We start from the raw sequence: 139,167 nt of genomic DNA on the forward strand, positions 1-139,167 counted from the left end.
CTTATTCTTTTTTAGAGGAAGGTCGTCCCCTCAATTAGCAATTAGGACATTTAACTATTTGCCACTTTTATGGATGGCACTCCTTTGCCAGTTTTACGTTGGTTCCTACATATTTGCCATCGCGAAACAAATAACGCTACAAATTTGCTACTTTTGCTAACGTGTCGCGCCACATCCTCCATCCACCGTGTATTAGGCACGGGAAATGACCGAGTTGCCCTCCACCACATGTCCTCGTGCATCCCCTGCTGCCGTAGCAGCCCCGCACCGTCGAGCACACAGACGCCCCCCGTGCCGCCTCTTATGTAAAGCTTCTTCTGTAAAGTTTGTCTCCGACTAGAACATAGTTCTTGCTGCGTCGTGAGACTTGTTCTGCCTCTGTCTTGTCTGAAGGTAACTTGTGCTCTTTGATGTAGTCGATATAGGGAACTCTCCAGTCTACGTCTATCATAACCTCCCGATCTAGCGTGGTAGGACCCCGATTAGTGGTTGTTGATGGTGCCGGCTCCGTTATAGATGGCTTGTGTAGCTCATGGATGAAAACCACTGCTGGAACTTGAGTACGAGTAGATCCAAGCTTGGATAGGACGAGTAGATCCAAGCTTGGATAGGACGTTTGCGGCAACATTGTTGTTGTGAACTACATGGTGGAACTCCAAACTAGAGAATTTTTTCTCTAGCTTGCGTACTTCTAGGCAATACGCATCCATGTTCTCCCACTCGTCGTTGACTTGATTGATCAAGAAGTTTGTGAAACATGGCCAACTCCAACTAATGCTACTGAGCTTAGAGGATTCTTGGGGTTAAGTAGATACTACAGAAAGTTTGTGAAACATTATGGCTTGATAGCAAAACATCTGACACAATTGCTGAGAAAGAATCAGTTTGTGTGGAATGAACAAGCACAACAGGCCTTTGAGGCTCTCAAACAAGCTATGTCCAGTACTCCTGTTCTTGCTCTACCTGATTTCACATAGTAGTTCATCAAAACTGATGCTTGTGATGTGGGTATTGGAGCAATTCTTATGCAAAATGATCAAGCAGTGGCATTTCTCAGTAAAGCTTTGTCAACACAACATAAGCATCTCTCAATTTATGAGAAGGAATTTTTAGACCTGATCATAGCAGTGTACAAGTGGAGACAATATTTGCAGAATCAAAATTATCAGAACTGATCACAAGAGTTTAGCCTATCTGACTAGATAGAATCTACACTCTGACATGCAAAAGAAAGCTATGACAGATTGATGGGGATGCAATTCAAGGTGGTTTACAAGAAAGGGAAAGAGAATGTAGCTGCTGATGCCCTGTCAAGAATGCCCCATTTGTTTGCACTTCAAGTTGTTTCTTCAGTACAGCCGGTGTGGATTTAGGAACTCTTAAATTCTTATGCTACTGATCCAAAAGTCCAGCAACTTCTGACTCAACTTGCTATCACTAGCCGTAATGAACAAGGGTTCTCTTTGGACAAAGGTCTGATCAGATATAAAGATAAATTATGGGTGGCCTAGAATTCAGCTTTGCAGACAAATTTGATTACTGCACTTCACTCTAGTGCCACTGGGGGCCATTCAGGGGTCAATGCTACATATTACAGAATGAAGAGACTATTTCATTGGAGGGTCTTAAGCAAGATGTGGAGGATTTTGTTAAGCAATGTGCTGTCTGTCAACAAGCAAAACACTCCAATGCCTTATCAGTTGGACTCATGCAGCCATTACCTATTCCAGAAGGTGCATGGCAAGACATATCCATGGATTTCATAGAAGGCCTACCAAAATATGAGGGTTCAATGTGATTCTGGTCATTGTTGACAGATTCACCAAGTATGTCAATTTCGTCCCAATTAAGCATCCCTTCAAAGTCAGAACTATTGCCAAGTTAGTGTTTGACAATGTGGTCAAGTTGCATGGTTTACCCAAGACAATTGTGTCAGATAGGGATAAAGTGCTCACCAGCACTTTTCAGAAAGAGTTATTCAGCATGGTTGGTACTCAACTTGTTCTTAATTCGGCTTATCGTCCCCAAACAGATGGAAAAATTGAACAAGTCAACCAGTGCCTTGAGATGTATTTGAGGTGTGTAGTCTATCATGATCCTAAATAGTAGAGGTCTTGGTTATCACAAGCAGAGTTTTGGTACAACTCCTCTCACCATACATCATTGGGTTGCTCCCCATTTCGTGCCCTATATGGTCATGATCCAAATGTAAGAATTCTGCTAGAAATCACCACTACAACTACTTCTTTAGTGGCTGAAATGATTATTGAACTCAAAGCACAGGCGGCAGTTCTGAAAGAGCACTTGGCCAATGCTCAGAACAAGATAAAAACTACTGCAAATAGACAGAGACGCCATCAGGAATATCAAGTGGGAGAGAGGGTGCTACTGAAACTTCAGCCATATGCACAATCTTCTCTGGTGAACGGGCCCTTTCCAAAATTGGCATTCAAATACTTTGGGACTTACATAGTGTTGGAGAAGATTGGGAAGGCAGCTTATAAGTTGGGGGGGATGTCATGTCCCTGACGGCATCGACATACTGAAGACGGAGATTTACAAATAGGCTATCAAGTCTGTTAAGGAGATTAACTTTGTTAGTCTATCATGTGAGCCCAGAGGGCGAAATCAAACTCTGGGGTTTAGGGTTCTCTGCCCTCCCCGACTGAATCCGTTCCTCTTGTGCTTGCTCACGTCGACGGCTGCTCGCCGGCAGCCATGGGTGTGTCAGCATCGTATTTTACAGAGCATGTTTGTTTCGGTGATGTTTTCCAAAAGACGCAATCTTTTAGTGATACAGAACAAATTTTTCCCATGTTTGTCCACAAGAGCAACTTCCAAATGAACAAAACATTAATCTCTATATAAATCCAATTGCCACAAACGTTGACTTAGAAGGAATCGACCAATATGAGTGCATTACACATTGTAAACGAGTAAACATGAGTAATGTTCTCATAACATCTCCTGGTGACAAAAAATTGCTAGGATTGGAAGATTCTGACCCAAATCCTTATCATAAACATTCCCAGACCAATTCTCCTCATCCAAATAACTCATGTGATTTAGTTCAAATTTAAGTTAAATCTCAGAAAATCCTAGACATTACTGCTCCCCGTTGAGGTAAATGAACAACAAGAACAAAAATCTAGACATTGCCATTTAATTCTACAGATTTCTTTTGAGAGAGTAGAACAAAAATACAATGGTCATCGTACAACTTTGCTCTCAATGCAACACAATTTGTTGCATCTCCTCCCTGTAGAACAGAAACTACCAGCCGTTACAAATTGCTCACGCTAAGCAATTTACCATAAGTATTCTCATAATAATCCATCTAAAACTTTACTAATTCCAATGGGCTACATTGACTATGTCCCGATCAAACCTGACAACAGATTTGTCCAATCAAAGTTACAAATTGGAATGGGTTCAAGAATCGAGCTTACTCCTTGTGCTCTCTGCCCTTCTTTTTCTTCCATTTGAGAAATATTTGGATAGAGAGGCCAGAGAAGACCATCACAACACTACCCCATTGCTTCAGAGATAGTGGGTTGCCGCTGATGACGGATGAAACCACGATGCTCATGAATTTGCGGGTGGTAGTGATTGTTGTGTTAGTAAGAGAGCCAAATCGGCTGATGGTTAGGAAGATGAAATTCTGCCCCACAGCACCACATAGGCAGAACAAGAAAATGTCCCAGGCCACCTCTGGGTTTTCCTGGCAAAATTTCACTGCCTCAAAACCGTTTGCATATGGCCAATTACTAAACAGCAATGGCGCCACAAACATAATTAGAGCGTTGTATATGGTTCCCCAGAGGTTCATGCCAAGCATTATATCCCATGGATTAGTCTTTGGAAATCTACGGTAAAAAAACTTTCATTTAGAATAATGATAAAAATATTCCATAATGGTTTGATATGAGATTGAGAGGATATAATTACCTTGATTTTATCAAATCCTGGGTTGAGTTTGTATACCCATCAAAAGCTAAGTTGAGGAAGCACAATGCATAGCCAAGGGGTGCATTAGGGTTGGCAAGCTTCTTAATTGTCTTGGAGCTTGTCTGATACAGTAGCGGAAAACAGATTTTAGCAGTCCAGTTAATCGATATGGTTGTTAATGAATATATTAAAGATCATCTTACCTTCAACAATGCGAAGGATGATACACCACCAGCAACAAGAAAGGTGCAAAGATACTCTGGAAATGTGTACTTCACACCATAGAGTAGAGTCCCCATTAACATTACTGTACAAATTGAATCACCAGTCAGAAACAATTGTACTGAAGCTATGAAGCATAGCATGCAAAAGTTGATGAAGAAAGCTTATAAGACAAAGCACTTAAAACACCACAATTACTAATTCCAAACAAATGGCAACACATACAAACAAGTTCATTATTCACCTCTCCAGTACTAATATGTAGTAATTGGATAAACTGATCTATCCTCATTGCTCATGCATAAGCTACCCTCATCTATTTCTCAAGTCAAATTGTAGAGCAGGGTATAGTCTAAACAATAGGTTTATTATCTTTGCTTGTAATTTTATTCCATTTTTTTGTTACTAATAGAGATAAATTAAATCAGACTGTCTATCAAAGGAAGAATAAGCAACCCTGATATGCAATGTGCATCACAAATATTTTTATGTAGAGATACACTCAGCAGTCTGCACAAGTAAATGTAAAGTTACCTGGAATCATCTTAGAAGATTTGGCCAACACCTGTTAATATCAAGATTAAATTAGTAACGATGTATCTTGATCTTCAAGAATTTGTTGACATGATCACATGAAATGGAACTACTTGGTGATTGTTCGTCATAAGTATTGCTCTAGCTATTCAATTCAATTAGAAGATTTAATATCTCAAAGAGGGGAGACATGAAAGAATATTGACTCAATAGGGTGAGATAGGCTTGTCCCAGTTGTTATAATAAGTCTTGAGTAGAAGAAAAAAAATCTAACAATGATGTGAACTTTATGCAATTCAGTGCCCTACCATATTGGGTGCAAAGTTGAAAGGAGAGAGTCACTGACAATACAGAAAATTCCATCACCGGTACCATATATGAGGTGCACTGTTTAGTACCAACCTCCTAGTGCATCATACACATGAGTGCCACTAGCCATTTTTAATCTTTTTATCATGAATTTAGAATTTCACAATACACATCCTTCAATATTAATATGCTGAGAATTCTTAAAGAGTCATCTAACTTGATCTGTGGCTGATCCACATTAAAATGAGAGCAGATCATTTTGTTGATGGTGTACGTTAGAATTAACCCTAAACTCCCAGCCTGCACTATAATTCCAAAATTGTAGAATCTGAACCTACAATTTCACAAAATCAGACATGATGGCATGGCAGCATGCAGAACATTCCGTAACATGTCATAAACGCTTCCTGCAAAATCCGGTAAGGCAAAAACTACAACGCAGCTGCCTGTGGTATTCCATTCCCCTTTTCTTCAAAGTTTTTATTTAGTTCCATTATAGCAACATTTCAATCCAGTAACGCCATGAACAGCATTACTGATAATCGTAACAAAGCATCATTGACAGTTCCGAAATCAAGAAAGGAAGCTGAGACAGAAAAGGCAGCCGGAACCATACCTGAGCCGGGTAGCTGATGTACTTGAGCGCCTCGATCCCCATGGTCGGTCCGATGGTGTTGGTGACGCTGACGCCCCAGTACTTCCACAGCGGCGCACGGCCGGTGGAGCTACTCCCACCCGACCACAGCTTGATCACTGCATTTAAACAACAAAATTCATTAACAATTAGCGCGCGATCGACGCCCAAATCAGCTCAATCAATTACCACGACGTGGCGCGAAATGCAACTACAACACAACCACGCCGCGTGGGGAAGGGAGGGAGGGAGAGGGTGCTCACTTATGAAGGACCAGACGAAGCACATGACGTTCTGCGCGAAGTTGAGGAACGCGAGGTGCTCGAACCGCCGCGCCTCCGGCCCGAACCGCTTCGTCGACCTGAACCGCCGCCGAACAAAGCCCACCAAATTGATCCCAGGTTCTCACTGTATCGGAGTTCAGTAGACAGCATTCGGGAGGGGATGCTTACAGAGTCTCCTGGAGGACGCCCTGGTAGATGTAGGCGGACCAGATCCCGGCGACGCAGAAGGCGAGGACGGCCACGCGCCCCGCCATGCTCCCGCCGCCGCCGGCGGCGTCGCCACGGTCGCGGGGGCGGGGGCGGATGACGCCGTTGGCACCGCCGCCGCCGCGGCCCCTGCGCGCGGAGGCCATGGTGTCGGTTCGCCGGTCCGGTGACGGCAAGGGATCAGTAGAATCGCAGCGAATCCCGTTCGATGCGCGGTGGTCGCCGGGAAGAGAAAGCGGGAGCGCGTGTTATAGGAGTGGCGACATGGGGGCGCAGGCGCAACCGTGGGGAGGGAGGGAGGCGCGCGTCAGAGGAGTGACGTGGCGCGGAGCGATTGGGGGAAGCGTGCCAGGACGGACGCCCCATTGGCTGGATGGCGTGGAAGGCAGGAAGGTGACGGCCCGAACGTGCGTGTCGTTGGGCTGCTTTGGACTGGGCTGGACCCCGATTTGTATCTGAGACTTCGGAATTGGCAAGTGTGGTTGACCGTTTTATAGCAAATTGAAGTCTTGAGAAAATCTTGAGCTGCGCCTGAGTTAAACAACTGGAATTTAGGATCTTGGAGGATGGCATCCCGGGAATCCTATCTATCTTCAAAAGATTGTTTTTCTAGGGTATGAAATCTATACTATAATAGATGGACGGCTAACATGAGGTGGAGGATATACGTACTTGATTCCCTAAGCCAACCATACGTACATATATACCTGATCTGCGTAAAATGTTCGTTGGAGTTCGAAATTGGCCGACCGGTCAGATTGCTTCCTCCAGGCGATCTGACCGGTCCGGGGTCTTGTAGCCGATTTGGCAAAATCAACCTGTCTGGTCGGTGGGTACGGGTAGGTCTGTGGGTACAGGTAGTCTGACGGGTCTAACCCTAGTCCGAATAGATTTGAGGAATCCTTGTAGATTAAGATTTGTAAAAGAATTTCCTTTCGGAGCAAGACCTCCCCACCCTATAAATACAAAGGGACGTGGCCGATTGAGGCTAACACCCAATCAAACAATACAATTTACCTTTTTATTCTCAAATCCTAATCTTTTCCAACCTCCTTGCTTTCCTCCTTCATCTCCACGGTGGTTGAGGAGGTTCTGAGTGGCCTGCCGATCTCAGAACAATCCTAGGCACACCATCCCCGACGAGGTCCCTCCCAGGGTGGTGAACGTAGGTTTTCGTGTTGCCCCGTGCTGATTGATCTGACCGGCTGCTCCGATCGGTCTAACCGGCTTGAGGTGGAAGCCTTGTAAGGTGAAGTTCCACCGCACGCGATCTAGCGCAATTCGGTGTGTTGACCACAAAAAGCGTCAACACATTTTTTGCGACTCCGCTGAGGAAGAAAGATCTGGTTAATAACAATCGTTATATCAAACACTAGCAAGATGGGATCTACAACAGAACTCGACAAAGGCAACATCATCACGACTTCCATTGAAGATCTGAGCGAAGAGGAGTGCCAGAAGTACTTGGCGTTGCAAGAGTACATCCAGATGCAGTTCTTGGGGAGCGTCAAGAAGGATCGCCAAGGCAAGACATCAAGGGTACAAGACTTCGAGATGCCCACGATCAAGATGAGCGACAACGAGGTTGAGGTAATAAGCAATGTAAGCGAACTTCCCCCCAACCAATCTCTGATTAACGATCAAGTTAAAACTTCCATTAAGGGTACAGAGGATCTCTTGTCGTCTTTTGCTGCTCGTTTAGAGCAAGTAGAAAAAGGAAAATTTGTTGGATCTACTAGTAATACTTCTAATGATTTTCCTCAAATTGATCAACGTGGGGTAGTGTATCCCAGTTCATCGGCTTCATCAGGGTTTAGTACTGAAAATCCTCAATATGGCATGGCGTCCAACTTTTTCTCAGGTCAGACGCCGCCACCGGTGCAGCCGCCAAAGCCCAACACGGCTGGAGCAGTCAGCCTGGTCCAGGCAAGCGATCAGACCAGCCAGCTGGCGGTCATACCTAAACAACCTAATATGCTTGCTGTTGTTCCTAGTTCGACTGCTCCTAGCCATACTAGTGAGCTTAGGAATGCAACACCTTCATTCAACACAATAGCATACACATCGCCACCTATTCCTCATACTAACGTGTCATCCAATAGCATACCCAATGATGTGTATGATGCTCTTCATCGTACTCAAAATAACACTACGCCCCACGTGAGCAACGTGAATACTGTAGTGTGACGACCGACCCCTAATCTCCCGAGTCAATCTTAATCGGAGCCCTTGACCTTAGTCATCTGTCTTGTTTTACCGCGCTTAAGTGCTCAACTATCCGCCCGATTCCGACCCCGGAGACCCGACCCCTCTCCGTTTCGCTCCTCTCCCGACCCCGGCAAGCACAGCCCACCGTCGGATCCTGCTAAGCATCCTCAAACGTCCGTTCTATCCACCGGTGGACCCGCGAGATCTTTTCCCCAGATCCTCCGCGACAGGCGCACTCGAGTTGCATGCCCGCTTCAGAGTCTTCCTGCCGCGTGGCTCGTCTTCTCCGATGCCCGCCGCTCAGTTTTGTCTCTGGCAAGCGACCAAGTGGGTTCTCGCGCCCCCTTCCCCAATGGCAGCGGAAGCCCTCTGCAACCTTTCTGCAGAACCTCGCCTCCCGCGCCCATCATCACGCCGCCAGATCCCGGCTCCAGAGCCCGATGTCGCCCGTCTTTTCCGTCACTTCGACCACAGTCGCGCCGCCTGGTCTCCGCTACACGACGATTCCTCCATCGCCAACCCCGACCGCGGCTGCGACAGCTCCTTTCCCCCGCCCTGTCAGAAGCTGCCCGACAATCTGTTGCTCCGCGCTCGCCCGCGCGCCCGCGGCTGCCTGTCTTCTCACCTGTGCGCCCTCGATTCTAGCGCCGTTAAACCGGTCGCTTCTATCAAATCTTCCGCACGGCGACGCCCGCTTTCCGCCAAATCTCAACCACCGGTCTACCCGCTCCTACGCCGCCCAGGACGGCAGAACGCAATGATCGCTGGCGTCACCCCCGGAGTCCTGCACCACCGCCCTCGTCGCTCAATCGCCGCCCCGGCAGAGCACTCCATTGCCTCTCCCCGGCCTTCGCGCCGCTTCCCTTCTCTCTCTCCCGCGCCGCTTCCTTTCCTCTGTTCCAGCAGCTATAAAAGAAATGCACCAGCCGCCGGAGTTCCCTCCGCCATTGTTGCCTTCAGCTATTCTCTCGCTACCTGCTCAAGCTCCTAGCGCCGCACACCAAGTCCTGAGGAGCTCTGCTCTCAGATTCTCTCAGCTTTCTCCAAGTCACCCAGCAGCTTGCTCCTCCGTGCTGCGTAAAAGCTCTCTTGTGATCAGTAAGAAGCGCCGCCGCCGCCGTAGCTTTCCCGGTCTTAGCCGTTGTTCGAGCTTTAGTTCCTCCGCCCAAGTCTGCTTCTTCCCGACCCCCAAGCTTTCCTTTCAGGAAGAAGGTGAGTTGCCGACCCCAGCCCGCCTCGCCCGACCCCTCCTATCCGCCCGACCCCGGTTCCGTCTCGTCCGACCCTATCTGTTCTGCCGACCCTTATCCGTCTCGCCCGAGGGCTCGGCTGTGATCTTTTTCTTCAACCCGAGGGTGTATCTGTAAAACTTAGGAACCCTTCAGCGCTTGCGTCTGAGGATCCCTAGTTTTCCCACATCCTCTAGTTCAAGGATCGGATCATAAGTTTCTTTCCGACCCTTACCTCTTGATCTTCACCAGCTCTCTTGAACCTCCCCACCCTCCTGCTCTTTGTCGCAAGTTTCTGGGCTCAGGCGAGCCAGTGTTGCTGTTGAAATAACTGTCTATGCTAACTCTTGCATTGCATTCGTGTAGAGCTGCACCTCGCCGACGGCTTCTACGAGCTTCACCCGGCGCTAGAAGAAGAAGCTGTAGCTGAGTTCCTGCCCGCTGAAGCCGAAGTCGCCCCCGAAGTCGAGCAGTTCCCGTCCTCTTTTCTTGAAGGCAAGCCCCGGTTGCATGAAAACCTTGAGTGTTTTACCAGACTTGCGCATGCCTTCTGTAACATGCTTGTGCATTTACGTATAGGAGTCGTGTGAAACCCTAGATGCATGACTTAGTTGTCCCCATGATCTGAGCACTAGCTGTTGGACCGAGTAGTCGCCTTGCTTAACTAGGAGACGGTAAAAGTCGAGTGATCTCCTGTCACTCGCGAGTTGTAGGAGTTGGATGTCTATCTTTCTGTTACAACTATAAGGACGATGGACGGGGCAGGGTTTTGGTAACTCTTTGGTGGATGGATGGTTGCCCCGTTTGTCTATGAAATCTGGTTAAGGCCCGACAGTGGTGGTGTTCGTGATCAAGTGTTTGAAAGTACTAGCCTCATACTTAGTATGGGATGAGGAAGCCTAGTACCGGATTGAATCTAGACGTGAGCGGTCGCCCCATTGTTCTTGGAACGGAGTTTCCCCTGCTGGTTGTCGCACGTGGTGGTAAGCGTGGTCACAGGACGGCAGAGTCCGGGTCTGTGGAACCTTACACCAAAGGAAATGGGCCCGACACGGGTTAGGGGATTGATGGGGAAGACCGACACAGGAAGCGACCTCCGGGTGCACGGATGTCGTGAGGCTAGGTTCACCATGCATGGTTAAAGAACTCGAATCGATTCGTCTGCCTCTCACAGTTTGAGATTGCTTGATCGCTATGTCACCCTGAGTAAATGAGGAATCTGATGATTGACATGTTTGTTGATATATCTATACCTCTTGTTTGGTTCTATGATTGCTTAGTATAGGTTGCAAAACTTAGACTGGTAAATGAACCTAGAACCGGAGCTAAAACTTGAAATTAGGGTTACTTAGTGCTTTTGGCAAACAAACCCCTCAGCTAAAAAGCCCTGCATGTCTAGATGGAGGAGTAGTTTTACTCCCATCGGTTAAGTCTTGTTGAGCTTAGTAGCTCAGCCTTGTTGTGGCTCCTGTTTTTCAGGTGAGGTTGCTGCGCCCGACCTCTCCCTGGCTGGCGCCTGGTCGCCCTAGCTTCCGCCAGGCTGGACGGTCGAGTGGGATCCTTCCTCGGACGGCGAGGAGAGGAACCAGTGATGTCCCGGTTGGCCTCACCAGGGATGTCCGACCCCGACAAAGTCTTCCGCTAGTGTTTTTCTCTGTTGTTTCTTTTAAATCTTGTAAAACTCTGATGTTGGATTTTATGGTCGAACTAAATAGGTAAATTTGTCTAACTCAGTGGACTCGTTGTATTCTCTGGAACCACTCACCTTCGTGTGAGTTGCTAAACTCGATCCTGTTCAAGTGGTTAAATCGGATGAAATCCGACGGCACTTCGTGTTAACTTGGTTAGGGCAGGAGTGTCGCATGTTAGGCGGCTTAACCCTGTTTAATCAAGCTAACTCGAAGTGGATCCGCCACATGTAGCTACAATGCCACAGTAGCCAAATAGTTCTAATGAATTTACTAAGTTTAAGGAAGATTTGGCTATCATGATAAAAAGCAAGCTTGGCATTGATTTTGGTAATCCTATGTTGTATCAAAAATCTTATCGTGCTGAGTTTGATTATGTTTCCCTTCCTACTGGTTGGCACATGCCTGATTTTGTTAAATTCAATGGTGAAGACAACCGCACTACTTTGGAATATATTAGTCAATTTGCTACTCAACTACGAGAAGTGAGTTCCATTAATGCTTTGAAAGTGCACTTATTCTCTTTATCCTTAACTGGAACTGCTTTTGCTTGGTTTTCATCCTTAGCTCCCGGTTCTATTGACTCTTGGGATCAATTAGAACAAAAGTTTCATGATCATTTTTATAGTGGGAGTTTTCAATTAAAGTTGACAAAAAAATCGGTTAAGCAAGGTCGAGATGAACTGGTTTCTGATTATATAAGATGATTTAGGGAAACTAAGAACCGTTGCTTTAATTTGTCAATTTCTGATACAGATCTTGTTGATATTACTTTCAAAGGCTTGAGATCATCTATTAGAGATAGGATAGATGGTTATGACTTTCTTTCGCTTGGACAAGTACATGTAAGGGTTGTGGTGCAAGAAAATAAAATGAAGAAAGATAAAGAAAGTTTTAAGTCTCATCGTTCTAATATGCATGCTATTGAGTATGATTATGATAGTTCGAATGATGAAGATAATGATGTCTATGTTGCTGATTTTGTGTGGCCTTCTAAGGCTAAAACTTATTCTTGTTCATCTCTTAAGCCAGCTCATAAAGGTTGGTAAGAGGAAGTAAAGTTTACTTTTGATGTTTCCAAAAGTGACAGCATATTTGATGAATTGCTTAAAATTGGGAACATTAAGATATCTCATGTCATATCTCCACTTGAAGAATTAAAACGACGTGCACATTGTAAATTTCATAGTTCTTTCTCACATGCTACTAATGATTGCAATGTGCTCCGTCGGCAGGTTCAATCGGCCATACCATAAATGAAGGACGATTGGCTTTTCATGAGATGCAAGTGGATAAGACACCTTTCCCTATCAACACCATGGATCTGCAGTAGCCCAAGGTACTGGTTCGGCCGCATCAAACTGAAGCAACCAAAGGCAAGAATGTGGTGGTTGGTGAGGAGAAACGAGATTTGAGAGGCAGAGAGTTGACACGGGAAGTGGCATATGAAAAGACTCCCAATGGCAGAGAGTCATTCAAGGTCACCGTGAGAGCTTCTGGACACAGGGGGGCAAGGGTGGACCTTGCCGACTAGTCAAAGACTGTTTGAGCCTGCTGAGAGGACAAACCAGTCAGACCGGTTCAGGCGACCGGTCAGACCAGTCTGGCTTAAGGCCGCCCCTGAATGCTAAAATTGAAATGTCCGGAGATTGGAACCTGAAAACTTAACTTGGCAAAAGATCAGGGGAGTGATGCAAATGAAAATCACATTTGACAAGCTTTTGGCCAAGTATTCCAACCAAAAGGCCGTTACAAGTGATCAGCCATTAAAAAAAGAATGAGGTCACTCGTGCACCAAGAGGGATCGGTTTTGCCTCCAAGAGCAGCTACAAGGCAGAGGGGTGAATATTCCAAACAGAAGTAGTACCCTACCACATCATGGGCTCCTCCAACATCAAATCCACCATGCCCGATGTGGGATGGTAATGGCATGATGTGGGTACCTTATCAGTTGGTGCAGCAGCAGCCTTTCCATCCTGGATGGAGAGAATCAAGGAGACCAGCTCTGGAAAGGGTATCACGCCCCGCGCATGACCGTTTGGCACCTCGCCGATCAGGTTGGAGCCAACAGGCTCAACCGGTCAGACCGGTCTACCCCAATTGGTCTGACCGACCTACCCAGGCACCCAGGTCATCTCCTTCAAGGCAAGTGTATCATCCCAAGAAGAAAGAGGAGGGGGTGCAAAAGATGGACATTGACCTAGAGAGGACTACAAGCAAGGATATAATCCAAATTGGGTGCATGAAGGTCCCCGTTGAGGATAATGGCAAAAGGCTGATTGTCATAGACAATAAGGCTGAGACAACTGTCTAGAAGATCCCTGCTACTAATGATCATGAAGCCAGCAGTACCAACTCTAGCTCCAAGTACTTCTTGCCAAGGTAGTGCCCTCCCGGTTTGACTCGCACTCAAAGGAGAAAGCTTCAAATATTACGCTTCCAAGAAGCCCTCCCGATTTGACTCGCACTCAAAGGAGAAAGCTTCAAATATTAAGCTTCCAAGAAAAGGAGCAAGAGCTGGAGAAACAGAGGGATGAGATCTTCAACAAGTATAAACCTATGGTCCCGCAGAAGAAAGAGTGGAAGGCCAAGGTGGATGCTCAACCAGCACCTGCACCGGTTAGACTGGTTAGGGAACCGGTCACACCGGTCGAGACATTGACGCCAGCAGTCGAGCTGATCAGACCGGTTGACGAACCGGTCCAAATGGTCGAGCCAGAGATGGCGAGTTGGCATCAGTTCCTGAAATAGAAGATGATGAGCAACTTGTTGATTACAGTTCTTCCCCTGAGCACATGAGCCTTGATATTAATGTGGTGCACATGTCTTCAAATGGCTATGTTATTCCGGAGGAAGATTTTGCTCATCTTGATTTCGAGCCTAAGGAAGCTATATTCCAGAAGCCTAAAGTTACTGATAATCATCATAAGTTGTTGTATATGAAGGGTCACATCAACGGGAAGCCAACTTCTCAGATGCTAGTTGATGGTGGGGCGATTGTCAACTTGATGCCCTACTCTTTGTCCAAGAAGTTGGGTGGTTTAGATGAGGAGCTGATTAAGACCACATGACTGTCAGTGGTATGGGAGGAGGCGAGCCTATGGGAGCTAAATGCGTTATCTCTATGGAACTCACCGTTGAGAGCAAGACGTTGGCTACCACTTTCTTCGTCCTTGAAACGCAAGGTAACTTTAGCTTAATTTTGGGTTGTGATTGGATACATGCGAATCAGTGCATTCCTTCTACCTTGCATCAATTTTTAATTCAATGGGTAGGCGATGAAGTAGAGGTTGTGCATGGTAATACGTCGATTTGTGTTGTTGTAGCTGATAGTTCCACCATAGGCATACATGATAATGTTAAATGTTTATCTAGTTTAGACCTTTCTGATTATGAGCTCATCAGTTGTACTAAAGATGGCTTTGTCCCTGCTATCCTAAAGCTGGTCGAAAATTGGCTAAACCACCTCATGTGATTTAATGGATAAAAATCTAGAGTGGTTGCAGCAGAGACTTGAACACTATCAGGCGTATAAGAACGATATGTGTGAAGCCATTGAAGACTTTGATGATATGAGTAAATTGGGACAAGGGTTTATGTCAGCTGATTCTTTGGATGAAGTAGATATTGGTGATGCCGACATTTGTAAATAAGAATCTTGAACCTCCATTTAAGGCTGATTTAATTAAGTTATTGAAAGAGTATATCAACTGTTTTGTATGGAATTATCATGAGATGCCTGATTTAAGCCGCGAGTTAGTTGAGCATCGGCTGCTAATCAAACCTGATTTTAGGACTCATAAACAACCTGCTAGGCAATTTAATCCTATCATATATGACCGAGTTAAAGAAGAAACTAATCGGTTGCTAGGTGCTAAGTTTATTAGGCCTTGTCGATATGCTGATTGGATTTCCAATATTGGCCTGTTGAGAAGAAGGGTACGGGTAAGCTCAGAGTTTGCATTGATTTTAGAAATCCTAATAGGTCTATTCCTAAAGATGAATATCCTATGCCTATAGCAGATATACTTATTAATGTTTCTTCTGGACATATAATTATTAGCTTCCTTGATGGTACTACTGGATATAATCAAATCTTTATGGCTGAAGAGGATATTTCCAAAACAGCCTTTGTATGTCTAGGATTTATTGGTTTATTTGAGGGGCAGTCATGACTTTTGGTTTAAAGAATGCTGGTGCTACTTATCTAAGAGCTATGAATTTAATCTTTCATGACTTGCTTGGTGTAATTTTAGAAGTTTATATTGATGATATTGTTGTCAAATCGGCTGGTTTAGAATCCCATTTAGCTGATTTAAGACTTACATTTGAGAAAATGTGTCGATATGGCTTAAAGATGAATCCACTCAAATGTGCTTTTGGTGTATCGGCTAGGAAGTTTTGGGGCTTTATTGTGCCTGGGAATGGCAAGGAGATAGATCCTAAGAAAATTGAGTCCATTAGAAAAGTACAAGCTCCTATCTGCAAGAGAGAGCTGTAGAAGTTCTTGGGCAACGTGAATTATTTGAGAATATTCATTTGTAACTTGTTCAGGAAGGTGAATGCTTTTACTCCTATTCTTCGGTTGAAAAATGAAGCTGAATTCACTTTAGGGGGCAAAATAGCAAGAGGCCTTCGAGGAGATCGAGCATTATTTGTCTTCGCCGCCCGTTCTTCAAGCATCAAAGAGTGGGGTTCCTTTCAGATTATATGTGGTGGCTGAAGAAGGTGTTATTAGGGCTGTTTTGACTCAAGAAGCCGAAGGAAAGGAGCATATTATTACATATGTGAGTAGAAGATTATTGGATGCCGAGACAAAGTACATGTTTATTGAGAAGTTGTGCTTATCATTATATTATGCTTGTACCAAGTTGAGGCATTATTTGTTGTCAAATACTTATGTAGTAGCATGCCAAACCGACATAATTAAATACATGTTGCATAGGCCAATTTTGAGTGGTAGAATTGGTAAATGGGCTTATACTCTTATTGAATATGATTTGGTTTGTGAACCTTTGAAATCCATGAAAAACCAAATTGTAGCTGCTTTTATTGGTTAGCATAGGATTAGTAAGCAACTTGATTTAAATATCGGTTATATTACTTTTATCTCATAGAAATTACACTTTGATGGATCAGTTTACAAAAGTGGTTGTGATGTTGGTGTTATTCTTATATCACCAAACGGTGTTGTTTTTGAAGCTCTTAACCGGTTGGATTATGAGTGTACTAATAACCAAACCGAATATGAAGCTCTTTTGTTTGGGTTGGAAATTTTGCATGACATGGGAGTGAAGCATGTAGAAGCTTATGCTGATTCTCTTCTGGTAGTATAGCAAGTTTCCAAGGTATGCAAATGTTTAGATGGGTTTCTAAATGCTTATCTTGATAAATGCCTAGATATCATATCTTGCTTGGATGAATTTGCTATTTATCATGTACCAAGAGAAGAGAATTCGAGGGCTAATGCTCTAGTACAACAAGTGTCTGGCTATACCGTTTAGAAAAGAAATTTTCGTGAAAGAAGGCCGACATTTTACAAAGCCGAGGGTTATGTTCTAGAGGAGCCAGTCCAACCGCTCGCTCCACCCGGTCTGACCAGTGCAGCTGGTCTGACTGCCCAGATAGCCTGTCTGACTGGTCTGTCTGTTGAAAATCCTACTTCAGTCATTGAATGCTCTAAATCTATTAATGATGAAGTAGATGATTGGAGGAAACCTCTTATTGATTAATTACAAAATCCCAGGTGCACAGTTGATAGAAAAGTCCGATGATGGGCTTTCAAGTTTACTTTGATTGATGGTGAATTGTATCGTTGGACTGTTGAGGATTTGCTTTTGAAGTGCTTGGATTCTAACCAAGCTAGAGTGGCTACGGGAGAGGTTCATGAAGGAATTTATGGTACACATCAGTCGGCTCCTAAAATAAAGTGGCTTCTTAGGCGAGCTTGCTTTTATTGGCCTAATATGATAGCCGATTGTTTTTGCTACTACAAAGGATGTGAAGAGTTTCAAAAGTTTGGGGATGTCCAGATGGTGGCTGCTGCGTTGATGCATCCTATTATTAAGCCATGGCCTTTTTGAGGATGGGGATTGGACTTTGTTGGCAAAATTCATCCTCCTTCATCAAAGGACGTTGTTTTATGATTGTGGCTACTGATTATTTCACCAAGTGGACTGAAGCAATTCCCCTCAAGAATATGACACATTGGGAGGTAATTGAGTTTGTTAGAGAGCATATTGTGCATAGATTAGGCATTCCACAAACTTCAACTACAGACCAAGGAACCTCATTCATATCTAAAGAGGTGCGTGAATTTGTTGAATCCTATGGTATTAAATTTCTCAATTCATCTCCATATTATGCTTAAGCTAATGGTCAAGCCGAGTCTAGCAACAAGATTTTGATTAAGCTCATCAAAAAAAGATAGAAGAGAATCCTAGAAGATGGCATGAGGTATTATCTGAAGCTTTATGGGCTCATCGTATTTCTAGATATGGTGCTACTAAAGTTATTCCTTTTGAGCTTGTCTATGATCAAGAAGCCGTTTTGCCCATTGAGGTGAATCTAGCCGCATATAGGCTAGCAAAGCAAAATGGTGTTGATGTTTATCATGCTTTGATGATGGATAATATTGATGAGGTGACCAACAAGCGATTGAAAGCTTTGAAAGAGATTGAGAAGGACAAGATTCAAGTTGCTAGAGCATACAACAAGAAGGTAAAAGCTTAATCTTTTCAAGTTAATGATCTGGTTGGAAGACAATTCTACCTATAGGGACCAAAAGAAACAAGTTTGGCAAGTGGTCTCCAAGTTGGGAAGGGCCATACAAGATGGTGAAGGCGCTTTTTGGGAATTCCTATATGGTAGAGACTTTGCAGGGACAGCAGTTGACTAGAGCTCTCAATTGAAGGTACTTGAAGAAGTACTATCCAAGTGTATGGCAAGATGCTTGATATAACATGACCGATATCTTCAAATATCGCCCTTAGGATGAATGGCCAATAAATTCTGAAAAGAGCATCACTCTTAGGCTTATTTTTGTTTTCTGGTACGCAATGCTTTACCAAAAAAATAGGGGGGCATGTGTTGGAGCCCGAAATTGGCAACACGCCAAATCAGGCTGGGCCGACCGGTCAGACCGATTTCTCCAAGCGGTTTGACCGGTCCAGGGCCCTGTAGCCGATCTGGCAAAATCAACTGGTCTGACCAGTGGGTACGGGCGGTCTGACCGGTCCAACCCTAGTCCAAGTAGATTTGAGGAATCCTTGTATATTAAGATTTGTAAAAAGATTTACTTGTGGGGCACGACCTCCCTACCCTAAGGGCTGCGGCCAATTGAGGCTAACACCCAATCGAATAATACAATTTACCTTTTTATTCTCAAACCAAATCTTTTCCAACCTCCTTGCTTTCCTCCTTCATCTCCACAGCGGTTGAGGAGGTTCTGAGTGGCCTGCCGATCTCAGAACAACCCTAGGTGCACCATCCGTAACAGGGTCCCTCCCGGGGTAGTGAACATAAGTTTTCATGTTGCCCCTGTGCTGACCAGTCTAATCGGCTGCTCCGACCGGCTTGGAGGCGGGAGTCTCATGAGGTGAAGTTCCACCGCGCGCAATCTAGCGCAATTCGGTGTGTTGACTAGAAAAAGCATCAACAATGTTAAATCAATATATAAGATGAAATGTTTGTTTAGTCATGTGATATTTTACAGAAAAATATTCCCCTAAATGATGAACAAAAGTGTTCTTTGAAAATTGATGGAACAGAGCCATCCTACTCTTTAACTAAACAAACCCAAGGAGAAGGACATATCTAATTAGGATCTACTTTTCTAGATGCCATGACCACCGTTCTCTTATATACTTATGGAACCATATCATGATGAAAAAGTTCTCTTATATACTTATGGAACCATATCATGATGAAAAAAGTTCTACGATGAACCTTATTAGCTTTGTTCATCATGGAACCATATCAAGCTTTGTTCGTCATGATATGTTTCCAAAAAAAAAGTTCTGTACAATATCTTATCTATGAAATTATAGGAAATAGATAAGACTAATATATCAAAAACTACTACAACTAAAATAAAAGATAGTTAATTATCAAATATGGAACATAAATAATGAAATTTGGGTACAAAAGGTTGCATAACTAGGCAGTGCTAAGTATAGGATATTACTAGTTATTTAAATAGATGGTAAAGATGTCCTAACTAATCAAGGTTGGATTGTGCATAAAAGTAAGTTTCAATCAACTCCTATACCAAATGCACGGGTAGAGAAATAACCAATAATTTGGACACACGATAATGAATCTTGAGCTACTTCAATGTTAGTTTCTTCAGCAGTCCCTTCAACTTCCGGTTGTCATTCAGTGTTAGATGGTTGCCGACTCAGTTTCATCAGAAATGATTCAACAACCTTGGAAACTTTGAGCTTTCATTTGAATATGAAATCCTGGATTTCTCTGGTCAACAACTATCCCACACCAATCACTAGGTATCCAGGTTTATTTGTGGTCCAAAAACTTCCAAAGTTTATATACAAAATCTCTCTAAATTCCATTTCAAAGTTGGTCACTTGATACTATTTTCAGACTTACAAATTTTCTAATATCACTGTAACACTAGGTTCTAATAGCACACTTGAGCAGTTGAGCTAATTAAGGTACTCCAACGAAGTATTAAGATCTTTGAAGTTGGCTATGATGATATTGGTGTAGATTAAACAAATGTAGCAAATCATCGGGGCAACGAGTCATGTTTAAATGTATTTGAAATTTGAAAAGAAGTCAATTTGGGTGAAATTTGAAATTTTATGTGATCGATATGATGGAAAGCCAAGGTTTAAATTTGAGCAAAAATCTTTTAAGTTTGATGGTCAAAGAAGGAATAAAGAGTCCCCAAACACTTAGCTACATTTTTTGAAGTACCGGCAAAATTGTCACGTGGTTATATTCAGAAGCCCGAATATTTATCTTTTTCTTAAACATGTAGAAACGACATAAAAATATAAGTACAATCTATGTACTTTAGCATGGAAGAAAAAGTTCATAAATCAGAGCTTAAAGATGTCAAATATCATGCATAAGTCAGCAACTTATGTTGTTTCTAGCTATAGTTGGAAAGTGATTAAGTCCTGAAGGCATTGGTGAATGAACATGTTTGAAGTCAGCAACTAATGTTGTTTCTAGCTGAATTTCATATTTTATATGGTTGTTCTTACTATCACACTATATAGTCTTGTTGATGATTATATATCTCTCATTCTTATTATAGTAGCTTATGACACATTAGTCTTATCTATTTCCTATAATTTCATAGATAAGATATTGTATAGAACTTCTTTGTTGGAACCATGATGAACAAAGCTAAGTTGGAGACGGCCGGAAATAGGATAGGCCCTTAATATGCTATCTAAAGTTTAGTAAATTCTTAACGACTTCAAATGAAAAAACTCAAAACCATAAAGTTGTAAATCTCGTTGAGTGCTACAATTTTCATATAAAACTCATTTTTATCTGACTTCGAATGAAAAAGTTATGATTTTTCTAAAGTCGGAGCTTGTTGTGTTGTCATGCCGGTGGGAGTGGCATGATAAGCTACCCCTTCCATGCGCTCCGACGTGGCACATCTTGTCACGCTATTGCATGTAGCACGACAGAGTGTTCTTGTCACGCCATGCGGACCAACACGATCAAAAGGGTCGGGTTTGCAAATATTTGTTCGGGTGGATTATTTTCAAAATATTAGTTAAAAAGGTTAAAATAAAAAAAATCTCTCCGGTTGATGCCATTCGCTCAGATATCGAAGCTCTAGTTCCCAGCTGCTTGAGTTCAAAATTTTATATTTACTCTAAAACGTTAACAAAACAATTTATCCAAATATTCCTACTTATCGGTGTACCTACTGCCTTTGGATTGTTTGGATGGTGTGAGTATAGACCGTAGAGTGCGTGGATTGTATGCGTTTTTTTAAATGTTTCTCTCAAAAAGAAAAGAGATCTTTTAAAGCTAGAGCTATAAACATGGCCTGTTCTCGTGATTCGAATTCAAGCCACCTATTAAAAAACGGGCGTCCTAGATTATTCAAACCATCCAGAAGCACGATCTTAACGGTTGTGATTTTTTAATGTAAATAGAAAAAAGGGGGGCATCTGCTAGTACTATAATTTTAGTTGGTGAGCCAAGTCACCGAGCGTGTCGTTTCAACCTTGATCCAGTTTCCACCATGAGCTCTCAGGTGCGCGTTCTCAACATCAGCCATGTCCGCGCCGTGCAAACGGCCGCCTTGGCGCGGCCTGGTGCAGATCCCCAAGAAAATCCAGCGCCTGTTCTTCTTCGACGGTCCCGACCTCCCGCCGTTCCCGTCGGTCGTGAGCGCGCTGCGGTCCTCCCTCGCCGCGACGCTCACGGTCTTCCTCCCCCTCGACGGCGAGCTGACATTCCGCCATGACTCTGGCGACGTCGTCATCTACTTCTCCCCCGCCGCCATCTCCTCCTCCCCGGGCGTCAAGTTCGTCGAGGCCGAGTTCGCTGGTGGCGCCGACGGCATGCGTCGCCTGGCCAGGGACGACGCGCATGATACGGAGGCGTTCGCTCGTCTCGTTCCGGCGCTCGACGCCGAGAGTCTGCCCACCCCGGTTCTCGCCGTGCAGGTCACGAGTCCCGCGGACGGGGGCGCCGCCGTGGCGGTTGTTGGGGAAAAGGATTTCGCGTGGTGCCCCCTGCCTCATTTTGAGATTTTACAATTAATCGACTTAACGAATTGGAGGTGAAGTTTTTGGATTTCTCATTTATAGGAATGGAAAACCGACGCGAAGAGCGAATTGGAGGCGAAGTCTTTGGATTTCTCATTTACAGGAATGGAAAACCGACGTGAAGAGGTGACTTCGTAGGTGCAGAGATTGAGCGTCACGAAGTCAGGGCGCTCACATCGAGTTGGTGTCCGGTTAGGATGGCGAGAAGACTTCGGGCATAGAAAAGACAGCGCAAGCACAGGCATATTGCAAGAAGCGAAGTGGTCATCCAGAGGCAACGGCGCAGGGTAGCACTCGGAGAGCGAAGCGAAGAAGATGGCTTCGGCTGGCCCACTCAAGCTTGGGAACAAAGTGATGATTTTAAAGGCGAATGTTATTATAATATCCTCGAATATGTTTCACATAACAAGTAAGGCAAGAAATCGAGTTGTAAAGTGTGAAAACTACGATCCTACAAAATGGGACCGTGGTGAATGCAAACAGATAGGTTCGGACGGAGGGGGAGATTCCTTAAACTCTCCCGAAGTCAATTTCTCAGTTCTTTGTCTTTCTGGGTGAAACTTGTTAGCCCCGCTTTGGGGACGGTTTACCAGCGGTCGGTTGACTCGGGTATCAATCCGGCTCGCGGCGGCGGACGGCCACGCCGTGTGGCAGTTCCTGAGGGCGTGGTCGACGGCATCGCGGGAGGGCCCCGGCTCCCTCGCCGCGGCTGACTTCGTGCAGCCGACGTTTGACCGGGCGGGCATCCGGCACCCCCAGTCTGCCGAGATAGCCTGCACCTTACTGAGCAAGGCCGCGCCGGCGCTGGCCCTGGTAGTTCTCCACTTGTCATCCTGGATCACCATCATCTCGTTCTCGTCTGATCTGAATTCTGAAATATCTTCTGGTGGATCGAACATTGAACAGCTCAGGTCAACGTCGTCCAAACCGGAGATCATGCAGCAGAGCGCAAGAACCTTCCTGCTCCGCGCCGACGAGATCTGGTACCTGAAGCAGCACATTCTCGAACGGAGCAGAAGATTCAACCGCGGCGAACCGTCCAGACCGCCGAGCACCTACGTCGCCATCTCGTCGCTGGCGTGGGTGTCCATCGCCCGGGCAAAGCTCACCATGCTCCACACCGACGACGCCCGCCCCATCGTCATAGCGGACTGCCGCAACCGCCTGCGCCCGCCGCTCGGCGACGGCTTCTTCGGGAACTCAGTCAAGCCCTGCGTTGCTTGGGCCAGCGCGGGCGACCTGCGCGGCGAGGCCGGCGTGGCGCGCGCCGCCGCGGCCATCCAGGACGCGATACGAGTGCACCTGGAGGAGCTCGAGGGCGACCCGCTGTCGGACACCGAGAGCTGGGTGGCGACCTACGGCTCCACCCCGCCGGAGAGGATAGTGGCGGTGGGGTCGTCGAACCGGTTCATGGCGTACGAGACGGACTTCGGGTGGGGCGGGCCGAGCCGCGTCGAGCTGGTGTCCCTGTTCGTGGGGCAGATGGTGACGCTCCTCGGCGCGGGGGACGGCGGCGTGCAGGTGTCGGTGCGCTCGACGCGGCGATGATGGATGCCTTCGCGGCTAACTTCGTCGTCTCGTCTCCCATTTCCGCGGTTGATACGGTGGATGCTGGAGCTGTATCCTCAGCACGATAGGGTTGTCCGTGTCAAGTTCGTTGCATGTGTTTCGCTCTTTGTTTCAGTGAACATGATGAAGCTATGAACCTTACGGGCCACCCTAAGCATACCTTGTAAGTTTGGAGACCTCGCTGAAGGCTGAAACCCTATTCTTAGGCAAGAACACAGAGCAATATAATGGCGCCGATTGTAGTCTTAAAGCCACTGACTGAATAACGGGACACGTGCCAATTGCCAAATAAACTAAAGTGAGCATAAAAAAGGATCTATCTTTGCTGTCAATCAATTCACATTTTTTTTCCATCAAACACTCCTTCATCTTCTTCCTCCTCCTTACACGAAGCCCCTTCCAGCATCGCTTTCTTGAACCCGATGTCGCCGCCTTCCTCTCCCTCAGGCGGGCGCGCTAGATGTCAGTGTTTAATACCCGGCAACCTACCGAGGGGGTACCCAAGGTAGTAGATTGGTAAGTGGGGAATCGCCGGACCTGGAACATGAAGGTAAAAGCGAGGACACAAGACACGGATTTATACAGGTTCGGACCGCCAGAGTAGCATAATACCCTACGTCCTGTTTGGGGTGTTGTATATTGCACCCTGCGCTTGGATGTTCTCGTATGAGGGTTTTGTCCTCTGTTCTGAGTTCGCCGATCTAGGTACCCTTGCCCTCCTTTATATACTCCAGGAAGCGGGATAACTAGTCGGTTCCAAGGTGGAGTCCTAGTAGGATTACATGGTATGAGTCCTAGTAGGATTACAGGGGAATCCTAGTAGCAGTCTGTCTTCTTCCTTCCTTGTGGATACTGGGGATCTATCCCCGACACCACCCCATGCCTCCCTTCCAGCTCCAGTGGTTCTACCACTGCCAACGCTAACTTGCCAGCCTCTGACTCCCCCCAATGCGTCCTTCGTCTTCCTCCCTCACCCGAGCTTCCCCCGCTACTCCCACCTCCCGGCTCTAGCGGCCTTCGCCACCAACAGTAACCTCTTTGAGCTCAACACCCAAGTCGCCTCCATCACCCACCAGGGTCAGCTTCTGCAGTACCCTCACTGCCTCCACTCCACTGCCGTCTCTTCCGCCTCCATCATCCTCTGCAGACGGACATGGAGGTAACCACCCAACCTCAAGACGGACATGGAGGTAACCACCCAACCTCAAAACCCTAACCCTGAATTCCCATCCCCAATTCAAGTTCTCGTATAAAGTTTGGGTGATCGATGGATAACGAAAAATTAAATCAAAACGTTTGAAAAGGAGTAAATATGTAAAAATTAATGGATTGCTATAAATGGTTAACCACTATATCAACATCAAGTGATCAATCCCACTTTATATCTAGTTTTGCAAAAAGAAAATGAAAAAAGAAAAAAAAAGAAAAGAAAACAGATATGCTCATGGGACGTCGGCATTGATCCAATGAGACAGTGGTTCGGGTTACCAGGATGCTCTCTCCCTAGGTCCTGGACCCCGGGCGGAAGAGAAGTCCGGTGGCAAGCGGGATGGCGAGGCGGCACACCACCAGCCATTAGTGGTGGTTGCCAATAAGCTGGACCGGAACGGAGCGTGGGCATCATGGTGGGGGCGAGGAAAGGTAGGAGTAGGATTTAAGGAGGGTTGGAGGGGCAACGACCGTGCGAAGGTGGTTGGTGAACGCGGGGGGCACGACGTAGATGAAAGGAGAGCGAAGGAAGGAAAATAAGAGGTAGAACGACGAATGCCTCCAAAGAAAGGTGAGTAGGAAGGTGGTGACCACCGGCTAAATTGTTGGTGATCAACCACCTCGAGCTTATCTAAAATCATGCGATCAACAAACACGAAACTTATAAAATAAATGTAGTCCATGATACTCCTCCCTTTTCATGAAGATGGTTTGGGATTTACTCCCAATCCTCCCAAGTCCCAATCACCTTATGTCCTTGGCCATTCTCAATATCACCGTATCAGCCGCAGAAACGGGAGCCGGGACGACGAAGTTGACCGCGAAGGCATCCATCGCCGCCGCGTCGAGCGCCACCGACACCTGCACGCCGCCGTCCCTCGCGCCGAGCAGCGTCACCATCTGCGTCGCGAACAGGGACACCAGCTCGACGCGGCTCGGCCCGCCCCACCCGAAGTCCGTCTCGTACGCCGCGAACCGGTTCGACGAACCCACCGTCACGAGCCTCTCCTTCGGGACGGCGCCGTACGCCGCCACCCAGCCCTCGGCGTCCGCCAGCGGGCCGCCCTCGAGCTCCTCAAGGTACACGCGGATCGCGTCCCGGATGGCCGCGGCGGCGCGCGCCACGCCGGCCTCGCCGCGCAGGTCGCCCGCGCTGGCCCAAGCAACGCAGGGCTTGACTGAGTTCCCGAAGAAGCCGTCGCCGAGCGGCGGGCGCAGGCGGTTGCGGCAGTCCGCGCTGACCATGAGGTGGGCGTCGTCGGCGTCGAGCATGGTGAGGTTCGCCCGGGCGATGGATGCCCAAGCCAGGGACGACACGGCGACGTAGGTGCTCGGCGGCTTCCACGGCTCGCCGCGGTTGATTGCTCTGCTCTGTTCGAGGATGTGCTGCTTCAGGGACCGGATCTCGTCGGCGCGGAGCAGGAAGGTTCTTCTGCTCTGCTTCATGATCTCCGGTTTGGATGACGTTGACCTGAGCTGTTCGATCAAATCAATTTTTTAGAGCAGACGAAATGGTGTTCAAGAATTGCTTGACGTGATTCATCAGAAGAACGAGAATTACCAGGGGCAGCGCCGGCGCGACCTTGCTCAGTACGGAGCGGGCAATCTCGGCGGACTTGGGGTGCCAGATGCCCGCCCGGTCAAACGTCGGCTGCACGAAGCCAGGCGCGGCGAGGGAGCCGTGGCCCTCCCGCGACGCCGCCGACCACGCCCTCAGGAACTGCCACACCGCGTGGCCGTCCGCCACTGCGTGCCGGATCGACACCCCAACTGCCACGGCGGCGCCCCCGTCCGCGGGCCTCGTGACCTGCACGGCGAGAACCGGGGCGGGCAGGCTCCCGGCCTCGAGCTCCGGAACGAGCCGCGCGAACGCCTCCGCGTCGTGCGCGTCGTCCCTGGCCAGACGGCGCATGCCGTCGGCGCCGCCGGCGAACTCGGCCTCGACGAACTTGACGCCCGTGGAGGAGGAGATGGCGACAGGGGAGAAGTCGATGACGACGTCGCCGGAGTCGGGGCGGAACGCCAGCTCGCCGGCTAGGGGGAGGAAGACCGCGAGCGTGGCGGCGAGGGAGGACCGCAGCGCGCTCACGACCGACGGGAACGGCGGAAGGTCGGGGCCGTCGAAGAAGAACAGGCGCTGGATTGTCTTGGAGATCTGCAGCAGGTCCAGGAAGGACAGCTTGTGCTCGCCTTGGCTCGGCGGCGACAGGCCGGCCGTTTGGACGGGACGGACATGGCTGATGTTGAGAACGCGCACCTGAGAGCTCATGGCGGAATTTGGGATCAAAGTTCCAGAACGACACGCTCGGTGACTTTGAGAGCTCACCAACAAAAGAACGTAGTAGCGGATAAGATGAGATGCCCCACCCCTGTAATCTATCGAGGACACCCTTTCGTTTTTAAACAGCTTTGCTTGAATTCGAATCACGAGAATAGAGCATGTCTATACATTTAGAGAATTCTAAATCACATTCGAGCGTTTTTCTGTCTTACTGCTCAACTTTTTTGACGGATTGATGAACACATGCGCTTGGCTGCTGCTGCTTCTCCAGCGACGATGAGTGTTCAGGGCTTGAGGGATTTACATGAGGCCGCCAGGCTTAGAGGAATCGTCGGGGAGCTTGTTGGCCCGACGATGATGGCGAGCTGGCATTGCGACCGCAACGGTGGTAGAGAATGGCATTGACAAGTGATCAGAGTCTCGTGCGGCAGCAGCACTGGCGGTGGAGCGCCGCCGAAAGCCAAACAGGAAGTCGGTGGCGGCGAGGGAGCTAAATCAGATTTAAGAAGAATACTCCAAGCGAGCGCAACAAGAGTGGTTTGTGTCGAACAGCGGTGGCACCACCGAAGCTGAACGAGCACATACATGATACATCCGCAGGGAATACAAAACCATAGGCTATACAGCCAAATAACAACTCAAATACAAATAGAAGTCAGAAAGGTAATTGGAACTTTAAATTTCTATATTTGCTATAGTTGAAGAGTGAAGAGCATAACAATTGTACAGAACAGACACCAAGGATCAGGTGATCAGCAACCGGGAAAACAAATTGAAGACTGCTTATTTGGACCAAAATACAAGGGTGCAGGACCTCTGCCGGTGAACAAATTCCAACCTCAAAGAATGACAGTATCTTGACATATGGTGAATATATAAAGGGTAGGGCAACCTATAACATACCCGAATCTACAAAGCCATAAAGCTTCCAAAACCCTACCCAAAAAGAATCGAATTGCAAAATTTGTTATCTAGACCAAAGTGCTACTTAATTGTCTGGGACTGTTCCTGTATGGCTGTATCCCTCAATACAAGACCACGCCCAATGCCTTGTACAAATGGAGAGGAACCTCTTTTACATGGCTATCAACTCTGAACATGTGGCAACCTACAGTAGTGAGAAGACAAGTTTAAACCCACGAACTATGCTAGGAAAGCTGATAATGTCTACCCTGCCATTCAGATAGATATTTTGCTTTGTGTGTCAAAAAGGCATACCAAAAGAATATACAAGAAAAATATTACATACAACTTTGATTTGCTCAAGGATATGAGAATAAAATGAACCATTTAATTTTGCATTGATTTGTGCTTATATATTTTCATGCTTACCTTTACACAAAAACAACCAAAATGCTGGTGCAGAATGCTGTCGTAATGTCTCTACTATTGGTCAGGAGTTAGCACTGAAAAGGAGAGAAAAAAGAAAGAACAATAAGACAAGGTTGTGTGATTGGGTTATCCATGCACATGTTGTGAGGTTAATTAGTATTTTAGGTGACAAAACAGATAAGACATACATTGCAAGCATTTTAGTGAATTAGTGATAACGGGTGAGGACAAGGGACTCAGGATACTACTGTGTGCATAATAGAGACACTTGCACCCATTCAATGGATAGTTTAACCTAAATATTATTTGTTGAGTTTAGGATGAAAAGAGATGACTAAAGACTATCGGACTGTAGGCTTCCACAACTACTGTTTTCATGCTGATGGAGTTCCTTATTGTTCATACCCCAGTGTTCCTCACCATCATTCCCATTCACAAGGACACCGCCATCTACTGAATCATCAGGTTCAACTTCAACAGCATCCTCCTGACTTTCCTCGACTCCGTCATCCTCGATGACCTGTAGAAATTCATTTGGTGGCAGCATCATGCAGCAGTTTCAGTAGAGGAGCAGTAGAAGCAACAGATATTGATAAAAATAACAACAAGGCAACAGAAAATATATGCATAGTTTCTGAGTTGGTGCCTGCTGTTCTCCTATGAGTTTCAAGGGATACCAAAAGGTAGGAACCAATCCAACACTATCACAAACTATGCTACTATAAAGAATCCAGCATTATAACAAAGTGTAATACCTCATGAGTAGGATCTCCATTCTCACTTGGTATCTCTTCTTCCACATTCATACTTTTGAAAGCTTCCACAAGGCTCTCATTGGACCTGTCCGCATAAGTCATGTACTCCTCAGCAGGTGGATAGACACCCCTATTCAAAACAAGATATTGTCAGGATATAAGTTAAAAAGAAGAGTATTTCTTTAAAACTAAATGTCCCATAACGCATTTTATCCAAACGGTCCCATAATCCTTGCTATATTGGAGAAAATTGCAACACAGCAATATTTTTTAGGTGAGTGCATGCATGACATAAAATGGCTGATCTTGGCTTTAACTGAGATGCCAGATGGTTGCACTCAGTTTATCATTCTAAGAAAAATAATCTCTCATTACTCCCCTGCCCAGCTTGGTTAACTGGTGCTACTGTCGGTGTATCACCTTCGTGGCGCTCTTACGGTCCACGTCACCCTGACAACCACCCTGGCGGCCTGGCCCCTGGGTAAGTGGCTAAGATGATGCGGCCACACTGAAGCCACCGGGTACAAGCATGGAGGAAGATGGGATAGAGGTCACAGGTCAGGTGGGAGTACCCTTCCGGCCTTCCCCATCTAGTGTAACGGTTTGATGCAATGTGATGCAATGAATTCAATGCACTCTTCCAACATAGAAGATAGTACATTGAATTTATTTCTCCAATGTAACATTTTTTACAGAAAGATTCAGATGGTCCTACTAAGATTGGTTTGTTAACAGTGTAAATCTTTATTTCAAAAACTGCAATTCCGCATTAGAATAATCACTAAAGGAAGATTTTTACGCTAATAAATTACCTAACTTCTCCAGCAAAGAAAGCACAGATCCATATGAAAACAAATATCAGAATAGTATAGGAAAGCATTGCTCATAGATTGCCAGGATACTAAGTTTCTGTTGATACTGCACATTATTAATGGATTGTCTAGTTACATCATGGAAGGATAACAAAAGTTCGATACATTGATTTAAGCTCTATAACACATGATGGCAAACAAGTACCTCTTGGGAGCAACGGTAGCTTCTACATTGAGAGCAATCTGCCAGTCCTCAAACAAGTTCGGGTACTCAGCAGGATCTGCCAGAGATTCTGCAGCTTTGGAGTTCACCTTAAAAGGCACAGATAAAAAAACCAATGAATCAGCACTTGCTAATACCTTGAATAACAACAGAGTGTACACATGCACACAATAAATAAACTATGGAAAAACATCGCAATTTTGTGTGATCACAGATGGTACAGACAATTCATCAACCATAATGAATTTTGTGGGTTTCAATTATCAGATTTGATGACCTGATACTGGTCGGATTAGTTAGAATCATGCATTCTGAGCATTCCATAACAATGCAATCCAGTTCTTGAGCTCAAACTTGATTTTCCTTTGATATCTATAATATTGGTAATTGGTGATATCATGCATATGAGTATATAAAGTGCAACATTTATTCTTTTACAACTTAACAGTATAGATTTATCTTAACAATCAAGTTTACATTCTCGACAATCCCAATGCAACAAGTTACCATCTTAAATAAGGTAAACATTAGTCAGAAATCATCCATTGACAGTTAAGACATTCCACCCGTGGGTTTAATTAGCAGATACTCCTATTTCTGACAGTTTTACAGTTGTAAACAGAAGAAAGGAAATGACTATAGCAGCAGTCAGAAGCCCATAGAACAAACTAAACCAAGCTAATGCATAACAGCAAGTAACATGCAGAGGTACGTTCTTGCAAACTGATTTAACATTTTATTCTTAAGAGAATTGGAAGCAGAGCATATTAAGTCTTCACTTTTATGGGAAAATGTGAAATCTGATTGGAAGGAGCGCAAAAAAGAATTTATTAGAAAGATACCTTTTGAAGATCATTTTTCCATATTGAAACAATATCGGAAACTTTGCTTGGAAGATATGATCGTGCCATCAATGCTGCTTCTGGAATACGGTTGCTGTACATCCAATGACCGAATTGTCAACATATATTGTCCAGAAAAAGATTTTACTGAATGGGCAATGTGCATTGCAGAATTCTACCTATCAACCAACAATTGAAGGCAATCTTCCAATTTGCCTAGCATAAACAAGCAAAGGAAAGCAACATTGTTCTTTCCTAGCTCTTTAGCCTTGGATGCCAGTTTTGTTATCCCTTCAGCATCTCCAAGTGATGAATATAGAAGCAATAACCCACTAAGGTCTGTAGCTTGAAGGAGACAATCTTCTGCCATCTCGAGCTGCAGTTATTGTACATGCAATGTAAAAGCTGTTTAAATCCAAATGTTTGCACTATAGAGAAAAGGCATTAAAAAATATATATGGCAAGGAGGAAGCAACAAGCTCAATCTAATGAGAAATTATGGTACAAGAGTGAAGATTTATATAATTGAGAAACATTATTAAGGCTGCAAGCCAACGATCACCATGCTATGTACACAACAACTACTGAAACGCACGGAAGAAAATTGACATAAATACCTTTCCAGTGGACATAGCAAGTTCCCCAAGCTGCTTCCACTTTGATTCACTTCGTGCCTCAACAGCAATTTCCTGCAAAGCGACTAGATATTAGGGTGCACTTCAAGGGAAAGAGAATTTCTTGGACCGATGTACCCTAAACAGTTACAAGATTGACAGGATAATTGCACCATGCCTTTGCAACTTCCAGGCTGCCAAGCTGTACAGCCAGGTCAAATCTGTAATTAGGGTCAGTTGCTATATCAAGGGCTTCCTCCAACATGCCACGTGATTCAAGGAAATGTGCCACACTGCAAGCCAAGATTAAATCATATAAACAATGGGCCACGTAAACTAAAGTTTAAAGTAACACCCACTACAATAATTTTTTGAACAGGATGGCACCTGTTGTGTTGTTCCTTTGGTATGGATGGTAAAACGGAATTTGCACGTTCCAAATCCCCACGCATCACAAGTGTTTTGTACTCAATCAAACTGAGTAGTAAAGTATAACCCACCACACTGCGATAACCAAACTTGTTAACACAAAAGTGTATCATGAAGAAGGATTAAAAGTAAATAAGTACGTCGCATTGTTGCTTACTTGAACTCCTTGTCGATTAGATATACACGGCTTTGGTTAGCGAGATATCCTAATAAATACATAGGCCGATCCAAGTGAAACATTGTGGTAACCTGTAACACATGAAATGGTAAATAGACAGCATCCAAAACCAAACACTCTCTCTCAAAAAAAAAGGATATGCATACAAGATACTACCTCTCCTCCAACGCAGTAATTTAGTCGCCATGAAGAATTATTGTATATAAAACAATCTCCGACCCATAACCCAGTACGGACACGCTCATTTATCTCATGAAGCAATTCAAAGGCATCTTCCACACCTTCCTCGTCAACTGAAGCCCCTCCATCTATATGAGAAGAAACTAGATCCCTCTATATGTTATCAAGTCACAGTTGTGTTAGTAAATTATAAATAAGGATATCATTGTCAGTCAGAGAATACAAGATGTGCTTGACCACCACAAAATAGTGCTGTATATAGTATCTACTGCATGCTATGAAATTAACTCACGTTGTACTTCAAAATGTAGAATGACGAATCGCTTGCTATTGTTACCAAATCACCACTGTCAGCCCAATATACATTCTGCAGCAGGACAAGTAATAAATTCCAGTAGTGTAAGACCAAAAAAGGATAAAAGCACATTATGGATATCCATTTTCGAAGCAAAGTAACAACTCACTTTTACATTCACATCAATTCGACGTATCAACCTGCACTCTGCCCAGTCATAGAAACAAATGAAGTCATTCGTACACATAGCAAGCAATACTCCGCCATATATACGTTCTGCAGAGAATGCTGGTCTTATACTTTTTCTCTCCTGAAATTACAGCTGCTCTTATCAGCATATGTTTGAGAAATAATAATGAAGCATGTTTACACATATGACATTAATAAGCACCATAAGATATTCCAAACTGAAAGTCAACTATTGCTGCAGTCAATTAAAATAGCTGTAGCCTCTTCTTTGCTTGCATAGTTTTCATAAAAAAAAAAGCAAGCAACTGGCTTCTTCATTCAGTTTTACTGACAAACTTTCCTAATTTAAACTTTGGACATTAGTATAAAAATAACAGCACCTAAATTGTTGTTCTTCAAGCATGTGGCAATACAGACTATGGTATCTAGTCCCTTGAGGCATAATAAAAATGAAAGCATATAAGGCTCAATGGTCCCAAGACACTGTAATAGCAAGAACTCTCGTTGTATCTGAAGTGAGATTAAGCATTATAAATTTCAAGTACGGATGAATATTGACTAGCAACATAAAGAATGAAAATCACCAGTCACAAATTATGTTACATAGAGAGCAAACCTGAAAGTTTTTACTGTAGATCTTTATTTTTGATGGGCTTTCCCTTACAGCATACTCTCCCTCAGTTGACCAGACAATTTCAAGAGCAGACCCAAAAGATCTATTTCTCCATGCTAGCGCTGTGTAGATAATGTACTCTCCATCTCCACATACAACAACAAACCTCCCATTTGGATTGTGCCGTAAACTCTGAAGAACAGGATAGATTAATTAATATTTTTTTAACTTTCTTAACAAAAGTAAGAACGAAGCTGTGGAAAGTTGGTGCTTTCTTGCTTCCACAAAAGAGAAAGTGTCAATGGGCATGGATATCCAATATTTTTTAGAAGCATGTCATGCAAACAATTCTTAGCTCCATCAACCAAATTTCAAAAGTAGCCAATGGGCTCTGGCTTCCATCATTAATTAATTGAGATAGTTAAAAAAACAGCAGTAAGCAACAGGTACCCCCTAGACAGAGAAAATAGTAAGATACTGTTCGATGTCACTGAGACATTTACACACTTTACTGCATTATTAGCACACATAGTGCAATGGAAATATACGAAGCTTCTTTATTTGTCTACTGTGACATGGAGCAAAAGAAAGCTATTAAACAAAAGCATTCACGTAATATCAGACAGAAACCTACTTGTGGGTAAAGATCACAACTTCCTAGCTCCTTTACAGCCAATGGTAGACGTTCTCCATCTGCGATCTGACAAATGAAACAAATTAAAAGCATTAGAATCAGAATCTGGAATCAACCATTATCAACAGGATGGCACAGATTTCAAGGACAACCTCAGCGTCCGCACCAACTGTCTTGATATTAACAGTTTGAATTTCATTATGCTTGGCCCATATGATTTTACCACTGTTATCCATGCTAGCAACAGGTTCTTCACGGCCAATCTTTATCATTATTGTTCCTTCGTCATATCCAATCACAACTCTGCGTGAATTGAATATATTCAAGAAAAGGTTTGCAAATTTGGAGAAAACAAGAAAAGTATGTTTTTTTCAATACCTTCGAGAGCCCTTCATGCATCCTAATGCCCAAACTCGTTCAAGACCGTAGTTAAGTGTATTCTCAAGCCTGCAAGAACAACAGCAACAATGTTACTACCAAGTTTCCATTAACAGAAAAGTTAAATTTATAACCTAGAAAGGGTAAAAGCTTCAAGGTCTGTCACAAATAGAAGATTATGCTATTAATGAGTAAAACACTTTTTGTGATGGAACCTTATAGGCTAAGCAAAACAATCAACCAATAATAATTTGCTAATATTGAGTCTAACGTCAAATAGCATAGAAAATCATAACAGGAGCTCAAAGATCACAAAATGTCACCATAAACTATGATTATTCATGTGACAACAAAAGCATCCTTAAAGTACATAGGAAATCATGAAATGCCGAGTAGACTTGCAACCAGGGAAAGAAAACTGATACGGACTGGAAACTCCCGTCCAGATATCCAGATAAGAACACCCCCCCCCCCCCCCCTCTCCTTCAAATGTCATAAATATGTACCGAGTTTTTTTTTTTTTTTGCTATTTGTGGGCTGGGAAGTGTGCTGGCGAGGTAAGCTGTCTGAGGTACAATTTAGACAAAAGAATAACGCATAAATGGCCAGTCATCGATATACCACTTAATATAACCTGTGAATATCTGGGAATTTGCAAACCCAAAACATGTAGCCTATAACTACAGGTCAACATTGCATTTTAAATACAGAAGTCCACTCCATTTTCAACCAATCAGTAGCAGCTTTCAATTCAGCGGAGAAATTTTAACTGCATCCCACCCTTGTCAAGTGAAAGTATGGTTTTCCCCCAAATCACATGTACCATTGTGCTGGCCAGTTTATTTAATGATAGCACTACCCTGGGTCTGATCATGAGAAATTTTGATTGCTATAATCAATTTAGCACAACTTCTGCATAGAAGTATGTATGAAAGAGCACCATGCATGTCAAGAAGTAAACGCAAAGACAGAGTGTCACAAGGCCACAAACTAGAACAGAAATGGAAGAAGAACCTGTAGGTAGTCGAGTGCCATAGGCGAACAGTTCCATCCTCTGAACCTGTCATTATTATTGGAACCTCGGGATGGAAACATACAGCAGAGACATTATGGGCATGTCCTTCAAGTGTTTGAACACAACTCTTTGTTTGATAATCCCAAACCTAATTTGAAATTAACTCATCAATAACAATGTAAAAAAGGCTCATGTGCATCGCTAAATGAACATGCCATACCTTTGCAGTTTGGTCATCAGAGCCTGTAATTAGATATGGCCGGTCACCACCAGTGAAGTAATCAACACAGTTTACACCTTTCGAATGGCCATCCAATGTGAAGTTAGGATCAGGAGAACCAAGACTCCAGATCTGAAAAATTCAAGTGCAGAAAACTGCTTGTTAAGGCTAGGAAAGATGAAAGTCAGACGTTAGCACATTTTTCTCTTACCAAAATCAAACAGAAATGCATATACCTTTACAGTGCGATCAAGGGAAGCACTGGCGAAAGTATTTGTGTCCTTGGGGTTAAATGTGACTTGCATGACATAATGAGAGTGGCCCTCAAAGATTTGAGTACACACCCAGCCCTTATCCCAGTCCCAAAGCTTTATGAGCATGTCATCTGACGATGACAACACATAAGGCAGGGTCGGGTGAACAGCCACACACCTAATGTAATCAGTGTGAGCTTCAAACATCTTGACCTTATCCATAGTATTATAGTTATACACACGGATGAACATGTCGTCGGCACCAGCCACAACCCATTGCTTCCGTGGAATAAATTTAGCCGAACGAACTGCAATGGACATGGTTAGATGAGCATAATGGCACAACAGCATACATGGAAATGTAAACAGTAAAGTGAGAAAGCAACCTGGTAACTCGCTGACTTCAAAAGATTTCACCATTGTCTGGTAATAAAATAACAAAGCTTAATCAGTTCAAATTTTACATCATCTGTACAAAACTATATAAATCTTTCAGCTTGACAGCTGTGAGAAAACACTCAAATTGCACCATAGCAGCATGTGGCACCAGTGGTTTCCGATCCATCGTTCCGGGGGCTGCTAAGGTTCAAATCCTGGTGGCACCAGAAAAATCCCCTCGCTGGCAACCCAAAACATAGCAGCATGTGGCACCAGTGGTTGGTTTGAGCCCTACCAGGGGGAAGTAGTTGATGTGGTCGTCACCCACTGGATCATGGTCGGCCCAGGGGTGTGGCCATGTAGGCAAAGCTAGGGTTCAGGGGTTTTCTCAGCCAAGCAAGGCTTCCACTCAGTTGTAATACCACAGGGGCAGTCTTTCCCCCACGGCCCCACCAGTCGAGTTTTTTTTAGTCACCGGTAAATATTATCACTCACTGATAGAGACCAGTGGACATCACCAAGTTTGCCAGCTTTGCCAGATGAACCTTCTCAAAATTCCCCTAATCTTATTGTGGACGTGCCAAGTTGTATCCAATGGTAACACTAGGTAAACACTATCAGTTCATTTAGCACCCATTAAAGTACTAATACATACACCCAAACCAAACAACTTAACTGGATTCACCTAATCCAGCTGAGTTTGTTTTGCATGCATTTGCCCATTCCATGATAGCTGATAAGTTGCTAAAGAACCAAATATGCAATGGACTCTATGCTTATGTTTCTGTCCATGAATTCTTAGACCTTTCCTTCTCTATAACTTTCTCAAAAATTCCTTGCATGGAAGTAGTTATCATCTTGAAGCTAGAATTACTAGAGTCTCTAGGCCAACAGGTACAAGGGTAGCCTTCCTAATTGCACAGTTTGCGGCAAGTAAAAAGTTTTTTTTAAAAAAAAAGAATAAGTCCAGTTTTATGCCATCTAGAATTCCCAATCTGACAAGTCATTATTATAGACACGTTACAGAGTATCACATTAACTACGTGGTCAAGAGCTTAGAGATTTATCAAACTACCCAGATCAGATGAACAACTGATTATTGCTCATAAGAATTAAGTTAAAATTAAAAGTGACCTACCTGCGTCTGGTAGTTCCAGATGCAGACACTCCCAGAATAAAGGCTTGACATGATCCTGCATTGCACAGAAATCCACTATTCAGAAGATTGCACGATACATTAACCTAGCAGCATACAACTAAGACAACAAACAGTAGCACACTTACCATGGTTCGGTGGGATGCAAGTCCACGGACTTGACCCTCTCCGACCTCTGCGCGAGCTTCCTCTGATCCAGCCAAACACGAAACCACCATCAGAGAAACAACAACAAAAGGCACTGCAAAATTAACCGGATCCAGCAGGGCAATCCCGAAATTACCTTAATCTCTAACCGGAGCGGCTGCCACATCATCCCCGCCACCAACAACCGACAAAAACAAACACACACGGGACGAGACGAATCAGTATAAGCACAAGCACGTAACACGCCCGAGCCCCAGATCCACGAACGAACCCAATGGTTCGGACGCGGATCTCGGCTCGGCGAGCGTCACTGCGATCCAGTGGAGCTGCAAGGGGACAGAATCGCATCGGGATCTAGCATTTTGCGCCGAAGCGAGCAGCAGAGCAGGAGAGCGCGGTGGCTGGTGGCGGCGAGGGCGAGGAGTCTTACCATTGCGACGTCGGGGCTGCCGCGAGGCCGGTGGCAACGGCTCGGGAGTGGGGACGAGGAGCGGGCCTGGACGCGCGGCCGTCCGGCCTCTCGCTCGTCGGAGAGGCGGAGGGCGGGACGGTAGGAGGACGCGAGATCGCGAGCGGGATGGGAGGGAGGAGGCGGGGGAAGGAGAAGGCAGTGCGAGTGCGGAAGGTAACGAACGAACTTGCGGGTAAGCGGGTCTGTTTTGTTTAAGAGCGGTAAACGGGTCTCGAGATTCGGGAAGGAGGAGCCGAGGAGGGGGCGCGAGTTCGGTCGAGGTCGAGGGTCCACGTTTGACTTTCAATGACCTGGTAGCTAAGCTACCGTACCGTGTAGAAATGGCGAACTGAAAGTACGGTAAAAAAAATTTTGGGAAATGAGGTTACATTCACACTAAACTGAAATATATAAATTACTCGAATAACCGTACTTGCACCAAAAAAAACTTGTAACAAAACTCCCAAATATTTGTGGTTGGACTTGACAGCTTAGCAATTAGTTAATTAAGAAAAGATCCAAATTACTCACGTTGAATATTGCCACCTAATAGATTTTTTCAATTTACTCCCGTGACTATATCAATTGATACTTAGTACAGTTTAGCTTTAAATAAAGATGTTTTTTCACGAAGAAGTGGAGTTTTAATTTAAATTGTGCATGATAGCATAACTTATGTTAAAATTTATAGGATCCTTTTAACTATTGCAAAGTGGTAGTTAGACCAAATGGCATAGTCATGGGAGTAATTAAACCCAAAACATAGTCGATAGGGTTTGCGGACTTGGACCTTATTTGAGGAGAGTATTCAAAATGTTATAATCTTGCATGAATACTAGTAAAAGTGTTGTCTATTTAATCTTGCATATTCCCTTCCGTTTCAAATTATAAGTCATTCCAACTTTCTCGGAGAGTCAAACTATTTTATATTTGATCAAAATTATAAAGAGAATCACAAAGGTTTATGGCACCGAATAGATATACTATGAAAGTATATTTAATGAAGAAATTAATGGTACTTATTTGGATCATGAATATTTGTACTTTATTGTAGATGCTTTGACTCTCTAAGAAAGTTGGAATGACTTATAATTTGGAACGCATGGAGTAAATGCTAGTAAATGTGTTGTTTATTGACATAGTTGCTCCCTCCATTTTTGTTTATTGGAGGGAATGGATATATAAATTAGAATTTAATATGTCTATGATAGTGCTTTCTTTTGAAGGGCAATGGTGAGTGATATTGTTAGTAACGTACTATTTTTGCATTCTTGCCATCATACATTTTATAATATTCCAATTATGCTCATGGCTTATGAACTTATTATATTTTTGCCATTTTATTCCAATGCAACCTTTTAGAGTTTCTGCGTGCTCCACAATTTTCGAAGGAACAAAAATAAATCATAAAAACCCGAGGAAGGTTCAGGTGCTACCCCACCTCCCTAGGATTCTACCAAGTTACCAATCATGGTAGGCTGTTAGCGTCTCAGGGGGTGTTTGGATACGAGGTGTTAAACTTTAACAGTGTCACATCGGATGTTCGGATACTAATTAGGTGCACTAAACATGAGCTAATTATAAAACTAATTGCAGAACCCTGTGCTAATTTGCGAGACGAATCTATTAAGCCTAATTAATCCATCATTAGCAAATGGTTACTGTAGCACCACATTGTCAAATCATGGACTAATTAGGCTTAATAGATTCGTCTCGCGAATTATACTCCATCTGTGCAATTAGTTTTGTAATTAACCTATGTTTAATACTCCTAATTAGCATCCAAACATCCGATGTGATAGGTGTTAAACTTTAACAGGGTGTTCCCAAACAAGCTCTCAGCATACATACAAGAAATATAAAAAATATAGATAGATAGAGCAGGCAAGCACATGTACGTATATGGAAAATTTGAGATTGAAAAAATATGTTTAAAGAGGAATAGAAAAGGGAAATCAACCTGTCAATTGTCGTGTGTTGCATATACGTATGCACACACTAATTTGTTGTATTTTTTCGACTTAACATTTTTTTGTTAAATACTAAACTTATTTGAATATAAATGCCTGTGTGCTCTACCTGTTTATATCTTTCGATGAATTTCTTTTACACGCTGACAGGTGCTACCGCATGTTAATAGCATGGTACCAACTGAACCTTTCTCCCGTGAGCCATTTAAAAAACACCAATTTCCTAGAAATTAATCGGCTTTGGGGGGAACGCGTCTCAAAACAGGATTTTAGTTCTGATTTTCGTTCCTTTAAAATCCATTATCATGTATTTACTTCCTACTCCCTCCGTTCCAAATTATAAGTTATTTTAATTTTTAAAATTAAAATCAATCTATTATACATCTAGAAATAGTAAAGCGATCTAGAAATAGTAAAGCGATCTACGATTTAGAACGGAGAGATTACGAGCCTTTCTGGTCACAGTAAAATCCAGGAGGGCGAGTATCCTAGGCCGATTGTTGAAGTAGTCGTCTTTCGAGTATTCTTGGCCGGGGCCCAAAAGACTTTACGTGGGCCGGGACTTTCTGTGGGCGCCAATTCTTTGACTTCCCGCTTTCCTTGGCAGCCAAGTCTCTGTAACCCATCTACAGCCGTCTGGCTATCCGTTCAGATCAACGGTTCAGATGCAACCAAATTCTCTCCCTGAACTTTCCAGAACACACGAGGTTCCCCTGCTTGGCTGCTTCAGCCTTCAGGAACCTTCCGGACCGCCATTGCCACCATCTGCCCCTCTATATATTCCTCCACGTCTCCGTCCACTCCCATCATCCATTCATTCGCCATCCGTGTTCGAGAATCGTGAGCGCAAGGAGAGAGGAAGAGAGAGGAGAGGGAGCGAAGCAACAATGCCGACGGGTAGGCTGAGCGGCAACATCACCCAGGACTGGGAGCCGGTGGTGCTGCGCCGGACGAAGCCGAAGGCGGCCGACCTCAAGTCTGCGAAGGCGGTGAACCAGGCGCTGCGGTCGGGCGCCGCCGTGGAGACGGTGCGCAAGTCGGCGGCGGGGACGAACAAGCACTCGGCGCCGGCGGCACCCGCGCGGAAGCTGGACGAGACGACGGAGCCGGCGGCCGTGGAGCGGGTGGCCGCGGAGGTGCGCGCCGCGATCCAGAAGGCGCGCGTCGCCAAGGGGTGGAGCCAGGCGGAGCTGGCGAAGCGCATCAGCGAGCGCGCGCAGGTGGTGCAGGAGTACGAGAGCGGCAAGGCGGCGCCCGCGCAGGCCGTGCTCGCCAAGATGGAGCGCGCGCTCGAGGTCAAGCTCCGCGGCAAGGGCGTCGGCGCGCCCCTGGCGGCCGGCGGCGGCAAGTGATGTGACGGTCCGGTGCAGATGGAAACGTTGGTAGCTCAATCTCTGTTGGCTCGTGGAGGATGTGAATCGGTTGTGTAGTTTTGTGTTCGTGTTGATCGGCTTGGAAGATTGGGGGATGTAAATCAGTAGTAACGCATTCGCAAGAAATTTCGGGTGACGTTGTAGCAATGTTTGATTGATGCTAAATGACAATTGGCTGGTGGATTCAGTTTGGTACTCTTGGTTTTTTCAATTATGTGTGGAAATCTGATGAATTACTCTGTTCCCTCTGTTTCGCTGCTTCAGCTGAACGAGGACAAGTGATTTCCGTGGTTAGAGCAGTTGAGATCTGATAAATTGAATTGCTTACTGTAGATCAGTTGTTTCTGTAACAGATAACAGTGAGGGCTGCTATCTTGCAGACTGTTATCTCACCGTAAGGAACGAGTGAGTTCAAGGGGCGACATACCCAGAAACTTTCAACAAGTTCTGGCATGCTGTATTTTTAGTCAAGTAGAGGCCAATTTTTAACCTTGGTTAATTTTCTCCCACCTCTTTTCTTTTGAGGCTATATTGCTATTGTTGACGTGTTTTCCAATGTTCCTTCACACGTCCTATACTTCTCTTTCAAATTTCACAATTCAACATTTTCTCCTTGCCTACCTTTTTTTTTATTGACCTTTATATCTAAGACTTGTTGGTTTGCTGGCTCAATTTGTTTTTAGATTTGGTGAATCAACTATTTGAGTATAAAAAAATCAACTACTTAAGTTTATAATTAGGAAACAAAATACAATTTTTTAGTATTATTCACTAAATAGCAAGATCCAATAGCATGGTCCGTCATAAATTTTATGGGTGGATTTCTATTTTAGCTCTTTTGAGCGGCGAGATTCTTGGTGACACTAGGCAATATTGGGCGATCAGATTATTCTTCTGCGTATATTTCTAAGATAAAGTTTAGTCCATCTGCAACACGGGCGGATTCTTTTTCCACGAAGGACCATGCTCGAATTTCATTACTATAAAAGCAACAAAATTACAGATAAAAGTAACAAAATTACAGAGTTTTGAACGTTAATAAGTAATAACAGATGAGCCACACCGGTAACAGATATCCTGAAAGAGAAGAAATGAAACTGACTATTACATGACAATCAAAATTGATTATCGCAGGTGGATTTTGGACGGGCAAAACGTTCACCCTTTGAATTGGCGGCCGACGGCTCTTGAATTGGCGGCCGACGGCTGGAAGGAAGAGATACGTGGTATGTGACTAGAGGTTGCACGGCAACTAAGGATGCTAGATGAGTTAGGTTCATGTGCTAATATCTTCAAAATAACTCATTTAATCTTGAATCAGTTTGAGTATTAATATTCCTGACAATTAAATCTACGAGACAAGATTTACTTGACTATATTTTGAGTATAAAAAATAAGAACATGTAGGTCCCACATGTCATATTAAGAAGTTAAATTGGGTTGGCAAAATTCAATAAGGCTACAATCCAAACGCAGCAGTTGGCAATACTCATGATTTGGTCATGGTCAAAATTTGATAAGGCTGGATGGGCACAAACTAAAAATGAGGTAAGGTTTTTTATTTGGTCATGAACGTAGCGTTCATCATTTTTGTTACTTTTTAATCTAGGAGGATAGGGGGCACGTGGCCCAACCTCACGTTCAAGTCTATATAGACACTTTATCTTAATCTTTTTATATTTGATAAGTCCAAATAAAAGCTTGAGAAGATTGTTTTTGCTAAAAACGACATCATTAGTCTAGTAACTAGCTAGATTGACGCGATGCGCGCTTATAAAAATATTAATTCAAAATAATAATGTAAATTACATAGTCACTAAAGATAGTATTACATTGATATCTTAAAATAGAATTAAAAATGAAAATAGAACCGGAAAAATCAAATACCTATCAAGATACCTGTATGAAGAATGTTGCAGCGGACTTTGAGAGGTCGCCGATTCTTATATAGCTTTAATATAAGTAGTACACTTATTGGAATCGGCTCCCTACGCAGCACCCGTCTCAAATGTTAATGGAAAATATGTAAAATTAAAATTATATAAATTGATAGCTAGAAGAATGATTGAAACTTCAACATTCGTTATAAAAAATCTCTCTTCTACACTTTATTGTCCTTTTACCTGTTTAGCATGTACCACGCTTATCTCTTCATTTTCTCATCCGATCATCGCCATGCCGTACCTCTCACATTGTTCTCTCTCTTCTCTCAGCCAAAGCTATAAAGAATTGGAGAGTGACTTGGCAACTCATGTGGACCGCTGTGTGAGATAAGTACTCCCTTCGTTCCAAATTATAAGTCATTCTAACTTTCTTGGGAATCAAATCATTTTATGTTTGATCAAAATTATAGAAATGATCATAAAAGTTTATGGCACATATTTATAAAAATATATTTAATGAAGAAACTAATGGTACTCATTTGATATTATGAATGTTAGTACTTTATTGTATAAATTTGATCAAGCTTAAGATTCTTTGATCCTCCAAGAAAGTTGGAATGACTTATAATTTAGAACGGAGGGAGTAACCAGAAGACCACCGTTGTGCTATGGGGCATGGAGCCACGACTACCGGCTGCTTCAGAGGGTAGCGCGGGCTCAGGACAGTAGAACCGACACCGGTGGCCCCATTCGATTATAGTTGTCCAGGTTCCTTGACCGCATAGCTCTTCTCTTTCTCTCTCTATGCCAAGATCCAAGCGGCGCCGACGATCATCGGTGGCTGCTGTTGTGCTCTTCCGTTCCTGCTGGGGCATAGCCGCATAGGCCATTACTCCGTTAGGCCGACGGCCAAGTGAGTGGCGTGTGCGGTCGGCTGTTGCAACATGCGGGCTCCGCACCGCTGCACAGAGCCTTCGTCTGCTGCCTCCGCTCAACCGTGGGGAATGGATGAGCCGAGTGCGGAGAGGCTACGACTGCGACTCTGCGAGCAGTGTAGAAGGTGACCAAAGCTGAAAGGGCGGACGTTGAAAGAGCAGTCTAAGGTTTCGGGTGATTGCAAATTCAGCTTTGCTGTGCCAAATTTGAGGGTCAATACAAGGATCTTAGTACCAGGTGGTGTTACGACTCGGTACTGAGAATCTTTCCACGGATTACTTCAAAAAGAAATCATATTTAACTTCATCACATATGTTGTGGTGGTGAGGTAGCAAGGAAGACTTGCGTGAGGTTGGAGGTTGTGGGTTCGAATCTTATGAACCACGCACGCGCGTATTACGCTTATGCCTTACGACGCCAGTTACCAACCGATACTAAAAGCAGGTTTGGGACCGGTACTAAAAGCCGGATTCCTCCGGCAGTGCATCACGCAAGTTATTATCATTTTGTTACAACACAACACAGCACGACGCGAGGCACACCATGGGGCAGAGGCCTGATCGATCACATTCGCACATCACAGCCAGGGCGAGTCGCGGAGCGGGGTGACGACGGACTTGACGGCGAGGAACTTGTCGAGCGCGTGCATGCCCTCGTCCTTGCCGAACCCGCTCATCTTGCGGCCCCCGAAGGGGCAGTCGCTGCTGACGGCGAAGTAGCAGTTCACCCACACCAACCCCGCGCGCACCGACCGCACCACCCGGTTCGCCACGTCCAGGTCCCGCGTCACCACCCCGGCGCCCAGCCCGTACGTCGTCCCGTTCGCCCTCGCGATCGCCTCCTCCACCGTCCTGCAAGAAATGTACCATGTATGAACACCGCAAGTTTCCCGTCATCACACAATGCATTTTTTTTGGAGAGTTTATTACGCACTTGAACTTCATTAGGCACATGACGGGTCCGAAGATCTCCTCCTTTGCTATGACCATGTCCTCCTGTGGGTGGGAAAAAAGAACAAGATCCCTCCCATGTCAGACACTCAGACGGTGAAACATGGCATTTCTGTATTTTCTGATGTGAAATTGTTGTAGACTTGTAGTTTAGTTTGCACCTTGACGTTGGTGAAAATTGTGGGCTCGATGTAGTACCCTTTCTTGCCACAGGGTTTTCCTCCTGTCAGAAGAGTGGCCCCTTCTCTCTTGCCACGGTCAATGAAGCTGAGCACCCTCTCATACTGAGCCTTGTCCACCTGCACACAGGAAGAACAACCTTGTTTCTGACTTACAAAACATGTACACTGCATAAATTTTGGCCTGGAAAACAGCAACAATTGCGCTTGGCAATCAGGCAAGGTCTGATGATGTCTGAGTGTTGCGATTATAGGGTCATTAACCTGAGGTCCCTGGTCGACACGAGGGTCATTCAGAGGGTCTCCCACGACCCAGCTCTTCATCCTCTCCGCCAGTTTCTTCTCGAAGCGGTCGTAGATGCTGTCCTGCACGTAGACGCGGCTCGCGGCAACGCAGGCTTCTCCCTGCCAACTCTCGGCAGCGTGGATGATGTGAGCGCGTCTGATCAGTTGCTCGAGCTCATCACAGGCCATGTATGGCTGTACTGGAGCACTACTAGAAATGAAATGCATGGATATTCACCTTGTTGAAGAAGTTTGCACTGATGGCGAGCTCGACGGCCATGTCGAGGTCGGCGTCGTCGAAGATGATGAGCGGGGACTTGCCGCCGAGCTCCAGGGACACGGGTTTCAGGTTGCTCTTCGCCGAGGCCTCCATTATGAGGCGCCCCACCTCCGTGGATCCAGTGAAACTGACCTGAAAACATGCATAGGAGCGCCATCAAACTCCTGCTCTGTAGTAGTGCAGCAGGGAACGAGATGGCTGGCTGTGTTGATTTCAGTTTGAGTACAATGTCAACGTTCATGTGGGACGCTATCGCAGCTCCTGCTGTTGGACCGAAGCCTGGCACGACATTGATCACCCCGTCCGGGATTCCTGCCTGCAGAAAACAGCTCCTATCATTCAGAAACGCAAACGCACAGCTGCAAGTGACAAGAAAATGGTGGAAACAATAATAATCCCATCAACTAGCATGGCGTGGTACCTGTTTTGCTAGGTCGGCGAGGTACAGGGCGCTAAGCGGCGTCTGTTCGGCGGGCTTGACGACGACGGTGCAGCCGGCGGCCAGCGCCGGGGCCACCTTGATGCCGAACATGGTGGTCGGGAAGTTCCAGGGGATGATGAGCCCGGCGACGCCGAGCGGCTCACGCAGGGTGTACCCCTGGAACTGGCCCCGCATCTTGAGCGTCTCGCCGTGGATCTTGTCGGCCGCGCCGGCGAAGTATCGCAGGCTGCCGGCGGCGTTGCCGATGTCCACCGCCATGGTGACTGCCGGGTGCTTGCCGGCGTCCAGGCTCTCCAGCGCCGCCAGCTCGCCCGCGTGCTGCTCCACCAGGTCGGCGAACCTCATCATGATCCGTCCGCGTTCCTGCCATGTGTTCACAAGATCTTTAAATCTTTTCACTCAATCTTGATTCTTCGATCTGTACACGTCTACACGAGGGTGATGAACGAAAGTGTCACGGTGTGAATTCAAGAACCGGTACGTACGGATCCGGACATGCGTGGCCATTCGCCGTGATCGAAGGCGTCCCTTGCCGCCTTCACTGCCAGGTCGACGTCCTCCTTGTCACCTTCGGCGACGCTCGCAATGACGTCCCCTGTGCGCGGATCCCTGGTCTCAAATGTCCGGCCTGATGAACAAGAGAAGAAACTTGTGGCTCGATGATCTTGCATTGACGTTCGGTAAATTAATGCAAGAATAGAAACGTGGGCCAATAGACAATTTAATTTGCTTTCGTCACACGCCTAATTATCATTACGGCTTGGCTCAGCAAACTACTCCCTCTCCATTACAAAGTGTAGGTCGTTTTGGTTTTTCTAAATTTTGGAACGGTAGGAGTGGTACGTACCTGTCGTACTCAGAATTAAATTTACGTCGGTTCTTACGGACAGAAAATAAGGTCTTTGTCAAAAAGCTATGGCATAGCATGGTTTGCATTAAAATTTAGGAAAATGAAATCTTGACGGTTGGTTGGGCGCTCAAAATGTGTGGTTTGGTCCCCGGACATTGAACTCGCCAATTTTGCTCTGCAGCACACTACGATGAATAAAATAATTTTTGTGCCCTTGGCATGTATGATTGAGCGCGTCTTCTTCTACCTTCACAGTGGGCCCCACTTGTCAACTTCACAACGCTCCTTCTGGTAGTGGCGCTAGCTAGAACGAAAGGAGGAAGGCTTTTTGCAGCACCTGTGAGCTGATGCGGGGACACAACCGCGGCCGGCGCCGGGCGAGAGAACAACACGGCCGCCTCATGGAGTGCGCGGTGGTGGACGTGTGTGTCGGCCCTGGCGTGGGACAGCACGGCTGTGGTGGCCAGGACGTGCCGTGGGCAACAGGGCGAGCAAAGCAAGGACGTCGAGCCCGGCCGGCACAGGTCTCCTCTCCTGCAGGTTTCCCCTGCCATGCTCGGTACGGAGATCCCCCCTTGTTCCCCCGTATCTCCTTGCCATTTTCGAACGTGGCAGATCCCCTGAATTTCGTCCAGCGTATCAACGAGGGTTGGCTTGTGGACACTGGAGGACGACGGCGAGGACCGCGTGTCTTGTGCAGGAAATCGACATGATGATTTGGCTAGCTAGGGACGTTAGCTAGCTCTGGCCGGCGAACATGTCATGTCCCCGAGCAACCGCACCACGTGAACATCCATGCCGCTGAAACCCAGTGAGCGTGACCTCGCATCTCGTAACCTCGTGTATCCGGCCAATAATTCGCTAGCTTAGAGGTGTTAAGATCTTAAGATGTCTTATTACTTAACAGTAAACCGGACGTGGTTTGGTAGTGTGTCACAAAGAGGCTGTTATCAATCTCTAGCTGGCCTGGGCCCTGGCCCCTGGGGAATGGTAACCGACTTGCATAGCTGTTGGATATTTCAGGCAAAAAAAAAGAGGAAATAGTATTGGCTCAGATACTACTAAGATCGATCTCCACTTTGCAGGTAAGGAACCACTCCGGAGATTAGACTGCACAAGCACAACGGAGGAACACAAGCGAGATGGGTGTTGGGTGTGGGTACCTGAGCCGGCGTCGACGAAGCAGCCGTTGATGAAGAGCTTGGTGAACCTGATCTCCGGCATCTCGAACGGCGGCGCCCCGACATTCTTCTCCTCCGCCGCCGGCCGGTCCGTAACGCCGCCATTCCCCTCGCTCCCCATCGCCGCCGCGCCGCGCGCTCTCTGCTTCTCCCTATGCGCTTGCTCTGGGTCGCACGAGGCTCTTGTTTGAAGGGAAGGGGCTGGGCTCCTGTGATTTAAAGAGGAGCAGCCCTGCGGCCCGGCTGTCAATCTTGTTCATTTATGCTGAGATCACACGCACGGCACACGTGGTGTAAGGCCAGTCTCACTCGGTGGGGTATCATGGAGGATTTTATAGCTATAAATCCTGTACCACATCAACAGTTTTATGACTTGCAATTATAATTATAAGAAGAGAGAAGAGAGAGAGGGTTTCATAAATGAAATCCACCTAGTACAGGTACGAAATCTTACAAAGTCCAATGAAACTTGCAATGAGCCTCATCTTTTTTTACCACAAGGTCCACGTGTACATCATTAAATGAAGAAAAAAGGGCTTGCCCGTGGCCTCGTTCATCTACGGCACGAGCGGGTGCTCCGACGCGAGGCGACGGCTCCGAAGCGCGCTGCAGGACCAGCTTCCGGTCGTCGACGGCGAGCGCGGATCGGATGCGCGCGCACGATTTTTGGCTTCCCGCTGCCGCGCGCTAGTCGTCCCGCCAAGGATTCGCGCGTTCCCCAGCCCACCGCCGTCCGCCAGCAAAATCTCCCTCCGGCCACCCGGATCCTCCTGCAAAATCTCCCAGCGGCGCCCCGGATCCCCGATGCCTCCACCGGGGGAGCTGCGGCGGCGCCGATGCGGAACTCTACGCCGACACCGCCGACACCACCCCCACCCAGGCAACAGCTCCCGGTCCTCCGATCCCGGGGCTCCCGAAGCCATGGAGGGGGAGGAGGGCCCCGGCGCGGACATGGAGGCGCTCGTCCGCTGCCTGAGGCTCCACCGCGCGGCCCCCTCCCCGTACGAACGTCTCCGCCTTCCTCGCCTTCGCGCTCCCCGCGTCCTCTGAAGCCTACGCTCGCCTTACCGCCCTGGTGCCCAAGGTAAAAGAACCGATTTTTTCCCCTGCTCCTGCTATCTGTCGTCTCTAGCATCACTGCTGCGTAAACTAGACCAAACTGGACTTTGGAGCTCACGAGTAGCGCTGCAATTGCCGTCATGAAACGAGTTGATGTAGCTGCTAAGATATTGCTCCGCCACAATTTTGCAAGCTCGAGTGATGCTCCATAGTCATCTGTAGTATCAATGATGCTCTCTGCGGATATTTGATTTTCACCGCACAATTGGCTATTCTACTCTACAGCTCATGGAAGGCATAAATATTTTCTTCATGCTATTAGTTTTTCTCCTGAACAAGCTAATTATGTTGGACTGGTAGGTTCTTAGGCTCGCTGTGGCCAAGCAGAATGTATCTGTTACAAATCATTTGGATTTTTCTCATCTTGTGCTTCGAACTTCAAAAGTGCCATGTTCTCAGTATCATGTGTTTGCAATTATGTTCATTGTGTATCAATACCTAGATGCTCACACTTAGTTTAGGACGAGTTAAAAATCATTCATGTAATATTAGCAGCTCTTCATACCTGTATGTGCATAACTGAAGAAGCTCTTCATATCCTGTAATAGATTCTGCTGTGTCTGCTGCTTGTTTTATAGTTTATAGTTAGAGCCTGCTCCGTTTTATATGATAATAGAATAAAAGAAGAAAGAGACTGAGGTTTTTTTCTTGAGCTCTTTTACGGTGCACAATACTACCAGGTGGTAGTATAGAGTATAGGTTCTTTTTTGGCATGGGTACAATTGTAATTAGCACGACATATATTATTTGGGGAATTTTTTTTCGCGAGCCATTTTCCCCGCGCACGGCCGCCCCGCCCCCACCCGCACGCCGCGCGCCCGTTGTGCCGCGCCTCCACCGCCCGCACGCAGCCCCGCCGGTCGCGCCGCCATGCCCTCGCACCGCCCCACCCGTTGCGCCGCCACCGCCGCCTCGCTGGCACCGCCCGCACGCCGCCTCGCCCGTCGCGCCGCCACAGCCAGCACTCGGCACCATCAGAAGCAAGTCTTCTCCTTGGAGAAACCCCTCAAGATGGAATTGACGAGCTGACTACTCTGTTGTCCTTTTCAGCAAAATCCATATTTCTCGCAATATCATTAACACCATCAGAGGCGAGTCGCCTTCTTGGTGAAACCCCTCTTGATGAAGCTGGCCTCCTATCTTTTTCAGGGAAATCAACACTTTTCGATAAAGTACCAATGCCACCAGAAGTAGTTCTTCTAGGTGAAAGTCCTCTTGATGAAGACAGGTTGGAAACGGGTCCATTAGTCTCTCAGATGATTTTGCGGTAGTCTGTGATGCAGCATTAGACACACTTGACACCGATGCACTTGGTGAAATGCTGGGTGATGAAACTGATGAGGAGAGTGTACTGTTATCATTTTCAGTAAGATCCATGCTCTCTGATAGGTTCCTAGTGCCATCTGATGCAGCTTTTGTTATTGCTGATGCCCTTCTTAATGAAATTCCCAAGGGATGCAGGTTTGAGATCTTTACCAACACCGATGCTTTTAGGCACATCATTTGCACCACTAGAAGCAGGTGATCTTCTTGGTGAACCCCCTCGTGATGACACTGACGAAGAGACCAAGCGGTCAATTTTATCAGCAAGATCAATACTTCTTGACAATGCATTTGCAGCGGAGGACATTGTTGTTCTCTTCGGTGAAACCCCACGAGATGGAAAACCCCACGAGATGGAACTGATGGAAGAGCAGACCTACTAATTTATCAGTGAGATCCATGCTCTTAGACATTGTTGTTCTCTTTCTTTTTTCCGTATTTAAGTTAGACAGGGTTTTTGCATTGCCACCGCATGGAGTGTAATCGGTACAATCTGTTTCCTCGTACAATAGTCTTAATGCTGATGTCTGGGTACGTTCCAGTGGAGATTTTTGCTTGAAAGCCACTTGAATCAACGCACTTTGTTGTCCTCATCTCTGAATCCTGGAGATGCTTAATCCTGTATGCTATGGTTATCTGAATCCTGCACATCTGAAGTGCATTCTGTGACGAAGCATGAGGTAGCAAAATAAGGGAGTGATAGGTTAGCAAAATAAGGTAGCAAAATAAGGTAGCAGAAGTCATGCTGAGCAAAGCTGCCACATGAAAGGTTTCCTGCTTCTATCTTGAAAGGCGCGGCTTTCTACGTATGCGCGCTCTGCAAATTTTTGGAGACAACGGCGCTGTTGCTAGCAGCGGCAGATCATGCGAAGGCGTGGAAAGGATCGGACTTCAGATAGGGAGAAAACAGAACTGGAAAAGGAATATCTCCAACATGAGTTAAAAGTCTGAACAGAACAATATCTCCAACGTAACGTGAATCAAAAGTCTGAACAGAACATTATCTCCAACGTGAATCAAAACTCTGAGCAGAACAATATCTCCAACGTGAACATGAAAGGAATCCAACCAACGTGAACATTAAAGGAATCCAACCAGTCCAAGAGTCCAACCACATCCCTATATAAATAAATAGTCCCCGTCCAACAGAACGACCATACACCACGCCTCCTCCCTCTTCGGTGCAACAGAAGGACGTGGACGGAGCTAATCAATCTCCCTATTCTCAAGCCTCCCTCTCCTTGAAATGGACGTGGACGGAGCTAATTCTTGGGTACAGCAGAAGGGCCATACACCACCTGCGCAACATAAGGTGCATGCACCACCTGCGGGAATTGATCCAATTACACCTGCGCCATTCTATCCAGTAAGTTCAATCTTGCCTGCAACAATAGAGTTTCTGATCAGTTTATCAATACAACATGACATACAATAGAGTTTCTGATCAGCTTATCAATACAACATGACATGCAACTTTAATGGTCCCTTGGAGGATAACACTGATGACGAATCAGATTCTGAAGACCTATCATTAGCTTTACTGAGGACCCATTCATCTATCCCCTAATGCCACAAAATAACAGAACAATCGGACAAGGGACAAGCAGATAACAATTCCAAAATATGCAGGAACTTCAAGTGTTCATTACCAATCAGTACAGGTTACTATCAAATCAAATTGATGACAGGTTCAATGCACTTAACAAGCGGTTCGATGATGTAATACAAGAACAACATGTAAGTCTGTTCATTCATTTCCAAGCTTGACTACCATCATTTGCAGCCCTTCCAACCTTGTAGAAATCAAGGGGAGTGGTACAAGCTACAAATGTCGTGCTCGAGACGACGGACACACATATAGGCAGGCCTGAAATCAACAAAAAGGAGAATAAGGCACAACCAAAGCAGCAAGCTACAGCGAGGAATCCATCGAAACGACAAAAAAAACCCCACCCAACAAACAAACGTCGAATATGAGTACAATATTGGCACAAAACGTCAGCGACCCAACAAGAACAAGGAAAAAGAAGAGATCCCAGATGTTGCGATGCCTTATGAACCACTATCAACTGATTGCACGTCAAATGGTACTACTCCGCAAGTTTCTTTATCATTCCATATACAACATTAGTCATCTAATTATTATCTGCAGAGTATTTGGTCAATGCAGATGAGATATCCACTGTCCATTACATCAATTCAACATCACAGGATAAAGTTTTGGTTGATATTGGAATTTACACAACAACAAGAAAGGACCTAGAGTGCATCGTGTGGACTATTCACGGTGAAATTCATGGAGCTTTGGACCGGAAACAAATTATCTTCCTTATTCACACAGGTAAGTTGAACAACACAAATTTAGCAACCCAATCTATACCCCATCTTGCATTACAGCTAACAGGCATTTGTATTTGTTATGCGTAGAAGGATATGACTAATTTCAGGCTCAAGCTAGCTGTCACATTGGTTAACTATGCGTGGAACAAAGTGAAAGAAAGTCTAGGATACAAAGCTAGCGATGCTGAGGAGACCTACACGCTGGAAGCCAATGAAAAATAGATTACATTTCATTTTTTTCGTGTTTACTTCATTATCTATGATGATCGAATCTTCCAATCCAATCACGTTCGTTTCATTTCTATGTCGAGATCACTTGTTTAGATGTTAATAGGACCTCAGTGGCAATATCATATTCCTGATGGCTAGTTGAACTTTTGTTTTCCCTGAATAATTTCCTCCATTGGCTGCGCCCTACAGAACTAACACCAATGGCTCCTGACGTGCAAAAAGAGTGACATGTTTAGTTTGATTACGAAGAATAATTTCCTCCATTGGCTGCGCCCTACAGAACTAACACCAATGGCTCCTGACGTGCAAAAAGAGTGACAGGTTTAGTTTGATCGTAACTTCGTAAGGGCTATGCAGATTTCCTGTGGTCCAGGAAAGCTTCGTTGGTGAAATATCAAGTTATCAACTACTACAAGTGATGTGGTCATATCGCGTGGACCAACTATGATGCAACGTTCAACTAAAACTGCATAATTGCAGGCTTGCAGCAGAAAACCATATGCGTAGAGGTCAGCATTTAAACACATCACTGCTGGTGACCTAATTGGAACGAAAATGAGCATATGTTGTGTGAAGATATGGTTTCCTATCACCAAACGTTGGAGGCACTAAGTATCATTCGTGCAAAGTGCAAACCCTCTTTATTACCAGGTAGAAAATTATGGGAATGGAATCACTGAAAGGTCTCTCAAGCTTGTAGACAGACACCTCGAATGGGGGATTTTCCACCAACCCACCAGGCAACGCACAGCATACACCGAAGCACACGGATAGAAAATAGGAATTGAATAACACAGACGACGGTCGCCCAGCTACAACAAATATAAGAGCCATTTTTTTGTAAACCTAGGATTAGGACGGGACAAACGGAAGTAAAACACGACCACATTCTAAACTACTAACCTTTACTCTTGAACCTAATTTTTCTTACCGCGAAACAAGACAAAAACTTCCGCATTAAGAAATTTAACTGAATCAATGAACATCTCGTGGCGGGGAAGGGACTCCTAGTAAAATTTGGCGTATCTACAAAACGATACTCCCACCATCCCAAATTTTAAGTCATTCCAAGAATCTTGGAGAGTCAAAGCATCTCAAGTTTGACCAAAATTATAGAGAAAATTATAAAGATTTATGACATCAAATAGGTATACCATGAAAATATAATTGATGAAGAATCTAATAATACTTAGTTGACATCATAAATATTATTATATTATCATATAAATTTGGTCAAACTTAAGATACTTTGACTCTCCAAGATTCTTGGAATGACTTACAATTTGGGATAGAGGGAGTACGAGAAAGTAAAACGACAGCATTGCATGCAGGAAGGAGCAGTTCACATTCCCAATCCCAATCAGTGAAAACGATTTCTAGAAACAGAGGGCAGGCAACCAACTCCGCAGACGTCCCACCGCGAAATGCAAGGAGAAACGCAACGCACCCGACGTCCATCCCTGAAGCCTCCCAATTTCTCGAGTAACCGTGACAGCCGACTAACCTTGCGTCTCGAGCGCAAGGCGGACGTTGTACCTGTGGTGGAGCAGCCGGTCGACGACGGCGAACCCGACGAAGGACGTACCACCGGTGACGCACACAGTGCGCGCCTCCGCGCCGGGAGCCTCCTCGGGCCGGGCCGCGTGCTTCGCCGCAGCGCCGCCCGACCTCCGGGCGCCGAAGCCTGCGCCGCTGTGGAGCAGCAGCGCGGCGCGCATCTCCTCCACTGCGGAGTCACCGCCGCCCGCCGCGTAGTCACCGCCGCCCGCCGCCGCCCCATTGCAACCCTAGCTGCCGATTGGAAATGAGGAGCCCCAGTGCAACCTGTGATCGATTGGAAATGAGAAAAGGAATAAAAAAAGAAATAAGATTATAATTAAGAAAGATTTGATCTATTTTAATAATGCCATTTTACATCTTTCCAATCATACCCCTATACTACCCATACTACTCATGCATACTACTTAAGGTTTTAGTAGTATACAATTAATCTCAACCGTCGGATTCTTGCATACGAGTTCTTTTCAAATAGTAGTATAGAGTAGTATTGTGCACCGTTAAAGAGCTCTTTTCTTTCTTTTGTCACATTCAAGACTCCTAATGTCCATATGTAATGTCCTTCGGGAAGATGATACTGAGATGGATGTTGATGCTGCGGCTCCAGCAACACAGATTTCAATCAAGCATGGTCTCCCTGAAATCCGTGGGTAAGTCAACTGTTTTACTCATGCTTATTGTTCCCTATCAGTACCAACCTTAGCAGTTCCTGGTTTCTTCAGTTTCCACTTAACCTAACACTATCTCTCTTACATTTGCTTTTTACTTATTCTTTCAGGAATCTGCTCGCATTACACAGGATGGCAACTTTGCACCGTGACGAGCTTGGCCAGGTAATTCTGATTTTCTGGTCCCTGCTAACCTGTTGTTATTCTGTCGAGTTTTGCTAATTTATCTGATTGTATGTATTTTGTTCTCAATTGCAGGTGATTTAATATGAGTTCTTTCTTCAGCAAGTTCTATTGTTGCCTCTAGGCTGTCAAGGTGGGGGACCTGGAACTGTTCAGGGCTGCTGCAGACAAATTTGCAAGCACATTCAGTGCAGACAGGATATGAATATGATAGATGACCACTTTTTCCATTGATTCATGATTTTTATTTTCTCCATCCGGGATTTTTCAGGGGAAGTTGCATTGCCAGGTGGAAAGGCTGAGGAGGGCGATGCTGATGATGCAGCAACACCATTCTCCACTCATTCTCAATTGCACATGTGTCTGTTTCAAACAAAAACTAAATGTCTTGGCCCTGGCAATTCTAATTTTATCTTGTTCTGTTCAGCTGATAGGTTTAGATGTCATACTGATGAATTCTTTGTTGTATTGGACTATTATGAAGTCAGAAATTGAAATCATGCAGTTTGATATCAGTCCATTTCAATAAATGATTGCTCAAGTGTGACCTGCTAGGTTGTGGAGTTGTGGTTTTCTATCCTTTTCATTGTACAAATGCAAAGGAAGGCAAGGATGGATTTTAAGCATATTCGGAGTATCTATTGATATAAATATATAATATTTATGCTTCTCTAAAAGACTCATGCAACTTATTTGAATATACCATGCATTCTCTCATTCAAGCACCAAAATAGCTACAAAGATCAAATGTATACTTGATTATCAACTCTATGAATGGATTAAATAGCTTGCAGACATAGACGACTCACTGTCCAAGCTGCCTTTTATGACGGCAGTTGTCTAAACTGTTGTACGTACCCTTGTAGTTTCATCGCAAGACACATTTGACCATAACTCCACGCAAAAATTAAATGACATAAGTTGTCTATGAAACTGTACCATGAAACTATGTACTAAGACTGATAGTTTCATCTCATTGAAAAAATGACATGTCATGGTAACAGTACGATAAAACCATGCACTGAGACTAGCCTAATTTCAAAACCGCGCGGCACGTATGGCCAAATGGGACCGATGCTGCTGCAGCCATTTGAGGTCTAGTGAATCTCAAACGTTTGAGATTGAGCTACCTCTTAATCACCTTTTTTTTTTCCATCCGATCGCAAATCAATGGCTCAGATCCGTTTCTCCCCCCTATCTTCTTCCCTAACTGCTATATCCTCCGTCTCCCCACAACGCCACCTCTTTCCTCCATCTCCCTCGAGCTCCCCCACCACCCCCTGCCTCCCTTCCGGCACCGCCGCGCTCCGCTGCCACCCACGAACCGCTCCCATCTCCCCGTTCCGGCGGCCTTTGCCTCAACGTCCTTTTCCCCTCCCTTTGCCAAGCTCCCCCGCCATTCCCGCCTCCCGCCGGCTCTGGCGACCTTCGTCGCCTCCGCCACCGCCGACGAACCGCCATCGACGCTAATCTCTTGGAGCTCGACGCCCCCGCCATCTCCACCACCCACCAGGGGTCCCCCACCACCCGACTCCGGCGGCGCCCTCGCCACCTCCGCACCACCGCCGTCTCTTCCGCCTCCACCGCCGACCGGCAAGCCGCCGGAGCTTCCTCTACTGCTGGACATGGAGGTAACCACCCAACCCCGAAATCCTAAAACCCTAACCCCGAATCCCATCCTCAATTCTCAAAAGTGATTTGAGACAAACTCAAAAATTAAGCTTTTGAGGTCTAGCAATTCTCCAATAATAATGTTGTTGATTCCATACCGTCTTACCTCAGTGAGTAGTCCGTCACTAGCATTTAATACTAATTTTGTTTAAAGTGCAGCGCCCATCTTCATGTATTATTGGCTATCTAAATTGTTATTTTAATTTTTCTAGATATATAGTTTTTGACATGCTGAAATGGAGGGAGTAAAAAATAGAAAGAAAACGGAACCTCTTGTGCACCGTGCATGCTGTTGCACGTTAAAAAAACTGGCTAGCATCTACTGTTAATTGGGCTGGATTAGTTGTCGCCCATCGTGGAAACTTAATTGGGCCTTTCTTACTAAGTAAGGAGGTTTGTTTGCGGAAGGTCTACAAAGGTGGGTTTGCGGCCCATTTATCTTAGTGCTGGACGTCCGATGGAAAATTTTCATCGAATGATCCGACGAAATAGTAAAAACTACCTAATGCAAATAATATATAAAAATAACTATATCGTTCGACTCTAAGATAGAAAATTCCCGCCGCAATATGAACACTATGTTTCATGCAACATTCTGTAAAACATACAGAAACAATAGTTGCAACATTGATGCTTAACTATTGCAACATATTTCGAGCGTCCGATTTTTTTTTAAGATTCCGGACATCTATTCTGTAGCATTACCGTTTTACGTATTTATCTACAAGGAAAATTAGTATTTATCTAGCAAATCTCCAATAATAATGTTGTTGATTCCATACCGTCCTCCCTCAGCGACTAGTCCGTCACTAGTATTTAATACTAATTTTTTTTAAAGTGCAGCGTCCATCTTCATGTATTATTGGCTATCTAAATTGTTATTTTAATTTTTTCAGGTACATAATTTTTGACATGCATTGTTACAATTTGAAACGAAGGGAGGGAGTAAAAAATAAAAAGAAAGCGGAACCTCTTGTGCACCGTGCATGCTGTTGTACGTTAAAAAACTGGCTAGCATCTACTGTTAATTGGGCTGGATTGGTTGTCGCCCATCGTGGAAACTTAATTGGGCCTTTCTTACTAAGCAAGGTTTGTTTGCGGAAGGTTTACGAGGGTGGGTTTGCGGCCCATATCTTAGGGTTTCTTATTTAACTTTATGCTTTTATGTACGGCGTGACTGGCGCTCGGACGTCCCATGGAAAATTTTCATCGAACACTTCGACAAAACATTAAAAACTACCTAACTAAAAATGACTACGTCGTTCGACTCTGAGATAGAAAATTCCCACCGCAATATGAATACTATGTTTCATGCAACATTCATTATGAAACATGCAGAAACAATAGTTGCAACATTGATGCTTAACTATTGCAACGTATTTCGAGGGTCTGAACTTTTTTTAGACGTCTATTGTGCAGCATTACCATTTTACGTATTTATCTACAAGGAAAATCCCCATGTGACCCCCTTAAACCATTTCTCATTCTCTTTTTTTTTCATATATTTTTATAGTTTTTTTATGTATTTCCTATAATTGGGTGTTAACAAATTTTTACTTCATTGTTCTAGCACTTAAAATCCATTGCTTCATGACAAGGGAACGGTGCAAGCAAGAAGAGCCTTACCATTCACCATTCATGAGAGCTGATTTGGCTCGCCTGCACGTGCAAGGATTTTCTTGATAGGTCGAGCTAGTCCACCATCTAATTGAAAGCAATCTAAACAATGGGAGAAAACCAGCTGTTAAAAAAATCGTAACTGTTGTCTTTGTAATCCCGTGTGCAGCCATCGCATGATACCGCCGCTAAATACCACCAGCCGTGTTCCGTGACAACATATGTCGACACACGCCCGTCCACCACGCAGGCCTCGCCTCGCTCACCGACACCTGGGCCCCGCCAAACCCACGCCGCGCGTGCTCGCCACCCGATTGGCCGGCTGATCGTCGCCGGTATAAAGCGGGGAGGCGCGTCGCGTGAGCTACACGCGCACACATTCCTCTTCCTCCGGCCTCTGGCAGCAAGTCAAGTCAACTCAGCCAACAAGCGCCGCTGCGGGGTCAGGCCTCGCGGGACACACGGGTCAGACCGGACAGGATGCAGTCGCTGCAGGACAAGGCGTCGGAGTGGAGCGGCGTGGCCGCCGCCGACGCATTCGCCATCGACGACGGCAACATCTTCGAGTCCCTCGGCGGCACCCCGCAGCCCTTCGTCGACCTCTCCACCAACTTCTACACCAGGTCCGCCCTCGGCCCCCCTGCTCCTCGGCTCCGCCGCCCCCTCTGCTTTGGTCCAAATCCAATCTAGATTTTTTTCTCTTCACTTTTGCCCCTGATGATTTCGTGGCCGAATAGGGTTTATGAGGATGAGGAGGAGTGGTTCCGGGAGATTTTCGCGGGGTCCAAGAAGGAGGACGCCATCCAGAACCAGTACGAGTTCCTGATCCAGCGCATGGGCGGCCCGCCACTGTTCTCCCAGAGGAGAGGTACCTAACTATTTCCTACTAGCTTGCCACTCCTCGTCTGAAGACTGGTGAGGAGGTGCATGTGACGATTGAGCTCATCAGCCACTTACTGAATTTGGTCAAGGAGGAAGTCAGGGATGATTCGTCTTTTCTGAATTTTGTTGGATTTAGGGCGCGAGCTGTTTAGTTTCGCCTTAGTGTGGAGGAATCGTTGCTTTGGTCTCCTTGTGCAGCCAATCGTGTTTCTGAAACCTGCAAAGTACATGGTCGGATATGCTATTCTTTCTGCAGATTATGCACTTCCCATCGACGATGATGTTTATGAGTCTTATGAAATTGTGGAATCACTCAATGCTTTATAGTATGAAATAAGATGAATTTGGTCAGCATATGAAAACAACCAACTTGATGGGGAACAATTACTTAAAAATCCTCACTTTTTTTGTGAGAAATGAGTGCCTGTAATTCAGCCCTATTTACATTCTCATTAGCGTTTTCAGTCTGACCTTCTGCCGATATTTCTTTTTTTTGAGAGGAACCTTCTGTGTTCTGTCGATACTTCTTTCATTTAACCAGCAGCATACCACTGTTACAGTAGTATAATATGTATTCCTTCAAGTGATTCAATTCTTTTACCATATATTTATCAGCAATATTTGTTTGAGTGCTTCATGTCAGGCAGCCTGCTAGCACCCAAGAATGATCTTTGTTCTCATTCGTAAACTGTTGGTCTGCTGACCTGTCCGTTCATCATTTGATCCAAGTGACCTTGACCAGACGGACCTATTTCATTAATACCGCATGAGTTTAATTCCCCATCCCGATTGATTTTGTATTCTACAGTCCCTGCACGAAATGACCGAACAAATGAATGCCTCCATGCTGTGTCCTTGTTTCGGTTCCTATTTGGTGTCACTAACATTCTTTAGTGATCTAGTGTCAATGCTCTTGTACTTGTTTTTTGTACTCAGTCTCCTGGAGGGAATTTAGACTTGTTAAGACCTCTCTGTCTGATTTCTCTTGCAGGACATCCTGCCCTTATAGGACGACACCGGCCATTCCTGGTAACCCACCGAGCTGCAGAGCGGTGGCTGCACCACATGCAGCAAGCTTTGGATACAACTGAAAGCATAGATGCTGACTCAAAAACCAAAATGATGAACTTTTTCAGGTCTGCGTAACGACTACATTATCGCTGACGTTTATCTCATAATTAAACAGTGATTTCCCTGAGACCCAATCATTTGTTTTTCTTCCTCCAGGCACACCGCTTACTTCCTCGTCGCTGGCAATGAGATGACAAGGCAACATAGCCAAGGAGTAGCCTGCAAACATGCAGCAAGCAAACCAGCTGAGTAACTCTATTCTAGCCATGGAGCTAGTAACCATCTGAATAACGAATGATGCAAGCCTTTGCCCACCGCGCCATTATAGAATCCCATACGCAACAGAGTTCGAACCACTTCCACATTCAAAGAAACAGTTGCGCTGACTCTTTGTAGGCTTTATAGCCACTCTTGATCAGAGAGCACTCAGAATTGATAATTTTAGCTCATTCCAGTATGTGTTTACTCTGCTTTGTCTCTTGTGCTTGAGAGTTATCTTCATAATGCTACATGTGAGGATGTCTCTTTTGCAAATTCTATTTCGCTTAAACGGCAGCATATTTCATCACTCCAGTGTTACTAGCGTTGCATAAAAAAGGAAAGAGCTATCACAAATTCACAATCCACAAGGGAAACTTGCAGAGCGAGCTCGAGATAGCGCAATCCGCAAGGGGCACTTGCAGAGTAAGCTGAATGAGAGACTTATTGCTCCCTGATGATCTTTATCCTGAACCGAAAGGTATAGATGTCGTGGGCACCCACGGTGTCGTCGGCCATTGACACTGGCATCACCAGGATTTTTGTTCACGGTTCGCGCTAAACACAAGTACATGGGATGGTGTTATCCGTTTTATATTTTATATTGGTACTGGAGTTGTGCTAGTGCACCTCGGACCTGAGAATGTGACGAAGGCAACCATCAGGGCGGAGGGGTCTCCCCACCCGGTGCTGGTGGAGGCTCCGGAACACCACGCTAGGCTTAAGAGCTTGCTTGCTTGCATGCCACCAACCGCCACGCCATGTGCGGCGGCGCCACAGGTGGTGGCGTGGAAAATTGACGTCACGGAGTGTTGCTTGGTTGCAGGCCACCAACCGCCACGCCATGTGCAGCGGCGCCTCAAGTGGTGGTGTGGAAAATCTACGCCACGGAGTGTGGCAAGTTTCCTGCTGTCTTGCATGCGATTCAGGCCTTGTTTACTTACCAATTTGGGAGTGCCAAAATTGACATTCTGCCATAAATGCGACACTGTAGCGTTTCGTTTGTATTTGTGAATTATTATCTAAATATTGACTAATTAGGCTCAAAAGATTCGTCTCGCAAAGTACAACAAAACTGTGCAATTAGTTTTTGATTTCGTCTACATTTAGTAGACCATGCATGTACCGCAAGTTTGATGTGATGAGGAATCTTCTTTTTGCATAGTGCCAAAGTTAGGAGTTGGAGGTGAAGGGCTCATTGTGGCGGGGACTGTTTACTCGGGAACCAAACAGCAGTCGGATTTTCTGTGGCACGCCATACCAGCGCGTGGCTGGCTGTGGTCGGAGCCAAACAGCCCCTAAGTCCACCACCGGTGGGCCATTCTGTCCATGGGGACTCCTGTCCATGGGCTGGAAGGCGGTCAACATGGGGGCTGCTTAATCCTGCAAACGCATAGTCGGGTAGTCAACTACTCACTTGGTACTTTCGTTGCTACATAAACAATGTAATCATAGTATTTTTTTTCCAGACGAATTAGCGGGGGTGCGAAAAGATTTTCGTACCCTCATTTATTTGCTACCTGGAGTTAACTTTGGCATGCAGATTTACTATTTAATTGGGAAGATAGTTGGGGTCCAGTTTGTAGGATCGCCTTATTTTGGGAGATTTTTTTTTAAAACCTTAAGATTGCATTTTTCATATGGCGGAGGGAGAAGTAAGAGGATCAAAGGAGCAGTCTGGGTCTCTTGGGAGATGGAAGAGAACTCACCGACGTCCCGGGCTCCGTGGCAGGCGGAGCCGCTCAACAGCACCGCGGAGACGACGAGCAGCGCCACCTGCAGCAGCATCAGGAGGCGAGCGGCTCCAGCGGAGGAAGCCATCTGTCGATAGACGAAGCCGCTCTGCTTGGTGGAACTCTGTATCTTGAAGACCGTATTTATAGGCCTTACCCTCACATAAAAGGGCAAATTAGAGTTCGGGCTGGTCCCTTGGTTCATCTGAATTTTTATATATTTTCAATATGGATTTTCCCCTACTTTTAGGCGTGATGACTAGTAGCCGGTTTGCGTTGGCAGCCAGTTGCCCCTTTCCTCCTCAACCTGACCACGCCTCGGCTCTTGTTCTCTTACCTCCAAACTCCCAACTTTGACACTATGCAAAAAAAAGATTCCCCATCACATCAAACTTGCGGTACATGCATGGAGTACTAAATGTAGACGAAATTAAAAACTATTTGCACAGTTTTGTTGTACTTTGCGAGACGAATCTTTTGAGCCTAATTAGTCAATATTTGGACAATAATTCACAAATACAAACGAAACGCTACAGTGTTGCTACAGTAATTTAGCACCTCACAAATTCGCGAAGTAAACAAGGGCTCGATAGTGTTCATGAGCAGTGTGTATATGGCTGCTCATTTTCTCCGGTTAGGGTAGACCCTAGTGGCAACTCCTTGCCTTAAAAACAAAAGGACAAAAAAAGATACAAGAAACGGATGCATCCAGCTAGTCAGTGTCCAGCGACGACTACACAAGTCAGGTCTCCCTCCCATTGCCCCCATTGGAAAAAATCGGCGCACGCTGCATCGGCATCGTCACACTCACCACTGTCCCAGTCCCATTGCCACTTTACCTTACAAGTTGTCTCGTAAAAGAAAAAGGAAACTTACTCCCCCATTGCAAAATATAGGTCATTTTGACTTTTCTAAATATATAGGTTCTTTTGTGAAGGCTTCAGCTCCTTCTAAAATGGGAAGGAGCTGGAGGAGCCATTTTTTTTTGTTCCGGCTCCTCTAGTGTTTCGGCGTGGAACCGTTTTTGGCATCCTATTTGGTAGGGCTCCAGCATAAATTGCAGGAGAAGCCGGAGCCGGAGCCTTGCCAAATGAGCTCATAGATTTTTGTTATGTATTTACACGCTAAATACATAGCAAAATCTATATATTTAGAAAAGTCAAAATGATCTACATTTTCGAACGGAGGGAGTAAGAGTGTGTTTGGTAGCCAGCCATAATTGGCCACACTCATTTGTGGCGGCGCCAAAGGTTCGGTAGCAAAAATCGGCGCCAACAGCAAAATCAACTGGAAAAGCTGTGGCAGCCGTAGGTTAGACACCAACCAAGCACAACCTCTATTTTTTTGCATCGCCGCATGTGAGGCGTGGCGCGGCATTGCTAGGAACAAGCACACCGTAAATCGTACATCAATTTCGTAATTTGGAAAAACCAAGATAAAACCACAAAGAAACCAAACCAACTGAACAGAAGAGGTGGACCCTTCTAATAATGTATATTAAGAAAGAAGAATATGTTACAAAAGAATTTAATATCCAATAAGAAAAAAAATCAGAAGACCAAAATACAAAAGAATCGTAAAGAAGACTTTCCAGCCACCTTTTTATTTCTAGGAAGTAGCACCTATGAATAACCATGCCAAACTCATGAATGAACCTAGCCTTGCTTATAGCAGATCATGAGCCACCCAACCTGACAAACCTGACCTGACTCATCAAAAAATCTAACCTAACCTGACCCGGTTAATGTGTTCGGCGAGCGGGCCAATATTTACGACCCGATCTAAAACATGGGTTGAGTATGGATCAAGTTTTTTGACCCGATCTAAAACCCACCTGCATGAACCTTAACCTGGAGAAAGTTTAGAGACCAAGATTATTTTGTCCCCCTCACCCCGTGTTCTCTGATCTTCTGAATACCATTTTCACCTTTGCCTACGACGTCATCACCGTAGGTCCGTTGTAGCTCTTCCACCAGATTCCGCAACGACATGGCTGAAGTTCCACCGAGGCTCACCGCCGACTTCGCCGCTTGCTGCGCCCACGCAGCCCTCTCGCGCATTCCCCTCGCCGCCTTGCTGTTGGCGTCCATCAGCTCCCGCACCTTCTCCTCCACGTGCGCCCGCCCGACGACGTCCGCGCCAGCCTTCACGGCTATCCTGACGCCGACGCCCAAGATGTTCGCGACGTGCCTCGCGTTGAGGTGCTGCTCGGCGATCATCGGCCACGCCAGCAGCGGTTTCCCGGCGGCGAGGCTCTCCATCACGGAGTTCCACCCGCAGTGGCTCACAAACCCACCGACCGCCTCGTGAGCCAGAACGCCTCTTTGCGGGACCCACCCGCGGACGATCCGGCCGTTGGGCCCCACGTCCACCGGCGGCGACCATGCGTCGGATCGGACGGCCCAGAGGAAGGGGTGGCCGGACTGCGCCAGCCCGTGCGCCAGCTCGTCGAGCTGTGCGTCCGTGACGTGTGCCTGCGTGCCGAACGAAACGTAGAGCACGGACCCCGGCTGCGCTGCCCTCTCGTCGAGCCACGAGAGGCAGCCCTCGGGGTCTTGCTCCTTCTCGCCCTCCGGCGGCATGTCGTCGCCGGCGGCGAGGAACAGCGGGCCCACAAGCCAGGCGCGGGATCCTGGCTCGTAGAACGACTCCAAGCCCGGCACGTAGTCCTCGTCCAGCGCGGCGAAGCTGTTGACGAGGACGCCCCAGCTGCGCACGTCCGAGTCGCCGATCTCCTGCGCGAAGAACCGCGCGAACGGGTCGTCGGGATCGGCCCTCTTCGTCACCCCTTCCGGGACCTCCTCCGCGCTGACCACCACGTGCTCCGGCATGGCGGGCACGCGGAGCCGGGCGCCGGGCTCGAAGCTGGCCGGCGGGGTCGCGGCGAGCGCCTTGCAGATCGCGGAGGCGAAGCAGGACATGCCGTTGAACACGACGCGGCGGGCGCCGGCGACCGCCGCGGCGCGGCGCGTGAACCCGAGGAAGAAGTCGGAGACGACGGCGAGCGGCGGGGACGGGAGCGACGCCAGGTACTCGGCGAAGGGCGCCCGGAGGAGCGCCGTGGCGTGTAGGAACGCCAGGTGCAGCGACGGGCTCGGGAGGGCGTCGGTGGACTCGACGCCCGGCGGCAGCGGCGGGAGCGACGGGAACGGGAGCGCGACGAGCGCCACCGACGCCGGCAGGCGGCTCCGGGCGAAGGACACGTTGCCCGGCGTGGTGACCAGGGTCACGCGGAGGCCGGCGTGGTGCGCCGAGAGCGCCGTGGCGAAGTGAAGCAGCGGGAGCATGTGGCCCTTCGCCATGAAGGGGAAGATGACGACGTGGTCGCGGCCTGAACCTGACACGGCCACGTCGTTGCCGCCGTTGTTTGTGCCATGGCTGGCCGCGGTGGTGGCGGTGCCATTGGCCATGGCAGGGACGCCATTGGTGGCGGTAGTGGCGTTGGCCATGACAGGGGCGCCGTTGGTGGAAGTCGCGGCGTCGGCCACGGTAGGGACGCCGTTGGCGGCGGCGGCGTTGTCCATGTCAGTGTCGCCGTTTGTGTAGTACTAGATGACTCCGACTTAAGGTAGTTGGATAGATATCGTACGGAGTATTTATCAAGTCTGGCTCTTCATCTTCGTATCTGTTTTGTTTTTGTTTTGAGAGGGTCATATGGATCTGTTGTGTCTGTTAGATCACATCGTGTCATCATCTGTGTTCTTGGCTGGGTTGCGAACTTACCGGCTTTGATCGAATCTCCCTATTTCCTGCGTCATCTATCTTCTGCGTGAACAACCAGGTGTAGCAGACCCGCCGCTTATCTGGGATGCACGCGGCTCATGCGCCGCCCCAAGCTGCCGACGGGTTTGACTGTAAGCCATGGGCCTGGTGCGGATCCCCCAACCAGGAGGATCGATCAGTGCATGCAGGTCCAGTTTGTTTGGTTTGCCAGATTGTGTGGTGTGACTGTGCCTGGTTGACTCTGTTTGAAGGATGGATATGGTTACCCTGCTTCAAGAAATTAAAGGAAAGAAAAAAAAGGGGAAAGATGGTTACCTTGTTCCAATCGGTGGTAAGGTTATCGTATTTGTTCTATGGATTTTGAGTGACTTCAGTCGTGGACTTGTAGAATTTCATTTCAAAAAAGGAAGACTCTTGCAACATTAAGTTTTAAGTTAGACGGAACAATACGGTCAGAACTCAATCAAATTTAGCATCAGATAGCAATGTCATTGGCATGTAAAACTGCTTCCATATATTTGTCATTGGCATTTCAAAGAGTCATACACATTACAACATAATGTTATTTCATTATATAATACGTCAGTTCGAACATTCAATTCAGATTTCATATGCTATCTTGATAAAGGAGTGGTTCTTACCAGAGACATCCTAGTTAAATCGAAGATCGCAAGGAAGTGACCAGTTCAGCAATGCAGGCCAATTATTTTGTCGTGTCAAGCAATGGATTTTGGGCTAGCTGAAATGATAGCACGTATTTGGGAAGAATCATCAATTCTTTTATGCAGAATTGCGGATGCTGTTCTGGTTCTTTGGTAGCCGTTTCAATCTAGTCTGTTTGGTGGTGCTCTTAGCAATGTAAGAGAAGAAGGCAGCTATCACAATAGATAAGGAGAGCAATTTACAAGCTGATGACGGCAGGACATGCATGCTTCATAGTGATCGCTGTCGTCTGTCGATTTTATTCTGAACAGAAGTAGTAGTACATTCACAAAACTCAAACCAACATTTATGCTGCCTAGCCGCAGCACTGTCGGCCACCTGAGCGACTTCAGTTTTATTCATACTAAACACTAGAGTACACGAGACGGTGTCCCCATTTACGTTGCGCTGTTCGTTGCTGCCAACGTTTTCTTTACCTACACGGCCATACCTTACGAGAACGTGGTCGAGGCAGGAGGAGACGGGCCGGGCGGTCTTGGTGGCGGACGCCATCGCGCCTTGGCTGGAAGCGAGCTGCTAATTCTCCCTCTCGGTCCCTGTGAGTTCGAGTTGTGCTTGCTGCTAGCTGCTTGGTGCTTGCTGAAACTTTGTGATCTTGGATGCCGTATTTATAGGCATTACAGGAGGAGTAAAATGGGGACGCACTATTGTCTCTCTGTTTTACCAAATTTTATCTTGAAAACAATGGGGATTATGGGCACTAAGTAGTTCCAGTGGGCACAGTGCGGCGTAGACTCATAGATGAACTGATGAAGACGTCGTGACTATAGCAGCAAGTTGGCAACCAGTCTCGGCTAGTGCGTTGGAGAGCATTTTTCTTCCCAAGAGGTGACCACACCTGAGCCCCTGACTCACGTAATCACGTTCATGCGTACCGTAGGTCGATTGGTCTCCCGTTAGTCTGATGGTCGGCTGTAGACGAACCCTGCGAGACCGGCAAAGGAAACAGAGTCAACTGAGCGACGAAATCAGGTCTTCGTCTTTGCGGAAAATGTGAACCCACCGATGGCGCATTTCCGCGCTACAGAATTGGGCCACGAAGCCCCTAGACTTCTGAAAGACTCCGGGGTTTGCTTTGTGCAAGGAAATTTTTGTTAAGCTCCTGGTTTCCTTTTTTAACATGGTGGGATATATGATTGAGAAAGTTAATCTGATGGAATTTTATAGAGAACTTATTTCAGTATTTTCTCTAAATTATTTGAAGAAATTTTCATGATACTTATGGGAAAAAATATCTCAAAAACTTATGTAAAGAAGTTCCCCTTATAAGAAAAAACTAATGTCATTAAGCGTTAATAAAAAGTTTCCAATGAAAAAAGTTCCGGGGGAGAAAAGTTGTAAAGTCAGGAGGAAGGACCATTGCACGCTAGGAAGCCTCGATCACCACTACAATAGAAAGGGGTCGACACTAATAAGATGTTGCAAATGGTTCTCAAAAATCTATCTTGAATATACATATCGCTGACGTCGTCTAAACTAAACTCCATGGTAAGAAATATACCCCCGCTAACTCAATATTTTAGACGGTATTCTTTTAAAAAGCAGTTTGTTATACAGCAAAAAATATGAAATGTATCTTGGTATTAAGGACAGTATTTGAAAAAAAACCGTAAGTGGTAACCCAATATTATAGTTGGTGTTTTTAAATATCGTATGTTATACATCACAGACAATTTCACCTATAAAAACCATTTGAAATGTTTCTAGTCACTGTAGTCAGGTTTCAAAAAATCCCATCAGAAATATTGCCATTTAAGATGATTTTCTAAAAAATCCGTTGTCTATTCATAATATACATTAACTTATCCCTTTTACCTTTCAAATTTTGAGTTTGGCAGCAGCATGTCCATCCTCATCAATAGTATAATTCATAAATGTTTGTGTACATTTTAGGATAGCGTGAATGGAATGTATACCATCATGACATCTTCATTAGTGTAGTATTTTGAGAGCAGACATGGCTTGCTAGAAAATGAGTCCTTATTCACGTCCATTTCTATCTAGGCTTGCGTCCTACAGTCAACACAGCTCTGGTACCACTTCTGTCACACCCGGTTTCTGGATAAAACCGAATGCATCGCATATGTGTGCCAGGATCCGTTCTCACACATATGTTGACGTCATCAGTGAATACATCAAAGACAGTGCTCAAAAACGTACATAAACTAGTAGGAACTTTATTACACTCAGCGTGATAGACACGAAGGTCTTTAATCGTTCACCGATAACTTAACACGCACGCACACACAGCGCAGCTTCTCCACAGGCTTGACTGGTGGACCGCCTGCCTAGAACTCCTCGAAGTCGTCGAAGAACTCCCCGTCATCACAAGCTTCTGAACAGCGTTTGGGCAAGGGTGAGTACACTTATGGTTGGTACTCAGCAGGTGGGGGAAACATGCAAGGCTCACAAGGAATGGCTCAAGGCTTTTAAGCGGTTAGCGTTTTAATTGGTCAAATTTTTATTAGCAGCACCTAATTACTAGATGTAAGTTTATACCACCCCAATTAAGCATATAACATTAACATAACCCAAAGGTAAAGGTAACACAGATTAATCTCATCTTTAAGTTCAATTATCATGTGAGGGTCCAAGCCGCTCTTAACCGTGAGCACGGCTGATATATCAGTTTTCACTCTGCAGAGGTCGTACACTTTACCCACAACTCGTGGTCCCCCGTGTCGCCCGGGTTTGCAAAGCCCTTAAACACTTCCTTTGGTGAGTGGCTGGGGGATCCACTACGAAGCCTTTACAAAGACACGCAGATAACTGGTAGCCCGCTAGAGTTTCAGTAGCGATGCGGACCACAACCCGTTAATGAGACAGCACCTTAGCGAAGGCTACTGCTCCGGATCGTGCACCCAACACCTTCCCCCTCCTTGCCCTTTCGGTAAAGCCACCAGCTAACTACATGCCTAATTATTCGGCTAAGATCAGAGCCATGTGATGTTGTGGTTGTACTGTTTTCTTGGGTGGTTCTCCATGTTCCGATTAAAACAAGTGTTCTTGCAACTAAACATGTATAGCAACATAAATAAAGCATGATTAACATGTTTCATGATTAACACATTACCAACCCAATTTAAGCGACTAGCAAGTCTACCCAACATGATTAAACAGGTTTTCAAGGAATAAGGATTAAAACTAGGTAAGTCCTTAATAGGCATTCCCGTCAAATTTATGCACATACAAGAAATAAGTAAAGTGCTTAATCATGATATTATTGGGACAAAAAGAACATGCAGGGGAAGAAGGCCACTTGCCTTCCTCGGCAAACTGGGAGAACTCTTCTTCGAACGGTGGCTGCTCTTGGACTTGCTCCTCTGCGAACGTCACGTCGTCTACACGATCACACAAGGCAAACAAACAAAGAATAATTAAAACAGTACAACAAACATATGCAAAGGCTTACAACAAACTCCTAAATCTAACGTTCATGCAGAGACAATCGCGTGAGCGCGAGAATCGCTGAAATCGGATTTAAAACGAAGAAGATATGAGATAAACAAGTTTCAGGGGCTAAAACAGAATTAACTATATACTTCAGGGGCTAGCATGGAATTTTAGAAATATATACTGAACAGAACATGCAAAAATAGAGAAAGATAGGGTTAGATCTACAAAATGACATGGCTCGGGTTAAAATAAAAGAATGCAGGAACTTCAGGGACTTCTCTGAAAAATTTACAAGACACAAGAATTAAGAAAGAGGAATAACAGAGAGGTCAGGGACTAGATCGCAAAAACTCCATCTTCTTCCTCCAACAGGCAACCAAGCGCACAGGGGCATGGCCGACGGGGAGGGGGTCTCGCCGGCGTGGGAGGGAGGCCTCGCCGGCGGCGAGCTCGCCGGCGCGTGGGCGGCAGCGCCTCAGTGGGGGAGAGGAGGGAGAGAGGGAAGGGAAGGGGAGGGCCTCACCGGAGAAGAACAGAAGCTTCACCGGTGACAGTACGGGCAACGGCGTGGCTTGGGCGGCGGTGCGAGAGAGTGGCGGGTGAGTAGCAAAACGGAAAGGGAAACTCCGGGCGAGGTCGATGGCGACCTTTATAGGCCTCGGGGAGGAGCGGAAGGGGCTCCCGGGAGAGATCGAAGGTCGGCCGGCCATTAATGGCCTTCAAGCTTGTGCGGCCGTTTCCGGGGAGAGGAAAGGATGGGGCGACGATTTGAGGCCGGGAGTGGGGGAGGGGAGACGTCGCGAGGTCGTGGAGGGGCTCGGGAGGCCAAGGGACACCGGGAGGCGAGGGGGCCCCGGCCGACGGCGCATAGGGGCGCACGGCACCCGTGCGTCTGGCTCCTGGCGCTTCAGGTGCTGGAGGTGGAAGAAGCAGGCCGGCTGGGCCGATTTGGGCCGGTCGGTGGGGAAGAAAGGAGAGGGAGGTGGCAGCCCAAAGAGAAAAGGAGAGTTGGGCCGGCGCAAGAAAGAGAGGGGGAAAAAGGAAAATGGGCCGGTTGGTGGAAAGGGCCCATTCGGCTGAGAAAAGGAGAGGGGAGGTGGCGGCCCAAGAGAAAAGAGAAGGGGAGATGGGCCTGCGCAGGGGAAAAGAGAGGGGGAAGGAGATGGGCCGGCGGATAGGCCCATCCGGCTTGAAGAAGGAAGGAAAGGAAGAGAGGAGGGATTTCGGCCCAAGGAGAGGAAAGAGAGGTGGAGAGTTTTTGAGAATTTAAATAGAGTTGAAGTTTTCAAAATTCAATTCAAATTCTTTTGAAATTCAAAAGCAAGCATTCAAACAAAAGCCAAAATAAAAGAGAAAAGAAAAACTCTACCATGCACTTATTGCTTCTAAAATTATTTCAAGTGCTCTTTAATTATTTAAAGACCGTAATTTAAATAAAGTAATTTATTTAATCCTTAGAGCACGAAAAACTAGACCGAGTTGCTTACATTATTTTCATGATGGAATTTTGGGTGTTACAAATCCTACCCCCCTTAAAGAGAATCTCGTCCTCGAGATTCGGAGAGATTGGAAAACAACTGGGGAAACTCTTCAATAAGCTCGTCTTCTCTTTCCCAGGTGACCTCATCTTCGGAGTGGTGACTCCACTGTACTTTGCACATTTTGATCACTTTACTCCGAGTGACTCTCTGAGTTGTTTCCAATATCTTGACAGGATACTCTGAGTAGGTCAAATCATCCTTCACATTAAGATCTTCTAGTGGTAGCTGTTCTTCGGGTACTCTAAGACACTTCTTTAACTGAGACACATGAAACACATCATGAACATCCGATAATTGAGCAGGTAGGTCTAACTGATATGCCACTTCTCCTTTTGTTTCCAGAATTTGAAACGGACCAATGTATCGGGGTGATAGTTTTCCTTTAACCTTGAATCGTCGAAGACCTCTCATAGGCGATACCTTAAGATACACATAATCTCCGACCTCAAACGTTAGTTCCCTTCTTCGAGTATCAGCATAACTCTTTTGTCGCGATTGTGCAGTCTTGAGATTATCTCGAATTATTTGAACTTGCCTTTCAGCTTCTTTAAGAATTTCTGGTCCAAAAACCTGACTTTCTCATGTCTGACTCCAGTATAATGGCGTTCTACACTTTCTTCCGTATAACGCTTCGAACGGGGCCATCTTAAGACTAGCTTGATAACTGTTGTTATAAGAGAATTCTGCGTACGGCAAACTCTTATCCCAACTACCTCCATGCTTTAAAGCACAAGCTCTTAACATATCCTCTAAGATTTGATTGATTCTCTCAGTTTGACCATCTGTTTGCGGATGATATGCAGAACTGAAATTAAGCTTTGTATCCATTGATTCATGCAACTTCTGCCAGAAACGTGATGTGAATTGAGTACCTCGATCAGATACTATTTTCTTCGGAACACCATGTAAACATACAATCCTTGACATATACAACTCCGCTAACTTAGCTCCATTATAGGTTGTCTTAACTGGTATGAAATGAGCAACTTTAGTCAATCTGTCCACAACAACCCATATAGAATCATAACCATCGCGAGTGCGAGGTAACCCAACAATGAAATCCATTCCGATCTCTTCCCATTTCCACTCTGGTACCTTCAGTGGTTGAAGTAAACCTGCTGGTCTTTGGTGCTCTGCTTTTACTCTTTGACATACATCACACAAAGCAACGTGGGTTGCTACATCCCTTTTTAAACCATACCACCAATATTTCTCCTTCAAATCCTGATACATCTTAGTACTACCAGGGTGTATGGAATAAGCTGAATCATGTGCTTCCTTCAATATACGCTCACGAAGATGGTCGGCCTCCGGTACACATATCCTTTTTCCTGAACCAAATAGTCCCTTGATCATCTTCAGTGAAATCTGGGGGCTTTTCCTAACCCAATTAGAGTCTTGATTTCCTTGATTTTAGCATCTGTCAATTGCCCTTTTCTTATCTCTTGTTCCAGTGTAGGCTCAATTTCCATAGTCACGGCTTCTGTATGTGTAACGATTCCTAAGTTGAGTCGCTCAATTTCCCAACATAACTCTTGAGATATCAACCGTGCTATAGTCATATTAGCTTGACCTTTTCGACTTAAAGCATCTGCTACGACATTTGCTTTGCCGGGATGATACTGAATATCCAAGTCATAGTCCTTGATCAACTCTAACCATCTGCGCTGCCTTAGATTAAGATCTCTCTGAGTGAAGATGTACTTTAGGCTTTTGTGGTCGGTGAATATCTGACACTTGTTCCCGATCATGTAATGTCTCCAAATTTTTAATGCATGCACAACCGCAGCTAATTCCAAGTCATGAGTCGGATAATTTTGCTCGTGCTTTCTCAGTTGTCTTGAAGCATAAGCCACTACTCGACCTTCTTGCATCAATACACATCCAAGTCCTAGACGCGAAGCATCACAATAAACATCGAAGCCTTTGTGTATATCCGGCATTATCAGTACAGGAGCTGTAGTCAATTTCTCCTTCAGTTCTTCAAAACTTGCTTGGCACTTGTCATCCCATTTAAACTCTTTTCCCTTTTCTAACAATGATGTGAGAGGTTTGACAATCTTTGAGAAACCTTCAATAAATCTGCGGTAATAACCTGCTAATCCAAGAAAACTTCTGATTTCGGACACATTCTTGGGCGGATTCCAATTCAGCACATCTTGAACTTTGCTTGGGTCTACTGTGATTCCTCCGTCAGTGATAACATGTCCAAGGAAGGAAACTTCCTTCAACCAAAACTCACACTTACTCAACTTGGCATATAGTTGATTCTCCCGAAGCTTCTGTAACACTAATCTTAAGTGCTCTTCATGCTCTTCTTCATTTCGAGAAAATACCAAGATATCATCGATGAACACTACCACAAACTTGTCTAGGTACTCCATAAACACCTTGTTCATCAAGTACATGAAGTATGCTGGCGCATTCGTCAATCCAAATGACATCACGGTATACTCATATAGGCCGTATCTGGATGTAAACGCTGTCTTGGGAATGTCCTCTGCTCGGATCTTCAACTGGTGATAACCTGATCGCAGATCAATTTTGGAAAATACTTTTGCTCCTCTCATCTGATCAAACAGATCTTCAATCCTAGGGAGTGGATACTTATTTTTAATGGTCACATCATTAAGAGCTCTGTAATCCACACACATTCTTCTGGTGCCATCCTTTTTATCAACAAAAAGTATGGGTGCTCCCCAAGGCGAAGAGCTAGGTAGGATATACCCTTTACTTTCTAATTCTTCTATTTGTTTCTTTAACTCAACCAAGTCTTTAACATCCATTCTATAAGGTCTTTTAGATATGGGTGATGTGCTGGGTAAAAGATCAATAGAGAACTCAATATCTCGGTCAGGTGGCATACCTGGTAAATCTTCAGGAAAGACGTCGGGGTATTCACTTGCAACCTTGATATCTTCCAAGGACTTTCCTTTTATCTGATTCACTAAACACTTCTCTTCTGATGGGGCGGTAGCTGTAAACTCAATTCTATCTCCTTGAGGGCTAGTTAACAGCACTGACCTCTTAGCACACAGAATAATTCCATCACATCCTTTTAACCAGTCCATTCCAAGAATTACATCAACACCATTGGACTTTAGAACCACTAGGTTAGCTAGGAAATCTATTCCCATGATTTTCAGATTGACTCGTGGGCATATTTGCCTAGTTTCCATATCACCTCCTGGTGAACTAACTAGCAAGGTTTTCTTCATAGAATGCTTAGGTATATTATGCTTTACCACGAATTGATCAGTTATAAAGGAATGAGTTGCTCCAGAGTCAAATAAAACTGATGCAGGTTCAGAATTGACGAGGAACATACCGAAAACAACATCTGGAGCTTCCTGGGCCGTCTCAGCTGTCACGTGGTTCACCCTACCACGCATGAAATTTTGTTGGCCCTTGTTGCCCTGAGAGTTTTGATTTCCATTGCGTGCTTGCGACTGCTGCTGTGACTTCTGACCATTAGTCTTCTGAGGGATCTGTGTGTTGTTCTTGGGACAGGCGTTGGCGTAATGTCCCACCTCACCACACTTGAAGCACCCATTGGGTCGAACTGGAGTTACTTGATTAGTGCGCGCTGGTGTTCCTGTGGCATGGTTGGCCCGGTTGTGCTGAGAATTTGAGTTGCGCTGGGCTTGTTGATTGAAACGTTGCGGCGGTTGAGCTGTGCGTTGAAACTGTTGATTCTGTTGATAACTCCCACCCTGTCCTCCTGAGCGGAACTGGGATCCCTGCGGTGAGTTGAATCGGGGACGGGTGTTGCTACTGTTGGAGGTATGCCCTAGAGGCAATCATAGAGATGATGATATTCCATTTGTATCCATGATTTGTATATTGTGTTCATTGAATATCCATTAAAGGCTACTTGAATTGATTTGCAATTATGTGAATTGTATGTGAAACTCTTTACTTGTATGGTTATTCTAAAGTTGTCCCTGGTCGGAGTTCATGTGAGGACACACATGAATATTAGACTACCACATGTATTAGTTGATGACTATGTTTCACAAGTCATGGACATGGAGATGTTGAACTAATAATGTGGACACATGTGGAGACATGTGTTAGGACTGACCCAACACGAGAAGTAGTTCTCTCTTTAAACAACATATACGCTTTGTCCTTAGACCTGAGATTGTCGCATGTATTCTAGATGTGGATTGACCTACTTAGGGGCTATCAAACGCTACACCGTAACAAGGTAGTTATAAAGGTAGCTTTCGGGTTTGTCAAGAAGCATGCTATGAGACATGGTCAATCAAGATGGGATTTGCCCCTCTCTGATTGAGAGTGATATCTCTGGGCCCCTCGAGTGATCGGATCCGAAAATGCATGGCCATGCTACGTACGGTTAAGAGTTAACCTACAAAGGGATTCCGAATCACAGGATCGAGAAAGAGCGGTCAGCTTGAAGCTAGACCAAATATCGTGAGGCAAAGGGAATAGCATGTATATTATGTTGTGATGGTTCGTCTGATATGATCTTCGTGTGCGTATAGGAGTTGGCACGTCTTGCTAGAGGCCGCTACCGACTATTGGGCCGAGTAGGAGTACTCGGGCCATGTCTATACGTATCCGAACCCATAGGGTCACACACTTAAGGGGCTGGAAGCCCAATTCGGATCTGTTCCGAGTTGGATTAGGTTTAGGAGTACTAATGGGCCTCGGATCCAGAGGCCCATCAGGAACCCCTATAAATAGAGGGGTGGGGGCGCCCTAGGGTTTACACCTTTTGGCTAAACAGACTTGCCGCGCCTCCCACGCCCTCGCCTGTTGCAACTCGCGGATCTAGCAATCCGGCTTGCGACGCTTCCTCCCTGCACGTGTGGATACCTTGGAGGTGTTGCGCCTGCAGCACTTGGACGAGCCATCGACGAGCCGCCGACGAGCCACGACGAGCCGACGACGAGCCGCGGCACCGGAGGCGATCTTGCTGTGCACGTGGACGAGCTGCTGAGGAGCTGCTGGACGTGATCGACTACGTACGACTACGTTGATCGACTACGTACGACTACGTGATCGTCTTCACTGCACCGACGCATATCTACATCTTCCGCACCAGTAGTGCGTCGAGTGGTAATCCCGCGATCCTTATACGGCAGTTCTTCCTGGTTATACGCGGTAGAAATTTTGATTTGCGCTAGCGTAGCCTACCTCGTATCCCAACAGTGGTATCAGAGCCGTAGCTGCTTAGTTTTGGATTCGGGATGTGTGCATATGGAGATATGCGAGTTCTCTGTTTGATCTATGTCCTGATTTCGTGCCCTTGCTGCAATGGTAGTGTAACGACATACTCCTACCGGTCGGTTTCCGCCATCGGAGTTAAGTGATACACGTAAATCCGGTTACAGTGAGGGAAGATCAATATGATTGGTCAAATCGAGATCCAGGGTCATACGCCAGGCGCATTAGATGTGCAATAGTAGATGTGATCTACTGCCGGGGTCGGGATTTTGCCGTGTGCGCATGCTTCGGTAAATCAGCCGTAACTTTTCGGTACGATCTCGGATCGGGGCGATTTCTATACGAAAATTGATCTACAGAAAAAGTTACACATGAAATTCAACCGCTTCGCCGTTTTCGGCGAAATTAGATTTCCCAAATTCGGCTTGGAAGATGGAGTTTCGGGCCTCCGAAGTTTGGAACGTTAGGACGCCTAACTCTCTTTTGCAGGATGTATGTATCTTGTGATCAGTATGGCCCCTTGTGTATGTGATGCATGTGTGTAACTCATTCGTGACCTGCGTGTCGCGCGTACGGCAACACGGCAGGAGCCATATGTGTTGTCACTTTATTGTATTTAATGGTCTGCGTACCAATCTGTGATGATCCAAGCAACTATGTAATCTTCATTACTAGATTCTTTACTAGCTATTAGGCGTAATAGCATGTTCTAGTTCTTGGAGGACTCATCACCAGGAGGATGGTGCACATGGAACATGGAGATGGAGATCACCATGGTGAACAGCTTCTATGGAGATGGAGATCACCATATGAAAACGGGCCATACTGTGTCACAACTGTGTGAATGCTATTCTGATTTATGTTTTACTTTCTGCATGCTGTGATGTTAGAAGTAGAACGATCCCTCACAAAGTTTAAGTTAGTATGCCCTCCCAACTAAAACTTGCACCATCCCATGTCTTGTACAATTAGTGGTGGGTCTATGAAATTAGGGTGCCACTAGTTTTCCTTGACTAGACGGGTTTGTGTCGGACACTTACACGCATAAGGGTTGGTTTGCTTAACAAGGTCATCTTAACGGTTAAGGACCTTGGGGCATAAAGGTTGGGCGCCGAGACATGGAGATGTCACCCAACAACAGGAGTCATATGTGATATGATTAGCAAAAGTTGCTTACCGATCTACCTCGTTTGCTAGCGGTGATGCTAAAGCTCACTAGTAGACTTGTTAGTTGTGGATCCTGAATCACTAAGTTTCAATAGAGGGATATTGATTTTAGTAGGAGTAGATTCTGTTAAAATAGTTTAATGTAATTTGCTCTATCATGGATACGTTTGTCTTAGTGTATTTTGCATTACTTTTGTTGTAGATTAAATGGCACTAGCACACACACATCGTTTGCTTTGCGTTCGGTCCTTGAGAAGGACAAGTTGAATGGAACAAACTACTCGGATTGGATCCGCAACTGAGAATTGTTCTCAGGGCTGAGAAAAAGGAAGATGTTCTAGACAACCCACTACCAGAAGAACGTGCTGAGGATGCACCTGCTGCTGCTAAGAATGCTTACAAGAAAGCATGTGATGCTAACCTCGAAGTAAGCTGCCTTATGCTTGCTTGCATGGAACCCGAGCTGCAGATGCAGTTCGAAACAAACCATGAGGCGCACGATATGATCGTGGCGCTTAGAGACATGTTCCAAACACAGGCCAGGACTGAAAGGTTCAATGTGTCTAAGGCCTTTGTTGAGAGCAAGCTAGCAGAAGGCGCAGCAGTAGGACCACACGTAATCAAGATGGTTGGTTACACTCAACGGTTGGAGAAGCTAGGCTTCCCACTGGGCCAAGAGTTGGCCACTGATTTCATTCTTTCATCTCTTCCGGCTAGCTATGGGAACTTCATCTCGAACTACCATATGCATGGGACGGAGAAGGGTCTGAATGAGCTGTGTGGTATGCTCAAGACAGCAGAGGCTGACATAAAGAAAAGCGCTAGTACCAGCCATGTGATGGCGATACAGAACAAGCCCAGCTTTAAGAAGAAGGGCAACTCTTGGAAGAAGAAGGGCAAGGCTGGAACGTCCAAGCCAAACCCACCGCCCAAGGTTAAAGCTGGACCTGGACCTGCTCCAGATAAAGAGTGCTTTTACTGTCATGAACTTGGTCACTGGAAGAGAAACTGCAAGCAGTACCTAGCTTCCTTGAAGAACGGCGGAAGTAAGAGTACTTCTACCTCAGGTACGCTTGTTGTTTATGTTATAGACAACATATTTCTCGCTGATACAGTTATTAATTCTTGGGTATTTGATACCGGATCGGTTGCTCATATTTGCAATTCGATGCAGGGAATGATAAGAAGTAGAAGCGTGGAAAGAGGAGAAGTTGATTTCCGCGTGGGCAATAATGCAAGAGTTGCTGCTTTGACCGTCGGGACGATGCAACTCCACCTCCCGTCAGGATTTATTATGGAGTTGAATAATTGTTATTTTGTTCCTAGTTTAAGTCGAAACATTTTATCTCCTTCATGTTTGATGAAGGATGGTTATTCATTTGCGAGTGAAAACAATGGTTGTGTGATCTCTAAGAATAATATGTTTATGGCTTTTGCACCCATTGTGAATGGATTGTTTGTTTTAAATCTTGATGGTTCACCTGTCTGTAATGTAAGTGCTAAAAGGCCTCGGCCTAATGATTTGAGTCCTACCTACTTGTGGCATTGTCGTTTGGGTCATATAAGTGATAAGCGCATGAAGAAGCTCCATTCTGATGGACTTCTAACTTCGTTTGATTTTGAATCATACGAGACATGCGAGGCTTGCTTGCTAGGCAAAATGACCAAGACGCCTTTCACAGGATTTCCTGAGAGAGCAGTAGACTTGTTGGAACTCGTACATAGTGATGTATGCGGACCAATGAGCACGACGGCTAGAGGAGGATTCCAATACTTCATAACTTTCACTGATGATTTTAGTAGATACGGCTATGTCTACTTGATGAGGCACAAGTCTGAAACCTTTGAAAAGTTCAAGGAATTTCAGAATGAAGTTGAAAATCAGCGTGGCAAGAAAATTAAGGCCTTACGATCTGATCGTGGAGGCGAGTATTTGAGCCACGAGTTTAGCAATCATCTAAAGAGTTGCGGAATTGTTCCACAACTTACGCCGCCTGGAACACCTCAGAGAAATGGTGTGTCCGAGCAACGTAATCGAACTTTGTTAGACATGGTTCGATCAATGATGAGCCAGTCGGACCTACCGTTGTCATTTTGGGGATACGCTCTAGAAACAGCAGCTTTCACACTTAATAGGGTACCATCTAAATCCGTAGTTAAGACACCATATGAGATGTGGACTGGAAAGGTTCCTAGTTTGTCTTTTCTAAAGATTTGGGGATGTGAAGTGTTTGTCAAGCGACTTCAGTCGGACAAGATCACACCCAAATCGGATAAGTGCATTTTCGTGGGATATCCAAAGGAAACTTTGGGATATTATTTCTACAACCGATCAGAAGGCAAAGTGTTTGTCGCTCGGAACGGGGTTTTCCTAGAGAAAGAGTTTCTCAAAGGAGAAAAGAGTGGAAAGACAGTGCATCTTGAAGAAGTTCAAGATGAGCCAATCGGGCAAGAATCAATGAGTGATGCTAACGTAGCAGAACAAGTTGAGATACCCATGGCAAGAGAAGCACCGCCACAACCACGAAGGTCGGCAAGGCTCCGCGAAATGCGGGAAATATTATTGTTGGACAATGATGAGCCTGCGACATATGCAGAAGCAATGATGGACTCAGACTTCGAAAAATGGCAGAGTGCCATGCAATCCGAAATAGAGTCCATGGGAGACAATCAAGTTTGGAACTTGGTTGACCCGCCTGATGGTGTTAAAGCCATAGAGTGCAAGTGGATCTATAAGAAGAAAAAGGACATGGATGGAAATGTTCACATCTATAAAGCACGACTTGTCGCAAAAGGTTTTCGACAAGTTCAAGGAGTTGACTACGACGAGACCTTCTCGCCCGTAGTGATGCTTAAGTCCATTCGGATTATTCTAGCTATAGCTGCATATTTCGATTATGAGATATGGCAGATGGATGTCAAGACAGCTTTCCTGAATGGAAACCTAGCTGAGGACGTGTATATGATACAGCCCGAGGGTTTTGTCGATCCGAAAAATGCTGGAAAGGTATGCAAGCTTCAGAGATCCATTTATGGATTGAAGCAAGCATCTAGGAGTTGGAACATTCGTTTTGATGAAGTGGTCAAAGGGTTTGACTTCACCAAGAACGAAGAAGAGTCTTGTGTTTACAAGAAGGTTAGTGGGAGCTCTGTAGTATTTCTAATCTTATATGTGGATGACATATTACTGATTGGAAATAACATTCCTATGCTTGAGTCCGTAAAGACTTCACTGAAAAATAGTTTTTCGATGAAGGACTTAGGGGAAGCGGCATATATTCTGGATATTAAGATCTATAGAGATAGATCGAGAAGGCTTATAGGTTTAAGCCAAGATACTTACATTGACAAAGTGTTGAAGCGGTTCAGCATGGAAGAGGCAAAGAAAGGGTTCTTGCCTATGTCACATGGCATACATCTCAGCAAGACTCAGTGTCCTTCGACTGCTGATGAGCGGGATCGCATGAGTAGAGTGCCATATGCCTCGGCTATTGGATCTATCATGTATGCAATGATAAGTACTCGCCCAGATGTTTCATATGCGCTAAGTATGACAAGCAGACACCAATCTGATCCAGGTGAGAGTCACTGGACAGCGGTGAAAACATTCTTAAGTACTTGAGAAGGACTAAAGATATGTTCCTCGTCTATGGAGGTCAGGAGGAGCTCGTTGTAACAGGTTACACCGATGCTAGTTTCCAAACCGACAGAGATGATTCAAAGTCACAATCAGGATTTGTGTTCACGCTAAATGGTGGTGCTGTTAGTTGGAAGAGTTCCAAGCAGGAGACGGTGGCCGATTCTACGACAGAAGCCGAGTACATCGCGGCTTCGGAAGCCGCGAAGGAAGGTGTTTGGATAAGGAATTTCCTTATTGAGCTTGGTGTGTTCCCGAATGCGTCCAGCCCATTGAATCTCTACTGTGATAACAATGGGGCAATTGCGCAAGCAAAGGAGCCAAGGAACCACTAGAAGAACAAACACGTAATGCGACGATTTCATCTCATTCGAGACTTCGTTAACCAGGGTGAGATCAAGATATGCAAAATACACACGGATCTGAACATTTCTGATCCGTTGACAAAACCACTCCCGCAGGCTAAGCATGATGCGCATGTAAGAGCTATGGGTATTAGGTACCTTCTAGATTGACTCTAGTGCAAGTGGGAGGCTGTTGGAGGTATGCCCTAGAGGCAATCATAGAGATGATGATATTCCATTTGTATCCATGATTTGTATATTGTGTTCATTGAATATCCATTAAAGGCTACTTGAATTGATTTGCAATTATGTGAATTGTATGTGAAACTCTTTACTTGTATGGTTATTCTAAAGTTTTCCCTGGTCGGAGTTCATGTGAGGACACACATGAATATTAGACTAGCACATGTATTAGTTGATGACTATGTTTCACATGTCATGGACATGGAGATGTTGAACTAATAATGTGGACACATGTGGAGACATGTGTTAGGACTGACCCAACACGAGAAGTAGTTCTCTCTTTAAACAACATATACGCTTTGTCCTTAGACCTGAGATTGTCGCATGTATTCTAGATGTGGATTGACCTACTTAGGGGCCATCAAACGCTACACCGTAACAGGGTAGTTATAAAGGTAGCTTTCAGGTTTGTCAAGAAGCATGCTATGAGACATGGTCAATCAAGATGGGATTTGCCCCTCTCTGATTGAGAGTGATATCTCTGGGCCCCTCGAGTGATCGGATCCGAAAATGCATGGCCATGCTACGTACGGTTAAGAGTTAACCTACAAAGGGATTCCGAATCACAGGATCGAGAAAGAGCGGTCAGCTTGAAGCTAGACCAAATATCGTGAGGCAAAGGGAATAGCATGTATATTATGTTGTGATGGTTCGTCTGATATGATCTTCGTGTGCGTATAGGAGTTGGCACGTCTTGCTAGAGGCCGCTACCGACTATTGGGCCGAGTAGGAGTACTCGGGCCATGTCTATACGTATCCGAACCCATAGGGTCACACACTTAAGGGGCTGGAAGCCCAATTCGGATCTGATCCAAGTTGGATTAGGTTTAGGAGTACTAATGGGCCTCGGATCCAGAGGCCCGTCAGGAACCCCTATAAATAGAGGGGTGGGGGCGCCCTAGGGTTTACACCTTTTGGCTAAACAGACTTGCCGCGCCTCCCACGCCCTCGCCTGTTGCAACTCGCGGATCTAGCAATCCGGCTTGCGACGCTTCCTCCCTGCACGTGTGGATACCTTGGAGGTGTTGCGCCTGCAGCACTTGGACGAGCCATCGACGAGCCGCCGACGAGCCACGACGAGCCGACGACGAGCCGCGGCACCGGAGGCGATCTTGCTGTGCACGTGGACGAGCTGCTGAGGAGCTGCTGGACGTGATCGACTACGTACGACTACGTTGATCGACTACGTACGACTACGTGATCGTCTTCACTGCACCGACGCATATCTACATCTTCCGCACCAGTAGTGCGTCGAGTGGTAATCCCGTGATCCTTATACGACAGTTCTTCCTGGTTATACGCGGTAGAAATTTTGATTTGCGCTAGCGTAGCCTACCTCGTATCCCAACAGCTACTAGATTGGCCTTGAGACTGAAATTTCCTCTTTTGTTCCCCGAGCTCTTTACGTTTACTTTCCAAACCAATGGCTTTGTCCAACAAAGTTTGGAAGTTAGGAAATGTGTGACTCTGCAGCTGATAATTGAGTGGCCCTACCAGACCATCCAGGAAACGTTCCTGTCTCTTCTCATCTGTGTCCACCTCATTGGGCGCGTAACGGGACAGCTGTGTGAACTTGTCCCGATACTCGCTAACTGTCATATTGCCTTGCTTTAAAGCTAGAAATTCCTTCTGCTTGAGCTTCATCACACCGGCTGGAATATGGTGTGTGCGAAAACTGTTTCTGAATTCTTCCCAAGTAATTGCATTGGCATTGGCGTGGGCAGTAGTGTAAGCATCCCACCAGTCAGCTGCGGCTCCTTCCAAACGTCCCGCAGCGTACAAGACTTTCTCACGGTCATTGCACTGAGTAATATCTAGCTTCTTGTTAATGACCTTCAGCCAGTCGTCAGCATCCAACGGATCCACCGAGTGTGAGTAGGTAGGAGGGTGGTGGCTCATGAATTCCCTGTGCTTGTCCCTTGGTGCCTGAGGTGCTTGGGGTGGTTGCTGATTCTGTTGAGCTTGTAGATTCTGAACAGCTGTAGTGAGGTTCTGGAGCAGTTGCATCTGGGCAGCCAAAAATGGTTCCATTGTTGAAAGTGGTAGGGATGGTGCTTGATTCTGTTGGTTAACCACGTGAGCACGCCTCGTACTTGGAATATCTTGTCCTCCTCCTGACCTGGTGTTTACCATCTGAGTGTTAGAGGAATAAATCTTGTATAAGAATGATGATTTGATAAGGTAGATAAAAGGAACAACGAACCAAGATTGAGACCCAAAGCTATTAACTTTATTTTATTAATTGATGCAGTTGTGGCCATCACTCCACAAAAACATCCCAGACATTACAAAGATCCAAAACAAGCATGTTTTCAACCAACAAACATTATTACATCGCACGTCCTCGCAGGAACGGTTCTACCGAAAGACACTGGTAGGCATCCTATAAGAAGGAAAAAAAAACCTAGTCTAGAAGACCGGTGATAGAACCAGACATGCCATAGCGAAGCCTCTTGCGGGGTGGTGAAAGAGTGGGGTAGTAGGGCTCGGCTGCCTCCTCAGGTGGTTCCTGTCCCGCAAGCTGTGCCTCAAGCTGTGCGATCCTGGCGTGAGCGTCCTGCAGCTCCTCATGTGTCTTGGCAAGCTCTGCTGTAGCTCCGTCGAGGTCGGTGTTGAGAGCAGCGGTGACTCGAGCAAGGACGTTGATGCGGTCTTCTCCAGCTTCTCCCAACGGTACAGCTGTGTCCTCAGTACCACTGACTCGGTGAGGAAGGTGTCGATAGACGGTGGTGCTCAACTCCTCCCGGTGAGCGAAGCAGAGGGCTGACAGAGCTCTCCTGGCGGCGTCGCTGACGGCTGCGGCGTAGGTGGCGTGAGGCGTAGTGGAGTCGTGCGCCCTGTAAGTCTTCAAGCCTCTGGAAGTCGCCAAACGCTCCCTGATGTGGACCTGAGTGGAGTAGTAGTCATCCATGGTGGCGTGGGTGATACGGTGATTGACGTACAGGGGCTTCACAGAGTTTTTCCAGAGTCTCTAGTACTTCCCGGAGCAGTGTGGGAAAGTATCCAGGCTCATCATCTGAAGTCTGGTAGTCACAAACTGATGTCACATCCTGCTATCCACCATCTTCATCTCCACCATTGTTGTCACCCTGGCTGTTGGTATTGTCGTTGCCACTGCTGTCATCGTTGTAATCTTCATCGTCTTCATCATCATTTTCTTCACCATCGCTATCATCCCCTGAGTCGTCCGGGTCTCCACCATCAGCAGCAGGTGCCGGAGCGAGATCAGCTGGTGCTGAAGCGTCTGATGCAGTAACAGCTGGTGCAGGAGCATCTGAAGCAGGGGCAGCTGGTGATGCTGTCGGGGTCACCAGATTCCCATCCGAGTCGACCTCCATGACACTGCCATCTTCCATCTCGACGTAGAAGTAAACCTCCTCCGGATCCTCTTCAACCTCCTCCACAGGCTGAATCGGAGTAGCTGGCTGAGCGGGGGCAATACGAACCTGGTATCCTACAGTGCTTTTGCGAGCGGTCAACCTGGTCCTGACCATCTGACAAAAGAAAGAACAGATACTCAGAAAAAAAATGAACAAATTTTAACAAGAATGAAAATAAAATAGATTTTTATGAGAAATTAAGACATTTTGAGAGCAGACATGGCTTGCTAGAAAATGAGTCCTTATTCACGTCCATTTCTATCTAGGCTTGCGTCCTACAGTCAACACAGCTCTGGTACCACTTCTGTCACACCCGGTTTCTGGATAAAACCGAATGCATCGCATATGTGTGCCAGGATCCGTTCTCACACATATGTTGACGTCATCAGTGAATACATCAAAGACAGTGCTCAAAAACGTACATAAACTAGTAGGAACTTTATTACACTCAGCGTGATAGACACGAAGGTCTTTAATCGTTCACCGATAACTTAACACGCACGCACACACAGCGCAGCTTCTCCACAGGCTTGACTGGTGGACCGCCTGCCTAGAACTCCTCGAAGTCGTCGAAGAACTCCCCGTCATCACAAGCTTCTGAACAGCGTTTGGGCAAGGGTGAGTACACTTATGGTTGGTACTCAGCAGGTGGGGGAAACATGCAAGGCTCACAAGGAATGGCTCAAGGCTTTTAAGCGGTTAGCGTTTTAATTGGTCAAATTTTTATTAGCAGCACCTAATTACTAGATGTAAGTTTATACCACCCCAATTAAGCATATAACATTAACATAACCCAAAGGTAAAGGTAACACAGATTAATCTCATCTTTAAGTTCAATTATCATGTGAGGGTCCAAGCCGCTCTTAACCGTGAGCACGGCTGATATATCAGTTTTCACTCTGCAGAGGTCGTACACTTTACCCACAACTCGTGGTCCCCCGTGTCGCCCGGGTTTGCAAAGCCCTTAAACACTTCCTTTGGTGAGTGGCTGGGGGATCCACTACGAAGCCTTTACAAAGACACGCAGATAACTGGTAGCCCGCTAGAGTTTCAGTAGCGATGCGGACCACAACCCGTTAATGAGACAGCACCTTAGCGAAGGCTACTGCTCCGGATCGTGCACCCAACACCTTCCCCCTCCTTGCCCTTTCGGTAAAGCCACCAGCTAACTACATGCCTAATTATTCGGCTAAGATCAGAGCCATGTGATGTTGTGGTTGTACTTTTTTCTTGGGTGGTTCTCCATGTTCCGATTAAAATAAGTGTTCTTGCAACTAAACATGTATAGCAACATAAATAAAGCATGATTAACATGTTTCATGATTAACACATTACCAACCCAATTTAAGCGACTAGCAAGTCTACCCAACATGATTAAACAGGTTTTCAAGGAATAAGGATTAAAACTAGGTAAGTCCTTAATAGGCATTCCCGTCAAATTTATGCACATACAAGAAATAAGTAAAGTGCTTAATCATGATATTATTGGGACAAAAAGAACATGCAGGGGAAGAAGGCCACTTGCCTTCCTCGGCAAACTGGGAGAACTCTTCTTCGAACGGTGGCTGCTCTTGGACTTGCTCCTCCGCGAACGTCACGTCGTCTACACGATCACACAAGGCAAACAAACAAAGAATAATTAAAACAGTACAACAAACATATGCAAAGGCTTACAACAAACTCCTAAATCTAACGTTCATGCAGAGACGATCGCGTGAGCGCGAGAATCGCTGAAATCGGATTTAAAACGAAGAAGATATGAGATAAACAAGTTTCAGGGGCTAAAACAGAATTAACTATATACTTCAGGGGCTAGCATGGAATTTTAGAAATATATACTGAACAGAACATGCAAAAATAGAGAAAGATAGGGTTAGATCTACAAAATGACATGGCTCGGGTTAAAATAAAAGAATGCAGGAACTTCAGGGACTTCTCTGGAAAATTTACAAGACACAAGAATTAAGAAAGAGGAATAACAGAGAGGTCAGGGACTAGATCGCAAAAACTCCATCTTCTTCCTCCAACAGGCAACCAAGCGCACAGGGGCATGGCCGACGGGGAGGGGGTCTCGCCGGCGTGGGAGGGAGGCCTCGCCGGCGGCGAGCTCGCCGGCGCGTGGGCGGCGGCGCCTCAGTGGGGGAGAGGAGGGAGAGAGGGAAGGGAAGGGGAGGGCCTCACCGGAGAAGAACAGAAGCTTCACCGGTGACAGTACGTGCGACGGCGTGGCTTGGGCGGCAGCGCGGCGGTGCGAGAGAGTGGCGGGTGAGTAGCAAAACGGAAAGGGAAACTCCGGGCGAGGTCGATGGCGACCTTTATAGGCCTCGGGGAGGAGCGGAAGGGGCTCCCGGGAGAGATCGAAGGTCGGCCGGCCATTAATGGCCTTCAAGCTTGTGCGGCCGTTTCCGGGGAGAGGAAAGGATGGGGCGACGATTTGAGGCCGGGAGTGGGGGAGGGGAGACGTCGCGAGGTCGTGGAGGGGCTCGGGAGGCCAAGGGACACCGGGAGGCGAGGGGGCCCCGGCCGACGGCGCATAGGGGCGCACGGCACCCGTGCGTCTGGCTCGTGGCGCTTCAGGTGCTGGAGGTGGAAGAAGCAGGCCGGCTGGGCCGATTTGGGCCGGTCGGTGGGGAAGAAAGGAGAGGGAGGTGGCAGCCCAAAGAGAAAAGGAGAGTTGGGCCGGCGCAAGAAAGAGAGGGGGAAAAAGGAAATTGGGCCGGCTGGTGGAAAGGGCCCATTCGGCTGAAAAAAGGAGAGGGGAGGTGGCGGCCCAAGAGAAAAGAGAAGGGGAGATGGGCCTGCGCAGGGGAAAAGAGAGGGGGAAGGAGATGGGCCGGCGGATAGGCCCATCCGGCTTGAAGAAGGAAGGAAAGGAAGAGAGGAGGGATTTCGGCCCAAGGAGAGGAAAGAGAGGTGGAGGGTTTTTGAGAATTTAAATAGAGTTGAAGTTTTCAAAATTCAATTCAAATTCTTTTGAAATTCAAAAGCAAGCATTCAAACAAAAGCCAAAATAAAAGAGAAAAGAAAAACTCTACCAAGCACTTAATTATTTCAAGTGCTCTTTAATTATTTAAAAACCGTAATTTAAATAAAGTAATTTATTTAATCCTTAGAGCACGAAAAACTAGACCGAGTTGCTTACATTATTTTCATGATGGAATTTTGGGTGTTACAGAACCGCGCAAGGGGGAGGGTGCTGATGGGCCAAGCAGTGTTGGGCTCGATAAGGTGAGAGAGAAGATGGAAGGGCTGGGTAGGGAAAAAGGCCTAACTAAGCAACACGCGCATAGATCACCTCCATCAACGCCAACACGTGAGCAAGTAATGACCCGTAGCAACGTTGCTACGGGCATTTCTGCTAGTAGTTATATAGAATGCTTAAATGTGTCATAGTCCATAGATCAAGTGCTTCATTGAAAAGACAAAAATAGTTTAAATTCGTCATCCAGTTAGAGAATCAATACCTAGAGCTGACGTCGGCTAATGTCGCCTACCTACCACTTGCACCATGGACCAATGTTATCTACTAAAAAGGACTGATTTTAGATTTACTGATTGAACAAAAGTGTAATGAAACTGATTGTACATTATATTTATGCATTTATCTATAGGACGCAAATCCTTCTAATCATGGGAAGAACCATGAGGCCTTTGATTGATCACTGATGTGCAAGTCACCCAGTGAAATAGAATGGATAGTGTTGCTGCTCATATCATACACGCCACAGGTACGTGGCTCGTTAGATGGCCAAACGCGCGAAAACTTAAAACCGTCTTCATCGGTGAAATATATCTTGTTCCCTCGCAGATAGTCGCAGTGACGGTGACTAGATGCGCTGATGGCCTTGGAGGAGTTTGAGCTGACGAAGAGCACCTGATCATCCAAGCTTTTCACTTCTAGCCATTGAGACATCTCAAAATCTGCCTCAAACACCTTCAGTGTCATCTGTTTTGTGGAGTCCTCAGAACTGTAATAATCCAGAGGAACGATCCACCGTACCATCAGCAACTTCTCAGCACGAGAGATAACAAGGTAGCATGTCCTGACGCAGATCAGAGTTGCATAAGATCCATCCAGCGTATACTTCAACGGGGGTGGTGCCTGAATCACTTGTTCGACTCGAGAAACCCTCAGCTCACCATTGTCACTGTCCTCGGTAACCTCGTGAACAAAGAGGTTCCCTTCTTGGGTGACGGTGAAGAGCTTCCCCTTGTAGAAGGCCATGTCATGGTACCAATGGCCGTTGCACAGGCCTGTCGACCACGAAGACATGCCCGGCCGGCAGCATACTACCACGCATGGGTGGCGGTGCTTGTAGTTAACCATGGCGACGATAAGGTCGCTCGAGCACACGATGACCTTGCTGATGAAGAACCTGGTGGACCTGGAGCCGGAACGTGTGTTGCCTGAGCCATCTGGGTTGAGATCGACGGGCTCCCTGCAATGGCCGGGGAGCCGCTTGGTGGTTCCGAGCACCGGGTTCTCGAGGAAGTGGCGGCGGCTTGGCCTGCGCCCTGCTTGCTCGAACAGCATCCAGCAGCCGAAAGAGCCGGCGCACAGGTCGTGCTTCCTGAAGCGGAAGGAGTGCCGCTCGCCGTCGGGGAGGCTCCGGAAGGTGCCGTCGCGGAAGCTGAGCCACGGGAGCACCCGAGGCAATCTGGGCGACGAATACCTGATCGCGACGTGGAGCCAGTGGCGGCAGACGGAGGCGAAGCGCATGCGGTCGGCGAGGGAAGACAGGCGGCGGAGGACGAGGTCCGCGAGCTCCGGCGGGAGGGAAGACCAGCCCGGCGAGCTCGCCGGAGAAGCCTTGCTCAGCCAGGCGCCCATGGCCGTTGCGCCGGCTTCGGAAAGTCTGGTCTGGTCCGGTCAATGGCAATCGTAACGTGTACAATTGCGTGTTGGCAATAATCTAGTCCGTTTGTTCATGGCAAACCGTGTTCGGTTCTTTATCCCAAGAAAACCGGCCGCCACTGCTCTTGAGAGTTGAGGTCCGATTCGATCTGCTTGGCCACGGCGTGTGCGAGAGTGAGTTTCCTACGAGTTTGCAAACATTTATACTTTTTATTAGAGATGGGGCTCGGTGAGGGAACCGCGCGCAAGGGGGAGAGTGCTGATGGGCCAAGCAGTGTTGGGCTCGATGAGGTGAGAGAGAAGATGGAAGGGCTGGGTAGGGAAAAAGGCCCAACTAAGGAACATAAAAGAGGAAAAAGAAAAGGGACTCGGAGATGGGCTGGGCTGAATAGAGGATAGGGATTTGGATATATTCAAATTTAAATATTTTTAAATTTGAATGAACTTGGATATTAGGGTGTAATTGGAATTTGGGAAAAGAGTTTTGAAAGATTTTTGGAAGCTTAGGTTTGAGTATTATTTTGAACAAAGATTCAAATTAAAATTGAGAGATATTTTATGGACCTTAGGATTTAAAGAAGAGGGAACAAGCAAATGCAACATGTGATACAATTTTAAGCAGGGTTTAATTATAAAATAGTTCTAAATATTCACTAGCTAATAAATTAAAGAGAATAAAATAGATTTGTAGAAAAATTTAAAAATGGCCAAATTTTAGTAAATTTTAAATGCATAAAGAAAGGTGGAATGTTGCGAGTCCTATCTTCCCTACACACTTGCACCTCTAACTAGAAGTTAGAAATTATTCCTCGCATCTCCCACAATCCACAACACCACTTGCTCCGTGCATAAAGACATGATTGCATTTTCGGGCTGCGAAAAATGGGAAAATGGGTGGGAGGATAGAATAAAGCCACTGTTACTCATAGTTATATAAAATTAGAGTGTATATGTGAATTTATATATGTCAAATTGATATTTAAAAAATCTATAAAAAAAGTTCATATTACACAAATTTTATATGAACAAAAGTTATAGACAAAGAGGTTATATGAATAAATTTTATGAATATAACTATATAATATAAAAAAAATGTGCAGAAAAAGATATGAACGTGAATTATATGAGCAAACATTAAACAAACAAAAATATGAAAAAGAGAGCATGAAAAAACAATATGTGACAAAAACTGAAAGAAAAAATTGTACAGAAAAATTCCTTGGAATATTTGAAACGAAAAATTGGGCAAAAAAGGGAGGATCTTTGAGGAAAAAAAAATTGGAGACAAATTTTGGAAACAAAGACTTGAATGCATCTCCGTGCCGCCCAAGGTAGCTGGAGTTCGGCCCTTAGTGCATCTCCGTGCCGCCGTGCTCCAGCCATGTTGGGGATAAGGAGTATGAGAGAGAATGAAAATGGAGAAATGGAAGGAGAAAGTGATAATATCCAGTGGGGCTGCCATGTTGGAAAAACGGGGCAGACTGCTGTTTGGATTGATCGAGTGGAGGGGAAACCTCGTGTCGACGTATGTCTCTATGAGCATGAGTTAGGTTCATGAGTTGCAACAATGCAGGGTGTTTGGTTCCAGCTGCTTATTTTTAGCACCTGTCACATCGAATGTTATACTAATTAGAAGTATTAAACGTAGACTATTTAGAAAACCCATTACATGGATGTAGGCTAAATGGTGAGACGAATCTATTAGCTTAATTAGTTCATGATTTGATAATGTGCTGCTATAGTAAACATTTACTAATGATGGATTAATTAGGTTTAATAGATTCGTCTTGCCGTTTAGCCTCCATCTATACAATTAGTTTTATAATTAACTCATATTTAATCCTTCTAATTAACTTCTGAATATTTGATGTGACGAAAACTAAACGTCAGCTCGAAGGAACCAAACGAGCAAACAACGCTAGCGTTCAGAGAATAACTGATAAGGGAGATTCAGGCTGTCAGGCTGAAGTTTGCTCAAACAAGTTTCCACGCCGAGAAAAGGACCCGAAAGAGAAAATTCCTGTTTCAGAAAGGGGAGCAAGGGTATTTATAAACGCCGCATTCCCCACCGAACCGCTTCCATTCCGAATCCTCACGAAAAAACTTGGAGAAGCACCAAATCCCCGCAACACCAAACCCACCCAAATCCCACCGCCATGGCCGACGGGGACGTTGTCCTCGCGGTCGCCGGCCCGGCCGGGGGCGGCGCCGTTCTCATGCTCCGCGTCGACGGGGCCACCGGCGAGCTCATCGCCGCTCGCCTCTTCGACCCCCTCGCAGAGCACGCCGGGCGCCACGGCGGAGACGCCGCCCTGCTCGCGGCGGACGCCGAGCACGTCCACCGTGCGCTCCTCTTCGACACGGGAGCCGGGGCGCCTCGCGGCTTCCTCATCACCGACGATCAACTCCGCGGCGCGCTCCTCTTCGACACGGGAGCCGGGTCGCCTCGCGGCTTCCTCATCACCGACGATCAACTCCGCGGCGCGCTCCTCGCCCGCGACGGCCTCCTCATCGTCGGGAGTCTCGCGACACGAGGGGCCCACCAAGTCGGCTTCGCCCTCCTCCCTGCGACGAGCGGGCCCGGCGGACATCACGGCCGCGGCCTCCTCCCCGCCTCGACCCTCTTCCTCGACGGGCTCGTCACGGAGCCAGGCGCCACCGCCGCCCTACTCCCAACTCCTGAAGCCGAGGACTGGGTGGTGGTGCGCGTCTTCGCCGCCGACAACGATCGCAGCCATGGCCCCCAAATCGCCGCCACGGAGGACCAGGGCCTCGGGCGCCCCTTGCTCGCCGCCCTTCTGGTATCAATTGGTGCCCGCGGCGACCAGAACACTCCGGTTGTCGTCTTCGAGGTGGAGAAGCTCCGCTGCGGCCGCTCCACCGCCACTGACCGAGGCCGCCACGATGAGCTCCTCGCCGACTCTGTGGTCGTACGGGTCTTCATCACCGCCGATGACGGCTCCCATGGCCCCTTCATCTCCGCTACAGGAGACCAGTGCTTTGGGCTCTCCCTGCTTGCCGCGTTTGCGGTCCCAAGCGGTGCCCGCGGCGACAGCAGTCCTGCGCAAGTCGTGTTCCAAGTGGAGGTACTCCGCCGCGGCCTCTACACCGCCGCCGCTGGAGACCACCGCTTCGAACACGTCTCGGGCCGTGGCCTCCTCACGTCCCCCCGCAATGCACGCGGCCCCGGCGACGGCCTGGCATCGTCGACGGCGACGCCATCGACCTCCTTGCGGCGAGCTGTAGTCGCGCCGCCGCCTTCTTCGGTAGCACGGGGTGCTACCAGAAAATTTGTTCTCAAGGTTAGTTTGCTGTCAGTCGAGTTTGCAGCTCTTTGTTTCTTTGGTGTGTTACTGTTAGTGCATAAGTTAGATTAAGAAAGCTAATAGAGAAGTTGCAATTGTGAAGCTTGAACTCAGATAATTTCAGAATAGGAATTGATTCGTTATTGGTAATTTAAGATTCAGAATTGATTTCATTATTGGTAATTTCAATTAGTAGTTGATTCATTTTGGGAATTAAATATTAGGGTTTGATTTCAGTACTGGCAAATTTCAGATTAGGAATTGATTTCACTGTTGGTTATTTCATATCATGAATTAATTTCATTATTGGTAATTTCAGGTTATGAATTGATTCATTATTGGTAATTTCAATTGGGAACTGATTCATTTTTGGCAATTTCATATTAGGATTTGATTTCATTATTGGCAATTTAGGATTAGGAATTGATTCCATTTTTGGTAATTTCAGATTATGAATTGATTCATTATTGATAATTTCAGATTAGGAATTCAGTTGGAAAGAAAAGGTGGATTAAGAAAGGAAGACTGGGGAAGATCTGTAGCAAAAGATTGGTGAAATTTAGGAGTCTGCTCGGCGACTTCGTATGGTTTGCTGTTCCTAGTGTTCTCTTGTTCTTCCCCAGAAAGGCTGAAGGAAATGAACAAGCCAAAGGTTACCAGCAGCAACTCAAGCCTCATCTAAGTTTGCTTGAAATGCTGAACCCTGAAGATCCTAGCATTGAGAAGAGGGTAGTGATGTCACTCTTTGTGATATTTCTAAGCATATGGATTATGGCATACGTCCTAGCAAGTCTTGGAAGGGGCAAGAACTGCGTGAAGTTAGTCGGAATTCTCACATACATGACTATGATCTCTATCATAGCCTTCATGGACTACATGCTCTCCAAGACCATGCCACAGGACATGCTCTATAAAGTGCTCTTCGGGTTGCATTTCACTATCATGGCCTACTGTATTACTCAAGTTTGGAGAGTGTTTGTTAAGGAAACAACATGGCAGCTCCCAAGTTTACCAAAATTTCAGGTAATGTAATCAAACTCATATTCTTAGCTATTAGAATATTCTTAACAATAGTGTATTTTACTAAACAGTACAATTTGTGTAACTTTCTTTGCTACCATCTACAGGACATGGTCAACAAAATGAAGACATGGTGTAGGTGGCCAAGTGGACCTCAAGAGAATAACCACCAAGGGGAGAATTCTTTGAGTGAGCCTCTTATGGGGCATCAAATGGTGTGAGGTCCAGTCTGAACTCATCTTCGCATGCTTTTCCCATCTCCTGAAAATAAAATTGTAGACATTGATATGAAAGAAAAGTGAGGTAGGCAGCTATGACAATTGCAGAAGGTAGACATGTTTGTAGCAAAGGCCAAAGGGACCTGTATCTTTCCATAATGTCAGATATCTTTCCATTTGTTCCTCAGCCAGATATCTTTCCATAATGTCAGGACTAACTCAAGAACCTTTTTAACTGTTAACCAACCATCTGGCAGATAAGCCTCAAGATATATTTCACTTAGAAAGCTCCATGAACTAACATAAGTAATTTCATCAGTACATGGTACATACCTTGTCGATTTCCAGATATTAAAACGTGTTGCATTGGCCTGTGATTTCCCTCCATTAGTGTGGCTATGCAAAAATATTCACCAGGTCAAATCTGCATTCTTTGCAGAGGGTAACCACTTGTCAAACATCACATGACAGCATGAACAAAATAGTAAATGTTAACAAATACCATCTACCACCTACTCTATACAAAGTCAACCATTTGGATCCTTACAATTTGCTTACGTAATTCGATATTACTGGAGGACACATCAAATTTTTTGGTCTTATTTGACACAAAGCAGAGGGGAGACCCTAAACAATATGTAATAGTCTACCTAAAAACTTCAAGCAAGAAAGGGAATACTTCCTTGCACATCCGTCATCCGTCTGTGCCATCGTTCAGTCTGTTCAAAAAAACAAAAGTAGTAAACAATAAAACTCAGGACACGCAAAGGCTACACAATCATCCTTGCCTTACTTTGTTTAGTATGTTATAACTACACGTAAAGAAAAAGGCTGTATGAGTAACATTATATAGTATGACAACACATATAATAAGCATAGAACAATGGTAATGACCGTAGACTGAAATATAATTGTACGTTCAAAGTATTATGATTCACATTATCTGAATCTGGTAAAAAATATATAGACCAACCAAGTAACCAAGATAAAAAAAACAGATGCTGTGCACATTTGACTAATATTTAGCTATGACATGGTTTTTAGGCTAAAATGCTCTTTAAATACTGTCAATTTGTTCTCAAGTTGTGTGTGTTTCAATCTATTTGTTTTCTACCAGAAAATTTCATATTCATATGCTATCCTATTTTAGAAATGTGCAAAGATAAACTATCTTAACATCTTAAGTTGCATCATACTAAACTTCTCAGAATAGCTATTGCTCTTCATCCTATTCATTTAGTTATTTAATTAGACACTTTGATCATTGACACACCAAAGGTCTCAAGCATATCTTGAACTGAGGCCTCATGTTGCACTAAGTCTCTTTTCCCAGCTTCATATTTATCACTAAGAAAATCAAAGAATGCATCAAAACTGAAGCTTCAAAAATCCCAACTACAAGCTACACTAGTTCAATTAGCAATTTATCATGAATTTAGCCATCCTAAAGAAATGCATAGTGCACCATATAAAAGATTCTACACCATGTTAAGCATGCCCATCATTTGAAGTATTATTTTTGCAAGGTTCTGCAAGATAAGAAAATCATCCAACACCTACCATCCAAAAATCAGACAAAGATGCTCATGTATATGCAAAAAGTGTGTGTGACCATGAATAACTGCAGTAAGTATCTGTACAACATGATTTGAGTAAGAGTGAAAATAAGAGCTCTCTTTAGCTGTGACAAACATCACGGGCAACATCTGGATTCTGGGGATAACATACAACATTCAAAGAAAAAGAATGACCTCTTTTTATCCTCCATATTCAGATTACAGTAGGCTTCATCTCCTTATACGGATTACAGCAAGTTTCATCTCCAAATGCAGATGGCAGAAAGCAAATCAGTACAAAAGGAATAATGAAAGAATGGAAAACAGAATCTCTTATCTTAGTGTGGATAAAGCTACCACTGGACAGTCTAAATGGATAAAGTATTCGAATCTAGTCCCAATTGGCATTAATCTGCACGAACAATATATAGAAAAAAAATAGAGATGAACTGAAGCAAACTTACATGGAAAGGAGCAAACATCTAGACTAAACGGAAGCAAAATAAACAAAGCTACATGGGGCTAGTTCAAAGGTTTCCGACTGAGCAAACAACTAGACTAAACGGAAGCAAAATAAACAAAGCTACATGGGGCTAGTTCAAAGGTTTCCGACTTTGCACCAATTTAATCCCAATGCGAAAGCGATAAAGCAAAACGAAATATAGTAAGACAGATAGGATTCACTACACTCGAACTATATTCACTAAAACAAGCATAACAATATATGGATTCTACCAGAAGCAAAACCAAACAAAGCCGTCATGGATGGCACAGGATTGAAATATGCCCACCCCAAATATATGCGGTAATCCTTGGTATTGATAGAGACATTACCCTTGAACAAATAACTATGCACTTTTTACCGCAGCACACTCAAATACTCAATCCGGCTGGTTCTTTAACACATTGCCAGGCAAGTAAACCATGCTAATTGTTACAGTGTTGTACTGTCAAATGGCCGTTTGCGCGTGGATGAACGGGCATGAGGGAGGGGAGGGGGTGTTCGTGGAACAACTGGAAACAACATCTGCAAAGTGACACCTGCGGATTTGGTCCTTCAAAAAGTAATCTAATTAACATCGACAACGAGAAGGCTTCTTATGTTAAAGCTACATGAGTGACTTAAGCCGTGTCAAAGAAAAAAGAAAAGGCACACACATAGTAAGACATGATGGGAAATCAGTGGATGGCAAGAGAAAAGCTCTAGCATTAGAATATAACGTGGATACCATTCAGTAGAGCAAACCATCGCATCACGTAGTACAAATTTGCGTCCTTTTTAACATGTGACTAGTAGCTGCATACATCTAAGCAGATAAGTAAAGTAGCAGCAGCCATATTCCATATTTAAAGGAGAATATAGGTAAGCGAGAAGGAGACTATCTCACCAGATCAGCGGTTCTTGGATTTTTGGTGGGCTTGTGGCTCTCAAACAATCGAGCCAGAACGAGGTCACCGCCACGAAAATCCACACAACTCGGCCCTTGGCGCGGCGCTCGGCGGCTCCCCATAGCTGGATCCACCGTTGCCTCGACGAAACCTCACATGGTGCGGGACTGCGGGCGGAGGAGGGTGGCGGTGGGCATGCCGTCGGTCGGAAAGGTGGGGCGCCGCCGGGAAGGCGCGGCAAGACCTCGGCGGAGCGGGAGAGATGGGGTCGGTAGGGTTGCTCCTGGATCAATCCTGGGCGTTCAATTACAAGCGAGCGGCTGATAGCCTCGCGTTAGCGAGCTGGGCCAGTGGGCCGCACCATGTTCTTGGGCCGGTCATGTTTAGCTTATTTCTGTGCCCACTTAGGGCCCGTTCGTTTTAACCGGATTGGTCCGGAATGAGGCCCAATCCGGGTGGATTGAAACGGCCCGGAATGGAGTCAGGCATGGTTTGCATTCGCTGTTCGGTTAGATTTGGCCCGGAATGGAAACAGGCCCGGTTCGGTTTTCCCCCTCTACTCACGACCCGGAATCGTTCCGCACCTCCTCCCCTCCGGAACGGATCCTGACCACTCGCTCGACTCGGTCTACTCTCGATCCTCCCTCTCGTTCAGCCTCCCGTCCCCGCCGGATCCGCGTCGCCGTTCCCGCCGTCTCCGACCGCCTCCGCCGGGCCCGAGAGGCCCTCGTGGCCGCCGAGGTGGCCGGCACCGCTGACATGGAGGCGTTCTTGGATGAGCTCAAGGACGTCGCGCTCGAGGCCAACCGCCTCCGTCGGGGCGTTCTTTCGGAGCTCGTCGCCGCCGCCAGGGGTTACCCCGGCGACGCTCTACCTCGAGGCGCTATCGCGCTTCGTGCTATCCATACACGACCCCGAGGTGCTCCGCCGCTCTAACTAGTGCCGCCCCTTGCCCGGTAGCTAGTCCCCCTTCTTGCTCCCAAGGTCCGTGCCGTTTCTTTCTCTGTTGCTTCATTTCTTTCGTTCGTGCAAATTCTTGGTTTCTGTATTGGACACACATGGCGTTCCTATTGGTTCTGATATTCTTGTTGGTGGTCAGATTAATCTATGCTACAAGTAACTAGAGAAACAGTAGGATCAGTACATCTGGAGTGATGCGTGAGTCTGATTTTAGAGTCAGAGTGCTATTGGCTATTTACTTACTGCTTGTGCCTGTTGATCATGCAGGCATCTTTGAGAAGCACGAGATGGGGTAGCAAGTGCTGGGCAGCGAGGACCAAACCAAGAAGACAAAGTATAAAATTGTATGATACTCTTGTCCCAGTTAGATACAATCGGGTACAGATACAATGGCTGCTTCCCAACATGCAATTTTTCATATCTGATGCTAATGAGAGCTCATGTTCTTCTTCGCTTGTGTTTTGGCAGTGGCTAGTTGGGTGGTAGGTGGTGGTGAGCGACTCAAAAACGTTTGCAGCAGTGTCCTGTGGGCAGCTGCGCCTCGTGGATCCGACTTGGGCTCCAATTTCCCCCCAAGGAACCATGTCGCCAGCAGTGACGCCTCAGTATTAACCCTCCTGAGAATTGACTTGATATCAAATCTTTCATGACCTGTTTGTTATGACATGTTCGTTTTGAGTGGATTGACAGGATTAAATCCGATCGGATTGAGTGACACAAGTGGAATCACTCAAACCAGACCTGGAAGTAATCCTAGCCGGAATCCAATCCGGCTGAAACGAACGAGCCCTTAGGGTTCTTTGGTAGGGCTTCCGGAGAAGCCGTACCAAACACCCTTCCAAAAAACGGCTTCTCTCGTGAAGCACCTGTGAAGCTATTTTCCAATTTGTACTGGGGAGGAGAAGCCGGAAAAATCAACTCCCCGCGGCTTCCCCTCCATCCACGCCCCTATGTTACAAAACTACCCCTGGACTTCGCGAAAATTATAGCTAAATTGCCACCGACTCCTTCCCGAACTACTCAACTCCTCTCTCGTTCTCATGGTCTCGAGGTCTGGTGGTGGCGGCCAGAATGGATGAGGGGGATGCGGCTGCGCGTGCTAGAAAATGGGCTCCGGCGGTTGAGAGGGGCAGATGCGGTGGTGGGCTCCAGGATGCGGCCAGCGGAGGGGCTAGTGGCGCGTCGTTCGTGTCTGGTGGAGGGGCTGGCGGCGCCCTATTTGTGTGACTGGGAGGCCCACCGACGGGTCTCTTAGGCATCCTCCTGGCTACCGCAGGAGTGCTTCCCGGTGTGGTGGCGGGCGCATGGCCCGGACTCCCCGGTGCGCCTGGAGGCGTAGCAACTGCGGGGGTGGATGGTGCCGCCCAGACTGGCCATACTGCCGTGTCATGGGGTGGCGTTCCAGTTGCGGTGGGCCTGGCCACCGACACGTGGCCCGGCGTCCCCGGCGCGAGCGCATCAACGTCGCTAGCCTCCGGCAGCATGGGCCCAGCGGCGACGGGCCTAGCCTCTAGCGCATGGCCCAGCGCCGCCATGGCCACAGGCATAGGCATGCCTGGAGGATGGCCGGAGTGGTGGGCTGGAGCAGCGGCGACGGCTCTAGGACCGGATTGGTTCTGTGCCTCCTGGCCCTTCCGGCGTCGTTAGTGGATCACTGGCGTCAACCACCAACGAGACAGCTTCACAGGAGGTTGGAGGGAACGAACGGGGTGACGAGCGGTTGCCGGTTCGAGCTAGCTTTGGTCTGGTTCAGGGCTCCTCAACTCGTCGGCGAGGTACTCGCACACCTAGGCCACCACCGGCGGCTAGGACAACTCCTGCTCCTGCATCTGTGGATGTCGACCTCATCGATCTAAGGTAAGAACATATGATCCAAGGAAAGCGATTTCCTTGTTTGAGCTTGATATGGATCATCTGAATGGATCATGATATGCTTGTTTGAGCCTAGTTACTGCAGTGGCGAAATAGTAGCTGTGTCTGTGCTTATGGGTTGCTTAGATGGTTTACGGTTTCCTTTACCTTGCTATGGTGCATGGAATTTCTATGGTATAGGCAATTTGACACTGCATCGTGCTCATTGTGTTCACTGTGCTCTTCATGTAAAAATGGTAATTAGATAAAAGACTTGCTCTCCAGAGTCCAGACCTTTATTTAGCAGATCTTAACTTTAAAGGGTGTTCTTGTTGCTTCCTTCAGATCTTAACTAAAAATGTTTATGGTCCTAAAACAAAGTAGTTAACATTAAGGAGAAGTGTTGGGGGGAAATATCAACGATATCCCCTAGCCCATGAAATCAACAGAACTTAAAGGCCCAAGCCCATCTAAGGTAGCAAAATTACCGTCAGCCCAATATGAGAGGGAGAGGCCACGTTCCGCCTCGCCCGACCCAGAGTCCCGGGGTTGGACGCTCCCAACCCCTTGAAGACTAAACTCCGCCTCGCCCAACCCAGAGGGCCTGGGTCGGGAGTGCCCGACCCCCACCGCAAAAACTCCGCCTCGCCCGACCCTGGGCACGGGGTCGGACTTGCTCGGGTCCACCAGACGAATATCCACCTCGGGCGCGGACTGGAGGATCAGGGCGCCGATCTCGTGGGTCCCCCTATCGACATCGCCATAAATGCGCCGTGGCCCTGTCAAGCCGAAAGGGAGTGACGTCCCCAACGTAACCGGACTTGAATACCTATGCGCGGCCGTGCAGCGCAAGCTGCAGTGGCCGCGGCTCCCTCTGATTTGCCGCAGAGTACTCATGACCCGCGCCGAATGGCACAGGAGGGCGCATCGCTTGCTCTCGCGCCCCGCGCTCCCAATGACAGGGATGCGACGTCCGGGTCTTACGGTAATCAGCAGGGCAACAGAATCGGCCCTCCTCCCCGGCGGGCACAGATGTCGAGGCTGAGGCTCATCATCATGCTCGATGGCGACGGCGACCAGGGAGATCATCGAAAAGATTGGAAAGAGATCGCCCTCCCTCGACGGACGCACTGACAGGGACTTGAGGCCGGAGCGAGAGCGGCGGCCCTGGGACCCTCTCCTTATGTTATTTTGTACTTGGCTTATCCTTTCTACTTCTTCTCCTGAGGCCTGGCTCAACTGTAACCCCGAGCTCCCTCTTGCGCTATAAAAGGAGGACCGGGGGTCCTGAGACGGGGGGACTCTCAAGCAAATAGAACACTCCCACACTAACTTAGAGCATGAGCACACTCAAGAGACCTGGAATCAGTTCCCTCTCTCACCCACCTGTAACCCCTACTACAGAACCCCGCGTGGGTAACACGAGCAGCCTCGATACTGGACGTAGGGCCTTCTTTCATCCGAACCAGTCTAACCCCGTGTCTCCCACACCACCATCCAAAGCCTTACGCGCATAAAAGAAATTTACTAGTCTAAAGTCTTGATCCGCAAATCTCAACAACGACAGTTGGCGCGCCAGGTAGGGGACCTTTGCGCGTACATCTCCGGCTTCAGATGGCCAGCCATGACGCCAACTTCGCTCCGAGCTCCCTGATCCGCTTCGGGAGTCTCGACTTTTTCGCCAACGGGGAGGGGATCGAGCTGATCCCTCTCCACGTCTTGCCCGCTCGTCCCACCATCCCCGGCTCCGCCGCCGGGACAGCGGCGAGCGGCCAGGCGCGCGCCGGAGGGTCCTTCGTAGGGAGTCGGCTCTTCGGGCTGCGCAATGCCGCGGTGACTTACGATCGCCTCCTGATGCGGTCCATGACCGTGTCGCCCGCGAGCAACAAGCTCGCCGGTGTGGCGAGGACGATCTCCGACGCCGGCTCCGACAACAGGAGCCACCACCCCTCGCGTGAGTGTTTCATGGCCGACGTGCACTCCGAGGGATCCAACGATGACGACGCTGGAGGGAGACAGAGGACTCCCCCTCCGCATGCCGCGGCTACGACCGGGGCCCTTGGCATGGCCCCGGAGCGCCCTCTGCAGCCGGAGGCGCGCGCGGCGTCCCGCCAAGAGGTCGAGTGCCCCCGCCGCGAAGGCAGAGCACGACAGCGGGCGCGCGACGTCCAGCAGCGCATCTGCGCGGACGAAGAACACCCTCAGCTCTTCGCTCGTGCCAGCTAGAACATCGCTGCCGCGGCGGCCCTACTCCGGCGACTCCCTGAGCCAGCGACGCCCGAGGAGCGACGGGCGCACCAAGAGGTGCACGACTTGCTCGAGTGCCGCCGTCCAGCAGGCGGAAAGCTCCGCATCCCGGTGACGCGGGCAGAACGCCAGCAGAGCGGCGCCCGACGCGCCCCCGGAGAGACGGGAGGAGTTTGTCCACCAGCCTCCTCCTAGGGCAAAACCAGGCCGCGTCCGCCCGGCGGACACCACCGCCCGTAGGAGGAGGGGCTCGATCCGTTCATCGACGTGTCAGCCCCGTCCGCGTCGCCCGCGACACCTTGGACACGTGGAGGCACTCCCGCGTGGATAGGGAGGATGGGGTAGATCGTGGCTACCACATCCACCGCGGCGGGCGCTACGACAGCGAAGAAGACCGCAGCCCGAGCCCCGACCTGGCGGGGCCCTGGGCCTTCTCCGCGCGCATCCTGAACACGCCGTTTCCGCCGCGCTTCAGGCAACCGACGAATGTGGCCAAGTACTCGGGGGAGACAAACCCCGGGGTATGGCTTAGCGACTACCGGCTTGCATGTCAAGCCGGCGGGGCGGACGATGACCTGTTCATCATCCGCAACCTACCACTCATTCTGGCCGACTCAGCGTGAGCCTGGCTGGAACATATCCCTTCAGGAAGGATCCGCTGCTGGAACGACCTGAAGGAGATATTCATAGGAAACTTCCAGGGCACGTACACGCGCCCCGGCAACTCCTGGGATCTCCGGAGCTGTCGCCAGGGATCGGACGAGTCCCTCCGGGACTACATCCGACGCTTCTCCAGGAAGCGCACTGAGCTCTCCAACGTCGCGGATGCCAACGTCATAGGGGCCTTCTTGGCGGGAACCTCCTGCCAACCCCTCATCCACGAGCTGGGGCGTCGAGGCCCGCGAACCATGGAGGAGCTCCTCAATATTGCCACCAGCTACGCCTCGGGCGAAGAGGCCGTTGGAGCGATCTTCGACCGCTCTAAGGGCAAGGCAAAGCGGGAGGAGGATTCTGACAAGGGCACCTCCAACCGCCAGCAGAAGAAGAAAGGCAACCAGCGGCGCGAGGCTCCCCTCGTGGCTGCTGTCGAGCGCAAGTGAGGACAGCCGCCCCTGGAGGACACTCCTGGCTTCTTCGAAAAACTGCTCGAGGGACCGCGCCCGAACCACGAGTTCCCTGCGAAACACGCCTAGAAGGATTGCAACCTCATGAAGAGGTACTTTGTAGGCAACCCAGTGAAAGGCGATCGGAAGCGGAAGCCCGATGAGGGGAAGAAGGGCAACGAAGAGAAGGAAGACGGCTTCCCCAAGGTGGACGGCTGCTTCATGATCTTCGGCGGCCCGGCGGCGTACGACTCCAAACGCTGTTAGAAGTTGGAGCGCCGCGAGGTCTACGCGGCCGAGCCTGCGACGCCGGTCTTCCTCGACTGGTCGGGATCGGCCATCACCTTCGATCGGTCCGACCACCCGGGACGCGTCCGGCATCCGAGACGCTACCCCCTCGTCGTCGACCCCATCGTCGGCACGACGCGCCTCACCAAGGTGCTCATGGATGGAGGCAGCGGCCTCAACATCCTCTACGCCGAGACCCTCGACGCTATGGGGATTGACCGCTCCCGCCTCCACCCCAGCAAGGCACCGTTCCACGGCGTCGTGCCAGAAAAATAGGCAATGCCTCTCGGGCAAATCGACTTGCCCGTCACTTTCGGGACCCCTTCCAACTACAGGAAGGAGGTCCTCACCTTTGAGGTGGTAGGGTTCTGCGGAACCTACCATGCCATCTTGGGGCGACCGTGCTACGCGAAGTTCATGGCCATCTCCAACTACACCTACCTCAAGCTCAAGCTGCCGGGGTCCAACGGGGTCATCACCGTTGGCACGTCTTTCCAAAAGGCGTACGAGTGCGACGTGGAATGCTGCGAATACGCCACAGCCATCACCTTCACAGGGGATTTGGCAGTCCAGCTCGTGGAGGGCGCCGAGGACCAGCCCGACTCCAAGCAGTCGGCCACCTCCTTCGAAGCCACCGAAGGCGTCAAGGAGGTCCTCCTCGACCTCAGCAGCTCCGACGGTAGGACTGTGTGGATCGGCGCTACCCTATCTCCCAAATAGGAAAGTGCGCTCGTCGACTTCCTCCGCACGAACAACGACGTCTTCACGTGGAAGCCCTCGGACATGCCCGGCATTCCGAGAGAAGTCGCCGAGCACTCCTTGAACATCAAGGCCGGCTCCAAGCCAGTGAAGCAAGGACTGCGCCGCTTCGACGAGGAGAGGCGCAAGGCCATCGGCGAGGAGCTTCAGAAGCTTTTGGCGGCCGGATTCATCAAGGAAGTGTACCACCCTGAGTGGCTAGCTAATTCTATTCTTGTATGAAAAAAGAATGGGAAATGGAGGATGTGTGTTGATTATACCGGTCTCAACAAGGCATGCCCAAAGGATCCGTTTCCTTTGCCACACATAGATCAGATAGTCGACTCGACCATCGGGTGCGAAACCCTTAGCTTCCTTGATGCGTATTCCAGCTACCATCAGATCATGATGAGAGAATCCGACCAGCTCACTACCTCTTTCATCACCCCCTTCGGCCCCTAATATTACGTTAAGATGCCATTCGACCTCAAAAACGTGGGGGCTACATTCCAGCGATGCATGCTGAAATGTTTCGGGGACCTCATCAGGCGGACCGTTGAGGCTTACGTTAACGATATCGTAGTCAAATCCAAGAAGGGCGACCAGCTCCTCTCTAACCTCGAACTAGCCTTCGAAAGGCTGAGGGATAAGCGTATTAAGCTCAATCCTGAAAAATGCGTTTTCGAGGTTCCGAGGGGCATGCTGCTAGGCTTCATTGTCTCCGTGTGCGGCATCGAAGCCAATCCGGAGAAGATAGCGGCCATCAGCGACATGGGGCCAATCCGAAATATAAAGGGAGTCCAGCGCATGATGGGATGCTTAGCGGCTCTGAGCCGCTTCATCTCACGCCTTGGCGAACAGGGGCTTCCTCTCTATCGACTCCTAAAGAAGACTGACCGCTTCGAATGAACCGACGAGGCCCAGAGGCACTTGACCGACTCAAGGACCTCCTGACGAAGGCCCCGATCCTGGTCCCGCCGAGCGACGGCGAGCCCCTCCTGCTCTACATCGCGGCGACCACCCAGGTGGTTAGCGTGACCCTAGTGGTGGAACGAGAAGAGGAGGGACGCGCTCTCAAGGTGCAACGCCCGGTGTATTTCGTCAGCGAAGTCTTGTCCGAGTCCAAGGCACGCTACCCGCAGATCCAGAAGTTCATCTACGCCGTCCTCATCACGAAGAGAAAGCTGCGCCACTACTTCAGCTCCCACCCGGTAAAGGTTGTTTCGTCGTTCCCACTAGGCGAAGTGATCCGGAACCAGGACGCCACGGGACGGATCACGAAGTGGGCGCTCGAGCTCATGGACCAGGGCATCACCTACGCCCCCCGCATCGCAATCAAGTACCAGGTACTCGCCGATTTCGTAGCAGAGTGGACGGAGATCCAAACGCCATCGGCGCCGGAGAAGCAGGAGTACTGGACAATGTACTTCGATGGGTCGTTGATGAGGGCCCGTGCCGGAGTGGGCCTCATCTTCGTCTCTCCTCTAGGTGTGCGCATCAGGTACATGATCCGCCTCCACTTTCCTGCGTCCAACAATGTTGCCGAGTACGAGGCCCTCCTCAACGGGCTTCGCATCGCCATCGAGCTGGGCATCCGTCGGCTAGACATCCGGGGTGACTCCCAACTAGTCGTCGAACAAGTCATGAAGGAGTGGAGCTGCCACAACCCCAAGATGGCAGCCTACTGCAACGAGGTTCGCAAGGTTGAAGACAAGTTCGACGGGCTAGAGCTCAACCACGTCGCAAGGCGCTTCAACAAGGCAGCCGACGAGCTGGCGAATGCAGCATCCGGTCGAATGCCCATCCCCAACGGCGTCTTCGTCAGCGAGCAGTTCAAGCCTTCAATCCGTTACCAAGAACCGGCGAGGGTCGGTGAAGCGCCACCAGCTCCGGGCTCGGACCCCGACCTAGGGGAGGTCGGCAGCGCGCCACCTGTCCCAGGCCCGTGCGCCAGCCCTGACAGGGTCGGCACCGCTTCGCCTGACTCGGTCCCGGAAGCCGACCCCTCCAGCCCCATGGTCATGGAAATCACGGCAGACCCCGTGGTGGGGGCCGACCCCCCAACCGACTGGAGAGCCCCATACCTCGACCACCTTGTCCGCGACACGCTCCCGGCGAACAAAACGGAGGCCCGTAGGATTGCGCGTCGCGCCAAATCCTTCACCATTATCGATCAAGAGCTCTACAGGAGAAGCCACACTGGCATCCTCCAGCGCTGCATCCCGATCGAACAGGGAAAAGCACTGATCCAGGACATCCACGCCGGAGCCTGCGGCCACCACGCTGCGCCAAGAACCCTCGTTGGCAACGCCTTCCGGCAAGGTTTCTACTGGCCGACGGCGGTCGCCGACGCCACCCAAGTAGTCCGCACCTGTGAGGGGTGCCAGTTCTTTGCGCGCCAAACCCATCTGCCCGCGCAGGCGCTCCAGACCATCCCCATCACGTGGCCCTTCGCGGTCTAGGGGCTGGATCTCGTCGGGCCCTTCATGAAAGCGCCCGGGGGCTTCACCCACCTGCTTGTCACCGTCGACAAGTTCTCCAAGTGGATTGAAGCAAGACCGGTCGTGCAAATCAAGTCCGAGCAGGCGGTACAGTTCTTCACCGACATCATCCACCGCTTCGGAATCCCCAACTCCATCATCACCAACAACGGCACGCAGTTCACCGGGAAGAAATTTCTCCAGTTCTGCGACGACCACCACATCCGAGTAGACTGGTCGGCCATGGCACACCCCCGCACGAACGGGCAGGTCGAACGAGCCAATGGCATGATACTCCAGGGTCTCAAGCCACGGATCTTCGACCGCCTCAGAAAGTTTGGCGGACGGTGGGTCGCCGAGCTTCCCGCAGTCCTTTGGAGCCTGAGGACAACCCCCAGTCGGGCGACCGGCTTCACCCCGTTCTTCATGGTCTACGGGTCCGAGGCCATCTTGCCCACCGACCTGGAATACGGATCACCGAGGGTCAAGGCGTACGACGAACAAGGGAACCAGGCATCGCTCGAAGACGCACAAGATCAGCTCGATGAGGCACGCGATGTGGCCCTGCTGCACTCGGCCAAGTACCAGCAGGCCCTACGACATTACCACAGCCGCAAGGTGCAAGGCCGAGCCTTCAACGTTGGGGACCTGGTGCTCCGCCTCGTCCAGGATAACAGGGGTTGGCACAAGCTGACTCCTCCGTGGGAAGGTCCCTTCATCGTCGCACAGGTACTGCGGCCAGGCACCTACAAGCTAGCGACCCCTGACGGACAGATCTTCAGCAATGCTTGGAACATAGAACAGCTAAGGCGTTTCTATCCCTAGTTTTCATTTCCATGTTCTGTACATAAACTTTTCTGTAAATCCAAAGATTTTTACGGGAAAAAGAATTTTGAGCTGGTTCCATTCAAGTTTTCTCGCCGAGCTCAAGGATATCCGACCCTGGCTTCGCTCCAGGGTCGCATATCCCTCGGGGGCTATCAGGGGCTCCGGCTTAAGCCACTTGGCACTATCTCAAAAATGTTTTCTCCTTCTGAGCCAACCCTCCCTCTGAACTTTCGGACACAAAAAGGAGAGAGCGCACGAACGGTGTTCAGGCAAGACTGATCAGACTGCGAAAAACCTATGCCCCAGTGGCTACGGTACCTTCACCCATCAACGCTTACTGACACGCCCGACGACGCGCTTTAAAATTTCCAAGTCCAGAAACAAGAAAGAGGATCGGAAACTTTTTTACGGCCTCCGTGGCCATCACAAAATAAGCTTGAAACTAACGTATTTACAACTTGGGCGCCAGCCCGATACAGTTAGCTCGTCGGGGGATCTTCGAGAGGGACGGCTTCATCCTCCAGGAGCTTCGCCAAGGCCTCCGCCGGGTTGAACACCGACGCGTTGATCTCATCCAGCTCAGCCTCGGAGTAGCTGCTGGTGTATCCTCCGCTCATCCCGGCGAAGTTGATGCCAGAGTAATGGGAGCCAAAGACCCCGAAGGCTCGCCGCACGCCGGTGTGGAGTGCATCCACGGCGATCTCGCGGGCCCGGCAGTACATCTCGAGGACACGAGCCGTCAGCGAGCTCATCCCCTCCCCCTGGACCATGCTGAGTCCGTCGCAGATGACGCGGACCGCATCCCGCAGGGTGCCGTGCTCACTGCGCTCCGCGTCAAGGAGCTCCCTCAACCGGGCGATTTTGTCTGCAAGAACCACCTGGAAAGACCCACCAAGTTAGAAATCACCGCAACACCACGGAGACACAGAAACGAAGAGAAGTCTCACCGTCGGACCGGGCCTTTAGCTCACGCTCCCGGTCGGCCCCCTGGGAAACAGCGGTCTGGAGCCCCTGCACTTGCGCCTGGAGCTGACCGACCTCCGCGCCAAGCTCGGCCGCCATCTTCTCGGCCTCGCCTTTCCGGGCCGCCTCGAAATCCCGCTCCTACTAGGCCTTTTGCCGCTCGTGCTGGATACGCTCGACAGTCTTCTGAAGGGCATCAAGATCTCCCCTCAGCCGCACGAGCTTCTCGGCATCAAGGCGGGCCTTCTCGGCAGCAGCGGCCTGGAGCTCCTCGCGGTCGAGGTGGGCCTTATCGACGATGGCTTGGAATTTGTCCTCCGACCGCCGTACGTCCTCCTGCGCCGCTTGCTCGCGCCTTTGCAGATCGATGATGACCTGCTAGGCGGCAGCAACCTGCATGGACAGCTCCCTGGTCCGCTCCCTCTCCAAGTTGAAGCGCTCCCACAGCCCCCGCTCGAGCCGGAGGAAATCAGATTTCCCCCGACTGTATTCTTGGAGAGCCTGCAAAGCAATACGCCATCAGAGGTAAGGCAACAGGAAAGAGACAACCACCAACGGAAAAAGTATCGTACCTGGCTATCAGGGAGGACGACACTGTTCAGCTCCGCCAACACCGAGGATAGAGCCGCGCGGGCGTTGGCGAGGCTGCCCTGCACCGCCTGCCACTTGCGCCACTCCGCGACGTCATCCAAGGTGAAGAGGTGCCTCGGCGGGTCCTCACGGGACATCCAACGCAGGACAGACCCTCTCCACACCCTGGGAACGGAAGCGGCCAAGGCTGAGGCGGGAGCCGATCCCGATGCCGCCGTCGAAATGGGCTCCATCATCCTGGAAGCCGTCGGGCTCGCCGACGGTCCCGGCGCCTGCGCACCTGTCGCCGTCGGGGCTGCCGCGGGCCCGCTCGACGGCGCCACCGCCTCCGACGCAGGCGGCAGAACAAGTATCCCCGCGGCCACCTCGCCCTCCGCCGCAACCGCCGAGGCAGGCTCTTCCACCCCTGCCGGAGCCTCTCGAGCGGGCACCTCCGCCTCCGCCGCCGGTGCCACCTCCGCCTCCGCCGCCGGTGCCACCTCCGCCGGAACCTCCCGGACGGAAGTCCCCACCTCCGTCACCGTTGCCTCCTCCGCCGCAGCCGTCGAGGCGGGCGTCCTAACCTCCCCCACCGTCGCCGTACTCGCCGTGGCCGCAGAGGCAGGCTCTTCCTCCTCTGTCGCCGCCGCCATCCCCGTCGCGGCTGCAGGGACACCCGTCCCTGTTCCCGTCGCCGCCGTTCCGCCTCGTCGGCGTCGAGGTCGATCACCTCCCCGGCCTGAGGGCCCCGGGGAACGACACTCTGCACCGAAGGGTCGGCCGAGGAAGCGGAAGGTGGAGCGGGGTCCAGGCCTTCTCTCACGCCCGATGGCGCCACCACTCCACCGGTCGCCGTCACGGGGGCCACTTCCGCGAGGGGACCCGCGACCTCACCGGGAACCCCGCCGCCCGCTGTGGTTGGGGCTGCGGTCCGCTCCGCGGAGGCGGACAACACCCGTAGCACCTTCTTGGGCGCCAGCTGCAGAACGAGGCCACGGGGGGCGGCGCTGCGAAACAATCAACAAATGTCAGCGGAAACAAACGCAAGGTGGGGAAAGGAGTGAGGTTCACAAGGAAATCCAACTCACGTTCCTCCAGAGCAAGGACGGCGCGCGCGCTTCGCCTCCGAGCCGGACGCTGACCCCGGGGTGTCTGACAGCGGCTGCTTACCACCGCTCCTCTGCTCTTGGGCCGCAGGCGCGACGGCAGGGGCGGGCTCTATAGACCTCTGGGGAGCGCTACACGCCGACTCCTGAGGAGCGCTCCGTGCTAACTCCTGGGGGGCGCCCCGCACCGGCTCCTAGGGGACGCCCCATGCTGACCCCTGGGAGGCGCTCCGCGCTGACCCCTGGGGCATGGCCCCGGAGCCTTGCGGAACCAAGCCCCGGGCGGGCGGGCGAACGGTCCTCTGCGGCCGTTTGCGGGCGCGCCTCCCGAATAACGAGCGCGCCCGACTGAGGAGATAGGACAAGCTCTTCCTCCTCCTCGTCATCCTCCTCATCTTTCTCCTCATCGTCATCATCGTCATCATCATCATCGTCCGACACGACCTGCCCTCGCCGCCGCCGTTGGAACTCCTTGGCGGCCTTCTTCCTCTTTTTCGCCGTCTCCTTGTCCTTGCGGCGCTTCTGCTCCTCAGCAAGGAGACGGTTTTGCAGCCGTCGATCGGCGTCCTCCGGCACTGGGTCAGCATGCCCTACAAACACAAAAAGGCCCCACGTCAGACCGACGACCAAGAAACACGAAAAAAGAAGGTCGGTGCACAAATTCCTTACCAGGTCGATGAAAGCCCTCGTCCGGGCGCATCGGAGGGTGCTTGGGCACCGGGTAGTCGGCGTCCTTGTCCTCCAACGCCTCCCGAATCTGCTGTCGGATCTCGGAGGCGGCGAGCGCACCCATCGCCAGGATGGTACCCTCGGTCGATGCGCCCGGAGTCATGTCGGCGAGCGAACGAACCCGGAGCATCAGCGGCGCCACCCGCCGGGCGTGGTACGCCCTGATGACCTCGGCTCCGGTCAACCTCCTCCTCTTCAACTGCTCGACGGCCTGCAGCAGGCCATGGAATCGCTTCTTCTCCTTTTCGACCGGTTCGTACGCCCACATCTCCGGCGCCACCTCGATTGTGTGGTCGGTGAACTCCGGCGGGGGGGGGGGGGGGGGGGAGTTTGAGTAGTTCGTCACGTAGAACCACTGATTGTGCCACCCCTTGTGGGATGCCGCAGTCTTCATCGCCATGTACTCCTTGGAGCGAGTATGGCGGAGGTGGATCCCGGCGCACCCTATCAGCACCGGGGGCGACCGCTGCTGGTTCCCCCTCTTCTCCGTCTTCTGGTACAGGCTGACCGTAAAAAAGTACTTCCACAGCGAGAAGTTGGGCTCGATGCCCCGGAACCCCTCGCACAGCGCGACGAACACCGTTATATGCTGAATCCCGTTGGGGTTGAGGTGCTGTAGCTCAAGCCCGTAGTAATGGAGGAGCCCGCGGAAGAAGCGGTTCAGCGGAGTCGCGAACCCCCGCTTGTGGAAGTGGGCGAAGGAGACGATGTAGCCGGCGGGCGGCGTCGGCACCTGCTCCGACCTCGGGAGCTCCCACTCACCCACCTCCGTCCTCTCGCAGAGGAGGCCCTTTCTCACTAGGCCTTCGGCGCGCGAGGAGTTGAAGTGGGAAATCGTCCAGGATCCCATCGCCGGAGGAGGAAGGAACTCAACGGGGATAGGGAGAAAGGGCGTAGCGTTGAGCGAAGGAAGACGAAGCGGGCGCGGGTGAGCTGAGGGCGAGCTAGGAAGGCGAAAAGACTCGAAAGCAGAAGGTGGGCAGAACCAGCAAGGCGGAGCCTTCGTTTTATAGGGAAGGCGCAAAGGAAGCGGAACTGACACCCTTGTCACCATAAATGCGGCGCCAGGTACGCCCCCATCACGCCCGCTCTCTTTTCGGAAACCGCGCGCACGATCTACCGCAGAAACATCCTCTCCTCCTTGATTCGCGGGTCGGCGCCCTCCGTAACTCCGTCTCCCGGAAGACGCGCGCACGACGTCCCCCACATTTGGCCCAAGACGCAACACCCACCACGATTCAGCCCAAGGCCCACCAAAAGGTAATGAGGGATACGGGGCTGAAAACGCCCCTACAGCCCATTACGATCCAGAGGTTCGAAGGCTGGCCCGCTGCGGATTCGACAGCCGCCTCAGGATGCCCACGAGCGAGGGGTGAGAAGGGACGAGTCCGCTAGCGACCGTAACCCGGGCGTTCGACGGCCCCGGGCATCTCAAGCTCACATTCGAGTCTAGACCAGCATCAAAGTTCATGGTTTTTCCCTGAAGAAAGGCAACGAGCCCCCGGATCCGACCGAACGGACTCGGGAACTATATGAACTAGTCGGCTCGAGCCTGGGTACACCACCAGCCTAGCCCTAGCCGGACCCCCCCAAACGGGGACCGGGATCCCACTCGAATCAACCCGTTAGTAGCTCCAAGAGCACCACAGTTCGTCCGATGAGGATAGCGTGGCACGGCTCGCCCCCTCCGTCCTAGCGAACGGACGCTTGAGGGTGAACAAACAAAAGTCGACCCAACCTCCAACCGGTCCCTTGCGACGCGCGAGGGCTCGGGGGCTGGCCTCGCAACCTAAGGCCATGCGGGTGGTCTTAACTTAAGGCTCGTGGACGGAAGGGAACGACCAGAAGTCCACCCACGCCGAGTAGTGCACAGGATGAATCATCCAATCAATCCCTCCGGTCAACACCATCCGAACAGCTCCTCTGCCCTGGATCAAACGAAGAGGATCCCACACTGGCAACCACTGCAGCCTCTGGGGGAGCGTTCCCGCTCCACCACAGGCTCGGGGGCTACTGTTGGGGGGAAATATCAACGATATCCCCTAGCCCATGAAATCAACAGAACTTAAAGGCCCAGGCCCATCTAAGGTAGCAAAATTGCCGTCAGCCCAATATGAGAGGGAGAGGCCACGTTCCGCCTCGTCCGACCCGGAGTCCCGGGGTCAGACGCTCCCGACCCCTTGAACACTAAACTCCGCCTCGCCCGACCCGGAGTCCCGGGGTCAGACGCTCCTGACCCCTTAAAAACTAAACTCCACCTCGCTCGACCAAGAGGGCTAGGGTCGGGAGTGCCCGACCCCCACCGCAAAAACTCTGCCTCGCCCAACCCTGGGCGCGGGGGTCAGACTCGCTCGGGTCCACCAGATGAATATCCGCCTCGGGCACGGACTGGAGGATCAGGCGCCGATCTCGTGGGTCCCCCTATCGACTTCGTCATAAATGCGCCGTGGCCCTGTCAAGCCGAAAGGGAGCGGCGTCCCCAACGTAACCGGTCTTGAATACCTATGCGCGGCCATGCAGCGCAAGCTGCAGTGGCTGCGGCTCCCTCTGATTTGCCGCAGAGTACTCATGACCCGCGCCGAACGACACAGGAGGGCACATCGCTTGCTCTCGCGCCCCGCGCTCCCAATGACAGGGATGTGATGTCCGGGTCTTACGGTAATCAGTAGGGCAACAGAATCAGCCCTCCTCCCCGGTGGGCAAAAATGCCGAGGCTGAGGCTCATCATCATGCTCGACAGCGACGGCGACCAGGGAGATCATCGACAAGATCGGGAAGAAATCACCCTCCCTCGATGGACGCGCTGACAGGGACCGGAGGCCGGAGCGAGAGCGGCGGCCCTGGGACCCTCTCCTTATGTTATTTTGTACTTGGCTTATCCTTTCTACTTCTTCTCCTGAGGCCTGGCTCAACTGTAACCCCGAGCTCCCTCTTGCGCTATAAAAGGAGGACCGGGGGTCCTGAGACGGGGGACTCTCTCTCAAGCGAATAGAACACTCCCACACTGACTTAGAGCACGAGTGCACTCAAGAGACCTGGGATCAGTTCCCTCTCTCGCCCACCTGTAACCCCTACTACAGAACCCCGCGTGGGTAACACAAGCAGCCTCGATACTGGACGTAGGGCCTTCTTTCGCCCGAACCAGTCTAACCCCGTGTCTCCCACGCCACCATCCGAAGCCTTACGCGCATAAAAGAAATTTACTAGTCTAAAGTCTTGATCCGCAAATCTCGATAACGACAAGAAGTAATCTGTGTTCACTGTGCTCTCGTATGGATGAAGGCTTACCTTTTGGCCAGTATACCTACATACTTGCTGTCCATTATTAGTAAATTCCCAAAATGGGCCATTGATCTGATAAATTCTCAGATTGCTCAATTTTTTTCCTGGAACGACACTGAGGATAGGCATCAATATAATCTAGCTAATTGGAAGTTGGTTGCACAGAAGAAAGAGTTTGGTGCCCTGTGCATTAATGATTTGAGAAATTTAAATATCTGCTTGTTGTGGCCTCCTGGATCCGTAGATGTCATCAAGAAGATGATGCCAGTTGGGTCCAAAGTTTGAACTATGAATATAAATCAACCAACCTAACTTGTTTTGCTGCCCTGAGATTGGTTCTCCCTTTTGGAAATGAGTTCCATGGGTCACTCAGGTAGCTAGGATGGGTTATCATTGGAAAGTTTGGGATGGTAGTAGAATTAGTAGTATTGGCCTCTTTATGTCATTGTGAATGAGAAAGGAGCCATCGTTGACAAAGTTTGGGATGGATGGGTTTATAGTTGACCTCTAGAACGTCTGCTTCTCATAGGCTTATGATTATGTGGGAGGAGCTGACACAAATTGTGTGCAGTTCTGCTAAACACCTACAATTTTGCTAAACAAGCCCTTACTCTTCCTATGTTGCACAGTCTTTCCTCTTTTTAACACACGACTATTTTCTCCAAAATATTTAGCCACTATTCCTAGAAGCGGTCAAAGCTTCTAACCACTATGGCTGCATCTCCGGTTTGGTATAATTTAGCTTTCCACTCGTTTAGGTGTACTCAATATCCCTAGTTGAGTCTGTACCTTATTGCCAAGCAAATCACCCTGAACACACAAAATGCTTCGAGCATCAAACAGCCACTCCGTTCTACATGGAAAGTATCACATAATCCTCATGCCTGGAGCATTTGGGTCACGAGAAATGGAGTAATCTTCGAACACACTACATCCACAGTTGACTTGTGCAAATCAACTTCTAAGCATGAATTTGCCATGGTTATCCATCGAACAAACAAGAAATATATATAGTTCCCACAAATCTTAGAATGGTTAGTTTCTCTTTTGTAATTTTACCTTTTGCTTTCTCTTTCCCTTTTGTGAACTCTATTTTAACATTTTACATGTATAACCAGTAGGGGCGCTGCTCCTCATGTTCCATAAAAAAACTGTTCGATAGGTAATAGCAAGTAGAGAAGTAAAACACAAAGAGATGACTTATTACAAGCTTTTCTACCAACAATAAAAGAATGCTAGTGAAGTAAAATGGTCGAACTATGAAACAAGTTGAATGGACAATCATAATGATCCAATAAACAATTACTAATCATCAACCCAAAGTTAAATGCAAGCAAGATATATAGATCTTTTGAGGATATCTTGTCATGATATCTTCAAAAGAAGGCCCATGTTTTTGAGGTAAAAAACACGAAAACATAGGTCTTCTTTTGAATATATCATGACAAGATATAGTTATACAGAATGCTTAAATGTGTCATGGTCCATAGATCAAGTGCTTCATGGAAAAGACAAAAATAGTTTAAATTCGTCATCCAGTTAGAGAATCAATACCTAGAGCTGACGTCGGCTAATGTCGCCTACCTACCACTTGCACCATGGACCAATGTATCTACTAAAAAGGACTGATTTTAGATTTACTGATTGAACAAAAGTGTAATGAAACTGATTGTACATTATATTTATGCATTTATCTATAGGACGCAAATCCTTCTAATCATGGGAAGAACCATGAGGCCTTTGATTGATCACTGATGTGCAAGTCACCCAGTGAAATAGAATGGATAGTGTTGCTGCTCATATCATACACGCCACAGGTACGTGGCTCGTTAGATGGCCAAACGCGCGAAATATTAAAACCGTCTTCATCGGTGAAATATATCTTGTTCCCTCGCAGATAGTCGCAGTGACGGTGACTAGATGCGCTGATGGCCTTGGAGGACTTTGAGCTGACGAAGAGCACCTGATCATCCAAGCTTTTCACTTCTAGCCATTGAGACATCTCAAAATCTGCCTCAAACACCTTCAGTGTCATCTGTTTTGTGGAGTCCTTAGAACTGTAATAATCCAGAGGAACGATCCACCGTACCATCAGCAACTTCTCAGCACGAGAGATAACAAGGTAGCATGTCCTGACGCAGATCAGAGTTGCATAAGATCCATCCAGCGTATACTTCCACGGGGGTGGCGCCTGAATCACTTTTTCGACTCGAGAAACCCTCAGCTCACCATTGTCACTGTCCTCGGTAACCTCGTGAACAAAGAGGTTCCCTTCTTGGGTGACGGTGAAGAGCTTCCCCTTGTAGAAGGCCATGTCATGGTACCAATGGTCGTTGCACAGGCCTGTCGACCACGAAGACATGCCCGGCCGGCAGCATACTACCACGCATGGGTGGCGGTCCTTGTAGTTAACCATGGAGTGTTAAATGTAAAGATATATTTTGTATTTATCCCTTTGCTGTTCCTAGACTTATGCGGCTGTGGTGAATCTTCCAGAATAGATTAGATAGAGTTTGTTGTAACAAACCACAGCCGGTTCTCTAGGGATGAAGCCTATGTAAGCCACCGGTGCCAGGCGTTTTGGTAACCATATTAATTAACACGTAACCGGCCAGGAGCTCTAAGTTTGGGGCCCTGCCGTTCCACCACATTGCGCCTCTGAAGCTTTTTCACATGGTAATCAGAGCCTAGGTCACCATGTCGTCAAGTTCAAGCGTTCCGCATCCTCTCTTCGGTGTTCCAATCACCGAGAAATTGACAAGGAAGAATCACGCGACGGGCTCCCTGCAATGGCCGGGGAGCCGCTTGGTGGTTCCGAGCACCGGGTTCTCGAGAAAGTGGCGGCGGCTTGGCCTGCGCCCTGCTTGCTCGAACAGTATCCAGCAGCCGAAAGAGCCGGCGCACAGGTCGTTCTTCCTGAAGCGGAAGGAGTGCCGCTCGCCGTCGGGGAGGCTCCGGAAGGTGCCGTCGGGGAAGCTGAGCCACGGGAGCGCCCGAGGCAAGGTGGGCGACGAGTACCTGATCGCGACGTGGAGCCAGTGGCGGCAGACGGAGGCGAAGCGCACGCGGTCGGCGAGGGAAGACAGGTGGCGGAGGACGAGGTCCGCGAGCTCCGGCGGGAGGGAAGACCAGCCCGGCGAGCTCGCCCGGAGAAGCCTTGCTCAGCCAGGCGCCCATGGCCGTTGCGCCGGCTTCGGAAAGTCTGGTCTGGTCCGGTCAATGGCAATCGTAACGTGTACAATTGCGTGTTGGCAATAATCTAGTCCGTTTGTTCATGGCAAACCGTGTTCGGGTTCTTTATCCCAGAAACCGGCCGCCACTGCTCTGGAGAGTTGAGGTCCGATTCGATCTGCTTGGCCACGGCGTGTGCGAGAGTGAGTTTCCTAGATCGCAAAATATAAATCGAGAGGGCTCTCGATACTTTGGGAGAGCCGCCCTCCTTATTCAAATGTAAGAGGAAAATGGGACGGCAAAAAAGAAAGAAATAATGAGAAGTAATTAACAAATCGAGAATAACGTAACAAATTGAAGCATCTCCACACGACCTTCTCCAGCGAGCACCTTTGTCTTCTCTGTTTTTTTGAAACGAGCCAATAAGAAGGCTGCTGCTATATTAAAATAGAGGAAAGCCCGATAGGCAGAAAATAAAGTAAAGTTTTGTACGCTCTTATCCCATCACTCTGGAAAAAAAATGGAAAAAAAGACTCTGCTAGGGGCAACTAATGCCGCCGGGCAGCATCAATGAAAAACTCTAAATGTTTAGCTCCTGCCGCAATCCATGTAGCCGCTTGATCTTTTATCTTGTTCACTAAGCGATCGATTGTTTGCTCCTTACGTTGAAATATTCAAGAATTTTGCTCCATCCAAATTTCCCACAGCACAAGGATAATTAGGCTTCGCAACCCTTTTCTGCCAACCACCTGAGCACCCGCTAAAGCTATCCACCAATTGTGTAGGGAGGCACATAGATCCCAATGACTCGGGTTAATGTTTGCACACCGTGTCCATGCACTCATCTCTGTCCAAATTCTCTTTGCAAAGTTACAGCCGGTAAATAGGTGAATTTTGATCTCTTGTGTTGCATTACAAAGAGCACAACATGAATTACTGGGCCATCCCCGTCGCACCAGCCGATCCACTGTCCAGACTCTATCCTGGATAGCCAGCCAGCTGAAGAACTTGCACTTAGCTGGCGCCCAAGCTTTCCGAATGATGGTCTCGAAATTAGTCATCGTGGATACTAAAAATTGCGCTCGGTAGGCCGACTGTGAACTGTACTGCTCGTCTTTCGTGAGCTTCCACACAATGGTGTCCGGGACTCCCAATCTGAGCTGCACCCGGCTCACTTCAACCCATATGCGGTGGTACTCAATAAAGCGTGACACAGAGAAATTGTGATGTAGAATGTTCGAGTCCCGTATCCAGGCGTCATTAGTCACATCATCATGCAACGATATATTCTTAGATGTTAAACAGGTTTGGCACCATATTCCTCGGCCTTTGTCCACTGATCCAACCACTATCCTGGAATAACGTTTTCTTACCATCTCTAATTGTAATCGTGGTGGCTGCCACAAATAGCTTGCGATCATCTTGTGAGTAAGGGATATCACATCCCTCCCAATGGGGACCATCGTTCATTCATTCTTGCCATAACTAGCAAATACGGAGTACTCTGGAGAATTTTCCAAGGTGTAGAACTCCGATGCCACCCCATTTCCTAGGCATGGCCGACTAGTTCACCTTGTACTTCCTGCCTGCGATATTATCGGTTCCGGTCCATAGGAACTGTTTCCTCTTAGCATCAATGAGCTTTATGATTTCTTTAGATGTGTTTAGGGCTGTAAGTAGATGGATGGGTTGTGAGGTTAGGACCGATTTGACAAGTGTTAGTCGCCCGACTGATGTCATGTTTCAGCAGCTGATTTGGGACCCCATTTAGAAGAATGCGGGAGGAGGAAGCGGATAGTAGCACCGCGATCCAGTTGTGCCAACGTGTCGGGAAACCCAGTCGTCGTAGGAGAGAGAGCATATTAATCCCACCTAATGGAGTCGAAAGCCTTCACAATATCCAATTTGAGGAAAACGGCTGATACTTTGTTTCGATGATATCATCTAGCCGTACTACGCATCGTCATGAAGTTGCCATGGATACTCCGCTTCCTTATGAATGCACTCTGGCATTTGGAGACAATTAAGTTTATGTGCGGTTGTAGTCTTATTGCCAACGCTTTAGTGATGATTTTAATGAAAGAATGAATTAGGCCTATGGGCCTGAAGTCTTGTACAATATCCTCTCCCTCTTTCTTTGGTAATAGGATAATATTGGCTGAGTTGATTAGTTGGAGGCTATTGTAGCGAAGAGAGTAGAAAGTATTTGCCGCTGCCATTACATCATGCTTGATAATATCCCAACACGATTTGAGAAACAATCCTGTATATCCGTCTGGTCCTGGTGCTCTATCACTCGGCATATTATCAATGGTTCTTTTAATTTCAGCTTCTAAGAAAGGGAAGTCTAGCGAGGATAGTTCATATTGGTTAATCCCGAGGAGGCCTCCAACTCCGGCGAGCTTTGACTTGGTTAGGGTTTGGGGGTTTTGGGTTGGGGAGGGACTCTATGCCCGCTGGACCCAAAGCAATGGTCGGGGTGGCTGCCAGACAGGCAGTGGTAGTGGGGTGTGAGCGGAATGGTGGGCACTAGCGGCGCCACCCGCCGGGGTGGTGGAGGATTCCAGTTGGGGAGGGTCGGCGGTGGTTTTTGTGGTGGCACCGCCGACGGAGCCGGGAGGGATGACGGAGGAGGTAGGGGAGCTTGGACCAAAGGAGATGGGGTTGAGTGGAAGGGGGGAGGGAAGAGATTAGGGTGGTCCTTGCCGGCGTGACACTGACATGGGGAGGGCGTGGTTGGGGAGGCCAGCAGCGGCTTTGTGCGATGGAGGAAGATGAGTCAAAGGAAAGGTAACGATTGTTGGAAAAGAGAAAGAAGAGAGAGCACGAGGGGCGTGCTTCTGTTCCAAAATTCGAGCGCCCCTACTGCGACCGGGGAAATTCCACGCATGCAATTTTCTTGATCGGCCCAGATGAGGTCGCTGCCGCCTCTGGTGCTAGCAACGACCACCAGCTGCTGCAGCGGCAGGCCCTTGCTGACACCTCATCTGGGCCAAGTGCGGCTCGTGCACCCAGTGCGCACCACAGGGCTCCCCAGGGGCGGATCCAGGGCCCGGGCTGCCCGGGCTGCAGCCCGGGGCGAGATCATGGAGTCCCTTTAACCTATGTGCTGTTTAGTCTAACAAAATGAGGCTTAGGAGACAAAATTAGACTATTTTAGGTGTGATTCAACAGCTCAGCCCGGGGCGCAGCCCCGTTCTGGATCCGCCCCTGGGGCTCCCCTACCAAAAACAGCTCGTCTTCATTCACCACTCACCAGGCTGACGTGTGCTCCAACAGCCTCCACGGTGATGATTTTGTTCCCTTCCGGCATACGAGATCCATCCTTGATTTTAGGGTACAAATATATCAACACAAACTAGACATGGCTATATACTTTCTGTACTGATCCAACTTTTGTATTGTGCATTCTTGGTCTACATCGAAGATGACAATACAGACGAAGACGCCTTTTAAGGTGATTATTCTGCCATGAACAATTTGTGCAATTAAATCATGGCTCTCCTCTCCTACAATGTTTCCTCTTTCAGATGCTTCGAGAACAACACACGTGAGGATCAAAATACTTGTTTCCAAAAGGAGCAGGGCAACCGGCGCATTTGCCTCACTGAAGAATCCAATAGGCGCATTGGGCTGGACAATTAAAGGAGATGTAAATTGCAATGGCAGTAGAGGTTTTCATGGCTTTTCACGTACAGGGAAAAACTGAGGGGAGGGAGAAAATTTGAACGGCTGACTTAAACCTGGTGGTCAGGTCTTCCCTCTCAATATAATCTGAAATTAAGGTGTAAGTGTGATATTTGTTTTATATGCATGTGTTGGTGAAATTGTATGGCATGGTGCGCTGCTAGCTACTTCCTATGCACGTGCGTAGCTAGCATATGTTGCAGTGCTCGTTCGTTGCTTGCCGATGGCAGGGAACGCTCGCTTAGTAAGGCCCCCCGACCGGGATGTGCAAGGGACGAGGTACCATGTGAGGGCAAGGCATACACGAATACACGATGGGAAGCAAGGAACTGAAAAGGTGGCATCATCCCCACCCCACCGGTGAAGAGGTGTTGAATGGTGATACGGTAGAACATGTGTTTTCCTATGTTTGGAAATGTTTTTTTCCTACAAAACATTTTCAACCGATCAATCCCTGCGGCATGCTACTTTCTGAGCTCAAAGCTGTACATTCACAACCAGTCATTTTGATGCCACCTAGCTAGCAGCAGCAACGCTAGCTGCAGTCGGCCATTTGACTTCAGCTTTATTCATACTCCTCCCATTCCAAATGGTAGGTTGTTTTATCTTTTCTAGATTCAAAAACATTATTATACATTTAGACATAGATTAATCTAGGTGCATAGTAAAAATTATGCATATAGAAATATCAAAATGATCCACAATTTAGGATGAAGGAAGTACTAAACACAGTTATATGACTGGGGTGTTATCAACATGAATCGGACCTGCACGGTGGAATATCGACCCTCCTTCTGTTCCCACTCCTGCTGCTCAGTTCACGGCCGTAGGGGTACCGGGCAAAAGTAGCGGGAACGTGGCTTGTAGTGGGGACGACCGGACGAGCCATGGTACGTGGAGGGGATGCGTAGGGATATATAGCCAGGAGGTGTTGGGAACTTCTTCTCGTCGATGCACACGGCACACAAGAGGCCTATGGCCCGAAACGTCGGGCATCAACCCTACAAAATGTATAAATTCATGTAAGTTCCTTGGCATTCATACTCTGTTCTGGCCGATCAGTTCATTTCTGACTGCTGTAATGCCACAAGATGTAGAAACGAACCAACGTCGCGGGCATTCATACTCCTGCAGATCACACAGTTCATCGTCACAGTGGTGTGGTTCGTGGTCACCGCGGTGATAACGGTGTGATCTGCAGGAGCACGAGGAGATGGGCGCTGGCGGACGACACCATCGCACTTTGGTGCTGGGCTGTTGCTCGCTGAAATTTGTGACCTTGGAGGCAACATTTATAAGCGTGCGTTTATTTGGTTTATCACTGGACTAGGCATTTTCTTGTTGGCAGGCAGCAAGCCAGTGCTTATTGTTGCACTAAAAAGTGCGCCACGAGCGACCACGACCTTGACCTCTGGAATGCAACGGTCATCTGGTCACCACTCACCATGTTGTTGACGCTTTTTCTCGTGCGCGGTGGAACTTCATCTCACGAGGCTCTTGCTTCTAGCCGGTCAGACTGGTCAGGGAAGCCAGCCGGTCAGACTAGTTTGCACAGGGGCAACGTGAAAAACCTACGTTCACCATCCCAGGAGGGATCCCGTCAGGGATGGTGTGCCTAGAGTTGTTCTGAGATCGGCAGGCCACTCAAACTGTCCTCAACCGCCGTCGAGATGGAGCAGGAAAGCAAAGGGGTTGGAAAAGATTAAGGTTTGGAGATAAAAGTAAAGATAAATTTATAGGGTCGGGAGATCTTGCCCATAAGGAAATCCTATTACAAATTTTAACCTACTAGGACTCCTCAATTCTATTTGGAGTAGGGTTGGATTGGTTAGACCGGTCGTACCCATCGATCAGACCAGTTGGCCTTGCTAAACTGGCTACAAGATCCAGGACCGGTCAGACCGCCTGGAGGAACCGGTTGGTCCCAGCATGATTGGTTTGCTGCCAATTTTGGGCTTCAACACATGCCCCCCTATTTTTTGGTAAAGCATTGCGTACTAGAAAATAAAAATAAGCCTAACGGCGATGTTCCTTGCAGAATCCACAGGCCATTCATTCTAAGGGCGATATTTGAAGATACCGGCCATGTTACATTAACCATCTTGCCAAACACTTGGATAATACTTCTTCAAGTACCCACCATTGAGAGCTCTAGGCAACTGCTATCCTTGCAAAGTTTCCACCATATAGGAATTCCCAAAAAGCACCTTCACAATCTTGTATGGCCCCTCCCAACTTGGAACCACTTGCCAAACTTGTTACTATTGGTCCCAATAGGTAGAATTGTCTTCCAAACCAGATCATTAACCTGAAAATGTTTAGCTTTTACCTTCTTGTTATATGCTCTAGCAACTCGATTTTTGTCCTTTTCAATCTCCTTCAAAGCCTCCAATCTCTTATCGGTCACCTCATCTACATTGTCCATCATCAAGGCATGATAAGTATCAACATCATGATTATTTGCTTAGCCAACCTATATGCGTCTAGATTCACCTTAACGGGTAAAACGGCTTCTTGACCATAGACAAGCTCAAAAGGAGTAACTTCAGTCGCACCATGTCTAGAAATACGATGAGCCCACAAAGCTTCATATAATATCTCATGCCACCTTCTAGGATTCTCTTCTATTTTTTTCTTGATGAGCTTAATCAAAATCTTGTTTCTAGACTCGGCTTGACCATTAGCTTGAGCATGATACGGAGATGGATTGAACAATTTAATACCATAGGATTCAACAAACTCATGCACCTCTTTGGATACGAATGAAGTCCCTTGATCCATAGTTAAAGTTTGTGGAATGCCAAACCTATGCACAATATGTTCTCTAACAAACTCAATCACCTCCCGATGCGTCATAATATTGAGGGTTGCTTCGGTCCACTTGGTGAAATAATCAGTAGCCACTTGTCGGATTTATAAGCCTGGTAGTCCACTAGGAGGTTACCCAAGTGGTTGATTTGTTGGTGGAGGTGGTTGCGAAACTAAGAACTCGAAGGTGATCGCGAGAACACAAGGGACACAAGGGTCTTAGACAGGTTAATGCCTCCGGAGAGTAATACCATACGTCGTGTATGCGTGGATTGTATTGCTGGTAGAGATTGGATGCCCTCGGGAGGCGCCCTTGGCCGCCTTATATAGGCTGATGACCTAGGGTTTACAAGTTAGTTTGAATCTAATCTACTCAGTAGTTACATGGAAGGTAATCTGAGTCAGACTACAATACGTGTCCCACAATATCCAGGCAGTTTTGAATTGTCTGGTTGCCTTGTCTTGTACTCCAAGTATCTTCATATCCTTAGCCCGCACGCCCTAGTCGGGCAGGCCCACTTGTCAAGTCTGGTCGGTAAGGACCCATGGGGTATCCATATCTCTCAAGCCCCCGAGCGATGTGTAGGCGAACAGGAACGTGAGGTCATCATAGCGAAGCTTGGAATGTGATCGGCTGAAGTTGTGATGGCATCATAGTGACGGAGAGGCTGCGCAGTGCTCAAAAAAGAAAATCTGAGCGAACAAAGAGCCATCGCGTAGAGCGAAGTCGAGTGCCGAGTTGATGGATGTCGGGCATCGAAGAAAATGGAGGGCATCGCAAGACGCACTCCATAGGAGTAGCCCCCGAGCATTGAAGGGATTAATATAATCGATCCAATGGTCAAAAAGAAAAATTTGAGCCCAGAAGCAGGTCCTAGTGCCTGAGAACAAGGATAGGCGCAGCCACGCGCCGTTAAAAGTGCAATGGAAACCCACGGACTCCATCCCGCACGTGCTGCGGTAATGGAAAACCCGCAGATTTCGTCTGGCATGTGTGCCACAATAACAAGAAGCCCACAAATTCCGTCCATAAGTTACGCCGACACGCCCCTCAAAAAGCGCAAGAGGGATAGAGCTGTTTCATTTTCATCTGTAACAGTCGTAGCTCCGCCACCAAAGTCCACTGAGCGCCTCACCACTGCACCCACGAACCCTAGGCCGCGCCGCCGCAAATCCCAATCTGCTCGCGTGCATTCCACCACCGCTGCCCGAGCCACCGTGACGCCACCACCCGAGTCACTGTGCTGCCGCGACCCAAGTCGCCGCGCCACCGTATGCGCATCAAAACTCTAGCATCCATCAGATCCAAATCGCAAGGCTTGGAGACCGAAGAGATAGTGGAAGTGAACATTCCGGATCCATCCATGATCTGGGTGAAGTCTGTGATGACCTAGGAGCACATCCAGGTGCTCGTCGATCGGAGTCTTCTCAGGCCTCAGGTGCTGTTGGATTGGAAGCCAATCGCCGGCCAAGATTTCCCAATGGAGGACAAGACGGAGACGGTGGTCTTCGCATCATTCTTTGAGCGTGGGTTTGGTGTTTTGTGTGGAGACTTCTTCCAGGGTCTTTTGCACTACTACAAGATCGAGATGGTACATCTGAACCCCAACTCAATTTTAGATATTGCGGTGTTTATCCATCTGTGCGAGGTATATCTGGGCATCCCTCCACATTTCGATTTGTGGAGGTATTTGAACCAATTAAAAATTGTTGCAACCAAGGGGAAACAATAACGAGTCATCGGGGGTTGTGGTTTTTCTCTACAGCCGAAGAAAGTCCAAGAGTATTTCGACCTCCAGTTGAAGGATTCTAACAAGGGTTGGCACAAAGAGTGGTTCACCATCGCCAATCAACAGCCCGGCCTCCTGCCACGCACTAGATATGGGTCACTGGTCATGCCCGAGTGGTCGAACCAGCCAAACTCGGAGGAACAAGTCTAGGTGAATCAGTTGCTGGTGAAGATCGCTGACTTTAAGGCACATGGGCTGACAGCCAGAGTGGTGATCATCAACTTCTGCCAAAGATTGACACAGCCAATCAAACACCGAGTGCACCCGGCGTATGAGTACACAGGGCCGCAGGACTTGACCCGGGAGGTCCAGCGAAAAGTGCCCAAGGATGAAATTGTCAACTGGGTGTCCGAGTTCTTTGGGGGCGTCATCAGAAATAAGAGCTACCCCAAGGCTTATTCGTTGAAGAGGACACCATCCAACCAACGGCATTGATTTGGCGCACTGTATGTGCTTGTGAGTTGTTTCTGAATGTGCTTGTGAATTGACTAGGACGATGAATTTGCATTCTTTTGCCTAGCATCGCTTCCTGGAGGGGTCGAGCAGTGGCCCAAGATCCACCCGACCAACGAGCCAAACGAGCCACCTGCCAGCCTCCAGTGGGAGTCTGCTCCTCCATCGGGTCAGACGAAAATGTGCCAGAAGAGGTTGGCCATGCCACAGATGCTGGACCGATTGGACATCGAACACAACAAGCTGTGCACAAGCAGCCTGCCTCCAAGTCGCTGCAGCCCAGCGGAAAGAGGAAGAAGATGGGCGGCAAGAAGAGAGAGAAAGCTGCCCCAAGCGCAGCCTCCGTGGCTAGGTCGACTAGCAAGGCGAACGAGGAGTCCGACACGCCGAGCCCACCCGCGAAGAAGAGTAAGTCCGAGCTCCTTGAGATGACTGCGGTTGACCCGGAGCATGTCGAGGAGGCATTGAAGGTGAAGATCCATGGGGGGTCTAGTGGAGATGCGTCGGCGCCACCACCACCATTGCGCCCCAAGTTTCGGGTGAAGAAGAAGAGTACCATGTATGTGCAATATGCTTATGCTATCTATCTTGTGGTTGTTGTTGCCGCCTGTTTTGTTTGAATTTCTTGTCGCATTGGCAATGTAGGACTGCCATGCTGAACGATGAGGTTGGTGTGGAGGTCACTAGTTGCTCGACCTAGACCAAGGGAACAAGTGATCGGAGTTGATAAAGAAGATTGCGCCAGAGGAGCGGTGCCAACCCTGGTGCCGCAAAAAGGTGAAGTCGGCTCTGGGGCTGTGGACGTTTCTATGGTCGACCCCAAGGTCAAGCAAGTTGCTGATGAGGGGGCCAGAGCTGAGCCTCAACAGGAGGAGTTGCTCGGGGATGACCTGCTGCCGGAAGGATCTAGCGGGCGCGCTGACATTGGTGTACAAGGTGAAGAGGATCCTGAATCCTTGAACATTTCTAGGTCCAACCTTGTTAGGGATGCAATACAGGACAAGATAGATCTGGCTAAGCTGCGGTAGTGGTTGTTAGAGATTTCTAAGCTGTTAACTGTAAGTATGCCGACCTCCCCAGAGGGCTTGCCTCTGAAATCCAGTTTCTTTGCCGAGCTCTAACTGTTAAGATGTATGCAGGGTTTGGCCGAGCGTGCACAACGGAGGGTGGACACGATTCACCAAGCTGAGCTCTACCGCCTAAAGGCGGAGCGGCTCGAGGCCGACCTCAAGAAGGCCAGAGAGGATGCCGCAAAGCATGCCGACCAAGTCCTGCAGAAGGACCTGGACCATGCCTTGGAAAAAGAAGTGCTTGCCGCACACTTGAGAGGTACGTTGTATTGACCTGTTGAATTGATTTTGTCCTTAAAGTCTTAGCACTAACATAAATTTAGTTGAATGAGTAGATGGCACAGTGAAGGAGCAAAGGCTCAAGCAGCACCTCAAGGAGTGTGAGGATTCTAATGTGCGCCTTCAGCAAGAGCATGATATGGCGGTTCATTGTGAGTATGCCGTATCGTAGAAGCTGACCTATGAAGCCAACGCGCGCAGGGAAATTGAGCGCTGCTTAGAGGCTGCTGTATGTAATCTTTAGCATGAACAACATGTGATTGCAGGGTTGGAAGTGGAGCTGGAGGACCTTCGCAAGGTAGCTGGCTATGCAATGGAGATGGCCCAACCAGAGGTCGACCCAACCACGCCAACGCCGCTGCTCGATCATTTGAAAGCCGCACCTGGTCGGCTGAAGGTTCTGCTAAAGGATACCGCGGTCGAGTGCGTCAAGAACATCTTTGCATTGTTGGCGACACACTTCCTGCGGCTCCAATTGGAGCATGCTGCTATAGGAGTCGCAGCCGACTTCAATGCTGACTTGCTTCCCAAGCTGGCAGACCAGTACCATGATGTAGCGAAGAACATTATTAATGACTTGGGCTTGTAAAAGTAAACTTGGTTGTGTATCAATCTGTGTGATGAAACATTTGATGTAATGAACTTAATCGTATGTGGAGAAAAAGAGGCTCAATCCCTCCCTTGGTGTATGCGTCATGACAACGTGTAGCTGAGCCAATAAGTTCCTAGCCTTACCTGAACAACATCCTGCTGAGATCGGATCTTGAGCTTGTAGGAGGGGTGAATAAAAGGTTGTCTAGGTTTCGCTAACTAGGACGCCGACCACACAGTCATATTGCCTTGAGATGGGGAGGAGGAGGTCGAGAGACCCAGAGGTCGGCGATTTAGGGAAGCCCCCGAGCTTGGAAGCGAGTGGTTTGTTGAACAGGTCGGACAGCCCCTGAGGTCAGGGATAGCTCAGGTAAAGGAACAATAAGGCAGTAGGTATGCAAAGAGCCTTGGAGGTTTTATTTAGAAAGGAAAAAAGAATGCATAGATTTTAAGTCTTAAAGGTAGAAACGCCGCAGGTGCTTGATGTTCCTTTGTTTGGGGACGCCTAAGCCATCTGCCTGCTGATAGGTGCCTAGCTGGATAACCTTGTTGATGATGAAGGGGCGTCATGGTCATCACAGCGGCGGTTGTCGCGATGATTATCGTCCCTGCGGTAGTTATTGCGGCGACGTTGCTTGTACTCCATCAGAGCACCGAGCTCTTTCTTGATGACTATGCAAACTCGAAGACTGTGGCGTGCATCCTTATGGTTAAAGCTTACTTCGCACCAAAGCCTACCATGAAGAAAGATCCACCACTTGATAAGGTTAAATTTTGGGTTTTCATTAGAAGCATGGAGAAAAAGTTAGAGAAACCACTGCTATCTGACTACAACCGCTCAATAACAAAGTCTTATCAAATGAAGAAAAGGGGGTCAAGTATTCCACAGCTCAGAACCCAATCCAACCTCCAGGCGCTTTTAGAGTTTTATAAGGACGTACTTATATTCGCCAAGGATACAAATCTCACCGCAGCTCAACTTCGAAGGGTGGATCACATCCCAAAGCAAGCTGGGGCTGGTAAATGGAAATTTGAGTTAGGGAAAGAGCTTGTGTGGCCGCAGTTGGTGGACCATCTTCCAACAAAGATGTACAAATTGCACCAATGCTACATGGAGGCTTCAGCCACCGGTTTACTCATGCTTGAAGTTCGGATTGGAGATCCACATTATTTCTATGGGGATGCCATTATAAATGTGCCGCTCGAGGAACTTTATTTCCTTTACAATCAAGACACACTTGACAAATCACTCATCAGTTCATAGGTTTTGTAAGTGTTTAATTTGCTCTAACTTTAAAATCCTCGCTCTAGTCATCATGCGACATCTTATCTCCTATTCTATATTGTATCATGCAGGATGGAGATTCAAACTTGTCGGAGGAAAGGATACTATGACATCGGCTTCATGGACCCAGATGTTATAAATGAGGCAACTATAAGAGATAAACCAAATCGGACCTTGAAGAATATATATAATTTCTTGGACAAGCAACATTACAAGAATACATACTTTTGTCGTAAAACTTCAAGTGAGCGTGTTTCCCATCTCTTTTCTTCTTTGAACTAGTAGTTAGAAATAAGGCTAGCTAGCTTTTGACTATGCTATATGTATAGCTTTCACTAGATACTTCTTGTTATCGTGGTTGATCGAAGCACGATCTATATCCTGGACTCTTTGAGGAGACCAAGAAATCAATACACCAACCTCATAGACATGCTTAACAAAGCATGGGCTCGCTTCCATTAACATCACTCGAATGAATTCAAGGAGGAACTTGATATCAAGTCTAAATTCCCGGTATGTAGAATTTTCACATCTTGTGTCACTTCCTTGAATACAACAAATATTTCATAACTTATATAGTGTTTGAGATAAGATCCGGGGAATAATTTATGTAGATACTACGTATGTGAGTTCATTCATGGCTTTGTAGGTCCGAAGCGTGTGACTGACCATAAACTAAGAGTACGTAGACAAAATTCTTAACAATATATTAGTTCTAATCCTCCATATCCATTGATCTCATATGATAACCTTTGCCAATGACACAGATGAGAGATATGAAGGAAGCACTCCTTGAGACGGAAAAAATTAGGGCAATTCAAGAACAACTCAGTAGATTTCTTCTGGATGAGGTAGTAAATCCAGCAGGAGAGTTCCATAATGATGGATCAAATATGTTGAACTTGGAAAGTTGATGCAATGTAATGTAATATTATTCATATATGTGTATGCACAATATGTCTATGTATAATATTATCTCAAATGTAATATTAAAAATCAAATATAACTCTATATATATTAGCATATTAGAACTAGTATACGTAAATGAATACTAAAGGAAACAAGCACGAAATACTAATATAGAATAAGAAAATAGAAAAGAAAATAAGAAAGGAAATAGAAAAGAAAAAAGAATGTGGTAGCCAATTTATTACCGGTTGGTATAAATAATCGGTACTAAAGGTCCTCTTTTATTACGGTTACCGTGCTAAGGGTTCCCACCCAGTTACTTAAGGTAGATTCCCAAGCAGTGGGAGTTCATGGGCTGTCACACGATGCTGATGGACTCCTCATGCTGGCCCCCCCTTTTTTTTTAATTGTTGTCCTCTCCCTTTTCTTATCTGTTTTTCCCGGTCTCTCATACTGCTTGTGCGTTGATCTTTATTCTAAGCTGAAAGTCATTCACATGCCATTTATCATATTCATGTCATCTGGTAGAAGCAAATTCGACCCAGTTTTATTGATACTTAACACACACGTACGTGTACATGAGACGGTGTTATATATCCTCTTAGGTTGTGGAGTAGCTAACATGCAGTCGTGCACACGGTGCGTCGATCAAAATAGTGGAGTTGTATTGTACTAGTATCATGTAGGTCACTGGTCACAGTACGTAGTTGCGCCAAGTTTTTTTTTCGTTACTACACCATACGAGCAGAGAACGTGATCCGCGAGGCAGCCATCAAGGATGTAGGTTCTCTCCGTTGGATTGTGCAGCGGGTGTGCTAGGGTAGTAGACACCAGGCCCGCCGCCGGGACGGGGCGTGTAGGGTTGACCACGACCTGGGCACGGTCCGATGCACGCAGGATGGTTGGGGTCCAAAGCTCCGCCGGAACCTAGCCCTGGAAATTAATCAGGAGTACGTGTATACAGTATTCAAGTAATTTCCTTGGTAGTCAGGTCTATCTGTCTATGAACCTATATGGTCCAATAATCTATATTGAAAGATGCCACGGGATGATGAGGAAATTAAACGAGCAGTTTAGAGTAGTAGCTAACCAACGCCACGGATTCCATGGCAGACGGAGCTGGGCATGATCACCGCGGAGACGACGAGCAGTGCGAGCACGAGGAAACGGGCGGTTTTGGTGGAGGACGCCATCGCGCGTGCTTTGGCTCGCAGCGAGCTGTTTGCCCCTGGTTGGGTTTATTTCCTGTGAATGGGAGCTATGCTAGCTGCTGTTGCTTGCTGGAGCACTATGAACATGGAGGCCGTATTTATAGGCATCAATCTTATCACACGGCCGGCCAGATAGAAAAGAAAGGCAAAATATTTCTATGATGATCCAGCGAGCGGAGCCGGTAATTTCAGTGCAAGGTGACACACAGCGAGCACGCCACGCACTATGCCAGTGCGTTGTAACTTTTTACTCCGGAAGGATGTGCATGCACGCGTCCAGGAGGTCTCCGGTTAGTCAAGATTCGCCGTATCGCCACCGTGCGAGACCAGCAAAGGAAACCAGCATGGGTGGAGTCGACCAAGCGACGACGTAGAGCTATGGAACATTGTCGTCGCACTTCAGAGTGCGGCTGCGGCACGATGAGCAACAGCGACCTTGCTCCTCCTGGCACGGCGGATCAAAATAGCACCGCTACCTTCGTATCGTAGGATCGTATAGCCCACGGACCGCGGCGCAAGTTGCTGCCTAGCTCGTATGCCGTTGCTGCAACGCCCGGACCAGGGCCACCGTCTGCCGTGGGGCTTGCGCTTGCCGGCTTTGACGCCGTGTTGTCGGAGGCTCGCCGTGACGCCGCGCTAGGTTGGCGGTGACTGACTGCTCACTGGCGGCACGTACTGGGCATGTGCGAGCGCCATCCACTCGCGGCTTTGGCTGTCTCGCTCTGGAGAACGACCTGCCAGAGGCCCCTGGCCGGCTCAACACTGCTGCTATACACACTGCCGGTTCCGAACCCTACATCACCGCTAGTCTGGGGTCCTTTGGATTAGAGTCTGTGGTAAGTTTGGTTACCACCAGATCTATATAAAGTGAGAAATGTTTCTGCCTATTGTTTTTGTTTGTCCAACTTAATCTCGTAATTAGTACATATGGATTCATATTTATTAATCTATTTTCTGCAACGCACGTCTTCTCCTTCGCCCGTCCACCTCCCCTTCTGGGATTGGGCGCGGGCGGCAGCTGGAGCGGGGCGCCCCGCCGCTGCCCCTGCGCGCGGCCTCGGCGGCGAGGTCGGCCTCCGGAGCGTTCTCGTCCGCAGCGGCGGGGCTGGGACCACCGCGCGGTTCACGCTCTGCGCCGACGCGGCCGCCGAGGGCATCAGGGCGGCGTGGTTTGACCGCTGCGGCGCGGCGCGCGCGGAGGGGGCGCGGGAGGTGTCAGTGACTCGGTGTCGCGCCGCGGAGGTGGAGCGTGCCGGGAAGGTCGCCGTTGAGCGGTGCCGGGACGCGCGGCTCCGCTGCAGCGGGGCGGCCGTCGCCGCGCGGTGCCGGCGCGCCGACGTGGAGAGCTTCGGCGGGAACAGGACGAGCTTGCGAGAAATCAAATCGATTAAACTATCTACCATTCTACCCGCTCGTTCACCATGCGCACGCCGGCACGCACTTCTTGCCCCGTTGGCCGCACTTGTTCCACTTCCAGACACCACGCGAAGCTGCGAATGCATCTCGCCCGCTTGCCGAGCTTGCACCTGCACCTCCAGATGCACTCGCCAAGCGCTGCCGCCGTGGAGTGCTAGGGTTAGGTTTGGTCTTCGGATGAGGGTGCCTGAGCTCGTGATGTGCGGTGGTGGGTGAGTTCCTGGGTTGTGGTTCGGCCTGGTTATTATTCGTTGCTACGGTGTTGGGCCAATATGGGCCAAAATGGCTGCAGACCTAGCTGGAGCTAAGTTCGGTGTAATCAATGCACCTTCCAAATCTCTACGCAAGCTACATGTGCTGGATAGGGCTTTGGTTTCGTAGATCAAAGGATCAAAAATACATCTAAACTTTAGGTCCCACTTGTCAGAGGGGTGGCACTCACGGACACACCGGAGAACCACGCATGGATGCGCCGTGACCCGCAAAATTGGAGCACGCGCTACTGCCGCTCTCACGGGCTGCACGCCCTCACCGTTGCTTGGACTCAATCCGTTTGCAGTGGAGCTGGAGGAGCACGGGGCGGGAGGGTTCGTCAACAACGTGGCTCACACAAATCAAGACAAATCGGCTATGGATCAAGCAATTTAAATGGCCAAGACTCCAAAACTAGAGAAATCACAAAGCTCCATTTGCGGCATAGCATATTTATATTCTAATTGATTTTTTTTCTGCACTCACGAATCAACGAAAACAAAGTCGCAAGAATAGAAGCCACCACACCTGCAGCAGCTGTCGTGCCCTTGAGCACTGTAAGGGAGGACCAGTCGAGTGGAGAGCAGAGGATCCCTCTACCTGGCACGGCAGCTGTCGGTGTTTTAGACCGGCAACCCGCCTAGGGGTACCCTAGGTGGTCTTTTATGCGGTAAGGATCGTCGAGAATCAAGGAATCAATGGTGACGCAAGGAACACGATTTAGACAGGTTCGGACTGCTAGATCACGTAATACTCTACGTCCTGTGTGTTGGTTTGTATTTGATGAACTGGAGTTGTCCTCGTGTGACCTGGGCTTGGGTGTTGAGGTATGACCTGCCGAGCTAGGTACCCCTGCCCTCCTTTATATACTCCAGCGGGCAGAGTACTAGTTGGATTACAAGGAGTCCTAGTAGGAGTACACGGGACTAGTCCTAGTCAGATTACAGGGGAATCCTAGTAGGAGTCTGACTTCTTCCTTCCTTGCGAGTACTAGGGATGTATCCCCGACAGCATCCCCTTCCTCGTCGACCTCATCCTCAGCAAAGAAGTAGTGCAGGGTGCTGCCGGGGGTGAGGATGCGGCGGATAGAGGAGGAGCCGATGCTTTGAGGATGGAGAGGTGTTGGGAGGAGACAGGGCAGAGGGATATCGTGGCACTAGATGAGCTCCTCACCAAGGCTACGGCCTCCTCACGTAGTCGTAGTGGGGGACGTAGGGGAGCGGTGACGGGAACAAACGGGAGGAGCTAGTGACGCCATGAGCCGCGAGGGATATTGAAAAAAAGAGGTGAGGGATACCAAGGCTGTGGAATTCGAGGAGTTGGCCGGTTAGGTGTGGTGGGCCGATTTGGGCTGCATTAGGCAGTTAGGCTGGTACACGTGAATGTCATTTAGTATCTCTGTATATTGTTTGAGAGTTGCTTACCACTTATGACAACCTTCATTGTGCAATGCTCCGTGATTTAACATTTTCATGTTATAGCTTTTATTTAGTTACCTTTGTATTCAATATCATGTTTTTTAAACTTCAAACATCATAGGTCTTTTATTTTAATATCTCTCTCTCTTGGGTGCTCTAAATCTTTCTAGGAAAATAGAAACTCTAAGAAAATCATGAAATTCTAGCTTCTCATGCGGCTCTTCACCATCATACAGACCGCTATCCGTGTAGGCTTTGGCTAAAGCACGAGTGGTTGCATGGAGGTGACAACATCAATATAGAAGCTAAGTGAGCATACATGAAATAAGAGAATCGTAGCAAAGCACGGGTATTTTCTAGTAAAATAAAAATAAAATACCTAGTGCCCGCACCGCCGTCGCACCTCGGCCTGCCTACCGCCATCTCCTCGGCCCTGTTGCTGCCATTCCTCACGTCGCGCCACCGCCATCATCTCAGACCCCTCACACCATGCCCGTCGCCGTCACCTCGGCCCCATTTCTACTTCTCCTTGCCTTGCCGCACCGCCGCTCCTTGCCCCGTCGTTGCCACTCCTGGCACCGCACATGCGGACGTTGCTAGAGCCTCGCACCGTGCCGCGCGCAACCCACGCCGCTAGGGCTTTGCCTTGCCAGATCCAGACTCCCCAGCTGTCAAGCCTCCGCAGCCCCACCGTACCCGCCACCACAGCTCCAAATCTTGCCCCACCACTCCTTATTGCCCTGCACCGCTGCTAGCGAGGGGCAAATAGAGGGGGAGGAGAGGCAGAGGGAGGTGGCGGATCCGCCGACCTAGAGAGAGAAGTGGAGGGAGGGGGAAGGAGAGAGAGGTGGGAGGTGTGAGGGAGAGGAAGTGTCTTAGCACAGGGAGAGAGAGAAGTGGCATGAGGGAGTGGCCTGGTAGAGGATGAGAGCGGAGAATGTACCCGAGATACGAGATTTAAATCTATTGAAATCATTTTGTATTATCCGCATCGGGTACTACTACCGGGTGATGTTAAAATCTTGCACTGATACTTTCACAGTTAGTTTTAGCCACCAACCGATGGTGCAAAGGAATCACCTCTTGTTGAAGATTAATTTCTGTAGGAGTGCTATTGTTCCTGGACACGCGCTCATATAAAAAGCAGCGTGGCTTTTCGTGCGTTATGTGACGTTCTTTTGGGTGCAACGCAACGCAGGCTCCATTTTTCCAATGCCATCTTTAGTTTTCCCGGAACACATAATGGGTGCCGGATCTTAAGGATTGATCATAACTACTTGTTGTCAATGACTACATCACCTACTACTTAAAAAAAAGACACCATTAATTAGAAGAACTAGTTCATCAACCCGTACTCCAGTATGGGCAAATATTTTTAAAAGTTATTATATTTAAAAATTATCTAGAAGTTAGACTCCTAGCTAACAATAAAAAATATTTAACTTACTATTCTCTCATTTATTTAATACTCTGAGACAATACTCATGCAGATGTGTACTTATCTTTATCCAGTTGTGATTTTTTAATTAGTAATTACTCTGTACATTCACTTTTTTTCATTTTGTGTCGCACCTTCATACATTATGTTTAGCACAAAAAATTAGTATTTTTTCATCGCTTCCTCACATACATGTATAGATGATCTACACGATGACACCCATCATGTGTATATACCTTAACTTAATATTTCTATATTAACAATGATAAAATAGGTAATTTTAGAATTATGTATTGGTTTAATTTTGGACACTTCGATCAAAAACATAATTATATAAATATTTAGGTGTTTACTTTAAGATATTTTTAATAACGACATATGTGGGTAACTTAGATATAAATATTTAGAATGGTATTTTAGGTTATGTTTTATAATGATATGCATGGGTAAGTTAGATGAAGATTTTGGGGTTACTTTATATTATGTTTTATAGTAGCAGAGCTGAGTAATTTAGATATAGGTTTCGGAGTTTACTTTAGAATATTTTTATAATGATAGCGGTGGGTAACTTTTTTAAAATATAATAGAACAATGACTATAATTATTTGAATGTACATGATTGATGTTCGATATTTTTAATTTTTGTAAGAATTTTCTAGAATTTATATTTTTCTTTTGTAGAATGTCTGGTCAAAATTAATGTAGAGTCTCCAATTAAAAAAATAAGGCCATATTGCTATAAAACTGTTACCTTGAGCTTGAGCTACCTCTCATTTATTAAATCTAACATAATACTTATATAGATGTACTTATTATCTTCATCTGGTTATCATATATTTTAGTTAGTAATTAATATATAACATTTCTATCCATATTTATAATATTTAACTTTTCACTTTGCATCACAGTTTTGCGCTTGAATTTGTTTAATGAACCCTAAGTTTAAGCTATAATTTTAACACAGAAATTCATACTCTCCATCACATCATGCATATATAAATTTAAGGGTTACTTTAAGTTATTTTAAGTATTAGTGGTGGGCAAATTTAAGGGCTATTTCAAGTTATTTTTTAAGTATTAATGATGGGCAATTTAGTTGCAAATTTAGGGGGTTATTTTTAGATGGTGACACACACGCGTATCTAAATTTAAGATGTTCCTTTAAGTTAGTTCTTAACTATTAGGGGTGGGAAATTTAGTTGCAAATTTAAGGATTGTTTTAATTTTTTTTATAGTGGCACAAGTAGGTTATTTACATGAAGATTATGGGGTTAATTTAGTTTATTTTATATAATAGCAGATGTTGGTAATTTAGATATAGATTTAGGGGTTATTTTAGGCTATTTTCATAATGGTATAGGTGGGTAATTTTAAAAAAATATAATAGACCCA

General features: G+C 47.8%; 12 protein-coding genes, 3 long non-coding RNA genes and 1 pseudogene across 27 annotated transcripts; 6 read left to right on the forward strand and 10 right to left on the reverse strand.

Annotated features, from left to right (window-relative positions):
- Positions 1–3,128: 3,128 nt before the first annotated feature.
- Positions 3,129–6,397, reverse strand: LOC101780283 (UDP-galactose/UDP-glucose transporter 3). Its single transcript, XM_004965931.3, has 7 exons — positions 6,100–6,397; positions 5,911–6,008; positions 5,630–5,766; positions 4,705–4,735; positions 4,152–4,255; positions 3,949–4,070; positions 3,129–3,866 (listed from the first exon to the last, which is right to left on the reverse strand). Exons 1-7 carry the CDS (start codon positions 6,282–6,284, stop codon positions 3,446–3,448), a joined length of 1,098 nt encoding a protein of 365 aa, XP_004965988.1. The 5' UTR covers positions 6,285–6,397; the 3' UTR covers positions 3,129–3,445.
- A 15,100-nt stretch (positions 6,398–21,497) lies between these two features.
- On the forward strand, positions 21,498–23,663 carry LOC101765420 (annotated as a pseudogene).
- Positions 23,664–25,376: 1,713 nt separating this feature from the next.
- Positions 25,377–27,267, reverse strand: LOC101780678 (anthocyanin 5-aromatic acyltransferase). Its single transcript, XM_004965932.4, has 2 exons — positions 26,366–27,267; positions 25,377–26,280 (listed from the first exon to the last, which is right to left on the reverse strand). Exons 1-2 carry the CDS (start codon positions 27,071–27,073, stop codon positions 25,549–25,551), a joined length of 1,440 nt encoding a protein of 479 aa, XP_004965989.1. The 5' UTR covers positions 27,074–27,267; the 3' UTR covers positions 25,377–25,548.
- A 473-nt stretch (positions 27,268–27,740) lies between these two features.
- On the reverse strand, positions 27,741–38,362 carry LOC101781081 (coatomer subunit beta'-2). 2 transcript variants are annotated; one of them, XM_012845578.2, is made up of 26 exons: positions 38,160–38,362; positions 37,866–37,886; positions 37,711–37,772; positions 37,565–37,619; positions 36,435–36,471; positions 36,031–36,356; positions 35,795–35,926; positions 35,574–35,722; positions 34,560–34,628; positions 34,334–34,484; positions 34,182–34,247; positions 33,551–33,739; positions 32,915–33,055; positions 32,743–32,817; positions 32,427–32,603; positions 32,250–32,341; positions 32,051–32,167; positions 31,842–31,956; positions 31,667–31,738; positions 31,229–31,425; positions 31,050–31,143; positions 30,190–30,296; positions 29,173–29,302; positions 28,838–28,937; positions 28,418–28,491; positions 27,741–28,193 (listed from the first exon to the last, which is right to left on the reverse strand). In XM_012845578.2, exons 1-25 carry the CDS (start codon positions 38,160–38,162, stop codon positions 28,472–28,474), a joined length of 2,697 nt encoding a protein of 898 aa, XP_012701032.1. In that variant the 5' UTR covers positions 38,163–38,362; the 3' UTR covers positions 27,741–28,193; positions 28,418–28,471. The 2 variants fall into 2 exon arrangements, with proteins under 2 accessions (XP_012701032.1, XP_012701031.1); XM_012845577.2 differs by having other exon boundaries at positions 28,823–28,937; positions 38,160–38,361.
- Positions 38,363–40,943: 2,581 nt separating this feature from the next.
- LOC101782550 (multiprotein-bridging factor 1c) lies at positions 40,944–41,718 on the forward strand. Its single transcript, XM_004965936.2, has one exon. It carries the CDS (start codon positions 41,038–41,040, stop codon positions 41,500–41,502), a length of 465 nt encoding a protein of 154 aa, XP_004965993.1. The 5' UTR covers positions 40,944–41,037; the 3' UTR covers positions 41,503–41,718.
- Positions 41,719–44,689: 2,971 nt separating this feature from the next.
- On the reverse strand, positions 44,690–48,730 carry LOC101782962 (aldehyde dehydrogenase family 2 member C4). Its single transcript, XM_004965940.3, has 9 exons — positions 48,492–48,730; positions 46,964–47,106; positions 46,458–46,841; positions 46,263–46,352; positions 45,995–46,168; positions 45,736–45,876; positions 45,454–45,591; positions 45,276–45,337; positions 44,690–45,193 (listed from the first exon to the last, which is right to left on the reverse strand). Exons 1-9 carry the CDS (start codon positions 48,628–48,630, stop codon positions 44,920–44,922), a joined length of 1,545 nt encoding a protein of 514 aa, XP_004965997.1. The 5' UTR covers positions 48,631–48,730; the 3' UTR covers positions 44,690–44,919.
- A 136-nt stretch (positions 48,731–48,866) lies between these two features.
- LOC101784181 (translation initiation factor IF-2) lies at positions 48,867–51,526 on the forward strand. 3 transcript variants are annotated; one of them, XR_001163797.2, is made up of 2 exons: positions 48,867–49,593; positions 50,778–51,526. XR_001163797.2 is itself a non-coding variant. In XM_004965941.3 (2 exons), exons 1-2 carry the CDS (start codon positions 49,031–49,033, stop codon positions 51,332–51,334), a joined length of 816 nt encoding a protein of 271 aa, XP_004965998.1. In that variant the 5' UTR covers positions 48,867–49,030; the 3' UTR covers positions 51,335–51,526. The 3 variants fall into 3 exon arrangements, 1 of the variants encoding a protein (XP_004965998.1); XM_004965941.3 differs by having other exon boundaries at positions 51,082–51,526; XR_002677540.1 differs by lacking the exon at positions 48,867–49,593 and having other exon boundaries at positions 49,600–50,994; positions 51,082–51,526.
- A 5,617-nt stretch (positions 51,527–57,143) lies between these two features.
- LOC101766241 (serine, glycine and glutamine-rich protein-like) lies at positions 57,144–57,557 on the reverse strand. Its single transcript, XM_004967148.1, has one exon. The coding sequence runs from the start codon at positions 57,555–57,557 to the stop codon at positions 57,144–57,146; it is 414 nt and encodes a 137-aa protein (XP_004967205.1).
- Positions 57,558–59,579: 2,022 nt separating this feature from the next.
- On the forward strand, positions 59,580–61,644 carry LOC101784581 (two-on-two hemoglobin-3). The gene is made up of 4 exons (XM_004965942.2): positions 59,580–59,841; positions 59,956–60,086; positions 61,092–61,236; positions 61,328–61,644. Exons 1-4 carry the CDS (start codon positions 59,699–59,701, stop codon positions 61,422–61,424), a joined length of 516 nt encoding a protein of 171 aa, XP_004965999.1. The 5' UTR covers positions 59,580–59,698; the 3' UTR covers positions 61,425–61,644.
- Positions 61,645–62,533: 889 nt separating this feature from the next.
- Positions 62,534–63,408, reverse strand: LOC111257130. The gene is made up of 2 exons (XM_022826226.1): positions 63,139–63,408; positions 62,534–62,812 (listed from the first exon to the last, which is right to left on the reverse strand). The coding sequence occupies exons 1-2, from the start codon at positions 63,365–63,367 to the stop codon at positions 62,625–62,627; spliced, it is 417 nt and encodes a 138-aa protein (XP_022681961.1). The 5' UTR covers positions 63,368–63,408; the 3' UTR covers positions 62,534–62,624.
- A 1,331-nt stretch (positions 63,409–64,739) lies between these two features.
- Positions 64,740–68,174, reverse strand: LOC101766645 (UDP-glycosyltransferase 90A2). 2 transcript variants are annotated; one of them, XM_004967149.3, is made up of 3 exons: positions 67,201–68,174; positions 66,886–67,126; positions 64,740–66,787 (listed from the first exon to the last, which is right to left on the reverse strand). In XM_004967149.3, the coding sequence occupies exon 3, from the start codon at positions 66,684–66,686 to the stop codon at positions 65,037–65,039; it is 1,650 nt and encodes a 549-aa protein (XP_004967206.1). In that variant the 5' UTR covers positions 66,687–66,787; positions 66,886–67,126; positions 67,201–68,174; the 3' UTR covers positions 64,740–65,036. The 2 variants fall into 2 exon arrangements, with proteins under 2 accessions (XP_004967206.1, XP_022681496.1); XM_022825761.1 differs by having other exon boundaries at positions 66,886–68,174.
- Positions 68,175–93,464: 25,290 nt separating this feature from the next.
- Positions 93,465–96,098, forward strand: LOC101767469. Its single transcript, XM_004967150.3, has 3 exons — positions 93,465–94,666; positions 95,150–95,692; positions 95,797–96,098. Exons 1-3 carry the CDS (start codon positions 93,521–93,523, stop codon positions 95,908–95,910), a joined length of 1,803 nt encoding a protein of 600 aa, XP_004967207.1. The 5' UTR covers positions 93,465–93,520; the 3' UTR covers positions 95,911–96,098.
- On the reverse strand, positions 95,687–99,132 carry LOC105914149. 8 transcript variants are annotated; one of them, XR_002677453.1, is made up of 3 exons: positions 98,852–99,132; positions 98,693–98,760; positions 95,687–97,727 (listed from the first exon to the last, which is right to left on the reverse strand). It is a non-coding gene; the product is annotated as an uncharacterized LOC105914149 (long non-coding RNA). The 8 variants fall into 8 exon arrangements; XR_002677447.1 differs by having other exon boundaries at positions 95,687–96,626; positions 97,659–98,760; XR_002677451.1 differs by having other exon boundaries at positions 95,687–96,626; positions 97,659–97,727; positions 98,693–99,132.
- A 659-nt stretch (positions 99,133–99,791) lies between these two features.
- Positions 99,792–100,477, forward strand: LOC111255666. 2 transcript variants are annotated; one of them, XR_002677194.1, is made up of 3 exons: positions 99,792–99,836; positions 100,080–100,190; positions 100,281–100,477. It is a non-coding gene; the product is annotated as an uncharacterized LOC111255666 (long non-coding RNA). The 2 variants fall into 2 exon arrangements; XR_001163748.3 differs by having other exon boundaries at positions 100,080–100,156.
- A 17,237-nt stretch (positions 100,478–117,714) lies between these two features.
- Positions 117,715–120,113, reverse strand: LOC111257090. The gene is made up of 3 exons (XM_022826144.1): positions 120,106–120,113; positions 118,820–119,153; positions 117,715–118,398 (listed from the first exon to the last, which is right to left on the reverse strand). The coding sequence occupies exons 1-3, from the start codon at positions 120,111–120,113 to the stop codon at positions 117,715–117,717; spliced, it is 1,026 nt and encodes a 341-aa protein (XP_022681879.1).
- A 12,449-nt stretch (positions 120,114–132,562) lies between these two features.
- LOC101784983 lies at positions 132,563–133,314 on the reverse strand. Its single transcript, XR_001163835.3, has 2 exons — positions 133,131–133,314; positions 132,563–132,973 (listed from the first exon to the last, which is right to left on the reverse strand). It is a non-coding gene; the product is annotated as an uncharacterized LOC101784983 (long non-coding RNA).
- Between the last annotated feature and the right edge of the window lie 5,853 nt (positions 133,315–139,167).

This window comes from Setaria italica, chromosome IV (assembly GCF_000263155.2).
Source record: "Setaria italica strain Yugu1 chromosome IV, Setaria_italica_v2.0, whole genome shotgun sequence".
NCBI lineage: Eukaryota > Viridiplantae > Streptophyta > Magnoliopsida > Poales > Poaceae > Setaria > Setaria italica.

What these genes read in the sequence shown, in the direction of transcription:
- LOC101780283 (XM_004965931.3), bottom strand. Translation starts at nt 6,284, where the DNA reads ATGGCCTCCGCGCGCAGGGGCCGCGGCGGCGGCGGTGCCAACGGCGTC. An exon ending in ACATCAGCTACCCGGCTCAG is followed by an intron (nt 4,736 to 5,629) that starts GTATGGTTCCGG and finishes TGATATTAACAG; the next exon opens with GTGTTGGCCAAATCTTCTAA. An exon ending in CATCCTTCGCATTGTTGAAG is followed by an intron (nt 4,071 to 4,151) that starts GTAAGATGATCT and finishes CTACTGTATCAG; the next exon opens with ACAAGCTCCAAGACAATTAA.
- LOC101780678 (XM_004965932.4), bottom strand. Translation starts at nt 27,073, where the DNA reads ATGAGCTCTCAGGTGCGCGTTCTCAACATCAGCCATGTCCGTCCCGTC. An exon ending in TCGCGCCGGCGCTGCCCCTG is followed by an intron (nt 26,281 to 26,365) that starts GTAATTCTCGTT and finishes TTGATCGAACAG; the next exon opens with CTCAGGTCAACGTCATCCAA.
- LOC101781081 (XM_012845577.2), bottom strand. An exon ending in CGCTCCGGTTAGAGATTAAG is followed by an intron (nt 37,773 to 37,865) that starts GTAATTTCGGGA and finishes TGGCTGGATCAG; the next exon opens with AGGAAGCTCGCGCAGAGGTC. An exon ending in GGAAAAATGATCTTCAAAAG is followed by an intron (nt 30,297 to 31,049) that starts GTATCTTTCTAA and finishes GTGCCTTTTAAG; the next exon opens with GTGAACTCCAAAGCTGCAGA.
- LOC101782550 (XM_004965936.2), top strand. Translation starts at nt 41,038, where the DNA reads ATGCCGACGGGTAGGCTGAGCGGCAACATCACCCAGGACTGGGAGCCG.
- LOC101782962 (XM_004965940.3), bottom strand. Translation starts at nt 48,630, where the DNA reads ATGGGGAGCGAGGGGAATGGCGGCGTTACGGACCGGCCGGCGGCGGAG. An exon ending in TCGCCGACCTAGCAAAACAG is followed by an intron (nt 46,353 to 46,457) that starts GTACCACGCCAT and finishes TGTTTTCTGCAG; the next exon opens with GCAGGAATCCCGGACGGGGT. An exon ending in GTGTCGACCAGGGACCTCAG is followed by an intron (nt 45,592 to 45,735) that starts GTTAATGACCCT and finishes TCCTGTGTGCAG; the next exon opens with GTGGACAAGGCTCAGTATGA.
- LOC101784181 (XM_004965941.3), top strand. Translation starts at nt 49,031, where the DNA reads ATGAAGAAAAAAGGGCTTGCCCGTGGCCTCGTTCATCTACGGCACGAG. An exon ending in TTACCGCCCTGGTGCCCAAG is followed by an intron (nt 49,594 to 51,081) that starts GTAAAAGAACCG and finishes GAAATTCCCAAG; the next exon opens with GGATGCAGGTTTGAGATCTT.
- LOC101766241 (XM_004967148.1), bottom strand. Translation starts at nt 57,557, where the DNA reads ATGTCCAGCAGTAGAGGAAGCTCCGGCGGCTTGCCGGTCGGCGGTGGA.
- LOC101784581 (XM_004965942.2), top strand. Translation starts at nt 59,699, where the DNA reads ATGCAGTCGCTGCAGGACAAGGCGTCGGAGTGGAGCGGCGTGGCCGCC. An exon ending in TCCACCAACTTCTACACCAG is followed by an intron (nt 59,842 to 59,955) that starts GTCCGCCCTCGG and finishes GTGGCCGAATAG; the next exon opens with GGTTTATGAGGATGAGGAGG. An exon ending in AAAATGATGAACTTTTTCAG is followed by an intron (nt 61,237 to 61,327) that starts GTCTGCGTAACG and finishes TTCTTCCTCCAG; the next exon opens with GCACACCGCTTACTTCCTCG.
- LOC111257130 (XM_022826226.1), bottom strand. Translation starts at nt 63,367, where the DNA reads ATGAACCAAGGGACCAGCCCGAACTCTAATTTGCCCTTTTATGTGAGG. An exon ending in CCACGGAGCCCGGGACGTCG is followed by an intron (nt 62,813 to 63,138) that starts GTGAGTTCTCTT and finishes ATGCGTTTGCAG; the next exon opens with GATTAAGCAGCCCCCATGTT.
- LOC101766645 (XM_004967149.3), bottom strand. Translation starts at nt 66,686, where the DNA reads ATGGACAACGCCGCCGCCGCCAACGGCGTCCCTACCGTGGCCGACGCC.
- LOC101767469 (XM_004967150.3), top strand. Translation starts at nt 93,521, where the DNA reads ATGGCCGACGGGGACGTTGTCCTCGCGGTCGCCGGCCCGGCCGGGGGC. An exon ending in CCAGAAAATTTGTTCTCAAG is followed by an intron (nt 94,667 to 95,149) that starts GTTAGTTTGCTG and finishes TGATAATTTCAG; the next exon opens with ATTAGGAATTCAGTTGGAAA. An exon ending in CAAGTTTACCAAAATTTCAG is followed by an intron (nt 95,693 to 95,796) that starts GTAATGTAATCA and finishes TACCATCTACAG; the next exon opens with GACATGGTCAACAAAATGAA.
- LOC111257090 (XM_022826144.1), bottom strand. An exon ending in GCCACTTTCTCGAGAACCCG is followed by an intron (nt 118,399 to 118,819) that starts GTGCTCGGAACC and finishes GTTAACTACAAG; the next exon opens with GACCGCCACCCATGCGTGGT.